Here is a 144179-nt window from a genome sequence, read left to right as displayed (position 1 = left end):
TATTATATCTCTCTCTCTCTCTCTCTCTCTGTATATATATATATATATATATATACACACATTAAAACGGATGAACACGTACATGAGACACAAAACATCACCCTTGAGTTTTTTTTTTACTAGTCAGCTGTCATTTCAAGAGATGATTTATGTCTTTTAGTTCTATTGCGTGTCCCTTTTTTCTTTAACGGTAAAGTTTTATACTACTCTAGTGTGCAGTTGCTTTTTGTTAATGTATTAAATCAGTCGTATTCTTCCTAATAAATACAATAACATTTCATCAAAGATACACAATTCACTTCCATTTGAATTATTAAAAAATCGACATAATTATTTCTTTAATCTTTTCTCTATTTTTTCTTTAAAATATTTTTTTTTCGGTTGCGGACCATTTCTTAATAACTGTAGAGGATTTATAAAAATACAAGATAAATTATAATTTTCAGTTATTATTAAATAATCAGATGTTTCACTATGTCTATTACATATACACATTTTTAAAAGTACATAGAATTTTATTTAAATTTTTATTTTTTATTGAATAATTATTTATTGTAAAATTCTTTTTACAACACGAGTTAATAATTATTAATAAATTAATATATTTACTTAAATTTTTAAAAAAAAACATGTTAAAAAATGGAAAAGGAGATGATGTCTGATTCGAACCGAACTGCCTTTTCCTTATAGATCCAGATATTTCATAAATTAAATTGTCCTTTAGGTACTTTAGAACCGACGGAAAAAAGTACCACTTGTGATATATCATTGAAAAGCTCTCGATGAAGGCCTATTACTGCAGTTAAGAAAATGTCCAAAATGAAATTTGTTTTGGATTTCGGGCTTTTTTGGACACTTTTCATTCAGTCGATTGCATTCAAACGGGAAGGTAAACAACTAGTTTTGATTTAACTTTTTAAAAAGCATTACCCAAATTATTATCGATTATTTATTTAAAGAAGTTTACGAATTTGAATATAGATAAGAGATATGCAACAATCTATTTAATACGCGCTATCGGTTAAAAAATATTTGAAATTACTTTTTTATAATTTGATATAATACAAAAATCTACTTATTCATCGGCAAAACCTCACAAGATGATGGGGTATGAAAATTTTATCGATGTAGATTTGGACGATTTTTTAAGTAATTTATTAAAAATTCTGTATTTTAATTTTCGTTTCCTTTTACCAAGAAAAAAAAGAAGATATTGCTTCGTTTAAGCTAAGGTTATTTTACGCTCGCTTACATAAGATCACTCGTACTTTCATGCAAAGTATTTGGAAAAAGTTCCGTTCCGTGTTACGGTATAGATAATAGTTTAAATGAATGTGAAAACCTGCAAAATCGGTGTTTTTTAATAATCGTAAAAACTGTACGTAACGTGTAGATCGCTTTACACGTATAGATTAATGTATCGATTACCACTACAGTCGTCTTTAGTAAGAAATTCACATCCGATTGATTTTATAAAATCGGTGGATTTCCGATTGTTAGTTTATTTATTTCATTGTTCACACACACTTGCGCGCGCGCGAATTCTGGACGATCTGTATATGCGATTATGACTTCTGTTTTTTTTTTGTTTCTTTCCTATCGGATTCTTTAACGTGCAATGCTTATTACATTCTTTGAGCTATTATGACCGTAGCGGCTTCATCCGGGATTTAATTTACGTTTTTGTTTACGCCTCTTTCCCTGATCGGTCGTTTGAATTCGTACAAGATAATGAAAAGAAAGGGGTTCGTACTTATTCACCGGTTTGCAACCGGCATCAGTAATCTGCATTTAAAAAATATAGCGCAACAATAATCGTTTAGGTTACAATATTAGGAGAGCGGTTACTTATTTAAAGGACAAAAAGAGCAAAAAACTATCTACAATTTTTAACTTTTCCTTTTTGTCATTAATTTGTCGTGTACAAGTGTTAAAAAGTGTTTTGATAATGCAGACATCTCTACAAATGTTCTTGACCGGGAATGAACTGATATACTTCAATTAATTTTTACATAAAACATATTTTCACAGCGATCTTAAAGCGCCCGGTAATTATTAATCGCTTTCTGTAAATAGCTAAATAGATATATAAGTTTTCTCTCTCTTCTTTCAACTCCCGTTTTTATTTTATCGACAGAAATGAAAATGTTTTATTTTGCAAAAGAGGTTTAAGTATTTTTTTTATATTTGTTTGTTACATTCAATTTCAAGTATACGGCGAGTCTAATCTGTTTCGATCGGTAACGCTGTCGATGTTAAACGACGATCTAAGGAAGGGAAAGGCGGTCGAAGGAAGAATGCGATGAAATCGAGGATCTGGAAAAAAAGAGCCGGTACGACACGATGTATAGAAAGGTGAAGACCGCTACGAGATCTAAATCGAAAGGGACCGGTAAAATAAGAGAAACGAGGAGGACGGTAAAAATCGACATAAGGAGAAAGAAGTAAGGAATACACGGAGGACCCGTATATCACAAGAAACCCGAGGAAATAAACGTAGAGGATAAACAACCGTCGATATTAAAATGTGAAGTGCAGAAAGAAAATTAAAGAAATGAATAAAGAATCGACTGGAGTAGACGAACTTCCCCTACAATTTTATAAGTGCTTAAATTAGGGGGGTATTAAATAAATTGTTTAACAATGTAACAGGATATTTATTTATTGATCGTTTTCAAGTTAAACAACTTAAACGGTATAGTTTTATGAACAAAATAAAAACAATTTCCATCACAAAGAAAAAAAAAAAAAATTAAGACAAAATAAATGTTTTTACATTTTAAAGCAAATCTTTATCTACGATTACATTACACTCAAAATATATATTTAAACTAATACTGGCAGAACGAGCCTGCGTTTAGAACAGTATCAAAATTTATTCCCTTTCTCTTTTACGTGAAAAATATATAAGTTATTTTATAAGCCGATATTTTTATAGTCGTGTAAAACCAAACGCTTGTATTTAAGTTTATATCGTGATCGTTTTTAACAAAGTATCTGACGTCGATGTTCGGCGATGAAATCAACGATCTACAGTTTGAAGTTACTTGTCTCGATTAAAAATGTAATGAAAAAAATTACTATACAAAATAATTATTACGTCATTACCGCGTATCTTTTTCGATAGATATACCGCAACTTTATCGAGATGAAGACTTGGAATGCTTTTCTTTATTTCTGAACGATTAAGAAGGTAGCTTAATCGCTATTTATTTTTTGTTTAGTCTCCGGAGCAACGTAAGGTATTACTTCAGAGGATGATGTGTATGAATGTAAATGAAGTGTAGTCTTGTACCGTCTCAGGCCGACCGTTCCTGAGATGTGTGGTTAATTGAAACTTGACCGCCAAAGAACACCGGTATCTACGATCTAGTATTCGAATCCCTCGTAAAAGTAACTGCCTTTATATTTATTGTGAATCTGTATCGGTTTATCTTAACTCGACTAATAGTTACCGATATTTGGAGGGAAAACTAAATTTGTACCTTTAGTTGTAAAATAAAAAAAATTCCACTTACAGAATTAAAAAAAAAAGTAAAAAAGTAGGATCTCGAATGCAGTCCTTGAACAATCCACCGTAGATTGATGCGATTTCCTTACCGACGTGATTAACGGGAGAAGGAAACAAAAAAAAATATTTCATTCAAAAAATTTTTTTCAGTCATGTAATAGTTAAATTTTACCGATTCCATTGCACTATAATACTTTTATATTAGTGAGATATTTCGGTGTGCAATTCATTTTTTAAAAATGTGTAATTTCGTGATATTAATATATAAAAATTAGCGTTTTACAAAGTGAAATAACTTTTGAACGAGGTAACCGATTTTTGTAGTTTTTTAAACGTTTAATAAGTCACAATTGTTATGTCGGTATTGTTATATCGAATTTAAACAGATAACATGAGAATTTTATAGAGTATATTTCTAACATAATGTGCCACGTACTGAAATATTGAAGCGAGTGTGTTTTTGTGATAGTTTTTTATAATTATTGCTTCCAATCGTTCCTCGTTTTAGCAGTAGATTAAGTAAAGGCTATAATGGAATCGAGGATAGACTGAAAAGAACGGTAAAAAAATTTATGTAGCAAATAAGAATAAATTTGTGCAATCGCCATTAATTAAAAAAAAAAGTAACTACCGTAAATATTCGTCTGATTATAATGATGTTTACGAACTCTTAGATATACGTAAAAGCGGTTAGCATTCGTGTAGATAAATCGACATGTAAAAACCGTAAAGTCAGCGGGTCGCAAATAAGATCTAACGTTTAACGTAACGACAAGTATAAATGTGCATGTCGGTGTAGCAAAGCGGCTTGAAATCTTTGTAATTTTTCAAAACATTTTATAACTCCTCGGAAATTATAAATTTAGATACAAGTGCTAAATTGTTTGACATTAATATTAGGTTAATCGACGGGCTAAGGTGCACAGGTAAAGAGCATCCTGACATAATGACCCCGAAGGGGAAGATACCAACCGCGTGTTGTTTCCGGTCGCTACGCCACCCCCTCAATACCTTCTTGTCCTGCTGGGCTTTACCGGAGGTCATCTTCAAAAATCTTGGCGGTATGCATATTCCAGTTTCGTCTCGGCCAGGATGCCGACGATGCGAATGCCGCAAGCGATATTCCCTTCGGTGTACGTCTAACAAAGGTGGACATGTAGAAACAAAACGCATCTCGGTTAGCCTTAAAAAAGAGTGAATACCGATCGCTTAGCGAGGAGGTAAAAGGGAGTCCGATACGCAACTTGAACTAAAACTAACAAAAGAGCTGACCGGCGAGTCGACCTACCATGCCGGATATACAGCCGGTTGGTGGGAAGGCTCGTTAAGAGTAACCAGACACTCCTCTGGGTGGAGTTACACCCAACAGTCCGGACCGACCTAGAGGAGTAGAGGGAAAAAGAAATAAAATAAAACAAATAAAAATCTCCGTAACTACTACTAATCTCACAGACGTAAATGCAGTGTCATTTTATAACTTACACGGTCATCTCGCCGATAAGACTAAGTTTGCGTCACTGGTGAGGGGATTGGTGGGGACGGGGCACAGCGCAGATCGGCCAGAAATGGCGCTCTCACTCATTTCGATTCAGTATAGCCGACGTAATAGCTCGGTGATTCGTGTGTTTGTGTTTAGAGTTTGTCAAGATAGATAGATTTAAGCGATAATAAGTTTCTTTTGGACAATATTTTCGTTAAAAAATTAAAGTAAACTTGTAAAAAAGTAGAAAAATTGAATACGTCAGCCTCAGCCCGCGCAAAAGCCAGCCGGAAATATAAATTACGCATATAACTAGAAAGGGAAGGTTATGGGCAACGCATACCTCAATGTCCGGTACCGAGCGAGCGGGACTGTTTCGGGAGCGTCGTGTCGCAAAGCCGGCACAGCGCGCTCAGTGAACGACGCCGACGGCGCGAACACCTCTACCGCTGCTTATTATACTTTATGCCTCTTACTTCTCATATCGCAGACCGATGTTGAACAAAATTGCCGTCGAATATTTGTCAAAATATATATCGTGTACCGTTAAAATTAAATTTAGTACGCACTCGTTTTATTTCAATCCGATGCACTAAAAGTGACTCGGTGACGTACCGACCGACCAATTTTTCTGTAGAGTCGGCCAAATTAAGGAACTAACATTTTCCGTCGGAGACTTTCAGTTTTGTTAAAAAAAAATACGACGGTGGCTCTCCCATCGGTCGGTGGTCTGTATCTCGGATAAACTTCATCCAACGTCTGTAACGTTTCACGATAAACCAACGGCCATACACCCCGACACACCCCCATCCGAGTTTTTGTTCATTTATTACTTACAAGTTATGCGCTCTTAATCGCATTTTTTTATATCTTTAAATAATTTTTTCTAACTAAAAATGTCGGAAACCCTCTTTATCTAATCCACGAACCGAAATGTATCGTAGGTTTAATTTAAGATTTTCGTCTGATCGTCAAAAAATATATCGGCATATTAATCTAAATTACCTACAGAAAATAATTTAAGTGCTGTTAATTATACTTTAGTCGCTTTAAATATTTGTGAACTTGTAAAAAGACTAACAGAGATATATTTAAAGGCAAAAATAAAGCGTGCAAAACGGGAAAATACACGCATTTTCCCGGTGAAGTATTGAAAAGATACCTATTAACAGTAAATATTTAACCGATAGTTTTGTTTCGTACCGTTGACTGGCGTAACAGTCACGGTCTTATAAACAACAGTAAAAAAAGTTTACGTATTAAAAAATAAATTCAAAGAAAGTAAAAAATATACAGCACAAATGAAGAAAATTAGACGATATTTATAAAATAATAACTTCAAAAATTGTCAAATTTTTTTGTAATAATTAATAAATAATTCAGAATCATCTTGATGTGTATCGTATGTAATCTTTTACAACAGCATTTACAATAATTATAAATAAAAAATTTAACTCTTTTGAACATGAGTATTTAGGATATATTCGTAATATAAATTGTAATTTTTATAAGTAAAAAAAAATTGTTTTTTTCTGAAATTTCAGATTCGAGAAATCACGAAAGACTTATTTAAAATGAATTTTAAATAATCGATGATCACGAACTGAATGATGAGGTAAATCTTTATGTATACCTTTTTATAAAAAAAAATCATTATTCTAAGTACTAGCAATATATTTTTTAACACTGATGCGTATAATTATATCGGTGCCTAGAATTATTATCGTTGTTTGGACTTTATTTCTAAATTTTGAAGCGGTTTTTTATGTTCATCTCTTTTTTTCTGTTATCTTCCGAAACCACCGCGAAATATTACTTCAGAGGATGAATGAGGATGATATGTATGAATGTAAATGAAGTTTAGTCTTGTACAGTCTCAGGTCGACCCTTCCTCACTAAACGTAGCGATAAAGGACGCTAGGGGATGAATGAGGATGATATGTATGAATGCGAATGAAGTTTAGTCTTGTACAGTCTCAGGTCGACCCTTCCTTACTAAACGTAGCGATAAAGGACGCTAGGGTAGGGCCTGGAACGAGCTGATTACTTACTGAACTGGATGCTGATCCATGAGGGATGCCTATGGACCGGTTCGGTCGGCCAGTCGCCCCCGTCTTTCTGGCGAGGTGGCTCTTCCTGCTGTCGAGGAACTCGTTCCGGTGTTGAGTCCGTACGGCATGAGATCCCGGTTGAACGGCATTTGAGGTTTACAATTGAAGAGCTAAAAGTAGCTGAGACCAGGCTGCACCCTACTAACAGTCTCCAGTACCGGATCTGGTCCCTGTCAGAAAATCGGTGACCAGACATCCGTGGCTTGTGCTTGACGCTTTTAACCGTGCTCTTGAGGGCCTTTGTTTCCCAGACTGCTGGAAGGAAGCGCGCTTAGTACTGATATCCAAGAAAAGCGATAACGAACCGGACGGGGTTTCGCATCGGCCTATCTGTTTATCGAATACCTTTGAGAAGTCGTTCAAAAGGTTAATTGCGGACAGACTGTCCGTGGATCTGAAGGTGAACGGTGGACTCTCCCAGAAACATTTTTTTTTTAACAAATACGTCGGTCGATTATAATTCTCAGTCGACGATGAAATTCTTGTGTTTAAATTTATTATATTACTTTACGAATCGTCTTTATTGACGAAATGACTCCCGCAAAGAATTTCATTCGCGTTAAGTGTGACGAGTTTTGACGGGAAGCAAAAACTCAATTTCTTTAAAATCCCACGCGGTAGGAGTTTTTATACTTCAATTTTTTTCAAGATATCTATGTACTAATTCCAATTTGATTACGAGCGATGATACTTGAACGGTTTAGGGCACAGGTAGGGATAATCTAAGCAATAATCCTACTGAAACTAGCGATCGAGCTTCTTCTTACAAATTTGATAATTTGTTTCGGAATATTTTCGATTATAATCGGTGGATAAGACTCGGGAAATAAACGCCAAAGTTCTGGCAGTCGTTAAATTCCATATTAAGGCACGAAAAGAAAGGAAAATTAAGAAAAGGTGTAGCGGGTGAAGATGAAAAAACCCTTCTTTCGCTGAAGTCCGAATGAAAGGCCTTAATTGCTATCAAGATTAACCCTATCGCTACTGATAAAATTATCATCGAATCCCCTTCAGTTATAGTGGAAATACGTACTAAATTAGTTTAAAACCGTTAGTTTATAACTCTTTTCAGGCTGAGGTTAATGAATTTAATTTTTATAGTATTTCTGCTTCTCTGGTGTGGACTTTCTTGAGTGTTGATCCCTCAGTTCTTTGAAGGAATCTAACCGGGCGTTTTGTTCTGATAGGAACGCTAGAAATCCGATGAGACAGGCACTCATATCTTCATTAACGGCTTATGAATCCCTACAACAACAAATCAGAAGATAAGGAGGCAACTCGCAGTCCGATAAATTATTTTACGTTAGCGGCGACTGTCACTCGGTCTATCTTGAACGATGGTTCTATTCTACCGATTATTTCGTGAGTAATTTCCTATAATTATTGTTAACAAGCCCGATCGACAAGTCGGCATTTCCAAAAAGAAATCTGATTTTGGTTCTCCGTTTGAGATAAGATTTTCAACCGCCGTACAATCGATCGAGAATAGAATTGAATGCGACAGCTGTGAACGATCTACGTTTGAACAATCTAGCCTCAAAACAGCATAATTACGGGACGGGAAAAATATTCTTGATATTCTGTTAACTAACATTGAAAGTAGATATAAATACTGCTTATAGCGTAGATTTTAGTCGGTTTGACGGTTTGTCTGATATCCTTGTGGTCGACAAGACGTTGTTAACTGCAACATGTAAGTCGCTATAAGGGTTTTTTGTGTTGTAAATTGTAAATGGAATTTAACCGCCATTAGCGGCGTAGCACGCAGTTTTACTAGAATTTAATCTTACCGCCTTTTCTTCCTCTACTCCCGCGGTTTTATTGTAAGATTAGACAAATAAATTACTCTTAAACCGCGAAGGTTTTCACCAAAGTCATTTCATTTCTGTTTCAAAGTCACCATTAGGATCGCTTCTTATTTTTCGAACCTCCGATAACTGTACCCTTTGACAGTTAACTGATACACAAAGGAGTCAGACATCAACGCTAACCGTATTTCGGTTGTTGGCGATCGCGTCGGTAACTTTGACGAATGCTTTTTCGAGCGCCGTATCTTTCTCGCCGTTTAACGCTACAAAATATTACCGCTACGTAGTTGTTTTGCCGTATTATATTCCTTTTACTTATTAAATCTATAGGTTCCAATGAAACATAGAAATTACTTCTTAAAAAGTGTAATTAAGAATTCACAAAAAATTGCGACTTACAATTTTGTTTCCGGTAGGCAGAACGACTACAGCCAAGTACAATAACCCGTAATGAGAGAGCTAAGCTTTATCGGTTAACTTGAATAACAAAAATATTAACGATACTACTGCAAATCTGGTATAGAAATTGTTGAAATGACGTTCTCGTCTGAACGGCTTTTTGACTTCAGAAAAATATTCGTTTAAGACGTAACGTAGAAATCTTATTTTTTCAGTAAAATTTTGACGGTATTTCGCGTTCCAAGGAACCTTGTTTAATATTTAGGATGAATGTATCTAATAAATGACGTAAAAGTTTCATCCTTTTTTGTAAACAAGATAAAAAATACAAGATTCAGTACGAAACTCGTGTGCATCGGCAAATACATTAAACAAGCAACTAATAATCTTAAAAAGCCCTCTCGATGTTCCAACACGTGTACTGCAAATAAAAATATAACAGAATTGGAACGACGATTATTAGCAAAACGATATTAAAATAGTTGTCGGGTTCGTTTTCCAAAAACCTTTTTACATTATAGGAAGGAAAGTACGAGGTAAATCTTTATCAAAATTTTCAATTTTTAAAAAATATTAATATTTTTAAACGACGGGAACAGCGTTGTTGTTGTAAAATGATATTCAAAGATAATAAATACACGACCGTATTTGTAAGTTTAGAATCAAGTTTATAAATGATAAATTTATTTACGCTCCGAAAGCAAAGCGGATAGTACAAGTAGAAAAAGGTTACGCCTAAAATTATATACGAATATCCAAGTTCATGACTTTTCCGGTCGTATATTAAGCGTCCAAATTCAGCTCTTGTTTCTTTTAACGGAAACAAACCGGTAGTTCTAAAAACATTTAATACTATTCGAACCGAATTGTAAAGAGATGAATGAATACGAATCGCTCGTTTCCTATTTTACTGGAGAAACAATTCAGAATTCGTCGTACGGACTGTATTTTGTAAATTTAATCGATAAGAACTGAACTAACACTTGCCAAATAATAATATTAAGTAAAAAATATGAAAATTTAACTGCATAGATGCACAATAAAAAATACATTACGATAAAAGAGCGATTTTATATTTCATCAGAATTCTAACGGCAACGATAACTTCATTAAATATATTAAATTGTGACGTAAAAGCTTTTGTTAAAAAGTAAATATGTACCGGTATGTAGCTGAATACATTTATACGTTTTTAACAGCAATTTTATGTAGTATCGAACATTTTATATAATAAAAAATTATTAAAAATATAAGAATAAAAAAATACCTTAGATTACCGCAGAAATGAAATCTAGAAAAATAAATTTAAAACGATTAAACAAATTGTTTTCAAAAACAATTTAAAAAGTAGAATGAAGATTATATGTTAATTGTATTAAAGCGTTGTAACACATTTACCTCAATTTGTGACCGATTATTTTACGAAACAAATTAAAAAATATATGTAAATACATGAAAAAATAAAATGAAATGGTTTAATAATAAATATCTATTTATGCGTTTGAAGCAAAAATATTCACTGAATAAAGCGTTTGGCCAAAGGACAAAGGCAGTGGGTTTATTTGTAGACGATTTCCAGGCCCAATATATAGTTCGTATTATGTTTAGCCTTTTTATCGTTTAACACTTAGATAAAAATTCATAATTATTTCAGGTTAAAATCGATCAAATATGTGAAAGTCTCCTCGTATAACTTTACTATTAATAAAAACTACGATGATTTTTCTTTTATCACCGATCGTGCGGTTCTGGTACGGATAATTCCATAAAATTCAGCGGAGAGTTTAATTCAGTCGTGTTAGTTTTTGCAAAACATAAACGTTAATTTTGTTTACACTTCGAGCAGCATTGCCGATATTTAAAGTAAAATCCTTTTTGTCTCTTAGATGTTTTAATCCTGTTCCACTGTACGATATAATTTAATAATTTCAGATATTCGTTTGTTACTTCTATCAAATCTTTTAATAGTCGTCCAGATTTCTTTCCTAGCTTTTGTATCGCATAATAATTTAGTTTCATACATGTGTATGTAGGTATTCAAATACGCCTTAATTTTAATCATCTCGCTTTCAATGTGTTCCTTTATAAATATCAATGTGCCACCGCGATAAATAACGTTTGATTTTATAATATTGTCGCGTGTTTGCGATTCGCCAAAGTTGTTGAGATACAGCAAACGTAAAAGTACGTATAACTACAATTTATTTACTCTAACTTTTTACTTATAAAATAATTAAATTATAAATCGCCAAACAATTTCGATTCTACTATGAATTCTACAGTAGCTTTTATAAAATTAAATATATATTATAGAACAGATTAATAATTACAAAATCAATAAGTAACGCAAGTTTTATTTATTTTTAATATTTACAAAAGAAAGTCGCTTACAATTTTATCGATAAATAATGTCACTTTGTCTCCTGTTCACACCTTCTCCACTGAAACGTCCTTTAGTACATATTTCCTAGAAGAACACTGTCTCAAAACGCAATATTCTTGGGACGCATTCTTTGCTCGTACTTTTTATTTTTTTCGGACACACCCTTCAAATAATACCCGCACATTGTTTCCAAGTTCGCCGATTCTAGGTAGTAACATATTTTTCAATGAAGACAAATTAACGCAAGACGTCTCATTTTACAGGAAATGTAATCATTTTTAAGTGTATTTGTAAATCGCTGAAGGAATCTATAAAACAAATTTTTAAAAAAAGTTTTTTTTTAGGTAAAATAAATTATCAATTCATCCTGCTCGATTTTTCTACCAAAACGTTGCAAAAAGGTTCGTGTATATTTGTTAATAACATACATTTTTATTATTTTTTTCTGCATTTTCCCCTCCCGCCGGAGCCGGGTCCGCAGCAGCCAAGCATAAACTCAGCTCCGGAGGGTGCCATCACCTCAAGCTACCTCAATGGGACCCTTCACCGGGATTCCGGTCTTTACGCTCTGCCTCTAATGAGGAATCCCCCACCGGGACTACGGTCTTCATAGCCTCCCCGAAGGTGCTGTGAAGAAGTCCCCGGCCAATCGTTGATGGTGGGACCCCGGAGCTTCAAACTCTTCCTGGACGGGGCTGTCCCCCGCAGATACCCGACAGCACTAAGCAGACGTCGCATATTATGGCGCAGTTGAAGTCGTACATCCCGGCCCACCGGTGCATGCTCATGCGAACTGCAGTAAAGAAATCGAGCCTCCCGCCGGTAGTCCTTCCGCAGGTGACCGGCCTCACCGCAGGTAAAACAATGGCCGCTACGGTCTGGGCCAGTACAAGAATCGATTCTACGGCCCTCCTTTCAGGAGCGGAAAGAAAGGTCGTCAACCGAGCGCCTCATGACTCTGCAAGCACCCACCCCAATACGGACACATCCCTCGGCCAATAATTTGTCTGCCAGGATAGGTGTCACGGTCACAGCGACCAGCTGCGTTTCACCATAAGCCAGTCGCACGGACAGAACGTCTATCGACACCGAATCCCCCGTAAACTTTCGAAGTTCCGTCACGAACTCATCCTGGGTATTAAAATATCCACGTCTTTCACAAGGACGTGAACCCTCCTGCCGTCCTTCCCTGTCAGGGCCGTAGTGGTGGCCTCGAACTTTGCGGAAATATCCTTACTAATTCGTTCAGCCGCACCGCTATCGGCCCGCAACCGCATATGAAGGTCCTCTCCCTGCCCCTTACGTGCGGAGAGGACCACAACTTCACCTGGCGACACGGCTCCTTTCACTGAGCGGAGGAGATCGGCGTAGGTTTTCCCCTCTACTTTAACCACCACTGTCGTCGTCGGCGGGCCTACCGGTCCTTCCCTGACGATATCATTTGGCATTGACCCCAAAAGGTGCACAAGATAACTCTCCCTATCCCGTCGACCGAAGTACTCGACTGAAGTACGTAAAGGTTGGTCGACTATTCCGAAAGTCCTGAGAAGCACACCGTCTTACTGTGACCATCCTTCATAACTCGGGGATCCGAACGACAGACAATGGAGGCCACTTCCTGGTCCAATTCCATGAAAATGCAGAGAGTTACATTTTTTTTGGAAAAAAAGCAGCTGTAGTTTTCCATTGCTTTCAGCCGCGATATGGTTGCACCTTTGGTCCAGCAACTCTGTATCACTGAGCACTCAAGCCCCCTCACCAATGGCACGGCCTCATGATTCATAGAGGATGAAAAATAATGGTACATTTTTTTATTTTTTATTATTTAAAACAAATAATTTTCTTTTAATTCTAACAATAAATATCATTAATAATAATTATTTATTTAAAATTAAATTCTATAATTGTTTACTGGCTAATTAGTTTCCACATACAGGCATTATTTTTATACAGTTTTAATCTTTTAATAGGCCTTCATTATAGTAATGTAAGCGACTTGGATAGATATGGATTAAACTGAAGTAAATCTCTCGACTGAAAAAAAACTTGTTTTACCCGGGATCACTCGCATGTTAGACAAAATCTAACATTTTGGATACTTTCTGTAGTAAAAACTTTATTACATTAAGTATGAACTTGAAACTTTGCCATCGCCTCGGCAGGATATTTTTATGCAAGTGTTGATGTTGGACATTGAGGTGTGGTACCTTTAGATGGGGTATCGAAGGTCAGGAGTGGGATGTGTACGGTCTGTTAGTTGGAATCTAATGCGCGAGAGATCGCGTCAGTCTAGTTGTTAGAAAATATCTTAACACGTGAGTGATTAAGTGTAAGTTTTCTGATGACTTTTATAATTTGTGCCATAGTTTTACTGAGTATTTATTATTTGTGTGTGTTTATACTTTTAAATAGTTTTAAAAAAGTTTTATCATATAACACTTCACATATCATTCAGTTTAATGGGTAAGATACTATGTAAATAAAAAATACATAAAAAAAAAATTAAATGTATTTTAGTAAAATTAAAAAGAAATTTGGAACATATTTACCATGTAAGAAAAAAGAGATTCAGTAATACGGTTAAAGAAAATAGTGTGTAGAGATTTGCTTTTATAATTAGTTTTACAAAGGCCAAAACACACATTTATATTTTTGCTAAATGACTTGGAAAAATTAAATTAAAATTTCTGTAAAATTAACATCAATAAAAAACATTTGTATTGCAGCGAAGATTTATTTGAATAGTGTTTAAATTTTTTAAATAATGTATTGGTTTTTTTAAGTTGTCTAGTCTGGATTTAAGCAGTGCAATTAGTTGGACATCTGGAAAATTGGTGTCCCACTGATATCTTTTAGTCATCAACTCCTATGGTCATTAGCCCCAAATTTTCATTATTATTATTATTTTCATCAACATTTTTTTGTTATATAAGTCCTTTATTACAAACACTGCACATTGGTCTTTCTTCGCCGGTTAACAAATATAAATTTCTTATTCGTGTTTGACCAATTGTAAGTCTGGTCACCACCTCTTGTTCTCAGCGAGTTTTAATTCACGTCACTCTTCCATTTATATGAAAAAGTTTTAACTGCATTTAGTTTTGTATTTAATCTTCCCCATTTATTACTCTACCTGTTTCTTATAGTATTAGACAATTTTTAACATCGGCCACTCGTACAGGAAATATATCCAAGTTATCACAGACTATTGGTGTACTGGCAGCTTCATCTGCGCTTTCATTTCTTGCAATGCCAACATTTCCTGAAGTTCATACAAATACACATCGCTGTCCTCATCGATTTAAAATATATAAAATGGACAGGATGTTTGCAATAAGAACATCCTTAATGTTCTTGTCCCTGTTTAGCCTCCAGTAATTACCATTCAGATAATACTTCAGAGGATGATATGTACGAGTGTAAATGAAGAGTAATCTTGTACAGTCTCAATTCGACCATTCCTGAGGTGTGTGGTTAATTGAAATCCAACCACCAAAGAACACTGGTATCCACGATCTAATATACAAGTCCGTGTAAAAATAACGACTTTACTAGGACTTGAACGCTGGAACCCTCTACTATCAAACCAGCTGATATAGGAAGATGTGTTCACCACTAGACCAACTTAGGTGGGATAATGTTCTTGTTCCGAATTGCAGTAAGTGCACTTAACGAAACGAAACATATAAGCACCATCTCTTCGCGGAAATGTTCAGAGTAGTGAACAGATTGCTATATGGCAATAACTTCTGCCGTTTAAACACTAACCATTTTTGGCAGTTTCCATTAATGGACTTTTCCATTTACATATATGGGGCATCCAACACCATGTTTGGTTTTAGAACAGACAGTTTAAATTACTATACATTATTTGTAACTACTGATGGTTGATAGAAATTCCTGTCAGTTGATTACTGCTTGCTTGTCTTTTTTTTGCCCAAGGTAAAACCTCCCTAAAAAAATTAAGAATCTTTAAAATAAAAAAAAATACTCTGTTGCCACCGGTATATTCTGATATATTCAATATATTTTAATAGATTTGTATATATGATTTTATTATTCTTTTTTTTTTATTTGACTGATGAATCAATTCGTCAAACGTTGGACGAATTGATAGGAAATAGATAACCGAATAGTTGTAAGAAATAGACAATTGTGTTTTTCACTTTTTCAATTGTGTTTTTAAGTATTGTTTGTGAAATATGTTTATAATTCATAAATTGTGATTTTTATGTGGTATAAATAAATAACATTTTGTCCTTAATGTAAACAATTTCAGAATTATGTACTATAACATCCACTTAAATATTTAAGCAGATTGATTATTGATTAATTTCCAAATGTACATTACAAATTATTTATTTTTTAATTTAATAAACAAAGTTACACAGAAAACAGGTTGTTTCTTTATTTTAATCGTATACCATTTCTTTTCATAAAAGCAAATCAATTGTATTATAGTGCGGACTGGATGCAAGTTTATTATTTATCTTGTAATAGTTATGATGATAAACACTAAATCAAATCTTCCCAACCTGCATACTGAAAGTGGTATTAATGTGTGTCAACAGGTTTGGGGGTTTGAATCTGAGGTTGGTTTTGAATGTTTTATTTATAAGTGCCTGCAAATATTTGTCAACCTGTCTGTTTAATATTTTGAAATTTTTTTATATCGACATCATTTAAATATGATGTGCAACCTTACTCTTTCTATTTAAAATTTTATTGTTCCAACCATGGGAGTTTGAGCAGTGGTGGATTTCTAAATATGCTAGCTAGGCTGTAGCCTATTGTGGCAAATTTTCAAAGGCAGTAATGGGCTGCCTGGAACCAAGTCAGGCCCCGGACACTTGTTGGCATATAAGGTGGTTACCGTAGATTTAAGCTCATCAAGCACTACTACTATCTCCCTCCATTCGGTCTCTACAACTGGAAATAATCGTATCATCTTCTCAATCGCCATTTCACCATGAAGAGGAGGGGGGACATGTCTACCAAATCAGTCCCATCACAGCCTTATAGGCTCTCCCCCAAGAGTCAGCATCAAGATCAGCAATGAACGTCTCCCATGCATTTATCTTAGCTTCTCTGATCGCATCAGTTAATGGCTATCTTGCTCGACTGTATTCTTTTCTCTTTCCCTCATTCATTCGACCAGTCTACGCGTGTCCCGCTGCATTTTTCTCCTCAGTATGAGTACTGATGCTCTTATTTCTGCAATTGCTGGGGACCACCAGTATACCCAGCATCTATGTGGTCCGTCCTGCATGTCTGCAGGCGTTTTGCAAGTATTCAGAAAGACGTACTGGGGTTATTTGTACATTTGCGAGACCTCATCTGCCTCGTTTCTGGCTTCGTAATCCGTTGGCTTCCAGCATGGGGTTCTGGTACATCCGGGCCGTGTGCAAGCCACAGAAAATGTGATTGTGTTGTGATCAGTAGCAAGTTCCTTCTGTCGCACATGCCAGTCAGTTGGAATTATGCTTTCTGTTGCCATCATTATGTCTACGATCGAGCCATGACCCTGTCCAATGTATGTGGGGACACAATCCTTGTTACATGCCATAAACCCTACTGCTGCAAACATGCTGGGCATGACATATCCGCGTCTTGTCGAGATCCTATCGTCCAGCTCACGACATTCAGAATTCAGATTGCCCATTAATACAATGGGTTTGCGATGTCCTCTTATATATTCTTCAAGTTCTTCTATAAATTCAGAAAACATTGCCATCCCCGAGTTCGGGGAGATATATGCAGATATTAGTATATGTTCAGTCAACTCCACAGCAACAAATCCATTATGTGTAGAAGACACCTATCTGTGCATACCGACCTGATACGTTCAGAATAGCTGCATCAGCCTCCCAAGTGTAGGCAGTCACCCTCCTCATATTAGGTTCTGAAACCGCTAGAAAGTCAATGTTTTCCTCAATGGCCATTCTCCAAATCACGTCGTGCGCAAAGGCGCTACGGTTTGCATTAACTTGCATCAGTTTCATCAGTCTGTCTTCTTGCAGGCCTCGCTGTCAATCTGATGCCAGCCTTATTACATTTTAGGCACCTTGAAGACTCCGTACAGTCTCTTTTCTTATGGCCTTGTCCGCTGCAGTTATAACAATGACCAGTGCGATCAGGCCTGTAACATTGAGAGGAGGAGTGACCCATTTCCCAGCACCTAAAGTAATGAGTATCGGATTCTTATCTGAACTCTATAAAGTACCCATTGTATACAAATTCTCGCCTGTATAAATTTCATTGCCGCTCTGTGTGTTGTGCTAAGGGACGCATTTTGCATACTACCGTAAGCGGGTCTTATCGATGATACTTTAAATTCATCCTTATCACCGATGACTTGAGCCACCACATTTCTTATTTCATTTTCAGTTGTGTCGCAGTCCAAGTCTCTGAGCTGGACCACAGTCCTGCGACTGCCTCTTGTTTTAAATCAATCTGTAGGTCTGCGGCTCTGTCTCTGAGTATGTTTTTTAAACCGTCTGCATTCGTATGACCCTTGACCCGAATGCATAATTGCTCATCAGCACCCATACATAATGCCAGGACATCTCCACGCTCTTCTCTTGTAACACATTGTTTTACAGTGCGAAGAAGGTCAGCGTATGATCTTCCCGCAGAGCTTACTATTAGCGTGCTACTGCCAGAAACTGCTGGCATCGTCAACCTGACGCTCTGAACACGTCCACTTTGAGCTTTTGCCGTTGTCTGTGACCACACTATTTTTATTTTACTAATTCTCCCTCTCAGCGTATATATTAACATGCATTTTATTGCCATACAGATTTTTCCGTCTGGTAAAACAAAACTCTGTGACGAGGAATCCTCCACCACCTTCCTGATCGTCCCTAAGATGCCGCATACTGTATTTTCTTCTCCTTCCTCCAGGTCATAGAAAATCTCATATTTTCCTTTAAAGGATTTATCAGCTTTCCTGCCCATGATGATAGCTTCTTCAATAATATCCCCTTGCCTAATGTCTGAGGGCTGTGCACCCACATTTACCAAGCCCCGCCGACGTTCAAGAGTTCTGAATGTGCAGACATCTCCCTCAGCAAAACCTGCATTGGCCAGCAGTTGCACGTGTCCAGATAGGTCTGTTGGCCAGCATTTTTTTTGCTAACCTGATTAGTTCAGCATCAGTCAGTTTTTCATGTTAGGATGTTACGCATATTGAACATGTGGGGTTCTTCAGTCTGTGTCCCCTGTGTAGTTCGTTTAGTGGGTGTAGTAAAGTCAAGCAATTCCTGGAGACCACTGAGAATAGCTTGCAGTTCTTTTTCTTGCGTGTTGATAAAATCATGAAATCCAGTACCGTGGTTCTGTCTGAAAATCTACAGGGCAAGCCCCAGTCTGTTGGTCAAGGTTTTCAGGTTTCCTCATGGTGGATCCTTTTAATCCGTTGATGATTTTTTAACTCTCTTCCGTCCTTTGTCAGATCTAGCTGGTTTGGATGCTGACGAGCCGGTCGAGACAGAAGAGGACTCGTCCTCTTCATCCATTATGTTTTTTGGTTATTGCTGACGGATTTCGGGGCTCGGAAAAAGGAGGGAACGAGTTTTTTTGAGGGGGTAGATAAAATTTATGAAGCCAGAAATTTGGGGGGGAGTCCGAAAATGTATCCCCCAAAAATAAAGTCAAAAAAAGAGGGATCAGGAAGGACCTGGGACGGATAGATCCCAGCGGGTTTGGGGGTAGGCAGTACAGGAAGAGATCTATTGAGAAAAAACCGTTCCGCTTTATATTCCTGTCTCTGGACTAAAAAAATTTACATGCTTACCACGAAGATTGAAGAAAATTTCCTAAGTCCTTGTTTACTGTATTTGGTTACTTGTCGAATCTTGAAAACGAAACAGCCACTCAAATGTAGTCCTTAATGCCTATGGCAATAAGGTCAACGTTAGAAAAAACGTTATAAAAAAGTAGTCTGTTATCCTTTAATCACAATTTTCTTTAAAACACATGAACTAATATAATATATTCACCAACAGTTCCAATAGTCCAAACTGAAAAACCAATAAAAATTCTAAAAAACATGAAGCAAAGTAACCTGACCGTCTCCTTTCTACCACTAACCATCCTCTACCGTCTTCCTGTTCAGGAGTCGACTTAACTATATCCATTTCAACAGACACACTTGCCTGTTGCTTGTCAGCTGCCTTAACACCATTTACCTCAGTCGATTTCCCTTTAACATCTACACCAGTGACCACCGACTCTGTATCTTTACTGCCAGAGGCAACATCCATTGGTTGGACTTATTCTTTTTTGTCATCAGACACCTTCCTAGACATCACTGAAGAACGCTTTCTGTCGTAGCAGCTAGAAATGAATTCTGTGGCTCCATAAACTTTAAATGTTTATAAATTTTTACAAAAAATTATTTTTAACAAACCGAGTTCAGAAACTGTCTACACAAAAAAATCTGACAATTTGAGTACCCACTTTCACTATTTGGGGGGTCTGATACTATTATAAATGATCTGATACTATTTTCTATATCATACAATTTTACTCATAAAATAGAATACATAAATATAACCTCAAAACTTAATACACAATTTTCAAAAAATAAATAAATAAATATACGCTGCAATATAAATAAAGTTTTATGAATATGAACAACAATATTCACTGTTTGAAATATCCGTCTTCAGAAATCCGTGTATATAATTTACACAATTAAATATATATATTTAAATGTGGGGGAGGCATGATTTGTAAGGTCCTCCGTGTAATCCCATGCAAACTAACAGCTCGCCTCCTTAATAACAATGATCATCGGCTCTGAACCTCGTCTTCTCGGCTGCTGAATATTGTGCGCCAGTGTGGCTTAACAGCCCATATGTTCGTAGAATTGATGGTCAACATAATAACACTATGAGAATGAATGCCCGGGTTATCAGGTCTACTCATGTGGAATGGCTCCCGGTATTGAGCCACATACCAACCTGAAATCTGAGCTGTGTGAACGCTCTTGTAAAAGAGTACAAGAAGATTATGGACAATCGAAACCTAATATATCATACACAGGTTCATCAAGAAATGTCTATAATTTTTTTTATAAATTAGACCCTGGATCTAAAATGCAGAAAAGTCTTTTTGAAAAAATGTTTTTCTTATTATAGGATTTAGTAAAAGGTGTTAGATTTAGAGAAAACTTTATACATTCTGTTAAGCTTAACCTATATATGAATAATTTTAGAAAAACTTTTCTTAAATTTTATTCCCAACTCTAAAAGATATATAATGGTTTTTTTTGGCTCTAACCTTTATATTTATCTATAGACCACACTAATCGCTGATCATCCAGTTAATATCGAGATCCAGAAAGGAATGTATTCTCTCAAGTTCCCCAACAGCTTGTGAACGTTCGACCTCGTATCGAGGACAGATGTAGAGGACGTGGTCCACTGTATCATCAGTCCCGCAATCCGGGCATTGACTCAGACACTATAGGAAATAATATACCATGGGAGTAGCGACCTGTGGGGGATTCATCCCACCTTACCTGCCAAGACGCTAGGCCCCGGTCTCAAACTCCTGCTTTCATTCTGACGTCAATAAGTTATTTACCTTGGAAATATAGCGTTCCCTACGCTCATTAGCCAAAATATCTATTAGTTTGACTCCGGCTATAAGACAGACTGTCTCCACGAGACTGTTCTATAACCGCTTATAACAGCCAGCAAGAGGAGTCGCTGGGCCCGCAGCAAAATGTCCGTGCAATACCTAAAAGCCATGCGGTGAGCCCAGACAGGCACAGCATACAGCATAATAGCTTCACTGACACATTCGTAAAGGATACACACGGTACAGGTAATTCAACCCCCGATCGAGATGAATCGAAAATTTTCATCAAGGATAACACCCGGGTATTTTTGAGCCGTAACGTTCCGAACCCGGATTCGTCGGAAAGCAGCCGATCGGCCCTTAAGCAACATCATTGTCGTTTTCTCTGGGCTGAAAATCATCTTTTGTTGGAGACTCCACAGTCAGAGTGTCTCACAAGCACGAGCAGCTCGGATCTCTACCTCGTTACGCAAATCCCCTTCAATCAGTAGCAGTGCGTCATCAGCATAAGCGACGATACGACAACCACATGGCAACCGTAAACGTAACATGGAATCGAATTCTGTGATCCAACGTAGGGGACCCAAAGTAGTGCCAGAATATCTCGACTGTATAAAAATTTTTTATCAATCTTTATATTCCTGAAAACTTGAAAATTGAGTTATCTGAGCAATCAGTTAATATACAGACTGCCTAAGCACGATAAACCCGTAATATTATTATGGGTTATATTAATAATGTGTAACTGAAATCACTCCCTCTATGAATCATGAGACCTTGCCGATGATGAGGGGGCTTGAATGCTCAGTGATTCAGAGTAGCTGGACCGAAGGTGCAATCAAATCGGAGAGGTGTAGGTTGACTTCCAGCCTAAGAATGATTCCTGAAAGAGGGCAGCAGCTGTATCAGTAATAGTTAAAGAGTGTATGACAGGACTTAAATAGCCATATCAACATCACTCAATCTTCTGATACTGTGCAGCTGAAAGCAATGGAAAACTACAGCTGTTTTTTCCCCAAGAAAATGTAGCTCTCTGCATTTTCTTGAAACAAAGATGGAGGTACCTTCCTTGGTAAAATATTCCGGAGGTAAAATAGTCCCCTGTTTGGATCACCGAGTGACGACTATTACGGAAGGAGTCACCAGAAAATTAAAAAATAACATTCTACGAGTCAGAGTGTGGAATGTTACAAGTCTAAAAAAAGGGTTGGTAGGTTAGAAAATTTAAAGAGGGAAATAGATAGGTTAAATGAAGATGTAGTAAGAATTAGCAAGGTTCGTTGGGAAGAGAAAAACAACTTTCGATCAGATGATTTTAGAATAATTAACTCAGCGTCAAATAAAGGGCAGACAAGAGTCGGTTTCGTAATGAACAAGATAGGGAAGAGAGTAAAGTATTTCAAAAAGCTTAGCGATACAATCATTGTAAGAAGGTTAAAATCAAAACCTAAGCTGACAACAATTGTTAACGTATATATGCCTACAAGTGACCATGATGATGATGATGTGGTAGAGTGTGTATACAAAGAAAGCAATTAAACACATAAAAGGGGATGAAAATTTAATAATAGTTGGAGATTGGAATACAAGCTTCAGAAAAGACAAGGAAGTTAATATTGTGGGTAATTATGGACTGGGCAAAAGGAATGAAAGAGGGAACTGATTAATTTCTTTCTCTTACAACAATAATGTCTAGATGAAATTAAGTTTTTTAAATATCAAATGTGTTAAATCATTATAATTAACAGTTGTAATTATATCAAGTAGTATTTTAACATAAAGATTAATTAACTTTCTTTTTATTCTCTTGGTAAAACGCTTATGAGTAAATAAATATGTGAAGTGTGGAGATTACTTTTTTGTTTTTCTTTTCTTTTTAAAATTTTTTCTGTAGATTGAGTTTAGATACAATAATTTGAACTGAATACCTAATTCTTTAAACAGCAAACCTGTCTGATTTTTCTACTTTGTTTTAATAGCTAATAATTGTTGTTTAATAGTTTATAATACAGTCATAAATAGAAATACTGGTACAGCTACCCATAGAATAGACTATCCATGATTAAATTATTACCTCTAACCATCATTGTACTGTTATTGGGCTTTATTGCTGTTATGTTTAATCATTAGCTGGAATTCCTTTATTTGTTAATGGCCACCCATATTTTAATATGTTTTGGCCAAGCATTTCAACACGTTCTGCTGATGTCAATGTGCTGGTGCATTTTAGTGAGTTAGCCTGGTCTGGGAGAGGCATTTTGATAAGTGGACACATCCCTTCAAATATAAACAGCTGATGTTTGTTAGGGCCAGTATAGTTTTAAACGAGTGGGGTAAAAAGAAGAAGTCCTTGTGGGATTTCAGCAACAGAAAAAGATGCAATTACTAGTTTTTTTTTTTTTTTTTTTTTTTTTTTTAATACATACCTTATTTAAATAAACATCTTTATAATATATTTAGAATAATGATGATGAATACAAGTAAATCTTAAACAGTGTAACATATATTAATTTATAATAAATACAGAACGGATTTATTTCATGATAATAAAACTTAGGTCTGGTTAAATAACTTAAAAAACTGACAACTAACATTTAACCATTTTTAGTTATAAAATAATGTCATAAAATAAGAAAGGTATATTTTTAAAACTAAATCTTTTTATGAAATGGATTGTCAAAAATGCTATACCAAGTTTTAGAAATAGCCAAAGCCTTCAATAAAATTTGCTTTATTTAAAACTGTCCTAAAGGAACTCTTGTACGCATAAAATAAAATCCATAAAAATTATGGAAACCAATTAAATATACTAATGGGTATTATTATATTCATATTGGATAGTAGCGTCTGTGAAAGAAGAATTCATGACTGCAGTACATATCTTTGTAGTATTGAATTCTTTATGCAGTGCTTCTTTTAAATTTTGTGCCAAGCTTTTATGCCTTATCTGGATTCTGTAGATCTGGCAGCAGATACAATGTACATATAAAATACATTTAAGAAACAATACTTATTCTTAACATGCAATATCACAAGATAATAATTACACTTTTTTTTTCTTACTAAAAGTTTTATAACAAGTAATACATACATTTTAACAAAGATTTTCAATAAACAGTAATTAAGCCAATAATTTTCTTTTAAGTACTTTAAGTACAATAAATAGAAAAACATATTAAGTAATATTTTCACTATTTTTAATTACAGTATTTAATTCTTCCATCATTTCAGAGGAATGCATTTAAAACAATAAGTAGATATAAAAATAATATATACAAGTTTTACGTATCATTTTTATTTTTTTCTATGAAGAAACTTCAGGATCATCTATATACGGTTTGTAGTTCTGAAAAAAAAAATTAACATAAGCAAAAAGAAAGATAAACTGTTACATATATGAGGTTTACGCATAAAGCAAAGAATGTTTTCATATAACACTTGTACAGGTGTCTTCTCACAAGTTAAGTTCTTAAATGAACTACCTCAGTGTGAAACGTGTTTCATGACTAAAATTGACTTATAGTGTTTTTCTGAGCGTTTCAAAAGTGTGTAAAAGTAAAAAATCCTATAGTGTGATATTAAAAAAATGATTCATAGTTTTTAAATGAATCATTTAGAATTTTATAACTAAATAAGAAACGTGAATGATGATAGATGAAGTATGGAAAAGTAATGTACCATTTTTCATAAACAAAGGTCAAATATCCATGATGAAAATTATTTTGGATAGCCTTCTTTTGTTACTGAAAAATTAAAGCAAACAATCAAAAATGAAATTAACAATGATATACAATTTACTGTTGATAAAACACTCACCCCTCACTTTTCAAGATTTTTCTTACCCATATTGTCAGTGAACACCGTGGGTAAAAGAAAATTTCTGTCGCATGGTTTCCTTGACCGTTCTCTGAAAAGGACGTGAAAAAGCAAATGGCCTACAGAGTAATATATGTAAGACAGCAAAAAAATATTTAATAGTATTTTGTTTGGGATGAAACATGGCTCTGTTATGTAACTAATGAAAACCTTAGTTTTCTTGACTTTTATTGATGTTGAAGAAGTTCCTGAATGATCCCACTGCGTTATCTGATGGAATTTACTTTGACTATTTCTAAATTGGATTGTGTTTTTTCACCAGTAACAATATAATTACAAAATGCATCACCCTTGCATCAGCAGTTTGACACGGATGAAAACTGGTTGTCTTCACAGGTGGCTGATTTCTATGACATCTGCATAAACAAATAAACAATTTAGTAAGATGCTATGATAAATGTTTAAACAAGGTAACTATGTAGAAAAGTAGCATAAAGCGTAAAGAGTGAAATAAAAAAAAAGTTAAGATGAAAGTTAATGTTAACATTTAAGCCACTCCTGTTTGCTTTGTTTTACCTTTTTTGTCTCAAGAAATTTCCTTTTATTAAACTTTCTTCTGAAAAACATTTAATTTCGATTTTTTCTGATAATTTTTTTTTTTGGTGCTCAGACATATATGAGGTCTATTTTTTAAGTAAGGTTCATTTTTAATACAAACAAAACTAGTAAAGATATTGTCAAAAACGTTTTTTTTATTTTACTCTTTATACTTTATGATGATGTTTTTCTACATTACCTTGTATAAACATTTATCACAGCGTTTTACTAAATTGTTTATATACATGTCATAGAAATAAGCTGCCTGTGAAGACAACCAGTCTTCAACTCTTTACACTTCTTCATTGGTGTCAAACCGCTGACTGCTGTGAGAAACTGCTTCAGCTAGCAGAATAGGTGATAATCACTCAGTCAAGGTCCAGGCTGTATGACGGGTGATCCATTTTCTCCCACCTAAAAGGTCCGATTAGAGTTTATGCAGCAGAATTGGGTCGTGCTTTGTCATGCAGCAACATAACTCCAGATGTCAGCAGACCACGTTGCTTATTCTGTATGGCACGCTGAAGCTTTGTCAAAGTCTTGCAGTACGCAGCTGAGTTTATTGTGATCTCTTTGGCCGTAAAATCGACTAACAGGACACCATGTTTATCCCAAAATACAGTTGCCATAATCTTGCATTTTGATATTGCTTGGCTTTCGCTTAAATGGAGATGATGAGTGTTGCAGTTACATTGACTGCTGTTTTGATGCTGGAGTGATGTGAGAAACTAGTTTTGTCCCTGTAGACCATAATATGGTCCAAAAGTTCATCTCCTTCCTCATTGTATCGGGTCAAAAATGTTAAAGCAATAGCCATTCTCCTTTTTTTTGTGCTCTTCAGAAAGCAGTCTTGGAACCCATTGCGAGCACATACGTACTATGAAGCAGAGCTATATTGAGTCCCAAAAGGTTGTTTAAATTAGCAAACAATGCTATTATGAGTAAACACAAAAGAAAAGGTGTTATTTCTTACAAATTCTGTATTATATTGATTCCAAACACCAACAGCTCGAAAAAGTTACAACCTGTTCATCACTACTTCCATAATCACATTCACTGCCCATACCCAAGTTATCACTTTTTTCTGAACTACTAATATTATGAATAAAATCATCAAGTTATAGTAGATCCTCAATTTATGACTACTCACTGTAACAACCAATTCATAATAACCCCTTAATTTCCTAAAAGTAAATAATTAATAGGTCATACATAAAAAGGGATATCTCTGTGTATTCATGTATTCTTGTAAAAGACTACAAAATATTATCTTTACTTCCCTCTAATCAAAACTTGCCTCTTCCTTCCAATGAATACTCTTACATTTCAAAATAGCTTTGAAATTTCACTTTTTGGGTACTCTATATCCTAATACAGTACTTTTTTACACGAGTCAGAATACACTATCGATTTATAGTATATAAAATATTGTGATGCACAGAAATGTTTTTAGTAATGTGAAGTATAAGGATAAGGAAGAGAGGATAAATTAAGAATGTAAAATAGAAATAAATTTAAAAAAACAAAAAGTCAGAAACAATAACAAAGAGAAACAAGTAAGAATTTCTAGAACAGTGTAGAAGTTTTGGACAATAGATGTTTTGAGACCATTACAATTGCATCTACAACGAGGATGGATCGGATGATGTTATGTCAGGAAAAGCCCTATGCCTGGATTATATAAATACTGTCAAGGGCCGATGAATGGGAAAACGTGCTTCACAAGTATATTTCTATTTGGAACAAAAATGTTGACAGTGTCTGTTCAGTGGTCTGTTATTTTAGTTCACTATGAAGAGAAGGGACAAGGTATTATTATTCAGTGATAAAACTATATGCTAGTTTCCCTTTTGTAAACAGGAAAAATAAATACTATTTATACAAAGTTTATAAATTATTGTAAATTTTGTAGTAGAATCAGAATTATTGCTTTTGATAAATAATTTACTTATTTTGTAAGATAATAAAATTAAATAAATAGCATTAAAAAAAAATTTAATGAGTGTAATTACTCAATATCCTTTGTTTAAACCAGCAATCACTTCAAAAAATTGAAGGAAGGTAATTACTATTACTGTGTTTGATGTATTGTAGTAATATAATATAATGGATGTAGGCCTCTCAAATAAATTTTCACACAACATTTATAAACACTGTCATTTAATACTAACATAATTATTGTAACGCCCTATTTCAGTAGAGCCAACTTTTATATATACAAAATGTTCATACTGAATAAATTTCTTAGTATAAAATGTAATGTGTGAATGTATAACGTAATGACATATGCATAACAATTATTTAAGAAGAAAATTTGAAATTTTAATATTAAAATGAAATAAAGTAAGTGAAAAAAAAAAGTAGTTAAAAACGCAACTTAAGTGCAATTGTAAATATAAATTATTATATTAAAAAATAAGATGTATAACAAAAATACGAATACTTATTTGAAAGAATAAGATGTGCTATAGATGCTGTTGAAGAAAATGATAACGTGCAAGTCTCAATAGAATAATAGAATTGGTTAACTACCAAATACAATCAGTTTTGTATTATTTAAATGACAACTGAATCGATAAAGGAATTATCAATATTTCATACATTAATAAAACGACTGATCACTGTGAAGATCAGATGCACTACACAACATAAACAAACAGGCCAAAGCTACAAGTGTAGATGTTTCAGCCACTAGAGAGCTACTAGAGCCACTAGAGAGCTTTTTTGTTTCTTAATGTACATAAGAAAACTTCAACTGTAATTATATCCTATCGTGCTTATATACACCTGGAGAAAAAGAAAGCATGCTTGGATTTAAAGACACAATAGACCATGTCACCGTGTTTTTATACAATGTAGAAAGATAGAATCCAACTACCATGTAATTAAATACAGAAGACTGTATTTAATTATTTGACTGTGAATGCAAGCTATATATTCACAATCTCTCTTCAGAAACAAATTAAATCATTTACTGTACTTTCATAATTACGTTTAAATTACTTGTATGCAACTACTTGCTTATTCTACGCTTATCTATGTAACAATAAGTGGTAATGCTATTTCAGAAGCTAACATAAACTGAAATAAACACATCTGTATTTATATGTACACAGCTTATCTAACTGCATTACTTCATAGCTGCATAAAACTAACCTGACAGCCAAAAAAAAAAGATTACTAACAATAACAACTATAATCAATCAATTTTACTTACAGCAGCTGCAACATTAAGTAAAGTTTCAGCTGTAGCTTTCCCTGTTTGTTCTACCATTCTGTAAAGGAACCCTTCTTTATTCTTCAAAAGGATGTATGGATGATCAAATTCCTAAAACAAAAAGAAGTTCATATATTTTTATAAATAAATTACTTATGACTTTCAAAATATTATCAGATGTTCATGATACCAGTAAGGAAAGGATGAATTATACTTCTGAAAAAATCTTTGGTAATTATATTTTCCATTATTCATAAAGAGATATTTTATTATTTCATTAAGCAATTATAATTTACTGATTTTGCAATGAATATTATAAATTATCTTAAAATAAAACCACATCTAATTTTGTCATACGTCTTATTAATAATGAACTTTGTTATTAGTTAGGCTTACCATATTTCTGGGATTAGCCTGGACAGTCCTAATTTTTTACTGCTGTCCGGGATTTGAAAATTTTTTTAAATTTTAGACCAACATGTTTGACATTGGATTTTTAAACATTCTCTTTCAGTTGTGCATCTCTCAGTCAACACTGGAGCAAGCACTGATGTCTATTTTGATAGAGGCATGGCTACCGGTCTCGCCACAACTTTTTACTTAGTCATTTGGTAACACAACAGGGGCATTGTGTTTATGTTGTTTTCATGTGTGAAATAACTCGTCAACACATTTTTGATTATTTTACCTCTATAAGTTCTTTGTCTCATCGTTTAGCAATGAACAAAAGAAAATGCGTGTTTAATGTTAACCTGCAACAGGAATACAAATTTTTGAAATTGTGTAATGACAGTAACAATGAATGTGTTTATTGCACACTATGTACTGGAGAATTTTCTGCTGCACGTAAAGGAAAGGGTGATATTGAAGACCACGTGAAAACAGCTAAATATAGTTGTACTATTAATGCTACTGCTTCAGCAAACAAGAAATTTTTTAAAGCCAAAGATGTGAATAACAATAACAGTGATCTGGAGTATGCTGCTAAAGAAGCTACATTTTAATACCACACTGCTAGACACAAGCTCCGTTTCAAAACATCAGACTGCACATCTAAATTGGTTAAAAAGTTATATGACCCAAAAACCGAGGTAATTATTGTTAATGTTACTTCGTCATTTATATTTGATGTGTTGCGTTCTTTGAAAACATTAATTACGTAACAGTATGGTGGATAGCTCAAACAGAAGTGAATTAAAACTTGTAAGATATTTCAATCTAGAGGAGGGAATTCAAGTTAAACTATTACATTTTAATGAAGTGTCAGGTGAAACTGCTCAAATTTTGACTCTGTATCTTTTGCAGTGTGTGAAAAAATAAAATCTTAAAGAAAAGTTGGTTTGTTATACTGCTGATAACTCCACAAGGGAGATAAATTTTTTCCCATACTGTCACTTGTGACAAAATATGGACTCTTTGTATGAAAATGCTAAGACGAAACTAAAATTGATGCAGTGGTGTCATTCCGGTTCACCTAAATTGAAAAAATTCAAACAAGCTCAGTTTCAAAGGAAAATCATGGCAACTATATTCCAGGACCAAAAAGGTGTGCTTTTGATTGATTTCATGAAACCTGGAACTCCCATCACATCACAAGTATATTGTGAAACATTTTTTAAACTGCATTGTACCATTCAAAACCGATGGCAATAAATACTAAGACCAGGAATTGCTCTTCATAATAACAGATATCCAGATACGATTTTGCATGCACAATAGAAAAAATTCAAAAATTCAGATGGGATATTTTTGATCATCCCCTTACACTACTGATCACACATCCAGTGACTACCATCTCCATCTACACCTCAAAAACTGGCTTGCATCTCAATGATTCAAGGAATGTGAATAGTTCAAGATCTCTAAGCAAAAGTGGCTATAATCCCAGTAGCAAAATTTTATGTGATGGGTTTGAAGACGCTTGTTTCATGATATCAAAAGCGTTTGGAATGAAATGATGATAACGTAAAAAAATAAATAAAGTACATATGCATGTATTTGAAACCAATAATAAATTTTTCATTTTTTCAACTGTTCTCATTTTGTTACTGATCAACCCTTACTTTTGAACTACACCTTATACAAAGAAATTAAACAAAAAAAGCACGACATAATGAATAAAAACTTCACTGAAGGTCTTGGCTACTAATAAAATGTTTGAAATTATGAATCTTACACAACCATTGTTATAAACTTAAACTGCTGACGTCATGAGAATCACCTCACACCAAAGCTGAGATCACACTGACAGAATTAAACTACATACTAACCAGTGACCTTAATCTGGGTCATGTACATTGACAAGATTAATCCGCCATGATCTGAAAATAAGTAATCTGCATGTAAGGTACTGTTTGTCATGAGCCTGATCGGGTCATTATCAGTGAATGTGTTTAACTTCACTCTAATGCCAAAAATGCACGTTTACAAAAATTTTTGTTTTGGTTTCACAAAAAATATGTTATAGATAATTTGAAATATCATTTCTTTTTTCTTTAAAAAATACAAATTTTTTTTATTCATGTATAAAAAACTATTTACTGTTGAAATAAAAGAAATTACAAATAAAAGCTAATACAATTTTTATCACTTTCACAATATTATTGAAAACATGTTTTCAATTATTAATTTTTTTACTCATTTTTTTAATTATTCCATCCATATATAAATCTTGTAAAAATATTAAATTGTAATCTCAAATAAAATAAATCTCAAATATATGTATATTTATTTTTTTTAAATCAATTCTTTTCAGAATCATACTCCTCTGTAATACATACAAATATATATATTTTATTTTATTAAATCAACCAAATTACAGAATAAATAAAGTAAGCTGACTTACCTTACTCCACTATATATGCAGGAGCGCTTTCATGATTTACTCACATCATCAGCTGCATTACATATTCATATATTCATCTCAAATTACATTACAAACTTCGTAAATGTAATAACTTATCGTGAATTTATTTATTTTATTTAAAATTTAAAACCTTTAATCTTTTTATTTTAAGAACTTAAACTAGATTAAAAATTCAAATTTAAAATTGTGAAAAATTAATTAAAATCAACACTAAAAATTAAATTGTAAAAATATGATGTCAAGACATGAAATCAGATTAAAATTAAAAATCAAAAATTTAAAATTCAAATTAAATTAATTTTAAAGCAATTATGCATGTTATCCATTTATCTGAACTTACTTTACTGTACTGATTGAAATATATTAAATTATACATCACTATCAAAATAGATGGTGGTGCCAACTACTGCAGCTTTCAAAATACTGTCATACTCATATTTGTCTGAAGGTTGATCATATTAACTTTATTTTTAAGTTTATTTATATATATTATCGCCGAATGGCTTCGAACGGCACGTGATTCATAACCTTGTGGTGGCCTTGAAAATGGCAGTTTTTTTTGTGTTAGGTCTGAGAAGAGCTGTTGGGTACAGAAGCTGGTCTTCGGCGAAGTCGTGGAGTTGCGTGCGGCTCGTCCATTGAAGTCCGACCAGGCTTTCCCTCAGTGGCAGTTGGGTCCCCACTACAGCATGGCAGTGGAGGCCCCCCGAACCCCGCATTGTCGTGTCGGCATCAGTCGTCCTTCGCCGACGCGGTTCTCCCCGAGTGATTCCATGCTGGGCTGGCTCCTGCTACTGAGTCCGCCATGGCAAGACCGATTGAAGGCCGGCGAGTTGGTGGGAAGATAGCGGTGGCTCCCTTGGCAGGCCGGTCAGGCCTGCTGCTCCGGCGGGGATGTTGTCATCTGCTGGGAGGTTCCAAGTTGAGCCGGCCCGGGAACTTCTTCTTCTTCCAGGTGGTGGTCGATGATGATTTGCTAATTCACTCTCGTGCACGCTCTTTTATTGGAGCCTGAGAGTGGTGGGGTTGCATTGCCACTATGGTGGGAGAACTGCGCGGTGGGAGTGATACTTATATCAGAGCGTTCGTATACTGTGAGCCAGTTTGCATCTGAGTCGCTATACTGTATTTTGCCGCCTATATTAAATTAGGCATATATGTGGTAACAATATATATATATATACATATAAAATATCTTTCTAAAATGTCTAATCCCTTACTATTTGTATTCATATTATATTTTTTTCAATTTCCAGTATTTTTATATTTGTCCTAATATCAGATATTGTGTGTTTATTCTTAATCAGAAGATCAGATACCAGTTTACCTTTTTTATAATTTCTAAACTGTTCTAAGAATCTAGTCTTAAAGGATCACTAGATCCTTTAAGCCTATATAAGTATGGTCACAATCATTACATTCAATTTTATAAATACCACTCAAACTATATAAGTCAAATGAATCATTATGTTTATTATTTATTATAGGTGAGGAAGCGATTGATAGATTATACAAACTGGCGTGTAATATTTATGAAAAAGGGGAATTTCCATCAAACTTCAAAAAAAGTGTTATAGTCATGATACCAAAGAAAGCAGGGGCAGATAAATGTGAAGAATACAGAATAATTAGTTTAACAAGTCATGCATAAAAAATCTTAACTAGAATTCTATTCAGAAGAATTGAGAGGAGAGTGGAAGAAGTGTTAGGAGAAGACCGATTTGGTTTCAGGAAAAGTATAGGGACAAGGGAAGCAATTTTAGGCCTCAGATTAATAGTAGAAGGAAGATTAAAGAAAAACAAACCGACATACTTGGCGTTTATAGACCTAGAAAAGGCATTCGATAACGTAGACTAGAATAAAATGTTCAGCATTTAAAAAAAAATTAGGGTTCAAATACAGAGATAGAAGAACAATTGCTAACATGTACAGGAACCAAACAGCAACAGTAACAATCGAAGAACATAAGAAAGAATCCGTAATAAGAAAGGGAGTCCGACAAGGATGTTCCCTATCTCCGTTACTTTTTAATCTTTACATGGAACGAGCAGTTAATGATGTTAAAGAACAATTTAGATTCGGAGTAACAGTACAAGGTGAAAAGATAAAGATGCTACAATTTGCTGATGATATAGTAATTCTAGCCGAGAGTAAAAAGGATTTAGAAGAAACAATGAACGGCATAGATGAAGTCCTACGCAAGAACTATCGCATGAAGATAAACAAGAACAAAACAAAAGTAATTAAATGTAGTAGAAATAACAAAGATGGACCACTGAATGTGAAAATAGGAGGAGAAAAGATTATGGAGGTAGAAAAATTTTGTTATTTGGGAAGTAGAATTACTAAAGATGGACGAAGCAGGAGCGATATAAAATGCCGAATAGCAAAAGCTAAACGAGCCTTCAGTAAGAAATATAATTTGTTTACATCAAAAATTAATTTAAATGTCAGGAAAAGATTTTTGAAAGTGTATGTTTGGAGTGTCGCTTTATATGGAAGTGTAACTTGGACGATCTGAGTATCTGAGAACAAAAGATTAGAAGCTTTTGAAATGCGGTGCTATAGGAGAATGTTAAAAATCAGACGGGTGGATAAAGTGACAAATGAAGAGGTATTGCGGCAAATAGATGAAGAAAGAAGCATTTGGAAAAATATAGTTAAAAGAAGAGACAGACTTATAGGCCACATACTAAGGCATCCTGGAATAGTCGCTTTAATATTGGAAGGACAGGTAGAAGGGAAAAATTGTGTAGGCAGGCCACGTTTGGAATATGTAAAACAAATTGTTAGGGATGTAGGATGTAGAGGGTATACTGAAATGAAACGACTAGCACTAGATAGGGAATCTTGGAGAGCTGCATCAAACCAGTCAAATGACTGAAGACAAAAAAAAAAAAAATTTATTGTAGCTTTATTATGTGGTTATTTGTCTGGTACGCAGGTTTAAATTTATTATTATCATAAACCTTTGTAATATGTTCAACTATTTTATCAGTGTATCATGCTTTATATATACATTTGTCAACTTTTTGTGCGCTGTTTAACGGTATTAAATGTGTATTATTATTTTTAGTTTTTAACATTTATTATCTACTAAAGAATTACCATACCCATTGTATATGGCTATTTGTTTTATAATACCTATTTATTTGTTTAATTAATTTTTATTTTCATTTTACTTTGTACAACTAATTACTTTATTTACCATTTTTGTGTAAGTATTAATTTTGTGTGACCACAGGTGATTTGACTATATGTAGATCTTTAATAGTGGAATAAGTTAAGTCATCTTACTTTATTTATTATGTGCTTTGGTTGATCTAATGAAATAGAATAAAAAAAAATACATATACATATAATATAATATTTTTTCAGCCACTTCACAAAGTACAGAATCAAAGAACATTCTTATGTTTACTTTTTTCTTATTATAACGCTTTCAGACATAAGCACATCTTCAGTAATGCTTTCTTTAAAATGTTTCTTCATTTTTTACATTTACTTATTAAAATGTAATATAATACATTAAATGTAAACCTAAAAAAATACTATATTATATGATTAGCTAAAATTTACGTACGGAGGATATAGATCTAATTTGGTTCAGCTGTTGAGCTGCTATGGTGTTACAAACAAACATATGGTGTTACACCTAAATACCTTACACTCCTTTTTGGGCAGTCGTGTAAAAATAGTTTTTGAAAATACAAATAAACAAGCTGAATACTAGCAAATTCATTTAATAAGAATAAAATCATGATAAGACAGTAAACACATCAGTAAAGTGCTACCATACTCATAATTCATTCTGTGTTATTTTACTGAGATTTAAGCATAAAAATAACACTTAGTATGAAAATTTAGGTAAATTCTATTATATTGTATTCAAATAACAATTCAACCAACAAATACAGTTACAAAAAACCTAAAAACGATTAATACAAATAGCTGACTTTCACGGGATCTCGTATCATCGATTGGTACGTACACAATTCTATAATTACATGAAACAAATAACAATAAAGAAATAAAAACTTAAAAATTTAGAAAATATGACACTAACAACCACAAAATTTGTAACAACACAACTACACTTACATAACTGAAATATTCCAGCGTAGGTGTTTTGTATTATAAATGCAAACATGCTACAAACACTGATAGGAGCAAAAGTGGTAAATTAGACTAATCCGGATTGATCGTAAAGCGCAGTTTATTCAGAAAATGTTGTTTTTCATAGTCAAATATTAGTATAAAAAAATTAAATCTACAACCTATACAGGCTTATCTCACTGAAATTTATTTAAAAAATAAAAATGCCATAGATTATATTTATAAAAATTCACTAACAGTAACAGAATATAAAATAATTTAATAATACTTACAACAAGACAACCGGCATCCATAACAAGCACTTTATCAGAATCCATCACAGTGTTCAATCTATGCGCTATTGTAAGCATTGTACATTCTGAGAATTTTCTCCTAATAGTAAGTTGAATAAGTGCATCCGTTCTGAAATTTTAAAACATACATTTTATTACTTGAAAATTTCTTGAAAAATAAAACAATTACTGTAGAACTGTAATACTCTTCAACAAATTGAAACTGTTAAATTTTTTAAGGTAGTGGCAACACAAGTTAAATGGAAACATTTTAAAAGTTTTTTACGATGATAAAGTTCATCTCTAATTTTTCCCTAACTACAAAACTAATACATATGCTCCAGTGTAAAATATTAATGATAATTATAACCGAAATAACTTTCACTTCTTACTAGATTTTCTTAAAATGTTTTTCTGTAACTTTCCTGTTTATTACCAAGGTTATGTAATGTGCAACAAAAATTATTTCCAACATACCATGGATACAATGACATGCAATATATAATTTAAAATTCTGAACTATGTAAAAAGATATCCCCAGTCTTTTACAAAAAACTATTGATAAGAATAAAATGGTAATTTTTTAAGCAGCTTTAAACATATATGATCAGAACTATTTATTTTCTATTCTAAAAACATTAAACAAAGAATATGATGAACTCAACATTTTGTGCTACTAAATTATATCCTGTTCTAGTTTCTCTGTATTTCAAACTTGTCATGAAGTATGTAAAGACTGCAAACACTTATTGAAAATTGTAAGTGGAAAATATAAACAATAATATATAATGCTGGAAAATATTTCCATTCACTGTTACAAATGCAAAAACTCTCACTTTTTTAAGTTGTAAAGAGATTCATTAATACTTATTAACTGATAATTTTTAGAATTGAATGAATAAATCACAAAATATTCCATACATCTCCAGCTTTATTTATTCACAACCGATAGGCAGCTGCATCTTATTTTCATAACTAGTATACCTGTAGTTTGATCCCAAGGTCAGAATGTTTTTTGTTTTTTCTTTAATACAATCCATAACAGTGTAGTGGTATATTAAGGAGCTGTGAGCAATAAAATATACCGGTTCAGGTCTCCAAGTTATCTTCATATACACCTGGTTATGTTAAGGAAAGTTAGGAAAAACAATAAAAAGAGATTTTCATACTGTTAACATTCTAGTTTTTCTTTTGACTGTAAATGAGTAACAGCACAATTATAGCTGTTCATTTTCACCCATGAAATATTCAAAACCAGCAAATGAAGCTGTTAGTTTTTGAAGTTTAGCCTGCAATTCCCTTATCGATTACCATCCTTAACAACCACTGAAAGGGTTCCTGGTGCCCCGTAATCGAGAATCACAACTTAAGACCTGAATCTCCATTGATAATTGTCAGTATAGTAATATCAACGTTATCGTTTCTATGAGGTGTAAAAGTTTACTCACAAAAAAAGTCTCAATTTTTAAGGAAACTTCTAGTGCACATTATACTCATACAAAAAAAGAAGCAAATCTTAAATATTCTCCTTTTCTACAAATATATTTATAATTCCCTGATTCTTTTCAAACAAAGCACAAGACTAGATTAAAAAAAAAAACAAAACATAATTAACCCTTATGCTTATAAAGTAAAATAAAATGATTAAAATATTAAAGTAATATTTATTACTTAATGCCATAATAAAAATTATGGCAGACAAATGGCAGAAAACATCCAAGTAGTCCAACAAGCTCTATTATGTCATGTGCTGGTTCTTCCTGATTGTAATACTGCAATTACTAGCGTACCTTCAAGTATGATCACCAGTGCTTTCCAATAGCACTGCATGTATGCAGTTTCAGCATTATCTTCATAGGCGCACAACTACCCACAACTTGAGGGTAACATAAGAGATTTGGCACTGAACAGTGCTAAATTTCAAACTAATTGAAGAGTACATGCTGGATTAAAGTAGGTATCTGTCTCAATCCAGCAGATAATCTACTGGATTATCTAGGTGAGATAATATTGTATGCTTCAGGTAAGGCTTGACATAGCAGCACATCTGTTAAAGGTGTAACTAGTTTGGAACTTGTCTTTATAGCATGACTAAACCCTTCCTGATGTAGTTACCCGACTGCAGTTAACATTCAGGCCTGGTTTGTTAAGGCATAAGATGAAGATCCACTTAGCCAAAGTCAAGCTGAAACACAAGACAATCTGGCAGCATAAATCCTATCCTTTCTCTAAGTCTAAGTATAACTTTCCTGCCTGGTCTAAGAAAAAAGGATCATCACCGCTCATTTTAGTTGACCGTAGAAAAGTAGGTCATTGGTAAAGCTGTCTGAAATAATTTTCTATATTTTTCAGACACAATTAAGAATTTTTAGTCGTAATATAAATAAAAATTATTATATTTTATTTTTAACTTACAGAGGATCAACATTTGCAGTGGCTTCATCTAATACAAGTATTTTATTTTTGCGAACAATTGCACGACCCAAACATACCAATTGTCTTTGACCTACACTAAAATTAGTACCACCTTCTGACATTTTAGCATTTAAACCATCAGGTAAATCACTAACTGCTTCCTTTAGTTCCACCTACAAAAAAAGAAGAAATTATAATACAAGAAACCAAAATAATAAAATTTATAAAACGAATTGGGTTCTTCCTAGACTATTGCCTTCCAATGTCAAATCAGCTCAGATTTGCAGTAAGTAGTAGGTAAGACATTTTTTAAATCAATCGCTACTTGACAACGGTATGCTTGATAATTTATAATTTGTATTTATTATTAAAACTATGTAATTAATATTCTATTTTTAGAAATTCAATTTAATTTCAAAAGGTATAACTGGAGTAATTTTTCTTCATCTCATAAATGACTGACATAATCTCACAATTAATAGCATTTAAGTATTCAATTTATCTAAAGGAGAAAAATCTGTTTAATCCACATAAATGTGTTACATTTCTTGACAAGGAATTTTTAAATAGGCTCAAAAAACAATAAATGAAAATAATCAATAGAGGCAGTGTTTGGTGAAGACCAATTTTATGATCAGTAAAAAAGAAATATTAGTTAATCTTATATTTGTAACAATACTGCAGAGAATAACCAAAAAGTGGTTCTGGGTAGATTAGTTAGTCCCACTTTTGTAAACCATTTTTACGGCTATCTGACTGGGGACCCTGATGTTTGCTTACCATTTAAAAATTAGGATACAATTCACAGTACCATTAGATTGGCTCATCAACATGAATCTTATACCGCATACTTATTTCTATATTCAGAAAATGTTTTTATCAAAAATTTCTAAATCTTACCCATACCTACAAATATGTATTTGGAATGTTAACCATTCATTTCATGAAAGGATATTTTTCTATGTGTCATAAATATAGCATCATATTACAGTTAATTTTTTATTTGCATACATGTACTCTTCAGCCAAAGTATATGTTCAAGTTTTAAAATTTGTTTGTAAGATTTAAAACAAAATTGGAATTACAATATTAATTTTTAAAAAATATATATAAACTGAACATCTGTTATCTGAAATATGGATGGACAGAATATTTTTAGAATATCAGTAAAAGGAAGTCAATAAATGAGCATTTATAAAAGAGAGAATACATCAAGTTCAAAAATTTATTTCTCAACTGTCTATATTATTTTAAACGTACGTACCGCCTGAAGAGCATTCCACAATACACTGTCGCTGTATTCATCAAACGGATCAAGATTTTTTCTTATGGTTCCAGAAAAGAGAACAGGTTCTTGAGGGATAATAGATATTTTGGAACGAATGTCATGAAGACCCAATGTTGTTGTATCAATATTATCAATTCGTATTTCACCATCTAAATAAGCTAATCTATAAAGGGCTGATATTAATGAGGATTTACCAGCACCAGTTCTACCAACAATACCAATCTAAAGGAAAAAAAAACATAAAAAATTGTTGTATATAAATCAAATAGTGTCAAAATAATGTCATAACATTTTATTATAATATTTATCAAATAAGATTTTGTTTCAACGGGTGTAAATTAAATTGTATATGTACAATGATTTAAGAAGGTATGAATAAGTAAAAATATCTTAGTACTAAAACAAAGTAAATACCTTTTCAATAAATTTATAATTTTACATTGATGAATGATTCATATTTATGAGAGGAAAAACTGAAGGTAAGGGGAAAAAGCCCCAAAAATGCATAATTATTATCAATTGTAACTTCTTTGATGAAGTAATACTTTACTTTCATCTAGAAGATTCTGGGTTTGAATCCAGTACAGTTTTGTACTTTTTTTAATGTAAAAAAAAGCCAAACTAGCCATTTTTTCATACATTAAAAAAAGAGATGACACCTTATTTTTTATTCAAAAAGCACTTTTATGGGATCCCGCATCATCAGTTGTATATATTTACATAAAATTACATATCAAACATAAGAAAAATTAAAATTACAATCACATATACAAAAACATATGAAGTCAATTAAATAAAATAACTACATATATAAAAATATGATGTCATAATAAATTTGAAGTTAAAATTAAATTTAAAAAAAAAAAAAAAATATAGAATAATTTTATACTATGTAACCTGGCCAACCAATGTTACATTACTGGGTGGATTTGAATTAAATTATTTATATACATTATGATTATTTCTATTTTATCCAAAAACATGCTGCCATCTGTTGCCGCTTTTATAAGAGTGTCATCTTCATAATCTATCTGAAAGTTGATCAAGTTGGAATTTCTTTTGTATTTATATATATAAAATTTCTCGAAAATGTCCAAACTTTTACTATTATTATTTAAATTAAATTTCATATTTTTTACACATTGAAGCAGTCTTTTAGTTATGATGGGATTTAAAAAGTTTGTTACATAGTTTCAATTTAATTTAGATGATTATATGATAATAAATTACAGACTGTTCTAATGAATCTTTTTCAAATATCTCTTTTTAGCTACTCTGATTACTCCACACTTCCACAATGATGAAATTTAAAGAAAAAAAGGTGGTGTTAGAAAAACTGTTTAATAATCTAAGAATTCATTAAGGTCTTTTCATCTGTTAGAGAAGTGTGAAAGAAAAAGAGGAAAATAATTCATAAAACAGTATATCAGTAAAATAATAACATACCTTTTCCCCTGGATTTATAGTAAATGAAAGATTCTTTAACACATGAGGCTCTCCAATACTATACTTAAGAAAAACTTTTGAAAATTCAATTTTTCCCTCATTTGGCCATGAAGCAGGTGGTTTTTTATCTAGAAAAAATCAAATAAATTCTTTTTAAAAACATATATGTTTGTTTTGAAATTGATTAGGCACATAACTTAAATTAAAAATAGCTATCAGCATTTAAGGAAATCACTTATTTTATCTTTATTTTTTTTTTTCATAAAGCACATCCTAGAAAGCAGAGGAATAGTAAAATAAAAGCTTAAGATTAAGACGGTTACAGACTGACTTGCAGAATAGTTCTGTACCGCACCGAAGGAATACTTCAAAATAGTTGTACAGTAATGTATCATCTCCTTTATTCTCATAATTTATTTATTATAATTTCTAGATACTATCTTCTAGTGGTTGCAGTCTTGTAATAACTGTACAATCTTATACAGTTATTATTTATACCAAATCTTGAAATTACAAATGCCTGTTATAACAAACCCTTCAGTTCCTATAATCAAGAAATTGATAAAAAAAGAGAAATGATATTTATATCCTTGGAATAGCACCACTGCATATTGCTTTTATTACCTCCTTTCACCCAGAACTCAATACCCTTCCCTTCCACAGAAAAAAATTCTTAATATTGCTTTAACTGTATTTTACAGTATTATTCTTAAAATATGAAGAAAACAGCTGAATCAGCCACTTATCGCATCAGCGTTGCCGATGTAGCAAATTATTTTTGGTAAATACAATAATGAACACCTTATTCTACCACCTTTTTAATCTTTAGGCATTGCAAATACAATTTCTTTTATAATTAATAAGATTATTACTATTTAAAATGGCAAGTTACATTACTTATTTAAGTTCTAAGTTCTTTGATTTACAATTAATTATATTTATATCACTGCAAATACAGCAGCTATGATCTGATTCTGATAGTAATTTTTTTTAAGTTCTTACGCAAGAGAAATAATTCCTTTTAGGTCTTCATTAATTTTTCCACAGTTTTTGAAATCTGATTCATCATTATCAATAACAATATCCATTACACACTTCTCTCAAAGTAAATATTCTTTTATTTTATTTTTTATTTGTCCTACATTGGTTCTCAATGTAAAGTCATGCTGCTGAACTTCTCTTTCAGAAATTTTTCTATGGCACCTAAGATGTTTTCTGTGTAGTGCTACGCAGAATGATTTTTCACTAATAATCAGACATTTTAATAGAATTCAGTTTGAGATAGAATAGTAATTTTAAAAATGAATCTTTAGAATGAAAAATTTTATTTTGTTGCTTTATGTTAGGGAGTAAATTTTAGTTTCAACAAGTATGTAGCATATAATAATTTGTGTTTTGTTAACCCGTTCTGCTATTTCTATTTTCATTGAATTGAAACTGATGCCGGGTTATGGAGTGAATTATGATGAACAGTACTGTTAAGCATGAGTATAGAATTAGGGGGAAACATAAAAATTTATGATATCTAATAATGTCTATTACGTGAATTCAGCGAGTAATTTTTGTTATAAATACTATAACTAAAACAAAATGATGCTGTAACAAAATAAAAAGATCTGAATTTAACTAAAGAACTTAATTTTTTGCATAAATTTTATTACATTTGTTTTCATATCAATTTACAAAAAAATTAAGTAAAAAAAGAACCTTGCAGCCTATTTAAAAATTATATTAGTTCTCATATCTTTAATAAATATTTTTTCAATGGAATCTTATTATTAAAAATGCCATTACTAGATGAAGTTGCAAGTAAAAATGTTTCTAATACTGGGAAGGCTATTTTAACGAATTAGTTAAAACCAAACAGGAAGGTAAATACTAAACGTACAATCAAAGAAGAAATAAGGATGCTTAGTTTTACAGCTATTAAAAATCTTTTAACCATACTTTAGCACAATATATATAATCTGATGGTTCAATTAATATATGGTAAATATCTTGTAATTTAATTAATAAAAGAATAAATTAGGACCTATCCAGGATGAATTGTAGTATTAAATGTTACTTTCAATTGTTATCTTTTTCTCTATTTTTGACTGATGAATTAATTCACCACAGAAGCTTGCGGGTAAGACTATTAAAATGGAAACTTGTAACGCAAGAAAAATCCCATGCCACTGGAATTTGAACCCAGGACCTCGAGATGAAGGGCTGAGACAATACTACTCTGCCACATAGATAAGCTGGCAATTTTTTTATCATAACTGAAAGCAACCTGATACTTTTGCTACTGAACAATACATATTCATGATTACATAGTATACTTATGGTTAATCTAGTATAATACTGAAATTGACTCAATTATTGATGACATATATGGGTTTATTTCAAGGGAAAGGGAAGAATTTTAAGTGGGAATTTAGTTGATGAAATAGGAAGTGTGGATGAAGACAAAACCTATCAGTATTTTTAGGGACAAAGAAGTTATTAACAGTATTTGAATGAATTACGACTTTGGTGTTCTACGCTAAGACTAAAATGAATTAGCTAAAAGGTAAGAAAAAATTGTTTAAAATAACAAGTTGTACTTTATGATAATAAATGACTTAAATTTTACTACAAACTGTCAATTTGATTATTAAATTTACATTTTTAAATCAATTATTACAACACTCAACACCTAATGAAAATAACAATAAAAATTAAATAAACAGAACTACCTGCAAAAAAGAAATAAAATGAAGGATTTTAAAATTTATTTACCAAAAGGTGATTCTAAAGGCGGTTCCTTTTCAACATTACTATATTCTAAAACTCTTTCAACCGATGTCATTTGGTTTTCAAGTTCTGCTGATTGTCGCATACCCCATTGAATCATACCAGTTAATCCAATCGACTGTGTTATAGCTAATCCGACATTACCTCCAAATGTTTCTGTCAAAAGAAAATTTATAAAAAGTGAAAAAGAAATTCAGTAATGTAACTTTACTGCGTACATATATAAATTTAGTATGCAAAACTATAAATAGTATGTGCAGCATATTTAATATGTATTCAAGCAGTCAAAATATTTATTTAAGTAATAGCTATTCTTCACCGTTTCAAAAATATTGATCATTCAGAAGTTTTAATTTTCACATTTACTGGATACTCTTTTCAGAATTATAAGGCCCAACCAGAAAGAGAGATTTGGACACAGTGTTCATGCAGGTAACTTTGTACAACAGTGTTAGGTTAGTTAATTCCCTGTTGCATTAGCTCAGTTTAACTCAAGTTTTGTGACTAGATTATTAATGTTTTAAATTAGGTGAAAAAAAAATCTCATACAGTAACAAAATTTGAAGTGTGAAATGTTTCCGACTGCAATAAAAGTTTTCCCTGAATAAATTAATAAGGAAAGTATGCGATAATAAATGACTCAAGTAAGAGGAAATACAACATCACATTCATTGATGATCAAGTGTTCCCAACAAGAATCATTTTTGATTATTATCCTAAATTCACAATGTTAAAATACACACTACTTCATTACATTCTTACCTCCTTTCAAAATCTCTCCTATATGACATTATCAGTGAAAATCTTGGTTCAAAAATCTGTATAAAACAAGTTCTTTCATTATTGTTGAAAGAGGACAAGAAAAAGCAAATGCGAGTGGCCTTAACATATTATTTAACTGGTACAAGTAAAAGGAAACAGATCTCTTAAACTTTTACTAGATCTTTTTAAACTATTACTAGTGATTATAAACATGGACCTGTCACACAATTATCAAGAGTAAATACATTCAATGAACTGATAACTCAAGACTTCTTTAAAATAAAAGAAAGTCAAGCAAACTGCCTTATTGTTAAAACATTTAACCAACCATCTTCAATATGTAATACAAACCAACACAGCCTCTTTTCAGCTGCTTCAAAAATTTGTCTGGTAAGTTTTCAAGCACCTACCTCACAGCCCTGATGTGGCAATCAGTGATTTTCATTTGTTTCCTAAACTAAATGAATTTTTAGATGGAAGTCATTTCAGAAGTGAAAAAGCAATTAAAAAATTATCATAAAGAAGCTGGCAAAACTAACAGTGGATTTCAATAATGATGAAATAGAAAAACTACTGACATGTTATGATAAACTGTTTAAATAATGAGCCGATAGAAAGATAAATTAAATTCTGTTGAAAACATCAAATAAATATAAACACATAAATCTATTACAGCCAAATGTTCTTTACTTTCTGGTTGGTTCTTGTATTTATGAATGTGATATATGACATAACATTACATTATATATAATGAGTATAATTATATTCATTCCTAAATATAATTATAAAAGAGGATCAAATATAAACAACAATTTTTATGCTCTGCCAGAATGTCTACTTTATGCTAGTATAAGATGACACATAGGCAAACACTTGCCTGTATAAACTTGTCATCAATATTATCAGCTAGTTTTTCTCTCCTTTTTGTCAATTATAATGAAACATGTTTGATCAGATTAAAAGAACAAATGTTTGATCACAACAATGTTACACAATAAATTATTATTATTACATTTTCATCAAATGAGAGCATTTCAACTCAGATTTACGTGAGACTTAAAAATCAGGTTGAGGAAAACTTCTTTTAATTCATTATATAAATGGTGTAAGTCATTCACAGAGGTTTGGGAGAGAGTTGAAGATGGACCACATCTTCACATACCAAGAAGTTAAACTAGTAAAGCATTTATTAATGAAAACTGTGAATTGCTATTAGGGAAATCTCTAAAGTTCATTCCCTTTTGTAGCCCAAACATAGATAATGAATATTGATTGCATACATATAACTTATGCGGCAAAATTAAAAGTATAACTAGTTTTTTTAAATCAATAAAATCTGTGATGAAACATGGATATACTATTGTACCCCAGAGAAATAATGAGCACATATAAGCCTGTGGCAACATTCAAGTTCATCTGCAGTATAAAAAGAAAAAAAATTTCATTTGGGAAACTAATGGCAACCTTTTTTGGAAATTAGAAATTTGACTTGAATCAGGAGGCTACGGTGGATCATCACATATCCTCTTCTGGAATCATGAAGCTTTCTGAGCACTAGGGCAAGAGCAATACATAAAGGAGATTTGATTTTGAGAATAAATAATAATTATGATACTGCTGTTTACATTTGAACCCCTTCTTACTTAGATTGATTAATTTGTTTTGGTTTTTACTCTGAAAAAGCATTCATCGAAATACAAAAATCGTAATATAACATTACTTACCGGTCCCAAGGTAAAGAAAAGATAATGTAACTAATGAGATATAAATAACACAGAACACATCTAACCAATAACCAAATGTACGACTTGATGCAAGAAATATAAACCAAGCAGACGAATGCAAATCCTGAAAACAAACTCAGAGTTTACCATAATTGAATATTAACAAAATAACATTAAATTAACTTACCAATGATGTTGTGGACATCACTAACAGTGTTTATCTTTAGTGATTTTATTTAAATTCTTTTAGCAGATTGTATATTACATTATAACAAATTACATACAATTTTTAAAAAAAGACAGTAAAAAACTGAAAAATATACAGTGTGAAATAATAAAACCAGTACATATTTTCTCCCTTCTCTGTTAATTTAAATAAAATATCCCCTTTTCTCAATAGCTGAGAATTTATTAATTTCTTTTATTTTAAAATTTGATAATTTTTTCTTATTATTAGTTTATTTCATTAATATTATTATTTGCTACAAGAGCTTCAAAATTTTCTTCTATATTATTTATATATCTTTGGATTTTACAAGATAGAGTTTATTAGATGGGATTGTATGCCTCAGTTTCTCAAAAAATCTTGTTTTAAATAACCTCCTGGTTTATCCTATGTAAATCACACTGATCAAGTTATTTTCTTCACAAATCAGTCTTCTAAGGAATAAAATCATTTCAATTTCTCTTTTCGTTTTTTCCATATTTCCTTCATCATTTTACAATGATTTTCTTTATCTTGTTAGACCATTGACTTTTCTGGAAAGACCAGAGAGAAAAACCTATTTTGTAACAGAAACCCAGTGGCGGCTCGCAGCTAAAATTAGTGTGGGTGCTGCTCCAGAAAATTATTTTCTGGGCCTTTTCAAAAGTTCTTTTCTGGGCCGTGGTTAAAGTTTTCTGTAAAATAAAAGAACCAAAAAAATGAATCAAATAGAATAGCTGGAAGCAGGATAATAATCTAATTCTACACTTTATCACATTCAAGAATACAGTACATGGTTTTTTAAGCACTTGTGCTTAAAAATCATGATTGGTGTAACCGAATAAATAATAAAACATCAATACAGATAATATTTTTCAGTATCATTAGATAATAACTTAATAAAATGTCCACTTAAAAAAACTACAGTCCAATGGTGCTTAATTTAATTTTGTATGTACACAGAAACAAATACAAACAGAATGTATGTAAACAGAAGCAAATAGTTTTCATTAATTAATTACCTTCTCTTCGCCCTTCCAGCATGTTTTTGGGCAGATTTGGCAATCAAAGAGGCCTTGCTTTCCGCCATCTTCTGATCGCTACTGAAAAAACAACTAAAACACTTTCATATTCCTTAAAAAAGGAAAGGGAATGAACAAGGAATTTTCCATGCACATGTGGAGTAAAAAAAAAAAACTACCTTCTACCAGCATGTCAGGGTTGGCACTGCGGGTGCCAACCCTGGTGCTCTCTCTCCTTTGCAGCCTCGTGTGTAGCTTCCTATGTGCACATGCACACAACAGCCAAACACCATGCTGCTGGAACTGTGAAGTAAACAGTTCCATACAAAGATTTTTGTATCTTTTTAATAAACTGGGGGATGGCTACTGACATTAAGCTTAAGGATTTTATACTTTATAGTTGTATAAACAAGTATAAAGAATGAATTAAAGAAAAAAGGACTCATATTAAATGTATCGACAATATCAAGTGGAAATAGGGAGTGCTGCAATTCCACAGTGCCTATATGTGAGCCGCCACTGCAGAAACCTTTGTGTTGTATACTATATCTTTAAATTTATTTTTTTATCAAGGAAGTCTTTTCTTCAAATCTCTTTCTTTAAGCCTTTGGAATCACCATTAGATATTGCTTCAGAAGATAGGTTGAAATGACAATTTTGTAGCATGTGACTGCCATGCCTGACCAGGATTTGAACTTGGGATCTCTGGATGAAAGGCTGAGATGCTAATACTTTCGCTACAAAGGCTGGGTATGTCTTCAGATCTACTTTCATTTGTTTAATATATCCAGCTGAACTTTTGAAATGATAAAATTTATCAAAAATGTTTTTGTTTAATCATTCTGGGTCCATTCACAGGTCATGTGATCCAGAAAACTTCATCTTTTCTTCAAAATGGCTGTTTCTAAATCTTCTTGAGTTTTATATATTACAATGTTTGATTAATTGAACAACCTTCTTCTGTTTTATTTGGTCCATGAAATTTTCTCAAAATCCTTCTTTCTATTTTTAGTATGTTCTCTATTTTAGTCATATTAGCTGTTTCAATTCCATATGATATTAATGGTCTTATCGCTGTGTTATAATGTCTCAGTTTTGCATCGATTGAATGATTTTTTTTGTTATAGATGTCCTTTGTCATGAGATATAGCTTTTCTAGATTAATCTTTTGTTTTCTATTTCTAATTTATCGACCATCCATGATCATTCGTGAAACCATTCTTCATGATCATTTCACCCAGAAATTAAAAATTTTTAACCAGATCTATTTTTCTGTATTTTGTGTATATATATTTTTTAGATTTTTTATATTTAAACAAATTAAATTGTCATAATTTCTGTTTTAGAGAAGGATATCGGAAAAACACAAAAAATGCTATTTCTGTAAAATATTTACATCTTCAGAGACTGCAAAAAGATCTGACAAAAAAGCTTATATTTATTTTATCTCCTTTAATTCCTCTTCATATATAACTATTATTCTTTTTGCAAAAGGTTTTCATAAATTTATCTAACACCGGATTAAAAATCAGTATGTTAAAAATTACATTTTATTCTTGTTAAAGGTTATTGTCTGGTTATTTATACTCACAATATCAATCCATCAGACACTCATAAAGATTATTACCATACACATTACATACACACATCCACTGATCGTCAATGTAGGGTGTTGGGACTGTATTCTTCAAATTAGAAAAAGAAACATAATGCATTTAATAGTAGACATGAGTAAAAATGACAGGCTCCTTGGTCAGTGATTCTTGTTTACTATCACTGAACAAAATGATGGCAAATGGGCTTGTAATAAGAATGTCGACATTATGCATTCATTAGTAGTTACGGCATATACTGGTGTTGTTATGGCAATTAGTTTATTCTCTACAGCTTAATGGAAATTAAATTTTTAATAGCCCTCATAAATACCCTACATGTATTCCTATATAAATATTAATGTAATTTCTAATGTAACTGGCAGAATACTAAAGAATAGTGGAGTGCATTCATCATAATATTGGATATTACAGAAATTTATATTTTTTAATAAGCTGCGAAATATAACTCAAAAACAACAATGTATTAGCAATTACTTATTAAAATCTTATAACATACCTGATGATTATCAAATTCTTTTTCCAAAATACTTTGTGCTTTAAATGCCCTAATTGTTGTTAAACCCTGAATTGAGGCATTAAGATGAGAAAAAACAGGACTACGAGCTGAAAAAATAAATTAAAAATCTTAATTTTTTAATAAATACAAATACATTAATGAAAATAAAAGCCTTTCCATTGATTTAAATTGATAAAAGTAAAGTTTATATGAGAAAAGATTAATTACATAAACCTTATATAATGTTGCTGCTTAAATTAACAGACGTAACATAGGTCAGATTTACTCATTTTATCAAGAAATTATTTTTTTAATTCTGATCCCCTCAACATTACTGTTGGCTATCTGCTCATTGGAGTTACTAATTATCCATGCTATTGGTCACTCGTAATTTCATTCTTAGTTACTCACATTTCACTCAAATATATTTACATTTATATGTTAAGTCAATTTGAAAATAATCGACTCAATTTTAAACTGGTCTATTTATTTTTAAAAATAACACTGTTCATTTGGTTTTAGACTCAACTATGTTAGAAATAGCAAAATTATGTTATAACTAAATCACAATAAATACGTGTAAATACTTTTACCAGACATAAATTTTACATATTGCTACAATAAACTTAACCACAACAGTAAATATTATTTTATTATGATTTAGTTTATATGATTTTATTTTATAATAAACCAAATAGACTTTCATTTTTACACAAAATGTCATATCTTACAATTTTATAAATAGTATTCTCAAATATTTAAAAATATAAAAAATTAACATGAATTATACCACTATAAAAATATATTAGTAAAAAATATATAATCTATTATATATTATAATAAATATATAATATATTAATGTAAAAAATCACTAAACATCTCATACATAATGTAAAACGCAAGAATTTAAATCTGAGCTTTCAAATACAGAAAATACATATCAAGTGTATAGAATTCATTAACATATTTATATATAACTAGCATACCCAGCAATGCTTTGCTGTTGCTAGAATTGAGTATGTGTATATACACATACTATATATATATATATATATATATATATACACAATTGTAAATTTGATAAAATATTAAAAACTGAACATATGTAACTGTACAAAATTTAACCTTTCACTTTATAAAAGTCAGAATGTAAATAAATCCAGTTGTCAAAACAGCACTACCTATCTGATTTAATTCAAATTACTCTCTAAACTTAACAGTCGGTTCAAAATACCCCTTTCTTTCTACTGGTCAGATCAAGGATAACATAAAACCTTCTCTGGACAACAAGACCATTTTGCAAAAACCTGTGCGTAAATCGGTCCAGTAGTTTTTTAGTCTATAGCGAACTTTATATATATAAACATTGCCTTTTATATATATATATATATATATATACAAGAAGAAAGTCTGTTTATATATTTGCTTGTTTTGTAAATATCTCGACATCGACGCCACCTAGTGGATATAGTTTTTGGAAAAATTTTTTTTTTCACATAACTAACATAGTCTGAATATGAGCCAAGTCAGTCGGTCCATAAATACAGTTTTTCTAAATATCTCAATTCAGTGCCACCTAGCAGGTCCAAACTAATTCAGAAGCATTTGCAGGTGTGTGCACAACAACTCACCAAAGTTTCATCGCAATCAGATGAATGGTATAGTAACGCATATGGGACAAACAAACAAACATTCATTTTTATATATGTAGGTAAAACAGCGGGTGCTTTTGGATTTGAAGTGGAACAGAGCCACTCTGAATTTTGTGGATTTGAGCTCCATACTATAAGTAACTAAGCTATTTAATATCCCAGTATTTGACAGCGATTAGTTTTCAAATTCATACATTTTGATCATGCAAAATAAAATTTAAAAAATTTTTTTGCAAGTTACAGAAACACCATCATAATGAAAATAAATTTTTCCACTGTAATGCGAGAAGTGAAAAATATATACAATAAACGTTTTCATTCAGTATGGTTGCTTTGAGAAGAATTGAGAGGAAGGGTCAACCATAATATTGGAAAACTGGGGCGCACAAATAACAAATAGATAAAGGATGTCAGATTAACACATTTAAAAGTGAATCACATTAAAATTTTGAAGGTCCTGATTTGAGTGCTCATCACAAATGATCGAAAAAAAGGGGGATCTGCTGTCATGAATAAAAATCAAGAGCTACCATGTGATATTAATTGCAAATTACTTTGTAGACTCATGTGGTATCAAATCAGAAACAACAACCCTTTCTGAAAAATACTACAGCTATAAAATTCATTTTGGTGCCAGAAGTGAATATCTCACAATCTTGTATTATTATTAAAATTTATTATTTTTGTGTATCACATTCTTCTTTATTTATAGAAATAGAAGGCAAATTTAAACTTCCTTCCGTTTATTCTTCACAAACTTTAACGTTAATTTTTTTTTTTTTTTAATGTTAGGTCTGTAGTTATAAATGTAAAATATGACAAAAGAAAAGTGTACATTACAAAACTGAATGTGGTACCACATTAATTTACAAAAAATTCATAATTATTCATTTTTGCAGAATTAAAAAGCAATAAATTTCAGTGTCAAATTTAGGGGAAGTTTTACATTACTTTGACTAATAATATTAATCTTGAAGTAAAATTTTGAGTGGCCACATTATGACAGGAGAGCACCGAACAATGAAAAAAGTATAATTAATGAAGCAAGAACAATTTGAAAGTATGATTGGACTACAGAAAATTTTATTTAGATTCAAAAATTAATAATTTATCTTAAGAATGTTTTCAAATATAGTATCAAAACAATGGTCTCATAACAGGGTAACAGATGAAAACAGCAGAAAACTAATTAAGTTTACTTCAGTAATAGACATACGTATCTGTAACTTAAATTATGTTTTTAATCCTTCTCTAATAAATATTACGATGAAGCAAAATCTTTGCAAAAACAATTAAATGATGATAATGAATAAAAAGGGGGATACAAACTGAAAAACTTATGTCTAAAAACTTTTAAATAAAAACTTATATCTAATTAAAATTTTAAAGGGAGAAGTGTGCTTACTAACTCCCTCTAGTCTCTTAATGCTGCGAGATGTTGCCAAGTAGAAAGCTCGTAAATAATAAAACAGAATAGCAATGAAGACTGTAGGCACTAGTAATAGATAATTGACAATTGAAATAACTGTAATTACACTAATTAATCTTAAGCCAATCTGTAAATAAATTTAAAAAAAATTAAAAATAAGTAAAAACACAATCATATTTTATAAAGAATTTAGAAATTTAATTATAGTACAGTTAATTTTTTTAAAATATAAAAACACATTTGCACTGTCATATGTGTTTTCTAGCACTACAAGATCAATATTATTCATATCTTTGTGAGTTGCTGATTAAGAAAAGTTTTAAATTTCTGATGTGTCGTATAAACAACAGTTAATAATAAATAAACTATTCTGTTTAGTGACTGGTTACAAATGTTAATTTCGACCTAATGGTGTAAAATATTTAGTTTTTATTATTGGCTTATTTGGTGAATAATCAAAAATGAAAAGAGAAGAATCATACTGTAAAAATAAAGATAACATGAAATATATCTCAAAAAACGACAAGAAGATGAATATGAAGGGGAAGAAAATGTTAAGAACAAGGGAAGAATAAAAAAAATTAAGAGAATATGATAAATATAAAGAGGAGGAAAATGTTAAAACCAAAGAAAGAATAAAAAGATTAAGAGAGGATGATGAATATAAAGAGAGAGAAATTTGAAGAACACAAGTTAAAATCATAATTATATCAAACCAACGAGCAATTAAATGATTGGAAAAAAAAAACAAATAAACGAAATGATGATCAACTCCAACTTAGGGAGAATATTGTCTGACAATATCATAGGAGTAATGAACTAAAAGAAAAGAACTTTTAGCAATTTATTAAAGAATGAGCATGTATACTTCAGTATATATATTGTTCTTGTGAGGGTATACCTTTCAGTCACTCTGTAGTTAACTTTAATGTAGATAAAATTAAACAGAAATTCCAAAATAATTAAATAAAATTAAACAGAAATTCCAAAATAATTAAATAAAATTAAACAGAAATTAACCTAGAAGATCCAAACATAATATGATCCGAAGTTATAATTTTCAATTAACATTAAATAATTAAATGTTTTACCAAATCTATTACGTATACACATGTAATAATGCCAGTTAATTTACATATACACATCTTTAAAAGTACATAAAATTCTATTTCACTGATAACATTGTAAAACTTTGTTTACAATCACGGATTAATAATTATTAAATCAATATATTTACATTAAAAAAAAAAAGTTAAAAAATAAAAACTGAGATGAAGTCTGATTTGAACCGATGTGCCTTCCCTTATAAGAACCAAATATTTCATTAATTAAAATTTTATTTGGCTATAATTTTGGAACCAATGAGTACTTCTTATGATATATTGTTGAAAAGCTCTCAATGAGGGCTTATTACTTCAATTAAGAAAAAATCAAAAATCAAATTTTTTTTTGGATTTTGGGCTTTTTTTGAATACTTATAGTTTAGTTGATTGCAATCAAAAGGGGAGGTGCAGAACTTGATGTTACAATAGTCCTAAATCCAAAATTTCAGCATACTACGGCTAATTGTTTTTGAGTAATGCAGGATAGATATATACGTACATACAGATGTCATGCCAAAAAACTACTCAAAATGGATTCAGGGATGGTCAAAATGGATATTCACGTTGAAATCTGAAAACTGAAATTTTTCACGATCACAATACTTCGTACAAGGAAGTAAAAAGGTTTTAACCAGAAAAATGTATTATTATGTTACATGAAAGGGATTGAGTCGACTGTGGCTAGTTTACGTTTTATATTAAAATAATACAACGTGTTTAATGCTGCAAACAATTTTCAATGTGCATTGATGCATCCATGGTAAGCAGATGGGTTACCTTGCTTACAAAAAATGCCATAATAACAAAGTATGACAAAATCGATACTGTTCATTCATCAATGAGTGAAGCTATTTAGATAAAGACATTTAAGTTTTCTTAATTTTAGTTAAGTGAAGTACGGCAAAGAAATATGACAAATATTTTAAATGCTAATACTCATATATAAGTCAACTGCTATTCTACTGCATCATTTTTCCATATGAAAAACTTAACTTGTGTTATGCAGCATTAATTACACCGTTCCTGGAAAAAATGTAATAAAACCGTAAAAGCATAATTTAAATTTAAACAATGAAACTGAAAGTTCTAGGGAATTTATTAAATCAGACAGTACAGTATAACCCCGCTTATACAAATTCAATAAAACCAAAATTCAGAAAAAAACCAATGCAATGCTTAAATAATAATAATAATAATAATAAGATAGGACAATATTTTACAGTTTGCAATGCTTTACTGCATGCGTATGATTCTTACGTCTAACCTTCCAAAGTATGTCCTTACATATCTTCCACTATCATCATGCAAGGGTCATTTGATAAGTCCACGAGCAGGGAAGGGAACAAGTTTGACTAGTCAAACACATAGAGGTCAACAATAATACAGGTTTGTGATATGCTCAATAATTATTGTAATCCATATTTGTGTATTTTCAGTACCATTGTAAGTAGGATGCCTATTACCAAATGACACCTTAGAAGAGTTATTTGTTTGTTTTTTATCTGAAGATGTCAAAACAGCCGATACTGTCACTGAATTAATGCTCAACACGGATCAGAACTACATGAAAAAGCAGCAATTTTATATACAGGTAGACAAATTTAAAAATGGTCAAAAGTGTTGATGAAGCACAATCTGTGATTGTGCTTCAGAGGTCTAGAAACATCAAGTTTCTAGACCTCTACAGAACTGAAAGTTCATTTTTATCTTGATGGTGAATCAGCCATTTTTACTTCCTTGTACGAAGTAAAGGAAATATTGTAATCACAAAAAATTTCAGATTTTAATGTAAATATCCATTTTGACTAGTTTTGGCATGACATCTGTATGTACGTACGTATTTATTTCGCATAACTCAAAAACGATCAGCTATAGAATGTTGAAATTTTGTATTTAGAACTGTTGTAACATCTAGTTGTGCACCACCCCTTTTGATTGCAATCAACTGGGCCAAAATGTGTATACATCAGACCTCTAAGTAACGTGGGGGGTTTAATTTTGAAAAAATTGGATTTTGGACTTTTTCTTAAATGTAGTAATAAGTCCTTGTTGAGAGCTTTTCAGCGATATATCATAAGTGGTACTTATTTTCATTGGTTCCAGAGTTATAGCCAAATGAAATTATAATTAATGAAATATTTGGATCTTAGAAGGGGAGGCACATCGGTTCGAATCCAGCTTCATATACATATATCTTTTTTAACTTTTTCTTTTTTAATTTAAATATGTTGATTTATTAGTAATTATTAACTTCTGATTGACAATTAATAATAATTCAATAATAACAATATGAAAAAAATAAGAAGTTATTAGTGAAATAAAATTTTATGCACTTTTATTTTAATTCAAAAATGTACAATCAGAGATTAATAATTATTAATAGGTCAATATATTTAAATTAAAAAAATATATGTATATCAGGTCGGATTTGAATCGATGTGCGCATGGTTACAGATCTGACAGATTCTCACTTACACCACATATGCATTTGAGTGACATGAAAGAAAATTAACATATAAAGTAATATAAAATGCCACGGAAATTTTTAGAGCCATTTTTCTGTGTAACTATCCACTTTATTAAACAATTGAGGATCACATTGCACTTTCAAATGAAATAAGTTTTAACGGAATGTAGCAAAAAATGTGTATGTGTAATTTAATACGCATACCAGGACCATCATGTGGTATCACATCAAAATTTTTATGCAAAGGGAAACAGTGATGAGAGATGAAAAATATTTTTAAATCTTTGGATTCAAAAACCATTATTTAAGTAATCTCAAGATCTCAATAAATTGAATTGCATGAAATTTACAAATATACTAAATTTGAAAACCAATAAATATATATACATATCTCAAAACGTGATACATTATATCACATAACACAAATTAATATATAATAAATATATTATATACACCATATCAAGATATTAAGTGAAACAAGCATGATAAAATAAATTGTTGTATTTGACTTGATATGAGTTATATAATGTATATCATTAAGATCAGAAAAAGCAGCTTTGACTGGTGCCTTTTATATCTCAGGTAATTTATATGTCATGACTGGGAAACTCTATAAAACAATAAAATTTGCAAGCAATAAAAAAAAAAACTAGGAAATTATAAAATAATAAAATCTGTAATAAATATAAATGTTACCTGAACACAAAAAATAAAACCAATCGGAAGCATTTCATCAATTGAGCCCATATCTTTTGAAAATCTATTCAAAATTCTTCCTGTAAATTAAAAATTTAAATAAATAAATATATAAGTTAAAATTAATTACTTGAAATTTAAAGAACTATATATAAAAGTAAATATGTAAGTATATAAGTAAGTTAATATGAAAGTAAAAAAGCTCATATTAGTAAAGATGTATCTTAAAAACCATCTAATAAAAATAATATAAATATTTGAAAAAATGCATAAATTAAACTAAACTATCCGTTAAAAATACTCAATTTTTCACCTGTTTTTAAGTTAAATACAAAAAAAAATTATATATATTAATTTCAATATTTAACAATTTTTTTTTTTGTTATTTTGTCTTCTGGAAAAAATAAAAAAAATATTTTTTAAAAAAGCTTTTATTTAGCTAATATTAATATTAACATTAATAAAAAAAGGAAAAAATTTAGAAAAACCCTCTAAAAAGTAAAAAAATAAATTATATAAATATCTAATAAATATATGTAAATTATTAAATTTTAAGATTAAAAGTAATGAAAATATTTAGTTAAATAAAAGTTTGACGCAGTTTTATAATTTATTTAAAACAACACAACATTAATTTTTACAACAATTAATTTTCATTTTCATTTTCAATAACAACGCAAGGAGGCGGAAAGGTCTGCTGGAACCTCTTCAGTTGAGACTGACTAGCTACAAGTAACAGTCTGGGAAAATGCATCCACTCACTTTCTTTGTATGTGTTCTCACATAGCTGAAGTTCATTTTCGAATTCTGCTTGTAATCTAAGCCAAATTGAACGCACTCTTTCTGCTAAAAGTTTCATTTTAATTAATTATGAATTTTTATTTAACGAATTCATAATTACGATTACATTTATAATAATGATAATAATTAATAATTTTTCAGATTACCGTCAAAATGTAATAACTTTGTGCAAGATTTCTAAATTTAATTTTAATCTTTAATCTTATTAACCCTTAAAGGTCATCTCGGTGCAACTTTGAACCATCAAAGAATTAAAACTTGAGTTATTTTATAAGTATATACATATACTAAACAACCTCATTAAATAAAAAATATATTTTAAAATATAAAAAATGTCTATAAATACTTATTCGAAAACATTGTTATAAAAACTGTGCCACGCTTTTATTTAACTAAATATTTTCATTACTTTTAATTTTAAAATTTAATAATTATTACATTTATTTATTGGTAATTTATTACATATTTATATAATTTATTTTTTACTTTTCAGTGCATTTTTAAATTTGTTAATATATTACATTTTTTTTGTTTAAAACTCTCAATTTGATTTAATTCTTATTTTTTACTATTTAGAGGGTTTTTCTAATTTGTTTCCTTTTTTTATTAATGTTAATATTAATATTAGTTATCTAAAAGCTTTTTTAAAAAATAATTTTTTATATGTAATCAATTATATTTTTGTAATTTTTTTGTTTTTTTGTATTTTTTTTTAAGACTAAAAAAAAGTAAAAATATTTATTTTTACACATCGAAGTTACATACGTGTACCAAATTTCAATCATTTTCATCATGAGAAATGAAAATTTTCAACTAAATGCATGAATTTGGCGGAGGGGTAGCGCGTGGGGGGCGGGTTATATCAAATTCTGACACCGTAGTGCTGTATTGTCATTGACATTACATTCGTGTACCAAATGTCATTGATTTTCATATGATAGATCAAAAGATATAGCAGTTGCAAGATTTGATTATTTCTAAAGCGAGTTAAATAAAAGCTTTTAATAATTTGCTTCTTTTACACCCATAAATAAACATACCTTAATAATTTCCATTAACCACAGGATGGAAAAACAACAAGAGGAATTTTTATTAAAATAAGTGGGAACCTACCATTATTTTGTTACAAAAGAGTTCAGTTGTCACATAAGCATGGAATATAGTGCAGGCATTGTATTTGTCTGTACAGTTGTTTTGCTGTGAAACAATGTGAGGTAACTGTACTGTTCTCTAAAAGAAAACCAATTTTAATGTAAATTCCTCTTTCTTTCAAGTCACTTTTTCAGTATTGTAGTTAATTCAAATTATGAAATAATTAACATACCACAATAATGTTAAAAAAAACTTCAGTGTTGAAAAAAAAATCCTACCTTTTTGAGAGCTGCAGAAAAAAGCCACTATTACTATATTGAAATTGAATGTCAAAATAATTTTTAAATTCTTTAAGAAAAGATAAGAACTTTTGTTCTAAAATATACTTTTCATTAATCCTTCTAAGTTTTCATAACTTACTCCTTTTTCCTCCACAGTTGAGTAAGAAATACCAGAAACACTATATTTGTAGGCGTAGCAAATAGGCAGAATTTCACTTCACTTGCAGATTTGTGAAGAGGTCTAAATTAATTTTTTATTAATATCTTTATATCAACAACTACGATTAACAACCGCTTTAATTAGAAATTGGGAGATTCAGAAATAAATATCCCTATTATTTTATTTTTGATGCATAATAGAAACAATCCATTATCTTGTGGATTATGTCATAAAAATACTGATATTACAAAGATTGTGACTAATTGCAGAATAAATAAAAGCTGTATCAAAAGTAGGACATCATCCACAACCAAAATTTAAGTAATGAATAATCCTGGAATAATATTTCTTTCTTTGAACAAACTAATAATATGTATTAAATTGTATGAGTTGAATTAGTTGCTGTCCATTAGTTTTTCCAGTTAATCAATTTCAGTTTATTTTCACAGACTAATCAAATGTAAAAATATTTTTTACATCAACTACATAATGAGACAACAAACGCGTTTTTGTAAAAATTCTCCTATTGTTTTTTGGCTGTGTTTGTGATGAGTTCACTACAAACTCAGCGTAAGCCAATTTTAAAATCGATGAAAATTGCTTATGGGCTTTATTTTGGTTGTCTGCTTGAAAATCAAGATAAATACTGACCACCACATAAATGTGTATTAGGTGTTATTATGTTAAGCTCATGCAATAGTTGCAAGAGAAAAAGAAGCATTTGCCTTTTGCTATACTTATGGTCTGGTGCAAACCAATCATGACGGCTGCTACTTCTGTTTAACAATTATGACTGGTTTTTTTTTCAAAAAATAAAAGTAATATCGTGTACCCAAATTCTTCATCTATGAGACCAATTGCTCATGAAGACGATTTACCTATTCGAACAGTTCCAGCTTCCTGGAAAGGTTCACTTTTTCATAGACAAAAGAAAGAAGTAATTTATTAGTTCACTGATTCCAGTTATAAAAAATGTTAGGTATCTTTTATGTTATAGTTATGTTCTACAATTTTTTTTTTTTACTTAAGAAGCAAAGTAAAAAAGAGTATCGAAATTATATGTAACACATTAGAAAATTTATTATATCCTACCTAAAAACCTTCATCTTTAAATTTTCATATAGTTTAGCTTTTTTTGAATGGTGTATAACAAAGATGGTACGAATGACGGAGAAAAACCTGATTTAATTTTCAGACCCAGCAAACAAAAAAAATAAAATTCACTTACTGGTCTGTTTCTGTTCGGAAAAAATTTTCTTGGACATTTTTTAACTAATAATAAAAAAAATTATTATTCATTCAATGACAATGAAACTAATGCTACTTTTCAACATAACCCTCGGCTACACTTAGGCACTTGTCCCATCTTTCTGTAAGCTGTTTTATTTCAGTAGAGAAGAATTGTTCACCTCAGTGTCTCAACCATTCTAATACTGTATTCCACTCATTGTTGCTGAACTTGGTGAGATGTAAAAACACTTGGTGAGATGTAAAAACTCTTGGAGAGGGCAAAATAAAAATAAAAAAAATTGATGAAGATGCAAGATTGTGACTGCTGCAAGGTGGTGTGGTATCATCTTCCAAACTGACTTTTTTTTTTAGCAGTATGAAGGTAGGCATTATCATGCAGAAGAATTATGCTTTTTGAGAAAGAACTGGTACGTTTCCTCCTTACTGTAGGTGTCACCTTATTTTCTAACATGTTGCAATAGTGTATAATGTTGCTTGTACATTTTTCTTTCAAATGATCACAATAAGTAGAACCAAAACACCAATAGCATTACATTATAGGATAATGTATAAGTTTTGAATTTTTTTTTGGTGAGCAAACTCAGATCTTTCCATTCCACAGTCTGATGTATGAATTCCAAAATGATGAATCCAAATTTCATCACAAGTTATTATGTTATTTAAAAAACCCATTACCTTCTGCTAAAAACCCTATAAATGTGAATTCAGATGTCTGTGATTTTCAGCCTACTGTCTTGGAAACCATCTTGAACACATTTTGCTGTAATTTAACCTTTCAAAGATAATGAAACAGACAATACTGATGCTCTACAAATTTCAGTCATTTCCGAAATTTTTTATGCGTCTGTCTTTGCAAATAAATCATTGATGCGATTTTGCAAAGCGTCAGTTGAAACTTCCATTGGTCTTCCAGTACAATAGTAATCAGTGACACTTATCCCGCCTGATTTGAACAGTTCAATCCGCATTATTTACAACTGTTTTAACATCAATGAGTGAATTTCAGGTAGTTTATATCTACATAAAATTAAAATCTTATTCTACCTTGTTGTTCTTTCACAGTAATTGTTTCAAGCAGAGTCAAAATTCTGAAATAAAATAATGAGGTTATAATAATGAAAATATTTTCTGAACAGCAGATATTTTCTATTAGGGGTCCACCTTGAACATCAGACGATTTCAATCTATTCTATTAAACTGTTTTTCTCCACTGCTGGCATTTGTTTCTTTAATTATTGATGACACTTGTATTAATAATTAACTTAAATAAAAGTAATTTTTATGAAAAATAAAAAATAATCATTTTTATACCTGCTGGATTAGTATTGAAAAATCTCATAGTAGCTCTTGTAATTGAATTAAACATATTATCATGTAATCTCATTGAAGCTTTCATACACATATTAAAAAATAAAAATGTTCTTACTATAGTAATTATAACTGTTAATACCTGTAAAAATAACAAACAAGTGATTAAAAATAATTTAAAAAAGACTACAAATTGTTAAAAAAATGAAGAAACAACTGTTCTCAACTAAAGAATAAATGGCTCAATTGAAATAATTAAGACAAACAAATATGAGAGCTCTCACAGTTGCAAGGCTCAATTTAATAGTCTATTTTTTCTTAGTATTCGTGTTTACTGCAATGCTTGTTTGTATAAGATACTATTCATTATAATTTTCCTTTTAGAATATTCATACAATAGTTTCTTTGAAAACAAGTCCCTTTCATATGTCTTTGAAAATGACTTAACAAATTGACAGGATTTTGCTGATATGTTTATTTTCTCAATTACATTTTTGTGGTTTATGTATATTCTTTCAGTTTAATTTTAATATATATATTTTTCTTATTTGGGGTTTTTTCTAGTTTTTTTTTTTTTTTTTTTTTTTGGCATTATCATCGCCCAAACATGATGTATGTGTTATAAAAAACTAAATTTCAAAAATTCACAATTAAAAATTAAATAAAAATGCCCGGAAAACAAAACATGAAATATAAATACAAAAACAATAGAATAAAAAAATTAAAACAAAATGAAAACTTAAAGTAGAAATTTAAAAACAAAATCAAAACAAACTAAAATATTAAAAATAAAGACAACAAAAAACTTAAATTAAATGTTAAAACAAAAAACTACTACAGTATTAAAAAGTATACAGAATATTAGCACTCCAGAGAAATAAAAACACCTGTTCTAAAATTTTAATTAATTTTAATATGTTTGAGGTATAGTTTTAGATGTTTTGTGTACAACTTAAAAGGCTTTTTTTGTCAATAGTGGCAATATTGTAGAAATGAAAGAAAATTATTCAGTTAGCGATAATCAAACAAATAAAACTAAAGTTGTGCGTACACTATATATCTTTACATTTTTCTAGTGCAAGATAACCTTCTTTATCTAAATAAAATAAGGAACAGTTTTTTATATTATCAGATAAGCATTAGTGTTTTTTACACTGTATAAAATCTGTTTTGTGAGAAGGTGGAAATATTAAAGGTATCCAAAAAATTTATCTAATAAAATTTTTTATGGATTAAAATAATGACTTTGCATGATCCTAAAAAAAAAGTATTTTTTAGTCATAGTAATCGATGCTATTATTAGCATTAACATTAACCTTCAGTTTATGTCTAAGGCACTAAATTTGGAAACAAGTTCTAAAATTTGACATTTATATCGGTAAAAAAAAACATTTACAATAAAAAACATTTTTCATTTTTATGAGTTACGAATGTTAATGATTATTTTATTGTTGGAGAGGAAACAAGAATGCGATGCCAGGCATACTGTGACACATTAACATTGCCTACCTATATAAAACAATAACTTCCTTACTACAGGTAATTTTTCAAAATGAGCTGTTCAAGAACTTCTTGAAGCTACCTTGCAATATATCACATTACTAAGTGTTAAAACAAAGTAAGCATTTTATTTGTGCAATGAAATTTATTGATATTAATAAATTTACTTATTATTATTGTATTATATTTTGTCCTTACTTCATTTAATCATCATCAATGTCATTATCACAATTCCAATTTCCCTCTGATCAGACCATCCACTCATCCTTCCTACCGTTTTTCTGTTCTGATACTAATCCACTGCTCTGTTTAGGTCACATCTTCTCATCCCATTTTCACTAGTTTCTTTCCATCTTATTCTCATTCTTACCTTCGGTTCTTCCGGATCCGGTTCTTCCGGATCTTCCTTCAACTTCCAATTGCTTTTTTTCAATTCCTTCCAACAGTTTCTTTACAACACTTATAAGGATAAAATCAAAACCTAAACCGACAACGATTGTTAACGTCTATATGCCTACAACCGCCCATGATGATGATGAGGTAGAGTGTGTATACGAAGAGATTGATGAAGCAATTAAACACGTAAAAGGAGATGAAAATTTAATAATAGTTGGAGATTGGAATGCAAGCATTGGAAAAGGCAAGGAAGGAAATATAGTGGGTGAATACGGGCTGGGCAAAAGGAATGAAAGAGGGGACCGACTTATAGAGTTTTGCACGAAGTATAATTTAGTAACTGCCAACACCAAATTTAAAAATCATAATAGAATATACACTTGGAAAAAGCCAGGCGATACTGCAAGGTATCAGATAGATTATATCATGGTTAAGCAAAGATTTAGAAATCAACTCGTTGACTGCAAAACTTACCCTGGAGCAGACATTGATAGTGACCATAATTTGGTGATAATGAAATGCAGATTGGGGTTTAAAAACCTGAAGAAAAGGTGATAAAGTGACAAATGAAGAGGTATTGCGGCAAATAAATGAAGAAAGAAGCATTTGGAAAAATATAGTTAAAAGAAGAGACAGACTTATAGGCCACATACTAAGGCATCCTGGAATAGTCGCTTTAATATTGGAAGGACAGGTAGAAGGAAAAAATTGTGTAGGCAGGCCACGTTTGGAATATGTAAAACAAATTGTTAGGGATGTAGGATGTAGAGGGTATACTGAAATGAAACGACTAGCACTAGATAGGGAATCTTAGAGAGCTGCATCAAACCAGTCAAATGACTGAAGACAAAAAAAAAAACAATACTTAATTTCTAATAATCTTCTTTCTTGTTAAATGTGTTTAACACTCCTTCTATATTTCATTACTGACCTGAATTTTGAACCCATTCAACCCCCCTGCATCCAGTCACTGGAATACGTGTCAAAATAGATAACATAGAAAAATCCCATTCTTCTGAAATTTATTTGAATTTCTGGAATATCCAGATCAACTTTTCAGTGGCATTTAAATACATTTTTTCAACTTTTATAATAAGTGGAAATTATTTAAGTATAAAATTTGGTTATTTTTACAATTAACAAGTATGAACTGATTTTAATAATAATATTAAACTCATTATTTACTAGCCATTATTATGCTTAACTGATTTAAAAATGTATTAACAGTTTATCAAATTGCACAGTACTGTAATTGTTTTAACACTATATTTTATTTACAAGTCTATGCACAAGATTAAACAAAGTTGTTTCATATAGTAAAAACTTAATTTTAATTGTTATAAATTAGTCATCATACCCTGTGAAATTAAAGTCTAATTTTATATTATTTTCTATACATCAATTTTGCTGTACCTTTTACAATGTATATTTCATTTGCAACCTGTGAACGAAGGATTAATAAAAAACAATTAAACACAGGTATAAAAACTAATCACAAAGAAAAATCATTGAGAACTTAAAAAGAAAATATCCGTTAATATAAACATGCATTTATTGAAATAAAAAGTAAGGCGATAAAATATAAAAATAGAAAAAGTAACCTTTAAAACATAATTAAAAACTAACCATAATAGCACAAAAAATATATAAACAAGTTTTTCGTGTAAATGCAAACAAAGGACCAGAAACTAAATTTCTTGATAGTTTATCATCACTTATTATATTTGAATTATTTATAAAATCAATTTCTCTAGTATATTGATCAGCTAATGATGTATTACTACTACTGTTTATTGTTTGATTCACTAATAAATAATCTTCATTTCCTTTTATACGAAAGCTTCGATCCTCCAAATTAACCCTAAAATTGGATAAAAAAAATTAGTTAGCATTAAGAATCAGTAGTTTTGTGAACAGTAGGCTCACAAATATTATACTAAGTTTAGTAACTGAGCTCTACAATAAATAAATAGAGTTAATAAGGTAAAAATAAAAGTACAAAACACAACTATCAATCGTAACTGATAAAGCTGATATTTCCACTGTTCCCAATCTTGTTTAAGTACCTTCAATTTTTTCAAAATTGTTAATTGCAGTATATACAGCAGATGTACAGAATATGTAATTTATGAAATGTTGACCAAGCAAAAACAAGATTTTGTTTTAATTCAACCTTTTGCATTTCATCTGTTTGTGTATTTGTGATATACTTATGGTCAAAATGCATTATCTGATCTTTTCAACTAAAATTACTTCTTGCTACTATAGGTAGAACGATATACATCTAATGATTTTCCATAATGTAGCCACTGTTTTGAAAAACACACACTAATAAGTCTCACTCATTTGATTTACTGCATGGCAGGTACTCTTTGTATATACTACTTTATAAGTTTAAATAAGTATTTAATGTTTACAAATTGTTTATTTTCTTGTATATTTACTGTACATACTTTATTTGAAAAAATCTGATAAAAAAAATTTATGTATTTGTAATGTAAAAAAATCACATCCTAGCTTAAGACATATTTTTTTTATAAAAACTAATTTTTTCATTTGCATCTTTATTTTTCCTTTATATTTAATATTTTTATGCAGTCCTGTACTTCAACAGAACATTTTTATAAAAATTAGATTAAAAACATTTAAACGATTAAAAAAAAGAATTACTTTTACTATCTGTCATTGTTATGAAAATGAACTATTCTGCTGCTATTACAATCTGTTACTTATAATGGAACTACTATTTTTTGGCACTGTACTTTGAATAATTTAAATTAAATGTATTACAGTCAGCCCTTGGTAATCTGACATCTTTTAGTCCGATATTTTTTGTCTAGCTGCTGAAGCAATTCTTTTAATGCCACTATTTTTTTTTCTGTTACGTACTTAGTCACAACTGATAAAACAGAGAGAGGCCATGGTTGAGTGGTGAATATGATGTTTTAAGTGAATAGGCCTTGGTTACACAGAATAAGCTAATAATTACAGTATAGTATTTTCTTAATCTTTAAGCGCCCAGTTTTTCGTATCTTAAACAGTATCCAAACTTTGTTGTCTATAAAGAAATGATGAAGAAAGAAGATTTCTGGACAAGTGTGACGGGAAGTTTGAGAAATTTAAGCATTATGGAATCTGTTTACTAACCACTACACGTGAGAAACTTTCTTGTGATTTTACTGCTGCGAAGCCATATAAAGAAATATTTATAAAGACACTCCAAGAGTGAAATCTTGGCCCTGACCAAGTTTATATTGCAAATGAGAGTGGGTTATTTTAGAGGATGTTACTGAAAAAACATTCGTTCATTGTGCTGAAAACAGTGCTCCAGATCACACAGTATCGTAAAACAGTTATGTTTATTCCTTGTTCAAATGTAAGTGGTACTCATAAATTTGAATCACGAGTCCAAAACTCCTAGTGCTTATAAAAAGTAATAGTTTCCGTAAAATACAAAAATCAAAGCTGAGTATGGATGACAAGGGAAGTATTTTTTCAATTGGTTAGTGAGCAGTTTGTGTCAGCAGTAAAAAAATTCCTTAAACAAAGACAGTTACCAGTAAAAGCATTGTTACTTTTAGACAATTAAATGGGCACCCGGATGAGGAAGACTTAGAAAGTAAGGATGGGTTTATCTGTGTCTTATTTCTTCTGCCAAATGTTATGGCAATCATTCAGCTGACAGATCAAAATGTAATTCAGACGGTTAAAACAAATTACAAAGTCTATTGTGTAGTGTAACGAGTAAATCGGAAAATGTGCCTATTTTAAAACGTTTAAAAGAAATAAATCTTAAAGATGTATTTGATCTCACACATGCATGAAAAAATATTTCTGCCAAAACAATAGTGGCTCTTGGAAAAATTTGTGGCCAATTCATCCTCTAATTACATTTATACAAAAAAAATGCAAAAATCCAATAGAAAATTAACAAATACCGACGACAACCAAAAGTAGAGATTTCAATTTTGAGGGAGTCGCTAGCTCGACTGTGCAGTCAAGACGACTCAGAAGGACTGACACAAAACAACGTAATCGATTGGCTGACTGGAATTGACGATGAAAATTATCAGTTGATTGATGACCGACTGGGAGATAATTGAAGATGTGCTGGGTCAGGATGAAGACGATGATGACAGTGAAAAAGGTGACATCTTTGTCATCAGTTAATACCATAAAGTAATTTGAATGCGTTTAACATGTGTTTCAAGTGGGCTACAGAAACTGAAGTGGCAGCTGTCAATATTTCAACATTAAAACATTTGTGAGAAAATAATAATAATTCTAAAGATGGAAAAAGCAGGAGCGATATAAAATGCCGAATAGTACAGGCCTTAAGTCAGAAATATAATTTGTTTACATCAAAAATTAATTTAAATGTCAGAAAAAGATTTTTGAAAGTACATGACAAATGAAGAGGTGTTGCGACAAATCGATGAAGAAAGAAGCATTTGGAAAAATATAGTTAAAATAAGAGACAGACTTATAGGCCACATAATAAGGCACCCTGGAATAGTCGCTTTAATATTGGAGAGACAGGTAGAAGGAAAAAATTGTGTAGGCAGGCGACGTTTGGAATACGTAAAACAAATTGTTAGGGATGTAGGATGTAGGAGGTATACCGAAATGAAACGACTGGCACTAGATAGGGAATCTTGGAGAGCTGCATCAAACCAGTCAAATGACTGAAGACAAAAAAGAAATAGAAAATAGTTTTAAACTGACCATTAAAGCAAAAGAACAAAAGACTATTGATCAGTATTTTCTTAAGAAAGTACTTAGATGTATTATTGTTATTTTCTTAATCAAACTACATCAGTTATTTAAATTAATAAATGCATATAAAAATATGTGACATTTTCTGTTGGTTATTTCATAGAAATTAGGGTAATTCCAGTAATCTGACATTAGGGTTGCCTGATAGGTGTTGGATTATCAAGAGTATACTGTATTTCCTTAATCCAGTCACCATGTTTGTATTTTATTTGTTATTCTTATCAATTGTATTAATTACACTTTTGGTGCTGTTTTTATGTGTATTTTGTCAAGGATAGGAAATTTAAATTTGTTATTTATTTTTAATATTTGTATGCTTTTTGACGTCAAAAATGCATGCTTATTATCCAAATGAGGTCAGTTTAATGAGATTTCTTTTTGATAATATTATATGTTTGTAAATGTTATTGAAAGGTTTTTTTTCTTTAATTTCTGCTCTCCACACTTTATTTTATTAATTCCTGTTTTGTTTTTAATATTGTAATTAGAATAATATATTATTATTAATTACACTTTTTATATTTTATCTAATTTTTTTATTTATTTGTTTCTAATCTTCTTTTGCTATGAGGACAAAATCAGGCAACACTATGCTGAATTAAACTCAAATATTATTAATTTAATAAGGATTGTATGACATATTTTTGTTTAATAATAAATCATACTCTTAGAATAATCGCACAAAAAATGGATCAGTTTTATCAACTACATAATGCTGCTTCTAAGAAACAAAAATATTTGTTTTCTAAAAGTAACTTTTTTTATTTTACTTATGACCAATTAAAAAATGAAATAGCTTATTCATTTCATAATAATAATAATTTAATTTTTTTATTTGCAATAAACTCTTAGATGATGTTCAAATATAACATTTACTATTAGTAGATAACTACTTCCTATTGCTCAATTGAAAAGAACTCTTAGAGATGACATTTTGCCATCATTGAAGAAATAAATACAGAATCGCCTGCGAAATACTATCTAAATACCATATTGGAAATTGCATTCCAGAGGTGCTTTGAAGATTGGAAGACTGGTACAAATGTATTATATATAAAAAAGAGTAACTAGAAGTTGACAAAATCAATACTGATGAATGAATAAAGATTTTTTGTGAAAAACTAAAATTCCAATATTTTTTGATCAAATCTCTTATGAGTTGGCCTGCATTTTGATTATAAATATTCAAAAATGACTCAAAAAATCTCTGTTTGGAAAAATGATGCGTTAAATTTTGGATAAAATTAAAAAAGGGGAGGATAATTTTGCCATTTTGATGTTTTGTAAGTGGTTGTAGAAAATTGAACTTTAATATTTATTCCATTATAGAATAATTATATCGATGATGATACTTATAAAGTTACTTAAAATTCCAAAGTTTGAAATCAATTGGATTAAAGGAAGGAGGGATATTCAAAATTATTTCTTAACATTTTTTTACCCCACACCCCAAAGACCTGCAGAACAAAAGTGGAAATCTGGCACAAATATTTGGCTATATGCATACAAGTTTACCTAAATTTTGATCCTATAGGACAAGTATCATCAAAGTGCCTATATTTGTTCTCTCGCCCTACAGCAAAAGCTAAACAGGGTGTCATGGAAGGTGTTGGCAAAACTTAAGGGATGATTCAGAACATTAAATTAAAGGAAAACGTTCATAAGGACAACCCTATCTACTCCTTTTTCCACCTGTGAACCGTTTTGTGTTTTTCAATAGAATTTATATTTTAAAAATGGTTTGAGATATTTTAATGAAATTTGAATATATGTACACAATACATTAACATTACATTTTCAATAAGTTTGAAAATTTTACCTTTGAAGATTAAAAATGGAGGTCATTAAGATTTTTTTATCATTAAAAGTTCTATAAATATTAGTTTCTTGAATAATGTTTTATTAGGTAAACTATTAATACTTCTATTGTGGACAAAATGACATGCATCTTATTTGTTAAAACCGGTTGACAAATGATTGAGAATAGCTGAAATTGTTTAAGTGAATCAGAAATATTGTGCAAGAAAACAGGAAAAAAATTTTTACACTCCAGATCTCCTGTTTATACCCCTATTGACAAACAGGTAAAGCGGTATAACTGATTTCACATTCCGTTTTTTTTTTCTTCTTATCATTAAACACAGCTGCAATAAAATGTAGAATTTACTTATAGGGAATCATACAACTGTTTATTCATTTTTTAACTTTTTTTCAGAAACTTTATCTGTTTTCAAACTGTGGCTGTTATTAAAAATATCATATTAGCTAGTCATCAAGCAAAAGGTCAACCGGGACCCAAATCTTTTCTAGTGAAAATAAACAATAATTAGGTATAACCCAACTACCAGTTCTAAATATTTCACCGCTAACATATTAAAATGTCCAAAGATGTTAATATAACATCTTATCAAAATAAAACGTTGACGCTTTCTCAGACAGCATATATTAAAATAAATTCACCTCATTTTATCATTAAAAAAAAAAAATTTAAATCATTTTCACCAACAATTGTGGATTCAAACAACCCAAATTATTAATTATTTTTAATAATTAATTGCACAATTAGAAAACCATAATTCTAGAAAATATAGACTTACTAACCAATACGTTACCCAATAATCTCCGCCTGAAGCTAGAATTTGTGTTAATATACAACATAATAAGCACACAACAATAGAACAAGTATGCCCACTAGCTCTAATAAAAGCTCCATAAACACCAAAACCAACAGTACCAACTGAACGCATTTCAGCGACTTCTTGTGGTTCTTGTTGACTACGATTTTCATCCACCAATGATGCAACACTCTGGAAAAAAGTTATATATTAATCAATTATATTTAATATATACCAAATAGGTTTCTGAAATATTGATACTCATCCTCTAAATGCTTTCTGTTGTTAAATTAACATAAATATCACATACAACTGTTAATAAGTTATCATAACACCTTTCAGCCATCAAGCTATTATGAAAATATTGTTTGATTTGGCGACAGTTGACCATTTCATATCCATACTGAAAACAGTAACATTTAGTATTATTGAACATCATGATAAGAAATGCATAAGTGTATGGTTTTAATTATTTTTGGCTATCTTTCCAGACTTTGTCCTTTAATCCATCCATTAACAGCATATCTGATTTATACAAAGCTTTGTTAAAAGAGTAATTTAAAACTATAGATTTGATTTAAAACCTGCCAAATCTCATCAGAAAAATTTGATAGTGATGGATTCCCTATTTAGGGAAGCCTGGGCAAAGCCAGGTAGATTAAACCTAGTACAATATAGGTATAACATATTTTAATTCATTGTCTGCATGACAAAATTTATTATAAATGCATCTTCTACTTATTAAACTTTCAAAATGATTAAATACATCACTTTAAAAGGCCAGAATATTTTCTTCAGTAGGACATTTCTGAGCTAATTAGCAGTACCATCTTTGTGGAAGAAGATATATTTTATTAAAATAGTAATGATATTTCTTTAAGTATATAACTATTTTCTTTACACCTTCTCCCCTGGGCTGGATCCTGCAGTTAAGTAAACACAGGGATAATATAAAATGAACAAACACGACATAAACTATTATTACAATATTTTGATATAATACAACGTTCTGATACACTCCCAAGCAATCTCCTAATCTTTATACATCAGGTATCATTAACAGCAGTAACTCTGGTGATGAAAAATCTGCTATTTATCTCTGAGAGGTATTATGAAAGAAAAGACTCCAATATTTTTAAAGGGGTAATTAAAAGATTTTAAATATATTTTTATAAATAATTAATTAGTTTTTATTACTAATAATAAATGAGTAGTAATAGTAGTAGCAGTAACAATAATTAATTATTACCTGAACAGATGAGTGATGTTTGTGTAATGGTTTATCAGAAACATCAGCTTCTTCGGTATCTGATCTAGATAATAACAATTTTGTAAAATCTTTACCAGATTCTTGAAGCTTTTTATAACTACCTTCAGCTATTACACTTCCCTGAAAAAAATTATATACTTAAAAAAACAACAAATAGTTCATATCCTGATAAATTACAATTTTATAAGGCAGACTTCTACTTAACCAGGTTAATAAATAATATACCGGTTACAATATAATGAAATGAGATGACAAAATATTTCACACGGTTTACTTGCTTAATTTCTATTATGTTAGTTACATAATCATAGCAACAAGGCAGGTGCTGTGATTAATCTACTTGGCAGGCGATCGATCTCACAGGAGTCACAATTCCCAAAAAGTGATAGTCTTTTTACATTTTCAGAAATAACAATACTTTCATGGTAGAAGCCAATACTTTCACGACCCGTTTTAAGAAACGTGCAGTGAAATTGTTTTATGTAGCTTTTTATCACTCAATGAAATGTACAAGCCCATTAAATTTATGTGTACTCAACTTTCAAGCGACACTTTCAATTTATTTGCTACAGAAACTGACTGTATAGTGAATATCATAATATTCAAAGAAAACCACTCTGACCGAATGCCTCTGGGCTACAGACACATTTCACATATCACAATCACAAGAAAGACTGGGATATACAGTGTAAAACAACAAATTAAGATAGTCCTTTCTGTTATAAAACAACACACTGCTTTAAATTTGAAGGGGAAATTAATTTATTTATAAATATACTATATACTTTTCACAATAAATAACTATTTTTCTTGTCCTTTATGTACTTTCACTATGTCACTGATCCCAATAATGTATTCACTGCTTCATATTATACTATGACTAGACAGGCTACATGATCTATTAGCTAATTATAATCGTGTAGTTTTATCCTTAGACTGCACTTTATTTCCTTTCAAAAGCATTATCCCTGAAAATATTTCATACCATTATCCATTTAGTACCTTCAGCATAGTGTAGCATCAGTCTTATATGATATTTTATTGTTGTTTAGTTGGATATTTATATAACTGTGCACTGCATTCACTTTTTCACGCCTCTGTATTGAGTAAATAGTGTAATCATTATGAATGAGAAATATAATATAATATAATATATGTTTTGTGATTATGTAAGAAGTTAAATGTATTAGAAAGAGTAGATAAAGGGAAATTGATGAAGAAAGTTTAATTTAATTTGATACGGAATTAATAAAATAACAGTAAAAATCTGGAAAAAAACAGACAGAGCCTTCTAGACAATATCATTCTAATGCATTCCAAGGCTTATGTACATTTAAATTCTCATCTTATAGTAAAAACACTTTTTTTAGATGATACCCTTTAGCTATAGTTTATTCAAAAAAGAAATTTATACATTACTTTGATTATACAATCATTGTTTATCCCAATATACCAATGTGCATGTTAGTAGGCTTATACCTAACATAAACAAATAATGTTACTCTTAAAATCACGGTTACTGTATTTCTTTTCAATACAGCAAAAAAAATACTTTATAACCTTTAAAATTTTACATACAAATTGAACAAAAAACGTAAAAAAGTTATATTTTACATCGTACTAGGAATAAATACAAGCTATAAAATTTTTGTACAATTTTAAATGACTTTGAAAGTAGTAGTGTGTCAATGACATAAATAATATTTTTCTAATCTGCAAGTAAAGACAAAGTGTATAATCCATTATTTCTTGATAGAAGAGATAAATTAATTTGTTTCTTTATATCTATTCTAGTCTTCTTACATAATCATATATAAAACATCCAAGGTACAAGACTACCACCTATTAGAATTACTTTTTCTCAGAATAATGAGTTAATTAGACTGAACCAATCTGGCTCAACGAAGAAGACAATGAGAAACCATTTCACTTCTCACTTTCCTTAGTAACTCTTATATGCGATTCTTGTTACCTTCACAATAGTTATAACAATTTGAGAATTTTATGCCTGTTTTTCAAAAAAAGAAATAAAGCAATGTACGGCATGTTGATTGTATTAAAGCGTGAATGTAGGTACTAGAGTTATTGATGATTTGAATGAACATGCCAGCATGATGTAATGACAGGGGGAATCGTTAGTTGAGCAATGGCTACAGTGCAGGAGAAAGTAATGTGCGTACTATGATTTCATGAAAACAGATCTCTTATTACTGCTCATAGATGTTTTCAGTTAGAGTATGACCGTGATCTTCCTAATAAAGACTCTATTAATCATTGGTATCAGCAGTTTAAAGATATAGGAAGTGCATTACACAAAAAGAAGGTGCTACCATACTTCCCGTCTTCTAGGAAGTTTAATCAAGTAAGAGAAACTTTTCAGAGAAGCCCAGATGAATTTACTAGACATGCGAGTTTAGAACTGGAAATACCACAATCGACAACTGTGAAGATTCTACACGAGTCTGAAACTTCATGCATACAAAATTCAGTTGGTGCATGTAACTGAAGATGATTATAGACCACACTGTTAAAATTTTTCCGTGAATATTCTTGATAAAGTGAAGGAAGTTAATAAATGTGATTTTAGAAAAATTAATCTTCTCTGACAAACCTACCTTCCATGTTTCTGGTCATGGTAATCGTCATAATTGTAAAATTTGGGGTGGTGAGAACCCTCATGCAATCTGACAAACATAATGTGATAGCCCAGAAATTAACATTTGGTGTGTGTTGACTGCTTATGAAAAGACTGGACCATTCTTCTTTGCTGAACCAATGGTTACTAGCGGTAGTTACCTCAACGTGTTACAGGAGTATGCAGTACCACAAATTGAACATTGGCAACCCAAAGTTTACTTCTTGCACACAATTATACTGAGGTTTACATGTTCGGGACTACCTACATGAAAAATTTCCTCAACACTGGATTGGCCAAGATGAACCAATTCCCTGGTCACCTCGATCACCTGATGTTATACCACTTGATTTCTTTCTTTGGGGGTTTGTTAAAGACGGTGTGTATGCAACAGTCAACATCAATGAACTAAGAAGAAGAATTGAAGGTGTAATTAATGAAATAACTTCAGATATTTTTCATAATATATGGCAAGAAACACATGTAAAATATTTCTTAGATATTTTATCTAAGAGTTATCTAAGAGATATTATAAAATATCTCTTAGATAACACGTAAATATCTCTTAGATATTTTACGTGCCACAAATTGAACTGACTTGAAGTTAATAAGTGTTATGAATAAAACTATTTGAAATCCCCTATTCAACAATAGAACATGAATGTAATTAGATTGCTTTATTACTTTTTTTTGTTAACATCATAATTTATGATCACCGTATGTAAAACAATTTTGTTGTAAAACAAAAACTGTAGAAAAAGATTCAGTCCAGATGAGTTTAACAGGTTAAAGTATACTGTAAGTAAATTAAAAAATACATTTATTTAGATTTATTAAATACATTTAAATAAAATACATTTTTATTTAGACTCAATAAAGACTCAAAGAAATTTATTAAACAAATACTAATTGAAATTACTGTATTTGCCTGAATGTAGGTCAAAGTTTTTCCTATGTTTTCTCCCACAAAATGAAAGGTTGACCAACAATCAGGATCAACCTACATGTGAGGGTGACTTGTGTTTGAATTTAACCAGGCTATTAAGTTGTTTCATAATTTATTTTTGTTCCTATATTTGTGACAGGGTACTTTGTACAATTTTTATTTATAGTAGTAACTATCTTCAGTTATTATTATTACCTAATGCTATTAATAAAAGTAGCTAATTAATGAAGAAGATTGGATAAATGAGTCTTTCGTTAAAGATTCTTAACAACAATTCTTGTTAAGATAATATTTATTATTATCATTTCTATTAAGATCGCTAGAGTTTCTATGTTTAATACTGCTTACCTTTCTTAGCTTCATTCTTTTATCTCGAGTTGATGCATTTCGGAAAGGAATATAGTACACTGTCAAAATGTACTATACTGATGTTTCAAATTTCCTTTAATCTTTATATGCCACTTAGTCAACTGCCCTCCCCATATCTGATGTCATGCCATATCTAGCCTTCTTCTTGTTTACTTGTTATTAATGGTTGTAATAACTTTTAATTTTATTTATCTATTTCCTACTTTTAATAAATTGAGGTTCTTGAAAAGGACTTCCGCTTGATTATTAACCTGTTCATTTACAATCATTTTATTGCTACTTTTTAATTTAAAGATTTCTAGGTTTTCTAAAATGTTCATCCTTCTTCCTTTAACACATTTGTGAATTAATTTTGTTAATTCTTCTATTTTCATTGGGGTATGTCCTTTTATTAAGTGCGTTGCATAACTAGAATAATTTTTTTTATTTTTGCAAGATCTCATGTGTTCATTACATCTTAATTTATTTTTATTCCTGTTTGTCCAATTTTATTTTGTATATACTACTACTGTTGCATATATATCTTTTTCTTCTGTTGCTATTAAAAAACTTCTATAGTGTGTTACTTGTATTTACAGCCATTTTTATATTATATGTATTAAAAAATTGTTTAATTGGGTAAATTTCTTTCCCAGTAAATGTTAATTTACTCCATTTAAAGATTTATTTATAGTTTGTTGTTTTAATTTCTTTTACTTTACTTTACTTTTACTTTTATTCATTTTTCTGATCATTTCTTTTTTATATGTTATTTTCTGCTATTTGAAAGACAGTGTTTAATTCTTTTTTATATGCTGGTTTTTTATTAGTAATTTATGTATCTAAACGTCACTAATTTATGCTCCATTGGGTGATTCTAATCGTAAGCTATAATGTTATCTGTAAAGGTTTCTTTTCTATATATTTCCAAAAAATGTTGAACAAAACATTATAGATATAAAGAATGCAATAGAAATAATACCAGTAGAAGAACAGACGCATGCAAAACATTTAGCAGCAGAATTAATTAAAAAATCAGTTAAAAAAGTAACTAACAAAAATGAAACCACCTAGACCGGAATATTGAGATAGGTTATTACCTTAATTTATTTCAGTATTTTTAATAATTAACATTTTTAATATACAGTTTAATTAAATGAAACCAATCATGACTGAGGATGCAGGATCTCACAAAAGTACTTTCATGATAAAATTAAGGTAATATATATCTTATCTCAATATTTTGTACTAGGTGGTTTATATTAATAGAATTTAAAGTACAATTTAAGAATAAAATGTTACAAAGATTACGTGTAATAAAATCCATATATATTTATAGAGCAACAAAAGTTTGCAGAAATTCTTGAAATCTAACTAATAAATACAATATCAGCTTTTGTGCATTTATCTTCTATACAAGATAAAATCATGGCTGTTTTAACAAAGACATTGTTTTTAGTAGAATAATTTATTTTTATACAGAATGACAGAGGCAGTTTTTTTTAAAAATGAAATAAAAGGGTTAATCCTTTCATTTTATTAAAATGTATGAAAAAAGAGTACTGAATAGGCCTTTAGACAAATGAGATTAATTAATTAAGAAATTATTTGCAGATAATAGTAAAGATAAAAAAATAACAGAAGAACTAACAAAAATGAATTATCATCTATGATTCAGCAAAAATTAGATTAGTAAGAATATATTACGCAATAAAAAAATTAAAATATATTTAACTTACACTTTCCAACACAACAATATGTTCAATATTATTCAAATATTGCAGCTGATTTGTTATCAGTATTCTAGTCATACTTTTTAAATAATCTGTAAAAACAAAAATTAATAATTAATTTAATTAAAAAAACTCTATTGAAAATAATATAAAAGCGATTCTAATATTTTAATGATTAATACAACTTTCCCTCATATTTTACTATCATTTGAAGAAATTAACATACTTCAGGAATGCGTTCTAATTTCTACTAAAAATCTAAACTTATACTTTATTTGAAGACTCCCTCTATGAATCATGAGATCTTGTCGATGGTGAGGGGGCTTGAGTGCTCAGTGATACAGAGTAGCTGGACCAAAGGTGCAATCATATCGGAGAAGTATCAGTTGAGAGCCAGACTACGGAATGATTCCTGAAAGAGGGCAGCAGCTCTAAAAATAATAAAAAAAAATATATCTAAATATATAAAATAATATCAAAAGCTGTTCTGTCATAAAAATCTTTCACTAAATTTATGACATCACTTATGAAAAAATCTTTATAATATGCATATGAAAAAACTACTACCAGAACTAAAGAACACATCAAGTCATACCAAGAGCTGAACTCATACTGAAGAAGATTTCATCACGTTGAATTACTCATTACTTGACTCACTGACATATCTGTACACGTCTGGCTTGACATGAAATGACATTGATCGACTGTTAAGTATCAAACATAGGTCTACAGCATGTATCACACTATAAATTAGATGTTAATAAGAAAACATACAGACGTACTAACTTGTTTGTATTGTTTGTTCCACAAATGATGGAACAAATAAATTTAAGGGGTTGTAACTAAGAACTAAGTGACTAAGTAACTAAGAATTTAGGTGGCATGTTTTGGAATACATATTCAGATTCAGCATATAAAAAACTATATAGAACACCTACTCCCTTTTCAGTTTCAAATTTTATTTTGATCAGAGTTACTTTTTAAACATTTTTATTCAACTTAATCACATAAACAATTTTATAACATAATTCATGAAATCTGTGTAATAGTTAAAACTGTTGGTGAAATCTTTTTTAATTGAAAAGTAAATAAACATTAGGTTAACAATGTAAACTGCATAAATGTTTTTATACACAGGTACTGAACTGGCTTGTGCACCTCATCAGCAATGTGGTTTAAGCTAACTTAATTTAAAAATATAAAATAAAGAAACTGAAAAACTTTAATTTTAAATGTCAAGAATTTTTAGATTGATCACTCAGTATTTATCTTATTCTTAAAATATGATACAAAGAACTTGAATTGTTTTGATGCTTACCTACAATACATTCTTCAAATAGATGTTTACCAACATGTGAATCAACTGCAGATAGTGGATCATCCAAAAGATAAATATCAGCTTTCTTATAAATGGCTCTTAAAAAAAAAACCGTTAACAAAAAATTAAATTATTGAAAACAAATATTTTAAAATATAAACGTACAAAATAGGGTGTATACCTCACAAAATAGCAACTGGCATCTACTTAGCAAGAAAAGTTTTTAATTATTTTTTTTTAACCATTAAATGATTATGTTGTGTTTTAGAAAATAAATGTGAAGATTTCCTTATCTATTTAAGAAAATGTAATACTTATTTTCATGTTTATCATTTAGCTGGTCACTTTATTATTGACAAACTTTTCAAAAAAAAAATTCATGTAATCAAAGTATAATTCTTTATATTAAAACAATAAGTTGAAATAAATATAAAGATGAATAATACTTTCTTTATAATTTTTTATTTTCTTGATTTGAAAAATTGATAAGTTTCACTTCATAAGGCTGAAATGTATATGAAAATATACTTTACAAATATATTTTTGGAGAGATGTGTAGATGAAGACCGATTTAGTTTCAGATAGAACAAGGGTTCAGGAAAGGCCATTCTGACTCTCATATTAGTTTTAGTGGAAGGTAGGGTAAAACAAATAAAGAACCTTAAATGACCTGGAGAAAGCAGATAATGTAGAATAGGAAATTTTTTTTAAATTTTAAGAAAATTCAGACATAAATACAAGAAAAGGAGATTTATTTATAATGTTTAAAAGAATTTGATAACAGTTTTAAGAATAGAAGGTGAAGAAAGACAAGCTCTAATTCAGAAAGATGTGAGACAAGGAATCTAGACCCATTACATTTTTATTTATATGTAAAAGTACAGAATTGAAGGAAAAATCTGGAAGCAAATTAACAATCCAATGGGGGAAAAAAATAAAGATGTTGTGATTCACCGACAACACTGTTCTTTGGCTGAAATCAAACATGGGTTAGAAGAAATACTGAACAGCATGTATTTCTTACTAGGGGAGAAATTTACTTTCAAAGTTAATAAGACTAAAACAAAGGCAGAAACAAAGACTAAAACAGATGTGACAGAAAGGAGGTTAATGAGGGATTAAATATTAAGCTATTCCCCATTACAATACACCAAATGTGGGGGGAATTTTGTTATTTAGTTTTCATGCCAAAAAATAAAATAATAGTTAAACATGGACAACAGGAAAAAAAGAAAGAAATAAAAAAGTAAAAGACTTTTCAAATGTTCTGTTACCAGAGAATGTTGAAAGTTAGGGGGATTAATAAAATTTGAAACAAACTGGTTTTAAACAAAAGTTTATGTTACAATTTTGTAGAGATGAATTAAGTTGGTGGGTCATGTATTAAGACATCATGGTTTAGTTAACTTATGATGGAGGGATGAAGAACGTAACAATTAGAGAAAGACAAAGTTTGGAATATATGAAACAGATAACTAGGATGTTAGATGTACTAAATACATTGAAGTAAAAAGACTAACAAGAATAGAGAGTAATACGGAATAGCATCGAACCAGTTAACTGACAAAAATAGAAGGAAAAAAAATGTCTAACTACTTCGATTTCATTATTTTATAATTAATCATGTATTTTCTTATGGTGCTCTGATTAAGACTTCATTGCAGTTCCCCCCCGATCCATCTAGCCAAATGCTCAAACAATTCCTTTTTTTCATCCATGGAGTACCACACCTAACCACATATATGATATGTAAATATGTATATGTGCTGATTAGAATAAAATAATTATTTAATATTCTTTTCAAGTAATCAATTGCAATTATTTAAAAATAAATTGGTCAAAGATACCTGGCTAAATTAATACGAGCGCGTTGTCCTCCGCTTAATGTTACACCTCTATCGCCAACAACTGTTTTATCACCATAAGGAAATTGCTCAAAATCTGTTCTTAATGCACATACACGTGTAACTTCTCTATATCGATCTTTTTCATAAGGTTCTCCAAATAATATATTCTGTCTAATACTACCGGCAAATAACCATGGTTCTTGTGATGTGTACGATATTCTTCCATTAACAGATATACTTCCACTACTTACAGGCAATTCTTTTAATATAGCGTGTAATAATGATGACTGTAAAATAGAGAAAATGTTAACAAACTCATCTTATATCACATATGTTTTGTATTTTTACTTTTAAAGTTATAACCTCTAAAAGATTATATTTTAAGATTTTATCTTAAAATGCACGCAAAGATAAAATAAATACCAGGTCCTTAGCAGTTTTCACAGTCAAAGAGCAATCTTGGTTTTTCATGAGCAATTTGGCAGTTTTTCACTGCCAGGTGAAGAACTACCTGATATTAAGTTCAATTACCAGTAATTATTAAACTTGAAAAGTCATTCTTGAACTTGAAGTCATTCCTGAAAAACTATTTGAACAAGTCATGAGGTGAAACTCTGTTTCAAGTTATATGCAATAAAAAATTATGTAACTTTTAACCTTCAGGACAGGGTTTAAAACAATGGGAATAAATACGAACAACATAAAATAAAGGCTTATATGTAACAGTAATCTGATTATTTAGATTAGTGGTAGTCAACCTGGTCCCTACTGCCTACTAGTGGGTGTTCCTATTTTCATGGTGGGTGGCACGGGTATTGTTTGATACTGTAGCACTTTCCTTTTTTTAAATTTAATTGATTTTTAAAAAATTTTCATAGCATTATTTAAAAATATTTTCATTAGGTTTTCATAAAATTACCTGTGACAATTAAAGTTTCAGAAAATATACTATTTGTATTGCTCACACATAAGTTTAGTTATAATACATACTGGAGAGAAATCTGTTGAGCCAGACTAAGGAATGATTCTTGAAAGAGGGCAGCAGCTCTTTCAGTAGTTGTTAAGGGCACAGATCCGGAGGACTTAAATGGCCATATCAACATCATTCAATCTTCTGAATATTATGCAGCTGAAAGCAATGGAAAATTACAGCTGTTTTTTTTTTCAATGAAAATGAAGCTCCAACTTTGTTAAACATTCATGTAACAAAGTTAGAGGCGCCTTCCTTGGTAAAATATTCCAGAGGTAAACTAGTCCCTATTCAGATCTCCGGGTGGGGACTAATAAGGAAGGGGTCACCAGAAAATTAAAAAATAACATTCTACAAGTCAGAGTATGGAATGTTAAGAGTTTAAAAAGGTTGGAAAATTTAAAGAGGGAAATGGACAGGTTAAATGTAGATGTAGCAGAAATTGGCGAGGTTCAATGGGAAGAGGAAAATGACTTTTCGATAGAATCATTGTAATAAGGATAAAATCAAAACCTAAGTCGACAATGATTGTTAATTTCTATATGCTTACAAGTACTTGTGATGATGATGAGGTACAGTGTGTTTAAAAAGAAATTGACGAAGCAATTAAACACATAAAAGGGGATGAAAATTTAATAATAGTTGGAGATTGGAATGCAAGCAGTGAAAAAGGCAAGGACGGAAATATTGTGGGTGAATACAGACTGGGAAAAGAGAATGAAAGAAGGAACTAACTTATTCAGTTTTGCACAAAGTATACTTTAGTAACTGCCAACACCCTGTTTAAAAATCATAATAGAAGAATATACACATGGAAAAAGCCAGGCGGTAGTGCAAGATATCAGATAGATTATTTCATGATTAAACAATGATTAAGAAATCAACTCGTTGACTGTAAAGCTTATCTTGGAGCAGAGACTGATGGGGACCATAATTTTAGTGATAATGAAATGTAGATTGGGGTTTAAAAATCTGAAGAAAAGGTGTCAGATGAATCGGTGGAATTTAGAGAAGCTTGAGGAAGAGGAGGTAAAGAAGATTTTTGAGGAGGGCATCGCAAGAGGTCTGAGTAAAAAAGATAAGGTAGAAAATGTAGAAGAAGAATGGGAGAATGTTAAAAAAGGAAATTCTTAAATCAGCAGAAGTGAACTTAGGCGGAACAAAGAGAACTGTAGAAAACCTTGAATATATCAGAGGATATATTGCAGCTGATGGATGAATGTAGAAAATATAAGAACGCTAGTGATGAAGAAAGTAAAAAGAACTATCGACAATTAAGAATTACTATAAACAGGAAGTGCAAACTAGCCAAAGAAAAGTAAATTTAAAGAAAAGTGTTCATAAGTGGGAAGAGAAATGATCACTGGTAAAATAGACGGAACATACAGGAAAGTTAAGGAAACTTTTGTGATGCATAAATTAAAATCTAATAATGTGTCAAACAAAGATGGTACATAGATGTATAATATGAGAGGGAAGGTCGATTGGTGGGTAGAATATATTGCAGAATTATATGGAGGAAATGAATAAGAAACCTTTTTTTGTTTGGGGGCGAAAAACGCCTGTGCGTTATCATCGCCTGGAATTTTCTTTAATAAAAAGGTAAAATAACACTAAAATAATAAAACTAAATAAGGTTTACAACTAATATAAATTATATAATAAAAAATTTAAAACTAAGTAAAAACAAAAGTTAATAAATTGAAATAAAACTCAAAACTAATATCGCAGACGGATTCTTTAAAATATAAAAGCTAAAATAATAGAAAAAGAAACTATATAAAACTTCCGATAGGGAAGTTTTATATATAATTCCGATACGGAGTGCAAAAGGGTTCCTACTCGTATAATAAAATTAAAGACATAGAACCAAAAAAATCAAAATTGAAAGTAAGGGAAAAAAATTATCCAAAATTCTTCTAGCATAAAAAATAAATATGATATTAAATTTTTTGCAGTAACCTAGTACTACACAAAAACAGAAACATCCAGTTCAAAATTTCATTATCACTGTACAAGATACCATGGATGTTTCTGGGTAGATTAAATTTACGACGCAACGCCGCATAACATATGCAGTCTATGAGAATGTGGTGCACAGTCATGCGGCAGTTGCATTGTGTGCATAGGGGTGTCTGTTCTCCTGACATTAGGTACTTGTGTGTGATCTTCGTATGTCCTATCCGCAATCGGCAGAGGACTATTTCTTCACGTTGAGTTTTTCTGCAAGAGGAGTTCCCATGGCAACACAGAATCCTTAATCCGTCGGAGTTTATTGTTGACGGTAGTCATCCAGTCACTTTGCCACCTTGCTCTCAGTGATTGTTTTACACGATTAATAAAATCAGAGGTAGTAACTCGGGTGGTGAAAGGAGGTTGAATACACGCTTCTTTGGCAGCATAATCTGCTTGTTCATTACCCGGAATCCTTACGTAGCTAGGGATCCAGCAAAAACGTTACTTCTGTGATGCGATTATTCAACTCAGCAATTGCACTGTAAATTTCAATGACGACAAAATGTTAGGAATAAAAGTCTTCTAACGCCTAGACAGCACTACACGAGTCACTGCAAATAAGAATGTTTCTATATTTAGGGTTAATGATATTTAGAGCCTTATTTATAGCGATTAGTTCAGTGGTGAACAGACTCGTAATACCGGGCAGGCCAAACATATAAGTTCTTTCATTGACAGCAAAAGCACAACCAACATTATCGTCTTGTTTTGGTCCATCAGTGTATATCACCGCGTCTGGGTTCATCTTGGTGAGAACACACTGAAACATTTGCCGGAAAACAGTAGGTAGTGTTGATTGTTTGCCGTATGTCGTAAGGTCAAAAGTAAAATTTACAAGGTTTATTCTCCACGGAGGATATGAGCACGGATATGATGTAAAGAACGACAGAGTGTCAACATTTATATGCAGCAGATGTCGGGTACGGACACCTACAGGTGCAGTACAGCGTGGACAGTCCTCATACTTTCTTAAATTAGGATTTCTAAGAACTGAGTCAAAAGCCGGGTGATTTGGCTATCCTTTGAGACGGGCAAAATAAGATAACAAAAGCTGGTCTCGTCTATCCCAAAGTGATGATGGCTCACCACAGTCTACAAGTAAGCTTGCGACAGGGCTTGATTTAAACCCACCTGTGGCAAGCCGAAGAAAAGAATGATGTGCACCGTCCAGCATTTTAAGCACGGTTTGACGAGCTGAAGAGTAGGCGACACAACCATAACCTAAACAGGAACGAACAAGGGAATAGTAAAAACGTAACATACATGACTGATCTGCTCCCCAATTGGTGTTATTAAGGACACGCATCATATCTAAAAGTTTGGAACATTTTGTTTTTAATTCCTTTACATGTTTGACCCAAGTAAGACGGCTATCAAAAATCAAACCTAGAAACTTGACGTAAGGAGAGATAGCATAGGAGAGATAAGCTCTCTGTTCAGAAAAACTAGCGGAATAGAAGAGTTTCGTAGCCGAGAAAAGACTACACATTTCGTTTTGTTGGATGAAAATGTGAAACCAGTATTCCTGGACCAAGCCTCAAGGCGAAATATAGTATTCTGTAGTAGTCGCTCTGCTGTGAGTGTTGAATGGCTCGCAATGTAAATAACAAAATCGTCAACAAATAGAGAACATGAGACAGGAGCCTGTACACAATTGGTAATAATGTTTATGGCCACAGAAAATAAGGTGGCACTTAATTCACTACTACCTTGGGGTACTCCATTATCCAAGATGACACTATCTGAGAGTGAATCGTCTACACGAACACAAAATGTTCAGTGATTTAAGAATCCCCAGATTAAAGTAAGCATATTGCCCTTGATTTTCCATCCCTTTAGAGTGTTAAGAATACCACGTCGCCAGACCGTGTCGTACGCCTTTTTTATATCGAAGAAGATAGCAACGAGGTGCTGGCGGTTTAGGAAGGCGTTTTGTATAGCTGTTTCCATTGACACTAAATGGTCAATGGAAGATCATCCTTGTCGGAAACCACACTGTTCCGAAGACAGAAAGCCATGTTTCTCCAAGTACCATGTAAGCCTGCGGTTTACCATTCTTTCCATTATTTTACACAACACGCTTGTTAAAGAAATAGGGTCGGTTTTGTCTTTACCAGGTTGTAGTACTGGTATAATAAATGCTTCTGACCACCCGGGCGGAAAGACTTGTTCGGAGAATAAACCATTGTAAATATTCAAAAGATGTTGTAGTGCTGAGTTAGGAAGGTGTGAAAGCATACCAAGGCGAACGTTGTCTGGTCCAGGGGAAGTGTCACATGAGTTCTTAACTGTGTGTAACAATTCCTTACATATGAATGGAGTGTTCAATTCACCAACCAAATCACCAATGTTTAACGATAATATTTCTATCTGTACTTTGTAACTTTGAAAATCGTTATTACATGATGAAGTGAGAGACACAGAGCGGAAAAATTTTGCTACAGTATTTGCTACAGCCGAAGATGATGAAAGGAGTCTGCTTCATCAATGAGACCGACAATAGATTGTCTCAGTGATCCGAAAATTGGACACATTTTTTTCCACACAGTAGACATGGGAGTAGTACGTGAGATGGTGTTCACATATTTCGTCAATGAATTCCTCTTAGCGTTCAAGAAGACTCGACGGCATAATGCTCTAGCCCTGCGGTACAAATTTAGATGTTCAGTTGTAGGTCTATTATTAAATTTGCGTAGTGCTCGCCGTCGATTCTTAATAGCACATTTTCAATCATCATTCCACCACGGAACGGAAGGACTTTAGGATTACACAAGGTTTGTGGGATATATCTGCTGGCAGTTTCAAGTATCATAGGCGTAAAAGAGGAACATTGCTCAAGGATGTTCGCACCATTGTCATACTGTGAGTGGAAGGCTTTATATCCATTACAATTTGCCCTTTCAACAATCCACCTCCATGGCCTTTTCTTAACCTCGTGGTCCACACCGAAATCATTAATAATTGGTTTGTGGTCACTGCCGTGAAAGTCATCACAAACAGACCAATTGAGATGAGGGAGTAAATTCGGTGAGCATACGGAGAGATCAATGTTAGAAATAGTACCAGATGATAAAGACATGAATGTGTGAGATCCATTATTCAGCAACCAAAGGTCTAAGTCTTTTCTCACAGTGTGTACTATATTTCCTCGAGTGGAGCAGAAGGTCGAGCCCCAGGAAACATGGTGGGCATTGAAGTCTCCAACTATTAACGATGGAGATGGTATTTGTGTGAGGTGATTTAAGATATCCAGAGCACTGAACTCAGTGTTCAGTGAGAGATACAGATTGCAGATATGCAACTTGAAGGGGATAGAGATCTTTACTGCAACAGCAGGAACGAGAGTGGTCAGTTGAATCCTTGTAGCCGACACCTCATCCTTCATGAAAATAGTCACTCCACCACTCTCTCTACTGTGTACTATACAGTCGTATCTCTCACAGAATTATCCTATGAGTGCTATTGGGTCATGTTGTAGAAGATGAGTTTCCTGGAAACACATGATTATCGGATCATGTACGTGTGCCAGTACAACAATATCTTCAATGCGGGACCGAAAACCTCTAACATTCCACTGAATAATGTTCATATGGGTAAAAAAATATAAAAAAATAAAATATATATACTTCGGAAACCATATAAAATTTAGTTATATGTGATTCGGTTTTTCTTTTTCGTATTCTTTATTTTACATAACTCTGACGCCCTTGGGTCGGGAGGTTCTTCAACCATATCCTCCTGTATATGAGATGATCGTGGAGGAAACTTATTAGAATGGGATGCTGCTATTGACATCCCAGAGGGGGTGGTTATGTGGGTTCCCTTTACGTGGAGCTTATTAGTTGGCTTACCGCAAGCTGCGATTGTCTCTGCCCGTACCGGTAGGACTTTGGGAACAGGAACTTTCGTATGGATCACACTGTTGGATTCATTTACTGCGACGTAAGACTTTTTATTCATCTTTGTCAGCTCTGAAATAATGACTGTAAGCGAAGCAACTTGATCAGAAAGCATCTGAATGAGTTTTTTAAGTTCATTGCAGGATCCGCACTGCTGATTATTAACATTTGTAGGAGTTTGTTTTGACGTAGAGGTGGCGAAAGATACATCTGGTTTGACCAGGTTCCGTGAGTTAATTATCTTTCTATATTTCCTGCGTGCAGCCGGGAAGATAGCTTCTGCTCAGTACAGATTTTGAGAATTGTCTTTTCTTCTTTAAAGGTTGGGCAATCTCGGGAGCGGGCTGTATATGAATCACCGCAGTTCGCACATTTTTCACTTTCCTCGCAGTTACTGTCATTGTGACCTTCGTTGGCACATCGAGCACAGATCTCCGTTCTCGAGCAAGATGTTGTAGTGTGACCATACCCTTGGCATATGAAACATCGCCGTGAGTTGGGTATGAATGGTCGTACCCGAACCGAGAGGTAACCCACTTTAATCTTCTCTGGTGGAACAGGAAGACTTGAATGTCAGTATAAGAGACGGCGTCGGTTCTTCTGTTCCGTCCTCATTATAGATTCTGTTCCGCCGTTTCATTATATGTTTCACTTCTATAATACCTTGAGCACGAAGTTCATCAGCAATTTAACTTAAATTCATTTCCAGAAGGTCACGACAAAAAATTACCCCTCGGCTGATATTTAGGGTCTTGTGGCATGTCGTACTTATGTTAATGCCGCCCATATTGGTAAGACGTAATAGGGTGCGACTCTGGTCATCAGTAAATGTTTCCACCAGAATTGTTCTATCACATAATTTCCTAATGTTCCTCGGAGAACCAGTACAACCGGTGACACATTTGTTAATCAGGAAAGGTGAGACCTTTTGAAGGGAGCCATCTTCCTGATTATTTCGAAGAACAACAAAGCGAACATTCTTGCACCTGACACCACGTTCGTCTGCTGTAGCAAAATTATCCTCGTCAGACAAAGCTGACCAAGGCCTTTTCACTAGACTGAAATTGGTGGTTTTTTCAGATGGACCACCAACCATCATAGAATTTACTGAAGGAACTGAAATTTTGGTTCCACGAGAACCGGCGATATAATAGACCACTCCAGCAGAGCGCACGTGTATTGGAGCTAGAGCTAAATACAACTGGGTTTGTTCTGGTGCCAAGAGAACATTGTTTGAGACTAACTACGTAGAGCCATTAACCCATCGGCACGATAGTTGCCACCTTAGGTTACGGTTGCGAATTAGAAACTGGTGTTATAGGGGAAGAAGGAGAAGTCAAAGAGGTTGAAAGGGGATTAACAATACTGAGATTTGAATTTAAGAGAGCATTAAAAGATTTGAATGGCAGAAAGACTCCTGGAATAGATGGAATACCTGCAGAATTGCTGCACAGTGCTGGCGAGGAAGCGACTTACTTTCATGTCTGCAGTTTTTGAATGTTTATCATTATTACCTTTATAGCAATATTGTAATCAATGTTTGTTACAGCACATATCTAAGCCTGTCAGTAAATATGCCGTTCTTACCCTGAGGATAAAGATACCCATTAAAGGCTGAAAAATGGATCCCTATTGCTTGGAAAAGACCTTCAAGCACTTCTTTATGTGGAATTGTTTATTCCAGTATAGGTAGATTATTCAAACCTCATAATACATCCCCTTTTCTCTTCATTCTATGTATTCAAAAAGGTTTTTCTAAATTAGAATGCAACAGATAAATTTTACTACTGGTACACAGAAGATTAAATAAGTTTTCTATTGAACAGAAATATTTAGTAGAAATAAAAATACAGTTTACAGAAGTAATTAATATGTTACCTTTCCAGAACCAACAGGTCCAATAATTGAAGATAATTTCCCAGCTGGAAATTTAATATTAATATCATTGAGTGTATTTTCATTAAGGTCTGGTGTCCATCTTGCGGTAACATTTGTCATATTTATTGAATATTCATTCTGTTGAATCAATGATGCTGTTTTATTATAGGAATTTCCAATTTTAACACCGTTTACCTTTTCTGATCCAACCTTAGCAGGTTTAGAATTTAAATTTACTGTTTCATCATATAACATGAATTTCTAAATTAACATGAAAGAAAAATCCAGTATTTTATTAAAATTGCAATAATAAAAATGATTAGCTAGATAAATTAAATATAATATTTCAATATCATAAAAATTTATATTATCAAGTCAATTAACAGATACTTAATAGTAAATCTTGTATTTGTATTACACAGTTATTTTGTATTGGATAAATCTGAAATAATTTAATAATTTAGTATAACAATTAATAGTTATTATATAAATCTTTCAATAAAAAATTACCATTAAAAAAACATTATTTATTTAGTCATATAGTAATAGATGATATCCAATTGTAATTACTTAATTTCTTTGTATGTGGATGATAATGAATTTTGAAGAGTGAAAATTGGCATGCTTGACCATTGGAACCCAGAAAGGGGTTTATCCACTTCTGGATGAAAGGCAGACACTACTACTCCTATCCCAAGGAGATTGAGGACCTATTACATCTTATATTAAAATTGTTGATAGAGGATTTAAAAGAATATAATCATAATAAAAAAAATTTTAAATGTTCACGTAAAGGCTTTGTTATCTAATAGCGACAAATATAATGGGAAATACTGACCATGTCAGAACAGGATTAGTGCAGAATTCAGACTAGAGAAATGAAATTTCTGTATAGTACAATGAGGTAAACAATCAATGTAAACAATTAGAAATGGAAACGTAGAAATCAATTAGAAATGAATAGTTTGTCTGGGAATTGGAAAACATCTTAAAAGTGGTGGTTCAGCTCATATCAAGAGGATCCAGGAAGAGAAACTTTCAAGGTGGATGGAAGGAATAGCAATGAAATGGAAGTGGCCAAACAAAATGGCAATAGGAATGATGATCATGTGATCTTAAGAGGTGAGATGCAGAACTTCATCTGTAAGAAAGTAGGAAGGTTGAGAACGAGAATAGCTTTCAAAGGAAAAAGGAAGATGGAAGTGCAGGTATGGATCAATCGGGAACTCTGTGTGTGTGTGTGTGTGTATATATATATATATATATATATATTTACACAGTTCCCTATATAAATGTTGAGTACTTAACACAAACATATAAATAGATATTTCATGAAATCTTAGACAACACTCTGTCACCTTATTAGTGAAACATGTTTTATGATTTCTGGCTCAAAACACTGTTCTGAGCAGCATAACAAAAATATTTTGAAGTAGTTATATTTTTTAAAGTTTTTGTATTTTCTAACATTTCAAATACTCAGGAAAAAGTTAATAATGAATTTTCAGTCATGAAACATGTCTCAACAGAACTAAGTTAACGAACGAATCCTTAGAATCACTGAATGAAGATCAGTTGGAAAGGTGTTATGCATAAACAACCTTATAGAAGTGAAAATTTAAAAGTGTAAAAGAGATATGGTTTAATTTCTTTACTAAATTATATAAAAAATGTACTATTAAAACTGTCTTTTTGTATGAATTGAAGCCTTATGTAATAATAATAAAATCTGTCCACGAAGTAGTCTGTATATAAAAACTGAAAGCATTGTGGCTTATAAAATAATGGCTCTTAGAAACAAAGTTTTATATTTAAAAACTCTTTATTTAAGCATTACTTTCACTTTTTAAAAACCTTAAGTTCTTTAACAGGATTATGATCAGCTTCTGTATAATATTCATTTTAATATCAAGATCTCAAGTAACAAGAAGTCAAATATGGAATGTCAGAGACAGGCTAATGACATTCTAATTTTTATTGTGAAAAAATTTCCACAAGAGTTGGAAAATAGACAGTTTCTATGTTTATAAAACTACCGATCATCACTTTCCAACAATTGTAGCGATTTCACTGCTGATTCCCTTAATCAGCAAGGGACTTCAGTAAACTACTTTTTAATTATATTCAGTAGTAGCGAGCTTATTTATAGTAGACAAAACCTTCACATCATTAAGGAAAAAAGATCATTATTTTTCCCTGAGTTCATCAAGCATTGTTTAGATGTGGAAATCCTGATGATGAATTCTACTGGGATTGAGTTAGACTTGGTTATGCTTATAAACTGTTTGAGAGTATCTGAGTAATTATTAATGGTTCCAAAAAAGTTCTGTATAACATAGCACAGAATTTCTTCTGATCTTGTGACAAAAAACAAAACAAAATTTACCATCTCTGTATTTCAAAACAATTTTCTGAATCAAAGTTTCTGATAAAGTTTCTAATTTATAAATTACTAAAATGTGTAATCACTGTCTATCACCAATTTTTATTGATTAAAGTTAGTTACATGTCCATGTACATCTCTACTTGATGAAGATCTTCAAGAATATGCATCGGTTTCAACAGATCTGATCATCTTTGTAATGTCAATACCAAAACTGAATTTCCCATGAGTTCCTTTCACCATTACAATAATTTCTACAAATGAATTTTCATGTTTAAGGAAAAAATAGATTCACTGATGTATCCACTCAGTACACTTATATTTGTAGTATGTACAAGGGATGATCAGAAAGTAAGTTATACCCCTTCTATGAAACAAACACACATTTATGACAATTTTTTTTTTATTGAACAAAAAACTACATATTTTTATTTATTTTTCAACATAATCACCAAGTTTTTCTAAACACTTTTCATACCTTGTAACAAGTTTTTCAATTCCACTCTCATAAAATTTAATCCGCTTTCCTTTAACCATTTAAGGACTACTTCCTTCAGTTCATCATCATTAGTGAAACGTTCTGTTCTCAGATTTTGATTGAGAGGATCAAACAGGTGATAGTCGCAGGGTGCTAGGTCAGAGCTTTAAGGGGAATGTGTGAAACAGCGGCCACAGCCTGGAAGACGCGTAAAGAATGTTTACTGGTGGAACAGGGACATTGCAAGACTGCGTGGTGAAACCAAAACAGCAAGGCGGAGGATGCAGCGTGCACGACGGAGGGACTCTGAGCGCCTACAGGAGGAAACGGAGGTGTTCCACGCGGCACGAAGAAGCCTTTGTAGAGCCATTAAGGCTGCCAAACAAGAGGCGTGGCAACACCTCGTGGAAGACCTGGAGCAAGATCCGTGGGGCAGGGCCTACCAGATCGTCACCAAGAAGTTTGGTAGGCGCCTGACCCAATTGACAAGGGAACAGTCTCTCACAGCGATAACAGAGCTCTTCCACGTCGAAGAGGAGGAATGGGAACCGATAGCTGGTGATCAACAAAGGCGCTTCACTGTAGAAGAACTACAGTGGGCATCCAAGAAGATGAGCCTGCGGAAGAGCCCGGGCCCAGATAACATCCCTGGGTCCATCGTGAAGGTGTTGGTGGATAGGCACCCGTGGACGGTGTTAGACATGTTCAGTGGGGCATTGTCCACGGGGAGTTTTCCCGGCTGTTGGAAGGAGGCCAGGTTGATCCTCCTCCCGAAACCGGGAGCCGAAGAAACCAGGAAATACCGGCCGATCTGCCTCATCAACACGATGGGAAAGCTGTATGAGAGACTGATCGCAGAAAGACTGCGGTCGGAGATTGAGGCGGGCGGAGGTCTTTCCCCAGACCAGTACGGCTTCGTTCGGGGAAGATCGACCGTCGACGCCGTCCGACGGGTGCTAGAGTGGGCCAGAGTTCAGTCGGCAGGCACGTGGCGACGAAGGAAAATCCCATTGATCATTCTCCTAGACATCAGGAATGCATTTAACAGCGTGCCATGGGGAGTGATCATGGGAATACTCCGGGAGAGAGGGATCAGCGGCTACTTGCTCGCCGTAATAAATGACTATCTGCATGAGAGATCTCTGCGGGTACGCACAGAGGAAGGAGAAGATGACTTCAACATGTTTGGAGGCGTTCCGCAGGGGTCGGTGCTTGGGCCTCTTCTTTGGAACATCGCGTACGACGGCCTTCTGCGGGAAGAACTCCCGGAAGGATGCCAGTCGGTCGCGTACGCAGATGACCTCGCGCTGATGGTGCCGGGACGGACGGAGGAGGAGATAGAAGATAAGGCAAACTTGGCGGTGGCAGTCGTCAGCAGATGGCTGGGGGAGAGAGGACTACGACTGGCACCGCACAAGACGGCAGCTGTCCCGATCACCGGCAGAAGAAGACTGAGAGGAATGTCCTTCATGGTAGACGACGTACGGGTCCACACGTCCGGTTGCGCTAAGTACCTGGGCGTGTGGATTGACAAGAATGGGCTGTCTAACACCCACCTCAGAGAGGTCACTAAGAGGGCCGAGAAGATACAAGACGCTCTACAAAAACTAATGGGCAACAAGAGCGGACCACGGGCGAGCAAGCGACGGCTGATCCTTTCAGTGGTTTCCTCCGTCTTGCTGTACGCGGTCCCGGCCTGGAAGGACGCACTTTCGAGAAAGAGGAACGTACGGATGCTAGCCTCCCTTACCAGAAGAGCGGCGATACGCATAACATCGGCGTACCGCACCGTATCTGGATGCGCAGTGGTAGTCATCGCAGGGGTGCCTCCCATCGAGCTGCGGGCCACGCAGCTGGTCTCCACATTCGAAGGAACGCCGAAGGCGGAAGCCGGGAGGCAGCTGATGGTCAACTGGCAGGAGATGTGGAGAACGGCTACGGCTGGGGCATGGACCAGGAGACTGATCCCGGACTTGGGACCGTGGGTCAGGCGGAGGCAGTGGGGAGGTAGATTACTTCCTCACGCAGTTCCTGTCTGGACACGGGGAGTTCGGGGTCTACCTACATCGGTTCAAGAGAAGACGGACCGAGGTGCTTCTACTGCGGTCAGGATGACACGCCGGAGCACACCTTTTACGAGTGCGAAAGGTGGGCTGTGGTCCGGCGTAGGCATGGCACAGATGGCCTCACTCCAGAAACAACTGTAGCTCACATGCTGAAAGGGAAGAGAGAATGGGATGCGGTACAGAACATGGTGGCTAGCATCCTGAAGACGAAGGAGGTACATGGAAGAGAGTGGGGAGAAGACTTCTAGGCGCGGGTAAGCAGCAATGTCCCTAGCAAGTATACTGTGTGTTTCTTCTACTATATATATTATTTTTGTATTGTATTGTGAATTCATTGTCTCCATTGTCACTGTGGTTGGTACTCTACGGCCGGCTCGAGATGACAAGCACGATCGCTTCGACCGTGTGCAGGAGGGCCACGGCTAGAGGTGACATCGCCGAAGAGACAACATGAAGTGGGTTTCATTTATTATGTATTTTCCTTGTATTGTATGATTGCGGTATTATTTTATTTTATTGATTGTGTTCCTTCTAACGGTTACGAGGGCACTCACAGCGAACATGCCCGCGGATTGCGGAAGGAGGAATAAGTTCAGACGCCAACGTGATGGGCTGCAACTGAAGGGAGGAAAAATAAATAAAATACAGGGGGCGAATCGTGGTCGCCGTGCAGGGCCAGGGAGACAGCCTGGATGCAGAGGACGCTTTGGCTCCTTCATATGCAAGAATGAAGGTCAGTTGGGGTGCTCCGATGATGCATTTGGGACCCTCAGGTGTGAGAGGGGGACGCGGCGGTTTGCCGGCTTCGCGCAATGCGTAGCCGGCAACCTAGTGTAGGGACGGGAAGGGTAGCCTCTAAGTGGAGGGATGTAGTGGTCGTCCAGAAGGGAGGGCTGCTGCATCTTGATGAAACTGAGAGGACCCTGATGGGACGCCAAAGAAAAGGCAAGACAGGGGGGCAGTCGACTGCCACGACACTCCGACATTCCTGCGCATAGCCTAACGGCAGAGGCCGGGGATGTTGGGGGTGTTTAAGAAAGAAAAAAAAAAAAAGGTCAGAGCTTTAAGGTGAATGAGACTACAACACTTCCCACTTGAATTTTTGCAGTAACTACTTTGTCACATGAACTGAGTGAGGAGTAGCGCTGTCATGAAGGAAAACGATCCCATCACTCAACCTTCTGTAATTTTAAAAAAATTACATAATGCCATTAAAGATCAAAGTCTCATAGTAAGATTCAGCATTGATTGTTGTTCCTTGGGGCATAAATTCGCTGTAAAAAACTCCCTCAGAATCGCAAAAGACTGTCAGCATAACCTTTTGAACATGTGGAGATGTTTGCGCTTTTTTTGGCAGCGGTGAATTTTTGTGTCTCCACGCATGTGATGCTCATTTAGTCTCAGGAGTGTAACAAAGTATCCAGCTCTCATCCCCTGTGATGATGATTTGTTTCAAAAACAGTGGGCCAGTCCTGGAATAATGTTGAAGAAAAGAAAGAGCACATGCAAAACATTGATGTTTGTGGTTGCTGGTTACAACACCCTAATCGGCACCCATCGTGTACACATCTTATGGTAACCAAGCTGATCATGAGTTATTGGAAACACACTACCATAACTGATGTTAAGTTCACTTGTAATCTCTCTAATTTTAATTCACCGGTTAATCAAGATCATTTCATTCACACGTTCTGTGTTACCTGTCGTGTTTACAGTTGAAGGACGCCCAGCATGTCGTTCATCAGTTGCATTTGTTCTTCCGTTTCTGAACATTTAGCACCATTTTGTAATCATGGGGTGTGACATTGCATTCTCACCGTATACCTCAACAATTTGGTGATGAATTTCAAAATTCTAATTTTTTGCACACAAAATTCAGACTACCGAGTGCATTTTTGTACTGGACAAAACCTCTAAAGGACATGTCATATTGACAACGACACTACATACATGCTGAATGTCGTACAGAATTGTTGCCGGGGGAGCTTGAAGACAACAACATAACCAGTGCTGCCACCACAAGACATTAATATATCCCTTCAAGTTCAAGAACACGGTAAGGGTGTAACTTATTTTTTTATCCACCTCTCATACGACTATAAATATGAGTAACTTAATATCAACAGGTAAGCATAAGTACATAAACCTATCACTATAAACTGAATTGCTTTAAAGGAGAATGATTGTTCGTACACGGTCTCCAGACTCATCCGAATTTACACCAATACCATACACTCAGTTCTTAAAATAATGTTTACTGCCTAGATAATTTCTTTTTAAAAATATTAAATAATAAAAATAATTTATTATAACAACCTGAAGTCGTTTCGTTGAAACTAAAGCTTCAGCAACTTGACTAATACCTTGAGGAAAATATACGGTCATTGTTAGACGTAGAATATTATAATAAGATATAACAACAAAGACCTGAAAAAGAAGTGAAAATAATAAAACCCTGAGAGATTTTAATAAATATATTAATTCACAGAGGCAATGAAATACCATAGATATCGCAATTATATAAGTGAATAATAAAAAATGACAGATCTTGTAAATAAATAATCTTTATTCCGATTACGGAACATAAAAATATGTAGATTACGTCAATATAAAATAAATTACAAATATAAATAGTAAAAGTGATTTAAGCACGTATAATTATTTAAATACAAAAACATGAAATAATGTTAAGGTAAATACATTAAATAGAAAAAAAAATTAATATAAGATAATTCACAATTCATCTACTGTTGAAAACTATTTGAAGCATTTACTTATGCTCTACAGAGGCTTAAATAAATGTAGCACCCACATTCACAGTTGTAAAGATATAACGTCAACTGATTGTAAGCAGTACCTCTTGCAGTATTTACATTATACTACTTTCCCTTTTTGGTTGAATTGAATGCTATTTAGCACTCCTTTGTAATCCCACATTCACAAAAGTGAAAATCTTAGATTCAGTATAATTATTAAATTATTCGTTTACCTTTTCAGCATTAATAGGGTATCCTTGAACCGCATAAGAGAATACACTCAAAAATATAGCAAGTCTTGCATGAAATACTGTAAAGGCAAGTAATAATCCACGTATATGCATTTTTTTTCTAATTACATTAATTTCTTTCCTAAAAACAGTAAAACAAGTATGTTATTACTTCTAAAATTGAAACGTAAAAATTAAATTAAAAAAACCATTTAACCCATTTATAGTAGGAATTAGTGAGGTTCGGTGGGAAGAGGAAGATGACTTTTGGTCAGGTGACTTTAGAGTAATTAACTCAGCATCAAATAATGGGCTGGCAGGAGTAGGTTTCGTGATGAACAAGAAGATAGGGAGGAGAGTGGAGTATTTCAAGATGCATAGCGATAGAGTCATTGTAAAAAGGATAAAATCAAAACCTAAACCGACAACGATTGTTAATGTCTATATGCCTACAAACGCCCATGATGATGATGAGGTAGAGTGTGTATACGAAGAGATTGATGAAGCAATTAAACACGTAAAAGGAGATGAAAATTTAATAATAGTTGGAGATTGGAATGCAAGCATTGGAAAAGGCAAGGAAGGAAATATAGTGGGTGAATACGGGCTGGGCAAAAGGAATGAAACAGGGGACCAACTTATAGTTTTGCACGAAGTATAATTTAGTAATTGCCAACACCCAATTTAAAAATCATAATAGAAGAATATACACGTGGAAAAAGCCAGGCGATACTGCAAGGTATCAGATAGATTATAACATGGTTAAGCAAAGATTTAGAAATCAACTCGTTGACTGTAAAACTTACCCTGGAGCAGACATTGATAGCGACCGTAATTTGGTGATAATGAAATGTAGATTGGGGTTTAAAAACCTGAAGAAAAGGTGTCAGATGAATCGGTGGAATTTAGAGAAGCTTGAGGAAGAGGAGGTAAAGAAGATTTTTGAGGAGGACATCGCAAGAGGTCTGAGTAAAAAAGATAAGGTAGAAAATGTAGAAGAAGAATGGGACAATGTTAAAAAGGAAATTCTTAAATCAGCAGAAGCAAACTTAGGCGGAATAAATAGAACCGGTACAAAACCTTGAGTTTCGGACGATATACTGCAGCTGATGGATGAACGTAGAAAATATAAGAATGCCAGTGATGAAGAAAGTAAAAGGAACTATCGGCAATTAAGAAATGCTATAAACAGGAAGTGCAAACTGGCGAAAGAAGAGTGGATTAAAGAAAAGTGTTCAGAAGTGGAAAGAGAAATGAACATTGGTAAAATAGACGGAGCATACAGGAAAGTTAAGGAAAATCTTGGGGTACATAAATTAAAATCTAATAATGTGTTAAACAAAGATGGTACACCAATATATAATACGAAAGGTAAAGTCGATAGATGGGTGGAATATATTGAAGAGTTATATGGAGGAAATGAATTAGAAAATGGTGTTATAGAGGAAGAAGAGGAAGTTGAGGAGGATGAAATGGGAGAAACAATACTGAGTTCTGAATTTAAGAGAGCATTTAAAGATTTAAATGGCAGAAAGGCTCCTGGAATAGACGGAATACCTGTAGAATTACTGCGCAGTGCAGGTGAGGAAGCGATTGATAGATTATACAAACCGGTGTGTAATATTTATGAAAAAGGGGAATTTCCGTCAGACTTCAAAAAAAGTGTTATAGTAATGATACCAAAGAAAGCAGGGGCAGATAAATGTGAAGAATACAGAAGAATTGAGAGGAGAGTGGAGGAAGTGTTAGGAGAAGACCAATTTGGTTTCAGGAAATGTATAGGGACAAGGGAAGCAATTTTATGCCTCAGATAAATAGTAGAAGGAAGATTAAAGAAAAACAAACCAACATACTTGGCGTTTATAGACCTAGAAAAGGCATTCGATAACATGTTTAGCATTTAAAAAAAGTTAGGGTTCAAATACAGAGATAGAAGAACAATTGCTAACATGTACAGGAACCAAACAGCAACAGTAATAATTGAAGAACATAAGAACGAAGCCGTAATAAGAAAGGGAGTCTGACAAGGATGTTCCCTATCTCCGTTACTTTTTAATCTTTACATGGATCTAGCAGTTAATGATGTTAAAGAACAATTTAGATTCGGAGTAACAGTACAAGGTGAAAAGATAAAGATGCTACGATTTACTGATGATATAGTAATTCTAACCGAGAATAAAAAGGATTTAGAAGAAACAATGAACGGCATAGATGAACTCCTACGCAAGAACTATCGCATGAAAATAAACAAGAAGAAAACAAAAGTAATGAAATGTAGTAGAAATAACAAAGATGGACCCCTGAATGTGAAAATAGGAGGAGAAAAGATTATGGAGCTAGAAGAATTTTGTTATTTGGGAAGTAGAATTACTAAAGATGGACGAAGCAGGAGCGATATAAAATGCCGAATAGCACAAGTGAAACGAGCCTTCAGTAAGAAATATAATTTGTTTACATCAAAAATTAATTTAAACGTCAGGAAAAGATTTTTGAAAGTGTGTGTTTGGAGTGTCGCTTTATATGGAAGTGAAACTTGGACGATCGGAGTATCTGAGAAGAAAAGATTAGAAGCTTTTGAAATGCGGTGCTATAGGAGAATGTTAAAAATCAGATGGGTGGATAAAGTGACAAATGAAGAGGTATTGCGGCAAATAGATGAAGAAAGAAGCATTTGGAAAAATATAGTTAAAAGAAGAGACAGACTTATAGGCCACATACTAAGGCATCCTGGAATAGTCGCTTTAATATTGGAAGGACAGGTAGAAGGGAAAAATTGTGTAGGCAGGCCACGTTTGGAATATGTAAAACAAATTGTTAGGGATGTAGTATGTAGAGGGTATACTGAAATGAAACGACTAGCACTAGATAGGGAATCTTGGAGAGCTGCATCAAACCAGTCAAATGACTGAAGACAAAGAAAAACCCATTTATAACAATTTGTTTACATGCAAATGCCCTCCTGAAAACTAGTTTTTTATTGCTGTATATTAAATTGACACTGACTGTTGCATGCTTCCTTACTACAACTTTGATTAAAAAAAAAATAATAATAAAAACTATGAATAAAAATTGTTTCATGTCATACGAAAAAATATTTGAAAATTATTTTTACAAAAAAAGAATACATAAGAACTACAATCAATTTTTTTTGTACTTTTTGCATGTTTTTATAATAATTTTTTTTCCTGATGAAATGTTAACACTGTAATTATTTTAAAATAAAGACTTTACTGTTACAATACATTTTATCTATTTACTTTAGTTTTTGTTATAAAAAACATTTAAATGAATGAAAAAACCAAGAATAATTCATGTTCCAATAATTTATTTAATTTTTTCATAAAAATTATAATAGAACAATGAAACAAAACTTTTCAACATTACTCTATACAAAAGATTGACAGTATATAAAGTAAAAGTCAAACCGATTTGCTTTCAATTTCAGTGAAATTGGTTGATTTTATTAAAAGAAAATATTAGTAATCAACAAAGTTTAGAAAGCATAAAAAAACATAGATGCGCAGTAGATCTACATGGGATGTCTGATATAATGTTGGTACAGCTACTAGTAGACCAAAGGGGGTACTACTACTGTACTGTAACAGGACACTGTAGCTAGTAAAAAGCCAGTCTTCAATCTAGCAGTTCACACTCATTCGTATGGCAATTGAGTTTTCTATACCTTGATGAGTAATACTTTTATACATCATTGGCTGTAAGTATAGTTATGTTTTAATGAGAAATGTCAACAAAGGGTACTGTAACAATAAATTGCTTACTAACGAAAAAGAAAAATCAAGCAATGTAAATTTCACACTATATACTATTAATTTAATTGTAATTATTATTGATAATTACAACTAAATGATACATTTTGCCAACTAGGTTATTTCAAGTGACATTATACATATTAGTAGAACCTACACTCACTCATACAAAAATTCTATACTTTCCTGAAAAATATAAATAAATATTCATCATACTTGGTTAACAATCTAGATTAGTAAGTAGTTTAAGACTGTCATATTTGTGTAGAACTGTATAATACTGGGTGGCCCAAAAGTCACTGGACCACCTCAAAATATAATAATTTTTTTATCTATAACAAATTAACATTTATTCTTGAACAAATAATAAATGTGGTTCTTGGAAACTATTTTTATTTAATTTTATAAATTACATTCTTCAAATAGCCAGCATTTGCTCTTGATATTGACGAGCTCTTTCTAAAACGTGTTCCATCACCTTTCTAAACGTTTTTTTGGCTTACTCAATTAATTTCTTCATGGATATTGGCCTTCGATCGCTGAATAGTCCAAGGTTTGTTGCAGTGTTCTCTGACATTTAGATATCCCCATAGGAAAAGGTCTGAGCTAATATATCCAGTGAGTGCAGAGGTCAATTTAATTCTGAATTCTGAAAATTTCACCCTAAGAACTTCATCATTGTATGAGCTGCAGCACCATATTACTGCCACCATACCTCTCTCTGGTATGTTCTCAACAGCAGGCAACACAAAACGTTCCAGATATCTTAATACTTTTACCCGGTGATGGTTAAGGTGTTTTGTGCCTCATCTACAAAGAAGTATAGACCAACAATTTTTTCCATACTTACACCACACCTGACAGTTACTTTTTCTGTCTCCCAAAATTGCATATTTTGTTTATTGACAAACCCATTTAAATAGAAATGGGCCTTATGAGACGTAATAAGACTGTGAATGAAATAATTTTCTCATGTTGCAAATTCTTGAATCTGTGCAGCATACATTAACATGCTTGATAAGCTTCAGTTGCTGCATTACCTGCACCTTACAGGGAAATAACCTCAGTATATTTTGAGCTTCAGGATATACCCAGTAGCTGGGAGCTCCTTCAGGTTGATGTTGAAGAGTCTTCATCAATGCTCTGTCTTAAACGCTAAATGCTGTCCTGAGAATTGCCGGAAAGTGGTCTTCCAGCAAACGGTAAATCACTCACAGTCTATGAGTAAAGTAATCCCTTTGCATTAGCACAATCGATTGCTGATTTTGTAGATAAAATTCTATTATTTTTACTTGTTGCTCTTTGTGAATTTTTCCATAACTACTTTCCAAGCATCACATATAACTATTCTAGAACAATAAAACAAAATAAACCCCTGACAAAAAATTGTTATATTTTAAAGTGATCCAGTGACTTTTGGGCCACACTCAGTATATATACCTTTTGCATGAAAGCAGCCAAAGTAGAAGGGCCATGCATAACTCTCCTATTATGAACAGGTTTAGTGATTATTATTTATTTGCATCATTAAATTTAAGAGAAAATCAGAGAATAAAATGATATTATCCAACTATGATATCAACTACTAATTGTGAAGAAATATTAAATGATATTATTTAATAAATTTCCCCTTGAGCTAAGATCTGGAAATGTTAATTTTATTTTTATTTTTACATCAATTATTTGTGACAATAGCTATATAATCAAGTTTTTCAGGAAATCTAGAGATGATTCTTCTTATACTTAAAGAGTGAAAAATATAGAAAAACAATTTTTTTATACACATTTACTACCACAGAAGATTATCCTATAACTTCTGAGACTATTAAAACTTCAAGATACAACCTACAAGGAAAAGGAAAAATTGATTAGATAATGAGTCAGCTGAAACATTATGAAAATTAAAACAAAAATTGAAATAAAATTTATTTAGTGATAAGATGTCAAATATGAAACGCAAAAAAAATTCTATAAGATACCATATACTATAAATTTCACCTTCTTGCATATGACACTAATTTAGCAAATGGTTTTTCCCATGTATACATTTTAATTACTTGTATTCCAGATATTATTTCATTCATTAGACGAACTCTTTCATCAGTTTTAATGGCTGTTCTCAGTCGTAAAGATGAAGTCTTTTTTCCCAGCCAAGCTATAAATAAAAATAAATACATTTCATCTTTAAATATCAATACCAGAACAATTGCGGTAACAATTATCAATTACTATGTAATCATAACAGAACAAAATTACTTCACAGGTAACATGCAAGTATTATACTCAGCTAGATCTATGTATACGTTTGCCATTTCTAGACTACTGGGACAAATATTTTTATACTCTGAAAATATTTATTCACTAGTAAAATTCACCACTAAGAGACACACAGGCAAGATGTTACATTAGTATAGTTAAGTAAATCACATGATAGTCTTGTACAAAGGAGACATAAAATGATGACATACATTTTCACATCTATCAATAATTCAAATAATATTTCATTGCAGAATAGGAACAGAACATATCACATAAATTTATGGATCTCACCATAACCAAAAGAGAAACAAAATAATTTTAAAATACATGTAGAAAACTTACTTAACTGGCACATTTATCTGTAACAATTCATTCTTCACAGCAAAACATGCAATCTTTTTTACATCATTTAATAAACACAATTTTATCACCTGATTTTTCGTTATTTAGGTACTCAATAACGAAAAATCTTAAGATTAATCACAATTAATCTTAATTTATCTTGATTACTTAATTAATCTTAATGGTTACTCAGTGAAAATGAAACTTTCACCCAGTATGCTACATAAAATACAAAATAAAATTAAAAATACATCAAGTGATAGAAATAACAATAATATACATCAATGGGGTCATACAACATTTCAAGAAAAAATGTTACTGCACTGTTCAAAATTACAACTAAACAGACAAGTTCATGCATCAGATCACATATTAACAAATACAGCAACCCAATAATATATTAATTAAACCATACATTTTTTAGTATATATTGGATCAGACAAAACTGATGCATATTAACTTAGTTTTGTAACATTTGTATCCATATTGAAACTAAAATAAACTTTATAAAAAATACATTTTTTAGAATTTTAGATTTTCTCACAAACAAATGATTTATATTACCTTCCATCAACCACGATGTTGGATCTTGTCGAACAGATATACATTTTTTACCTGGTTTTCACTTCTCTCAGTTTTGGTTTTTTATACTCACTCTATTTTTAGACTTTTACTGACAAAACATGAAAGAGGTAACATTTTTTTTTTGTTTTAGTTTTTGAAATTAAACATAAATCCATCACATATAGTAAAACTTTTAACCAAAACAATAGAAAACTCAAACAAGAAACTTTACTTGCCTATTGAAAAAATAAATCATATTTTGTCACTGGAACTTCCATCTATAGTTTTCAAAAAGATAAGACTTTCATTTGCAACTAAAATAAATAAATCAGTAATACTTGTATCTTCTATACACGATGAAATTGAAACAAATACAGAACCAAAAAAACCAGCCATTATCATAGACTAACGCTATAAAAGATCAAATGGATACTGTTTAAAATGTGTGTTACATATTTCTGTTTTATGATTAACCAGAAGCCATTAGTTTTACTTTATTCCATACTTAACATCACCAAAATAAATGCACAACGATTTTCTCTGTGTTAAAATTCTATGACTCTCCCCATCGAGACAAAAATTTCTTTGCAACCTAGCAGTGGACGTGAAGAAAGTGCATCTAGTAAAGAGGGAAGCTATGCCGTCATTGCCAATAGACATAACAAATATTTTTATAAAAAAATGTGGTCTTGCAAAAAAAAAGTGGAACAAGAATCTGAATAGCCGACTCAGGAAATAAAATAATTTAAAAAATAAAAATAAAAACCGACTTTGAAAGATATTAGTATTAAAAAGTTACAAATAATTATGTTTTTATTTATTAATTAAAATAAAAGTATTTACAACAGATAACTATTTTAAAAGTTGGTGCCACCCAACACATGTTAATAATAAGTTACAAAAAGTTAGTACCTCAACCGACTGCTAGGTGGTTAAATGGGATTCCCATATATAAAATGTGACAAGAGTGTACAAGAGAGTCTCACAATTTCACTTACACTTCAGACTAGACTTCATTTACATTCATACATAACATCCTCTGAAGTAATACTTTACGGTGGTTCCGGAGGCTAAACAGAGAAAGAAAAAAGGTTATGTTGATATAGGTACGATTAGAACACGAAATCACATATAACCAATACCTCACTGTGAACCATTCTGAAAATTTTGTCGATCCTGAGATAGGGGTATATACACAAAGTATTGAAAATTTGTGGATGTGTGCCAAACAACGAAATAAAAAGGAAAAGGGAACATCCAGAGAATTAGGAATTGAGATTTCTATTTTTGTGACTTTTTATGATAGATACAGAAATGAAGATTTGAAGTAATGCTTCAAAATATTAGAGAATTTTTTTCTGTCTAATATCTGAAAATAAAGTTGTATTTGTATTGTCTAAATATTTGTTTTTTCAACAAAAATATTTCTGGGGATTTATCATTTCGCCTCTATTTTTCCAACGTATTTTTAATTAAGCATTCAAAAACAACTTTTTTACAAGTATTAAGTAAAAAAAAATGTAAAAAATCGACAGTTGGATTCCAAAAGAGTACCAGTTTTTTTATTTGTTTTCGTTTATATAATGTTGTTCAAACATTGATGAAAATTATTCTGTTAAAATCACTATCACTTTTCCGATCCAGTTTTTGTGTATTGTTTTTAATAAAAGTTGAACTTCTCAAATTTTAATAGATGTTATTTACATAAATTTTTTCAGAATTAAATCTGTTACAAAGTTAACTAGAAATTTTTATTTGTTTATTGGTAAACTAACAAAGTTATTTTACTCTAAACCTAAAAATGTGTATTTTCCGACAAAACCTTTTTGTGTTTTACACAGTTTTTCTTAAAACTTAAGCGAGATAGAGATCTGGGGCCACTTTTATTCAGTTTCTTAGATTAAAAACCATATGGAAGCATATAAGAATTTTGTACAGTTTAATTTTACAGAGAGAACAGAAAACAGGGCTAAATGTTTTGCGAGCCAAAACTCATTAAAAATTACCATGGAATTTGGAATCACCAGGATAACTGTTCAACTCAACCTTCATAACCTAAATATCTACGAGAGAATTTTTATGTGAAATTTCATATTATAATCAAAATAAAAAATGATAACCGACTAATATGTTCTGTAAACTTTTAAAAATTGATGAGATTTATCCATTACTGAATGGATAAATTATAGGCCATCTGACACAATAAACATTCAAGTCGCTCGTGCAACATAGCATACTGTTTTCAAGACTAACAAGCAAACACTTTTAATAATTAAGGTTATTAAAATGAATTACTTAAAAAGATTAATTATCATTAAACTCTTCTGCAATCTAAGAAAAATCTATGTTGAAATAATGTTAAAATAAAATAATTAAAAAAAAAAACTAAAGACAGCATTAAATATTTTAAATAATAATAAATACCTTGTAATGGAATAACAATCAGTAGTGCTGCTACACCAACAATAGATGCAACACCAATTTCTTGCCATAAAAAGTATGTAACAACTACAGTTTCTAGTGGTCCAACCCACAGGTAGTGCATATATATAACTGATGAATCATAACGATTGACATCGTTAGATAATAAATTAACAATTTGACCGACTGTTGTTTGACCTAAAGCTGTTTTAGATAAACGAAGAGCCTGTAAAATAAATAGTATTTCAAATACATTGATAAATAATATAATAATTATAGCGTAAGCAAATGTACGAGGATCATTAAATAATTATATAAATGGCAACAGCAGGAAAAACTATTCAATAGAATAAATTAAAAATGTCTGACATTGGCACTCCTAACATTGAAAATATCAACTGTTTGAAAAGAATTTCCATTATTATAATTTGTTTATTTAAAAATAAATAAATATTTATTATTTATATGTTTCAGGCTTCGCTTGAAACATATACTATGGAGGAACAGCATACTAGAATAAGATTTTTAATTTCTGAAAGTGTAAACCAGCCAAAATTCATGCTTCAATGTTAAATCAGTATGACAAAAAATGTATTAACCATAAAAATTTTTATAAGTGGATCAAACAGTTTACATTTTGCAGAATGAGTGTCACTGACTTTCATCATGGTGGAAGACGTGGATATTTCAGCCCACTTTACTATAATTATAAAAAAACACATACAATCTACAGCGAGCACTACTATGAAGTGATAGAAAATAAAGTGAAACCCACCATCATCCAGATCAGAGAGAATCATCCAGATTCTCTCTCGTGCATAATTCCTAATCATGCAGAAGAAGTAATGCTTCTAATGCTAATAACTAATGCTTGATAACATTCTCCCCAATACAGCTTAAAAGAAAGGTAATAAATTCAAAAGTTAGATCAGGAGGTGTTGCCACGTCCATTTTACAGTCCCAATCTCGCACCAGATTTTTTTTGTTTTGATTCTCTCAAAGAGTTTTTAATGGCATCTAATTCAGCATGAGTAAGAAGGTCAAGAGTATGATATAGAATGGCTCAGACACTGAGGTGAACAATTCTTTACTATTAAGCTTACAGAACGATGGAAAAAGTGACTAAATGTAGCCATGGATTACAAGGTATGTTCAGAAAGTAAGGTTACAACATTTCACAAAAATCAAAAAACGCATATTTATTAATGAAAGTTATATGATATATTCACAAGTATACAACTATTTTTCTACAAATCCCCCATTCTGTTCCGAATACTGATCACCTGGGGTATCAATTTTCATATTTCTGTGTCGTACGTCCCTGCTGTCATCTTTACTTTGACCATTCACACACGGCATCCTTCACTTTTTTGTCAGCTGAAAAGCATTTTCCGCCCATGTGGTCTTTCAAAACGGTGAAAAGAAAAAAGTCACTCGGTACCAGGTCGGGACAGCAAGCAAAATGGCTCAGAATATCCCAAGAAAACTGTCGAGTAGATTAACTGTTTTGCATATGGTGGTGGGGTGGGGGGGGGAAACTTCTCTATTCATCATGAATGTTTGTTCTATCATCTTTAAACTTTTTACCACTATGCTACTTTATCACGTAACATCAAATGGACATGTCCTCCCTCACTGGTGTTCTTTCTCCAGAATACTTTTTTTAATAAAAAAAAATAATGTTCTCTACATTGAGAATTTGATTATACCTTTCTTGGTTTCTGTTTTTATTTTTTTTCTTAGTATTGAACAGTTGTAGTAAAACGATATGTAGCTGTATATTATTCTGTAATTCCACTTTCTTAAGAAAAAAACCTAACAAATTAGAAACCTAGGTAAAACTAACATCCATCTAACGAAAAAAGAATAATCCAAATTTCCATTTCAAAGAGATTCATGCTCGGTAGTGAACTATTTCTCAGCACGTTTTTGTTATTTTGATCAAGAAACAAGTTTTTTACCTTGGCATTTCTTTCAAAAGATATTTTTTAATACAGGCAAGGTATTTTTGTACACCTATCTATATTTTAAACAAAAACAAAATATCTTAAAAAAATAAACACACAAAACCAAATAAAACACAGATTCAAAAAAAGAGTATTTTTTTTTTCTTTACACATTGACTTTTTTGAAGTCGGTATCCAATTAAAAATTGGTAAATAATCAGTTGTTATAGAGACACTGAATTCAAAATGTACAAAATTAAAGATGAGTTAAAAAACTATTAATTTTTTCAAGAGTGGTTACTGAAAAACTTATCTACTGACTCTTTCGGCTAGACATTATGAAGTTTCATAGTTACAACATTAAATTAAATTCTACAACAGATTCCAAGTCAAAGATCGATAACATATTGAACAAAACGAAATTTTTTATATGGCTGAGAAAGATTATGACAATGTAAACAGAGATAAAAAACATAAATAAATAGAAAACTGTTACATATAACAGAATAAACACAATTACTATATAATATTTATGTATAATATTATTATGAATAAATATTAAATTAAAAAATTAAATACTATATTAAACTTCTGTTAACATGAATTCATAAAAATATAGAACTTAAATTTAAAAAAAGGACATTCCAAAAGATAGAAAAAAATTGTAGCGATAAAAATTACAAAAATGGTATCAAATAGTGGCATTAAGTTGTAAAAAAATATGAAAAATGATAAATTTTATTTGTCTATTGCTGAAATGCAGTATTACCAGTCTACATGCATCTAATGCTGTTGTACAACTAACATTCCATTAACACTAACTCATTGTTGTCCTCTTCATCTAGCTTCCCACATATTTCCTTTATTAAAATTTTATATAAGTATATATAAAAAGTTACATGGAATTTATTGGATTGCTTTCAGTTTAATATATTACATTATATTATTGTCTGCATTGTAATTAAATTCTGCGGTATGGTTATTTACCAATAAAAGAATATTTATAAATTCTGTGACCCTTATGGTTGTTTATCCCATAACTATTATTTTTTTTTTAAATCAAATAATTACAAGGCACTGTAAATTAAGAATATTTTATTTTCCCTAAAAGTGCAATCAAAACCTCCAGCAAAGAAGGTGCTAATAATTCGATTTAAAAGGTCTTTTGAAATAACGATTTCCATTAATTTGAAAATGAATCATTTAACGGAGGAATGGTAGCGTCTCAGCCTTTAATCCGGTGGTCCCAGGTTCAAATCTTGGTCAGACATGGCATTTTTCATACGCTACAAAATACCCCACTTCCATATTCCCACATACAAGCTTCATAGCATCTCTGTAATTTTATTAACCAAAAATAATTAATTTTTATTTCTTTAGAAATTTTTTGTCATAAACATATTAAATTTTTCCTGTTTTATTTGAAAAATAATTCTGTCTATTCTTTAATTAAATATGTTTATATTTTTGTCAGTAATTATTTTAATAATTCATTTTTTAGTATTTATAAATACTAAAATAATACAGTAGTAATTATTTTAATAATTCCTTTTTTCTGTATTTATAAATACAGAAAATAATAATTAAATAACATTTTTAAATAACAGTAAAAATGTTATCAACATGTTACATAATACTCGTAACAATAACAATCCTCATTACGCTTCCTTGTTTTAAAGATAAATTAAAAAGATTATTGTACACATATTTATTTTCCTATTTATATTTTGTACTATATATTTTTTATAATACATATTTCAAATTGAATTATGTTTATTCGTTTTAAAGATACTTTTTCATCCACTGAATTCTATCTTATGCAAAAAAGATCATCTCTAAGGCCTCTTAATTAAACAACTTAAATAAAAGCAATTAACTCCTATATTACATTAAAATACTGTTTCAGTTTCTTTAATTGTACAAGTCGTTTTTTTTTAATTTTTTAAGTGTTAATTAAGCACATTTTAATTAAGCCGTTTTGAAGCACAGTGATTAGCTCACTCAAATAATAGTTAAAAAAAATTCAAGACCATTGTAATTCAGTGCAGTTGTAATCTTAAGATGTGAACATACACACAAGCATGTGTGTGTGTGTGTGTGTGTGTGTGTGTGTGTGTGTGTGTGTGTGTGTGTGTGTACACAAGCGTTCATACACACAATTTTAATTTTAGTTAAATAGCCCCATAATTGATTTAACTATAAAAAATGTATAATTATACCTTTCTGTAAATAAGAGAACAGCATCCAACTCTTATTTTCATACCAATATGATATACACTCATCATATAAGAATGGAAGATTAATACATATATTACGGAACATAATATCACACCACTGGCATACCAATATGCCTGTTTTAGTGTAATTAAATCACCTGCACTAACAAATTTCTCTTCATCACTCTTTATTTGTTGCTGAGTAAAATATCTTATTAATCTACCTAAAAATAAAGGCTGAGATGTTCTGAAAATAATCCAAAAGATAAATTAAAAATTTTAAAAAATATACTAAAGTATTTCTCATTTACACAATTTTGAAAATCTCTAATAGTGTAAAACAAAAATCAATAGACAAAATTAAAAAAAGTAATTATCTAACATTAAAATAAAAAAATTTATGAAGCATTTAAGTATAAAATGAAAATGATCTGGAGTAACATACAACACAATAGATGCTGAGCAAAGTGTACACACAAAAAACCAAGAATGTATGCAAGTGATTTTGAGATAGGATGCTGGATGCCAACTTACCCATTTGATTGTAAGTGATGATACGGGTCATAAGTCACTACCCAAAAATAACATGGCCATTTTAAAAAATAACAAGCTTTCAAGCAAAAATGAGTAATGAAGTGGTTCTAGCTTTCTTTATTGTCTTTATATGTATGCTAAGCCCCTGGAAATATACTTTATATTTGGTTCTTAAAATTATTCACTCTTTTCATCACAGGGAACGGCTGTATACTAAACATCATTACTCTAAGAGAAAGCAGCTGACTAGTGCCACCTGTTCCTCAGAATCTTTACATAAAAAATATCACAGCTACACAACAAAGACTGAGACGACTATTTTAATGTGACAAATTAATTAAGGGAATATTTTAATTTAAATTATTTAATTTTTGCAATCTGATAGGTTCAAAAAACTGTAAGAAATTTTCAGAGGTTAAAATTATGTGGAGACTTTGCAAGCAGTAACTAAAATTCATTGAAGCTACTACAAAAAAAAGAAGACGAATAACAATGGGGAATCCTTGGATAAAATGTAATCATGCTTAAAGTTACTATACAGTATATTTATGTACATCTAAACTATTAGAACAGAGATATGTATTATCATCTTTTCATTTGTTTATTTTTAATTATAATTTTACATTATTGACAACTCTCATTTGAAGAAGAAGTGATCGCTGCAAAAAAGAAGCTTTCAAAAAATACAATAAGAAGCAGTAAAAGGTGTGCATATATTTAAAAATAATGTATATATTAATGGAAAGCTCTTGTTGATTCACACACTACTAATTCTATCATTTCCTAAGTAGCTGGAAACATAAAATTTATATATATTTATTCCTACTTGGTCCAGTGGTCCTCGTGGTCGAGGCTACCACTGTATTGGGAAAGGATCTTCTAATCGATTTAGTGCTGAAATTTTCGGTGGGCTTGTGGAGATTGCGAAGAGGCAGGGAGGCCGAGGTATTTGGGATAAATTTCGAGCCGGGCCTATACCGGAGCGGAACAGTGATCACAATGCATAGATTCTAAATTTCGTTCAGTTGCCCATCTCTCGCTTGAGGAGGAGGCTTTACAGCCTCGCGATGGAAGCGTGGCAGCAAGAATGGCACGCCATGACTAAGGGAAGGTCCTTGTATAGATTTATGCAGGATCTGGGGGATGGCATCCTTTCCTCCGTTTTTAAGGGCAACGGAAGCCCAAGTGCTCTCCAACCATGTAAATTTAAACCAATATCTGATTCACTTCCACTTGGCAGCTGATGAGCTGTGCGTCTGCGGGGAGGTCCAGTTGAACGAACACATGATGTTCGACTGCCTAGCTCTTGAGGGGGGGGGCAGAACTCAGGCCATCCTGGAACTTAGAGATCAAGGGGAAAATTGGCCACTAACAAGCGGCGAGTCATTGTGGCGAGAGATGCAACTCCTACCATGCTAACTCACAATCACTTCGGCTACTGAAAGCTAAGAATAAGCCTAAGACATTGAGGTTTACACCTCTACATGGATCGCTTTACACCTCAAAAGTAGTGGTAGTTTACAGAGACTTACTGAACTGTAAGAAGGAGGAAATTATCTGGAACTATATAATCAAGGAGTTGTAACATGTTGGCGACTGCACACTAGACGCAATGAAGTTACACCCACTGTCTTCCATGTATTAATGTATTAACTTTCGGCAAACTGAAGTGGCCAGAGAAAGTAAAGGCTGAATTTCATACATTGGACATACGTTCATTTATCCCTACTCCATTGCTGTGCTTTGGCTGTCAAGAAATTCGATCACACTGTGTCACGATGAATGAAAAAACAAATCTGCATGTGTGGGGAACCGTTACATCCCAATGACCGGTGTAAGGATTCACGGTATGCATCAATTACTGTGGGAATGCAGCGAGATCTTGTAATTGATATACCCTATAAACAAGAAGTAGCTGTTCAAGAGGTTAAAGAAATACAATGTCAGCTATTATGAAGCAAGGAAAATCGTGGAAAGCAGAACGCCAAGGAAAATCGTCTTATGCCTGTGCGTAAGACATGCGTCTTACACACAGGTAGCTGCAGCTCCATTTAAACCAGACGATGTAGTTCATCAATTGGTAGCAACTCTGAGTAGTACGGTCAAACGCATAATTAATGACAAATTGTAGAGTCGACTATCACGAGAAAGTAGTCGAAAACCAAACAAAAAGTTACCAGATATCTCCATATCAAAGATTATTAAAGAATTTAGAAAAGAACCTTTGACCACTCTTAAGGTGAAGGAATGGTGAAGCCAAACTGCCGAAGAAGTTTGATTGGGATATACCGACAGCAATAGTTGAAATACAGAAGATTCATCTCAAGTAACTGTAAAGCTTGACATAAAGCTACTAGAAGAAAAGGATTTTGAAAGATCAACGACGGAGCCTCCAAAAGCACGAAGGCCATTAAATGAGAGGGCGAGCACTTCAGTCGCCCCACATGCATTAGCGGGAAGTGTAATGAGTCTTGACTCAGATGCGCTACTGACCGCACCATCTGAGCCGGTATCAGATAATGGCAGCAAGATGTTTCCGTAATTTACTGCGGAGGATCAAAAAATTCCATCTCAGAGGCCTCAGATACCCTCAAATTCAACATCAAGTCCTTCAGGAAGATGGAAAAAAGAATAAAGAAAGGTTTGCCTAGGGTAACCTAGGTGACAAAATTCTGTACTTACAAGACTAGTCTTCTGACTATGTCGCTAGTGTTTCATCAGGGAGGGAACGTAATTTTTATTTTTTTTGATGTGGAAAGGGTTTAATGACCTCTTTATTAACTACATAGTAGTCGATACCCCTAAAACCTCAAAAGAAAATTGAATATGACACAAAATATTAATTCAAATGACAAGATCTGTTTAAAGACAGTTAAATTATAAAAACTAGAATACAATTCAATTTAATAAAAACGTTATAATTACCGCTAGAATCTGATATTACATTAACAACAAGATAACACTATAAACGTCTAAAATTCATACAATTCAATTTCTGCAAATACTACTGCTTTTACTGTCTACAATAGAACACTCTACACTTTATGAATGATTATAATACTGTCACTTTCACTACTGTTTACCAATAACTCACCGAACAACTTCCTGCACTCACTCACTCACTGTCCTCAATAGAATGTTCGTGACGTACTCTTCACTTATTATTACCATACACTCAGTGATATCGCCATCAACATAACCACGTCAAACACAGCCTCGTGGAACTACTGACTCTCTGCTGGTCCCTGACAGTATTTATATCCCCTGGCCTGCTGAATCAGTACCCACCTCATCCCTTTAGTTGTTGCAGCTTAATACTTTTCATTGTCTGTGCCCTTCAATTTTCCCATAAATTTTTACTCCAATCTGGTAACCCTTCTGGTCGAACAACATCTTTTGGAAGTGCCATTGTCTGTATTACAAAGAACAGATTATTAAATGGTCCTGTTAGTCTGAGAAAAGAATCCCTTTCAAACCCCTTCTGTATTCTTCATTGCACTATTATTTTCTCATATTTTCTTCTTAATTGGAAGAAATCCATTACCCTTGTCCTGTTACAGTATAATACAGATAAGAGAACAATCATAGAAGCAAATAAAACCCTGAAAGCATACATATAAAACATAGAAAATAAACAAAAATTGACAAAGAAAATTAATTTAAATAGATAAAATATTATAACATTACCTTACAAATAATTCTAAACAGACTAATACAAGGCCATGGAACATAATATCGCATCCAAAAATTCTACTTATAACACATAAAAGGCTCGGATCATGGTTTTTAATTAAAGCTTTAGCTTTTTCTTCATTCCACATACTGTAAAAAAAAATTATTCTCAAATTAAATAAAACATCTAAAATGATAATTTATAAGCTTATGTTACTATTTATAAAATGTTACAAATTCACTACAAACTGTAAGCTCATGTGGAAATGGAATGGAAACTTTATGGTGTACGAAAAATGAGATGCCTGACTGGAATTCGAACCTGGGACTTTCCTGATGAAAGGCTGAGATGCTAATCATACCACCATAGAGGGATTTACATTCATATATAAATATTTATACACAGAAATTTTTACATTACAAACAATATGAAAACTTTTTATCTGACGATATCTCAACATAAAAAAAAGCTATAAGTAGTATTTTCAAAATAAATTTTGAAATTTTTATGTAACGTCAAAGAAAAAGTCCATGAGAATTATCTTTTTGATAAAAATCACGCGGAATAATAGTAGCATAGAATTGAGTACTGTTGTACAGTTTTGCTGCATACAGTAATCAAATTCATCCACTTCTAGGATACAGTTATAAATAGAAAATAACAAAAAAATCATTTATAAACAAAAATCTTGGAAACAAAATAGCTTGGAGTAGTGACGATTACTACCCAACGTAAGTTGCATCATGTTTATGCTACTAAGAGATGATTGCCAATGTTTTAGAGAACAATATGGCAGTGATTGCAAGTGGATCATCCAAGTTCGCTGTTACTGTTGATTTCAGTTGAAAACCAGTCAATTTCAGAAGGGAAAATATATATAAAAGATTAATAAATAAACAATACGCACAATACATTGTAAAAATATTATTTCTACTAATAGCTTAAAACATAAAAATAATAATTATTGACTAAAAAATGACACATTATCCTGAAAGGCAGTTGAAATTAAAGAGCAGAAATTCAGATTAAAAACTCTATACTTCATACAACCTTAATCTACTTGTCCAGTTTAAAACGAAAAATTTCTGCTTAGTTTGTTGATTTCTGTTAACATATAAATTTTTTTATAAACAAGTATTTTGTTACAGTTTTTACATTATTTGTTGTAATATTAAGATAATTTAGATGTTCATTATATAAATGATGGAAAATTAAACATTAAAATAAAATAAAATTTAGTTATACACAAAAAATAAGATGACAAAAATGATGTAGTCTGTTAGTATACGTTCCCTTTTGACTTTGTCACTCATCAGTAGATTAAACAAACATTTTTTGATCTGCTTAATCTCCTGTAAAATCAGTGGCCGTGTATACACGGTCCCTGATTTTCTAACATTGGTGTTGCTATTTTAAATCTTAATATCTATTGAAATAGAATATTTCTATTCATACACAAATCATATATATCACAAAATTTTCAAAATTTCTTACATACTATTTAAATATTTTCTTACTCAGAGTACTACTTTTATCATTATATATATGGTGATTTGTTGCTTTCGCTGATTGGTTGGGTTGCCTTCGATTGATTGGCCTTTCACTGATTGATTGTGTTGGCAATATGGAGTTGCCATCGTAGTCTGCAGTTGCCTTCCGACGATTGATCGTGACTTCGATGAACGAGTTGTTGATCAGGATTACATTCACTAATTCTGCCGACTGGAACAGCTTGTAGAAATGTCCTCTCTTCTATGTCTCTGAAGTTTGAAGATTGAATCAATCACCTCTTAAACGATTCAATGATTGAAGAAATTATGTACATCAATTTCCTGAGATGTCTATTTATTTAGTTCATTTCATTAACAATTGAAACTGAACAAAAATTATATTCATTAATTTTCTTGAAGTGTCCTATACCGACTGCGCCAGTTATGGTTTTACATAACGAAAGAGTATTTTTAAAAATAATCTTTATTTTTAATAAAAATTTAATATTATACAACTTTCTTTGATCTACACACAAATACTAATTATATAAGTTATTTGTATATATACGAAATGTATAGTATACATATTATATTAATTATATAAGTTATGTGTAAGTTATTACTAACTTTACAATAATAAGACGATGATGTGCATCGAATGACAGTCATACATGGACTTTACATCATGAAATTTTAAGTGGAACTAATTAATTATTATTACAATTAACATAAAGAGACAAATGCTGCAGCTGCATTGCATTCTATCACACTATTAGTTTTCATAGAATCTAGTGTAGGCAACACATGTGGATTATGGAATGCAAGGCTTCATCTATTCTCAGTTATATAACTTATACAAATAGGATATACATTTAAAGGTACTTTCAAATGAAAGAAAATGTGAAAATAATATGATTCTAGATGTCGTTTGGCATTGCAATTTATGAATTCAATAAAAAAAAGCATGCATGCAGTAAGAAGGAAGCTTGGATACTGGACCTAGAATTTTTTTTTTGTAAAACTTCTGGTGTCAAATACAAATTATTAATATTTTTTAACCCGAATCCTATTAGAGTACATAAGGACTAGAGGTTCTTGTTTTACTATATTTTCTTACACTTCTGTCTGAAAAACTAATTATCGTATAAATCAGTGATGAAACAAACCTTTTTAGGAGGGGGCCATAGAAATAAGAAAAAACTATAGGCGGACCAATATAATTTACTAAATCAATGGTATGTTTTACAAGATTCTTCTAAGCCCTATTAATGATTGAAAGATTATGGAGGAGAATATGATGTCTGAAACTGACTGCATTTCTAAAATTTCTCAAAACCTGGTTCGAACTGGGATGCAGTGATTCTCAGAAGTTAAATGCTCATCTGTCGGTCTCTTTCTAATATAACTATTTCAAAATTTTATTGTAGAAAACATCTAGTCACATTTAGAAAGAATCAAACATATCAGTAACTATATAACCATGAGATATCAGATTTGGGAAACTGGATTTCAACAAGGATTTTAAAACTCATATTTTGGAACATTGAAAAACAACTTTTTGTAATAAATAATGAAATAAGCTTTCACAAAACACAATTTAAAATATGAAAATTACTAAATAAATAAAACAACAATAACCTCACATTACATAGATAACTTAAGGAATGGGTATGGTCAAACGGTGTAGCCACAACATAAAAATAAGCAAAATTGTCCTGTGTTTGAGTTAATTTGCATGCTATTGTATAACACAAAACATCAAAATACTAAATCTTAAATTATTTTAAGCTTAAAAAATGACATCATCAACAGAAAGATTAAGTTCTGTAACTCTCCAGGGATTATGGGCGACTAAAAAAAAAAAGTGATCCACACTATGTTAGTTGTCACTTACCTATAGGTGGGAGAACTGACAAATCCCTGTATTCATGTATTTTCCTTTCCAAGTCCTAAAATAGTTTTTGTTGATCCAGTGATGCCATAAGAGTCCAAAATACTTTTTATCAAATCATTCCTACAGACTCTTTTATCAAGCAATGAAAAAGAACCACAAGATTCAATCCATTTATCTTTCAGAGAGTTCATGGATGAAAACTTGCTGAGGTAAGGCAAATAGGCATTTTTGATTTCAGCTACAATGCTATATATTTTTCAAGAGAATAATTTCATCAAGCCATTTTATTTTCTATCATTTTGATGTCTATTTCTTTCTTTCTTAGATGTGGAGTTGAAATATAGCTAAGCGCTGGAAGCCAGTGGACAGCAGTTGGAAATAAAGGCAGAGGTATTCCACGCATCGCATTACTGTGTTCAGTATCAACTAAAACATGTTAAATCAATCAAACATATCACTAACGATGTTGGACAACTGTTCCTCTGAACAGATATTCCATATTTTGTAGCATTATATTTACTGTAATGTTATACTGCTGCAACCCATAATATATCAAGACTGCAAATCCTCCAAGCCTTTCCAGTAGATTCAGCATTTGATATATAGTTTTCCGATTTGACACTTCATTTGATCCCATAGATTATTTTCCAAAGGAATTTTTAATATCATTATTTTCTGTCAATCATGAAAAACTTTTTCATTAACACTGAACCTACGTCCTACTTCTGTAATGTTTATATTTCTTATTAAGTTTAAATAGAAAGAAATATGATATTTAAAAGAACAAATAAAATTTAAATCTATTAATATTAACAGTTTCCAAAAACTAGATACTGATAATAGGAATGTGGGTTGTATAGAATGGAAATCCTGTACATAGAGGGTTGAGCCTCATTGTTATTGTTGCTAAAGCCCTAAGTAGGCATTAACTGATAATTACAATTATAAAAATAATAATAATATTAAATTATTTAAATTTGATTTATAATAGACCTCTCCTTAGTTCAACAAATTCGTTTTCAAAATAAAGTTAGACTTCTATACCAGAATTTGCTGTAATTAATGCATTATAAAAACAGAGATAATGAATAACTGAAAATATATGAATGAACCTAAAAATTAGACACTTAATCTAAACCATATTGAAACCATTTTAGCTACAGTTTAATGGTTAATACATAGCTTTAAATATTTTAGAAACCGAACCATGTAATAAATATTATTCACAAATTCAGTTCCATTGCTAATTTAATAAATATATTGCTGTTTGATTTAACAACCAAATCCAAAATAGCAAACTATTTGTTGATTAATATGATAAAACAAAATAACATTTTTTAAATTGCTGCTCTTAGTTTAATCACTATTTTACAAAATACATGTAAACTGTTTTTTAGAAGATTTTTTTAGCTAATTATACAAACAACGTACTTTAAAAAAAAAGAAGTTTTTCTATGCCAAAAAAAAAAAAACGTTATAAAAATGTAATTATTTCCATAGAAAAATTATAGCAAACTAAATTGTAATACAATATACACTTATTTCCAGCAAACAGTTCTCCAGGGACTGACACAAGTACTGCAAACCTTTGGGAAGTAATATTAGATAAGTTTGTATAAGTAAACCAACTCGATTTTTATCTTTTTTTTTTTTTACAAGTTTACTGCATGAAATTCCTTCCTTCTAAATCATCCTATTGTTCATATATACTGATATGAATAATTAATTTCTTTCATTAACCACCACAACACAAGTCATGATAAGATTGTGCTACTTCTTATGTAATTAATTCTCCTGTTACTTTTTTAAAATATGAGTATAAATTTACAACCTAATAATTAATTTTTATCTATATTAAACACAATTCTTTTCTCCTGTATTACAGTATTACACCATTTAAATATATTTGTTTATAATTAAACTTTTTAGAAAAAAAAAAGAAAAAAGTCAAGCACCGATTAAATTTTTACGTAAGTTTTATGCTCGACTTGAAGACATCTCAATGACGTGATTAAGTTTTTTAAAATTTAATCTGGCACACATGTATATTTTATCATATTAATGAATAGTTTTTATAATGATAAGAAAAAATATATGAATAAATGACATACCTTTCAAATTTGTCCCCTAAAACATCTGATCTATGTTCATATAAGGGACTATACAAATCTGTCACCTCCAGTTCACGTTTGTAACCAACAATAAACAACCTAAGTAACCAACTGGAATAAAAAAAAAATAATGAAACAATTAATAAATAGATTCAAAGCTGGTAAATTAATTTACCATTACATTTCTTACAGTATCATTTTATTATAATTTTATAAATGGCAATAAAATGCAAATTTTATGACATCTGCAACAGTTGTTTAGCTTTGCTGGTACAGACCAGCGAGCCTTGATCAGTAATTCAAGTTCAGCCACTTAGGTGTACCGTATTTTGTAAAATCCCAATTTATAAAACAGGACCACAAGAAACATTTCCACCTCACTTGGTTCTGTCAAAAAGTGACAGCTCTGGTGGTTACTACAAGATGCCAGCACAGTACCACAGATGAAACCAGTCATGGATGAAGAGCACACAGAAAACAAAAGGGTATAAAAGGTATTAACCCTTGGAGGAATTACTTCTTATCAGAACAACAGGTTAGTTTCTCCAACTTGCCTAGAATAAATAATTATTTAAAAAAAAAATGGAACCGACATAAAAATGCGTTAAAAAATAAGAAATAATTTCGTCCAAATAAAATTACTTAAGACACTTTTTTGAATCTGCGCCTGTTTCTACAAAATTAATTTCTACATATAGATATAAATCTGTTCTACAGAGCGGCACAAGGAAACAGAAAATTTTGAAGTAACTCTAACAAAAGGAAAACAAATGAATTTACAAGTTTTATTGTTGAATACAATAAGTAAATTACACTCCATTAAGTGTCCCAACACAAAAAACTTCAATTTCTAAAAACTATGTTCATATTGCTTACTGCAAGATACGTACATACAGATTTCACGCCGAACTAGTCGAAGTTGATTCAGGGATGGTCAAAATGGATTTTCCGTTGAAATCTGAAAACCGAAATTTACCGCGTACTTTACTTCGTGCAAGGAAGTAAAAATGTAAATTAAAAGCTTTTTAATTTTTCAAATATCAAATTTATTTTACTAAAAACAGTTGTTTTTAATTTTTAGAGTTTCATAACATTTTCTGTTACATTTTGCTCCTCCTTTTGTTTTTAATAATAATAGCCGATTTCTTTTTTGTTTTTTATATACTTTATTAGATCAATTTTTTTCAAAATTAAATTCTCTACAAGTTTTGATAATAAAATTTAAAGCATTTATAAATCATTTAACAGAATTGTACTTAAAAAAAAAAAAAAAAAATGGGTGTTGTTTGTCACCGAATTTTTTCTATTTTACGTTGGATATCTTGAAAAGAACAGGAGATACAGTTTTGGGTCTTGTTTTATTAGGTTAATTTGGTCAAAAACATGAAACAATTAAGTTTATCGCTTATATAACGCCTTAAAAATTTCAGTAAGGTTCCTTTCACCGTGGTATCTGAAATCCGGGCGAATTTTTTGCTACTGTAACTCGATACAAAGCGTTTTCGGACATACGTTTGTTTAAACTTTTTCTTTTTACTTCAAGCTCTAGAATCGGTTCCCAAATTATATTTTTTCCCTGCTGAATCGTTCTGTATATTTCTCTGTAAAATAGAGAAGGGACTCCCTCGAAAAAAATTAGAATGAGTTTTTAAAACATAAAAGTTGGCTATCAGATTGTTATCTAATCCCCGTAAATGTGAATCGTATAGGTTGATATTTAGGAAACGATGTATTAACTTCACCTTGCGTCCATACCTAAGTCTATGCATCAGTCACTGAAGTGGCAGCATCAGCAAATAAATATGTTTCAATACATGTTTTGAAAAGATATTTATTTCTTAAATTTAGCTCGGTTTATTATTTAAAAAGAAACAATTTTAAATAACTTTTATTACCATCACAAGCAAAATGCAACTCATTAAATAAGTGATAATAAAAACAACTCAATCCGGATAACCCAGAATTTTGATGATTCAGCCCAAACCTATTAAGTCCAATTTATCAAATTTTTATTGTAATGTTTCACTTAAAACTAAGACAAAATTCTACATCAGTGAACTGAGACAAACCAATGAAAAGTATTGTCAAATTATATCTTACATGTAAGAACCTAGAGATATTACCTTAAGATTCCTTACAATAATAGGAGTATTCTTAGACAGTATCTCAAGGAAATCGTTAAAAATCTTCTCTGAAGATGAATAAAATTATGAAAAATTAAAAAACTTTTAGCAATAAAATACCAACTAATAACAATGTAAATATCAAAAATGTCCTGAAAGAAAGGAACTTATTGTGCTTCCAATTCTAATAATAAACTACTTGAAAAACCTAAAAGATTTTCTGACTAATTAATTTAAAATTAAAAAAAAAGATTTCCTTTTATAGAAATAATATTAGTTTGTTGGTAAGCTTTTAAAAATGCTAACCAGACTATCATGAATTTTCAACTACTAATTCAATGTTTACCTAAATACTGAACTTACTAAAGTATTTATGGATTAACATTTTTAATTATTTATTTACTTTTTTTTTAATTTCTCTCTGTACCAATTTTATCCATTAACATTATCCATTGTCATCATCATCATTTCTCTTTTATAAATTAACGTGGACTATAATCTTTATGTATTAATAATTAAGTATCTCTTACTCTGTTTTTTTTAATTACTTATTCTATTTTATTCTCTTATTTTATTTATTGACTTTGTTAATTTATTGACTCTGTTTAAGGTTTGTTACTTTAGTTATTGTTTTGATCAACGTTTTTACTTCATCCTTTCAGGCAATTACTGGAGCACTCTCATTTTTATTATCCGTAGTAATATAACCGCATTACTATGTATAATTGTGGATATGGTGTAATAAAGTAATGGTAAATCTACCTTTCCTAACATAAACTAGACCTATACAATTCATTCTTTTTCTGTTTAGCCTCCAGAACCAGCGAAATTACATATGAATGTATGATTTTTTTTTTTTTTTTTTAATAAATATATTATCTAAATCAGTCCAGATTTTAAATGTCCAGCCATATATATTAATACAAGTGTTCTTAACTGTAATCAACAAAGTATTGTAGTATCATGAACTGGAGCTCTAGAAAAGAAGTAAACTAAATCGTATTCTGATGGGATACAGTCCCTCTGTGAGTCTGACTGACATTTTCATTTATCTAATCTACCGATACCATTTCATTAATCCTTGAAAATGACCAATTGTGCTATTCCAACTCTTATGGGCCAGCACCTGTTTGTATTTATTTTTTTTTTTTGTCTTCAGTCATTTGACTGGTTTGATGCAGCTCTTCAATATTCCATATTTAGTGCTAGTCGTTTCATTTTGGTATACCCCCTAAATCCTACATCCCTAACAATTTGTTTTACATATTCCAAATGTAGCCTGCCTATACAATTTTTCCTTCTACCTGTCCCTCAAATATTAAAGCGACTATTCTAGGATGCCTTAATATGTGGCCTATAAGTCAGTCTTTTCATTCAGCTATATTTTTCCAAATGCTTCTTTCTTCATCTATTTGCCGCAATACCTCTTCATTTGTAACTTTATCCACCCATCTGATTTTTAACATTCTTCTATAGCACCGTATTTCAAAAGCTTCTAATCTTTTCATCTCAGATACTCAGATCATCTAAGTTTCACTTCCATATAAAGCGACACTCCAAACATATACTTTCAAAAATCTTTTCCTGACATTTAAATTCATTTTTGATGTAAACAAATTATATTTCTGACTGAAGGCTCGTTTCGCCTGTACTATTCAGCATTTTATATCGCTCGTGCTTTGTCCATCTTTAGTAATTCTACTTCCCAAATAACAAAATTCTTCTACCTCCATAATCTATTCTCCTCCTATTTTCACATTCAGCGGTCCATCTTTGTTATTTCTACTACATTTCATTACTTTCGTTTTGTTCTTGTTTATTTTCATGCAATAGTTCTTGCGTAGGACTTCATCCATGCCGTTCATTGTTTCTTCTAAATCCTTTTTACTCTCAGCTAGAATTACTATATCATCGCAAATCGTAGCATCTTTATCTTTTCACCTTGTACTGTTACTCCGAATCTAAATTGTTCTTTAACATCATTAACTGCTAGTTCCATGTAAAGATTAAAAAGTAAGATAAAAAAAAGTAAGTAAGTAAGATCCCTGTTTGTATATAGTAAGATAATTTCTTTATTAGAAGTTGGTATGGGGTGACTGTCTTCTGGAACTGTTCAGGGACTCTTTTTTTATATACAACTTTCTGCAGAAAGTTGAAACTAGTACTAGACATACCTTGCATGCAATACCTTGCTTAAAATCTAAATCACAGAGAACATACAGATACCATATTTAAAACGTTTCAGTATATAAAATTTAGTGACATAAATATTACAACTATAATTTATGTTTATATACAGTTAACATCAATCTAAGAAAGAAAAAGTGAAAATATTGCATTATATAATTTTATATAACCGTACATAAATGATGTGAAATGTAATTTAATATCATTATTTATCCAATAACATTTTCAAACTTACTGATTTCAACAAAAATTAATAAAAACATATATAATATTTTTATTCAGGGAATAAAATATAATACTATTTCATCCAGAAACAACTGTTATAATCAGTACTAACTAATCAAGATTCTAATGCTTCTCTACTGAAAGTTTTTCTACGGTCAATCTTAATCCTTCTCAGGAAATGCTCCACCGCTTCCTTTTTTGTTATTCGCAAGACCAAATCTATCATTCTTGAAATGATGTATACATGTTCAAGTAAAGCTTTTATTTATTAAAGCTAGTAAATCTGAATAGGCAGTAATATTTATTCAAGTTATCTTAGATTTAATAAAGAAACAGATAAAGCCAAAATACTGTCAAAAGAGTCATAAAGCTTATCGATAGTTATAATTATTAAATTACAAAACATCAATAAAAACTATCAGGGTAGTTAAATATGAATTCTCTAATAAAAATAAACATTCTAGTAAAATAATTATATTATAAAGCATATCAGACAGATATTATCAATTGAAAGACTTGTATGTATGAATAGTATGTATACAGTTAATTAACTGAAACATAACAGAATAATAAATAATAATAATGATGTTACTAATGTCGCAAAACAGTGTAAGCATATGTAATATGATGCTACAAATTTCATTATAAAGTTATTTGAGAGCACTCAACTGTTAATTATAACTAAACAATTCTTTCATTAATTTTGAATTGTATAGAAAATAAGTTTTGCTGTATTTTTAATCACACACAAACATTTAAACAACTCTATAAAATAAACATTATACAATCAAGTAATTTTCATTTTGACATTGCATCCAATTAGTTAATTTGATAAAATGCTTATACAATACATCCTTCTTTATTAAATTAACTCGATGTAGTAAGTTATGTTATAAACTTATCTAAATTAAAATAGATTTAATTTATTGACCTAGGTTTTTTCACTCTTTAAAAAAAGTCAAAGGTAAGTTTAAAAAAATCTATTCTTTTTAAGAAAGAAGCTGGTGTTGATGTTGTTTCACTTCCCTTGCTTAATTTAAAATTTTTTCTTTCCATAATATTTTTTGATTTCATTTTTTCAGCTTCTTAAAGTTCATGGTTTGAGAGTTAATCGCATACAGTATACAATTAACACAATTTGTTGATTGAAGACAGTACCAGATAACAATCATCTTTTCACAACTCTACAATCAGTGACTGTAAATATCTGCTCAAAGAATCCAGCACCTGTATAACACTATTTCTAATGGTTAGTCGTATGACCTTCAAAAAATGCCAATGTTATGTGTAACCACATACTCCAACGTAAGATTTTCTACTCTTTTCATTAGTGGGGTTAAAAATCGATCTATTCCATTTGAAAAAGTAGTCTAACCTAGAAATAAGATCAAGTTCAAGGTCAAAACCACGTCACCATGAGATGTCCCCCCTCCAATCTGATTAACTTTTGTTTAGGTCATTTTTTCGTATTGTGCGAAAATTCTCGTATTTTACGAGAAAATTGTATGAGGCGATTGAAGTGAGACATTCTGTATAGTTAGGAAATTTTCAATAATGAAAAGATACATAAAAAAAACTAAAAAATAAAAATTAATAAATAACAATAGCAACATTAATAAATAAGTAACCAATATTCTTCAAACATTAAAGAGTACTTTTACATAACTTAATGAAATTAAAATAAGTTAACTAACTGTTGAATAAAAAGATAACATGGAAGACAGCCAATTTGAGAGTGGAAATTATACTGGAAAAACAATTAAAATCACAATATCATGCGCAATTGGACAGGTTGTTGCACTCTTACTCAAATAAGGCCGATTTAGAGTTAATTTTCAATCAACAAATTTCTTTAATTTCTGAAGTAAAGTCTAGCGGAGAACTCTTACCGAGCCGAAGTACGATTTCTTAGTTCGGCGTGTTTTGTGTGGTTTTTTAGAGAATTTTTGGAAACGGACGACGGTATCAAATCGAGTTTATTTTTCTGGTTGTGTTGTATTGATTTCATGATTTTTGGGTTACGTACTTACTTTTTATTCTGATTTTTAAAGAATCGACTTTATTGCCTCTAGGAATAAAGGCGTTTTTCATTCTTCTTAGTGCTTTGCAAGATCAAGCAAGTCGACAGTTGTTTACCGGCTTCGGCAGATATATTGACTTTATCGTTTTCATCATTAGGAGTTAAAGTATTTTCGGTAACTCGGTTCAGCTCGGTGTGTTTATTCCCAGTGCTAGAGACTGAATATAAGGGGAAATTTCACCCACTTTTATCTCCTTTACCCTTCTTTAACCAATCGTCTCCTTCAGTCTCTGCACCGATCCCGAACCCCTCTACATTTTTATCCTCCCAAAATTTTTGACCCCAGATACGGACATATACATTTTACCTCCCCCTCAAAAAATAGCCCCCTGCCTACAAAAATAGCCATGAGAGGTATCAAATAACAGGTTTTTGAGTTCCAAGCACAGATTTATCACTACCTCTTCGTTTAGTCTACCCGTATTGCCACAGGATGGATGGAAATCCATTCCAGGCAATTAAGAAGCTGGAGAGGTCGCTGGTGAGGAAGAGGCATCTGCCCATCGCTCTACATTTTTCCTAACTATGGAGACAGAAGAGATTGACTTGTTCACGGCTGTTCCGAAGCAGTTTTATTGGCCGTAGCACGAAGAGGAAGATAAAACTGCTTGATAAAGATCTCACTTTACTTGCGCACGATTTCAGGGAATTATGTGAACATTCCTCACCTGTCGGAAAATTAGCGGTGGCTAGTCAGGCAGAGCCGTGCCGGAAGACGGAACTACAGGTCAATCTTGAGCATGATGTTACAGATGAAGAATTAAAGCTCCTGGCTCTTCGACGTTGGCCCACTGCACTATTGTCCACAACGGAAGCTATTAAGGAGCCACCGGTTAGCACCGACGAACTTGTGCACTTGGCCGACCTAGCGGACCGAACTGGTAATGTCACATTTGACAGACACCACGCGACATCCTGTTTCGCCTCCTCCCTATTTCGGGAGAGTAAAGCCAAATGGGAACAGGACAGGTAATAAGTGATAAAGTCGATGGATCTCCTCGGAGAGGAAGTTCGTGGTAGGAGGATCATTCTACACTGTTTTTTTTATAGTTCCGGTGAGGGCGACCGTGTCGTTACGTCTGACTTTTGCGGGCATACCGCTTGGTCCTCTGTGAACCTGGTAACTTGGTTTTTAATCTTCCCGCGAACTCTCCGCTGGGAGGTTCCTTGCCTACCTCGGCAAGACCTGCGACAAACCCATCCGGGTTAACCTGTTGAAGCGTACGAGACCGGCTACAGGTGACAAGGATACCGCCTCTGTCAAGACAGGGAACAAAGATACCAAAACTTTGGTAGTGAGGTCGGCAGAGAGGACGTACACCGATCTTTTGCGCACTATGAAAGATAAGGTGACCGTCGATGAGGTAGCTCTATCTATAATGTTCTATCGCTCCACTAGGGCAATAGCGAGGAACTCCGAATAAGAGTGAAAAACGCCAAAGCCGCTGAATCTTTCAAAACGGTGATGTAATCCAGGACTGGTGTCAGTCTCAGGTCAAAGGTAGATAGGCGTACGGTGGCCCATATTAGCGATATTGACGTCACCACTGACGAACAGTCTGTCAAAGAAGTTGCGGCCATACCGGGCGAAAGCGAAGAATTCAGGCTGACCTCGATTGGTCCTGCATTTTGGTTCACACAGAAGGCCACAGTTATAATGTCACACCGGGCTGCCAAGATCCTGACCGAAAAGAGAATAAGCATCGGGTGGGTTCTGTGTCGCACCGTCATTCGCGATCTCAAAACGAGCTGCTATCGTTGCTAGGAGGTCAACACGTTACGTCGTGCTACACCGGCACCGACCGCACAGACTTATGTTATAATTACGGCAGATCGGAACACCGGAGGCAACATTGTACTGAGAAAGTTTCCTGCGTACTCTGTGAAGCGGAGAGCCTCAGAACTTTGAGTGGTGCTTGTGCTAGGAGGAAATGAAGATCCTTCAACTCAATGGCAACCGGTGTTCCCAGGCGATGTATAATTGCTGGCAGGAGGCAACCGGTTTGGTGTTGATCTGACAACCATCTCAGAACCCAATAGGGGGTCTGTCACGAGCGATAGGTGGCTTTCTGAACGCGCGGTGAACGCGAGTATTGACTTTCTTGTGGTGGGTGTTCCGCTTGTAAACTTGGGGCTTGGCTCGGGTTATATCGATCGATTTGTGGGAGGTGGTGGTGTTTTCATAGTACCACTCCTTCAATATCGATGTGGAGGTCTACACAAATCTTTTAGACCAACTTTTCGACTGTGTCGCTGGTTTTCAGAGAGGCAGGGCTGTCTTGACAGGCAATTTCAACGTCAAGTCTCCGGAATTGGCAGGGGTTCAGGGGAACGTACGAGGCGATTTCTTAAGTGACATGGTCAATGCATCGGATTTAGTATGTGTGAACAATGACGAGCCCACCTTCCACAGGGGTGGCTCTTGTTCATGCATTGATTTAACTTTGGTTAGCTTGCCTCAATATGGATCTGTTAACTGTTGGGTCTTGAGAATCGACAGTCTGAGCGACCAACGTAGTTTGTGTGCCCGTCCGGCAGAGAAGGCTCATAGGGATGTTTCCAAGGTTGGCTGTCTCAAGCTGGGTGAGTCTGTTACGGCCAGCCTTATTGGTATACCATCTCCCCGCGCCATCATAGTTGTGGTTACTGAAGAATGCGAGAGCGCTGTCGTCATCAGAATATCTGGGTGCACTAGACGGGGCGCATGGGCGTTGGTCCTCTCCCCTGAGTTTACTGAGAGGTAGGTGTCAATTCTCGCGTCGGGCGTATCAAAGGACCATCAGGCTCAATATTCAGAGTGCCGATCCTGCTCAAGACGAGTATATAGGCCAGACGCCTATTTAAGCCGTCGTTACAAGGCGACGATTAAGAGAGCCAAACGCGACGCATGTAAGTCTCTCTGTAAGAAGATAGACCAAGACGTTTGGGGTGACGGCTTCAAAATCGTCACAGGTCGATTTGGACGTCGTCACCCCACACTCTTTGATGCTCAGATCATAGAGTTAATCGAGAACCTGTTTCCGAGAGCTACTGACCCCTCTCGGATCGAAATTGTAGCTGACGATATACCACGTTTCGAGCTGCACGAGCTCCTTGCTGCGGCTAATTCTCACAAGATCCGGGACCCGACGGGATCCCGGCTGAAGTAGTGAGTGAGGGTCGTAACGGAGACAGCGCCAATTCCGGTCATGAATTACATGATATCCCGAGACTATACTCCAGGGGATTGGAAACTCTCAAGGCTGGTTTTTTTTTCGAGAAGCCTGGCGGATTTGAAGGCAGCGTCGCTTATCGACCGCTATGTATCACAAATAGCTTTTGTAAGCTTTAATGCCATTTTATTAGCATTACTTTGCCCAAATGTATGGTGTAGCTGTCCCCTTTTTTCAGTTTTACCTTCCTGAATCACTCGGAAACATCTTTCCTAGTAATCCTTTGTGTGCCTATGTAGTCTGTATTATTTTCTTTTAAAAAATAGGCAAGTTTGGGACTATTATAGTACTTGTCCATCCAAACTTCAAAACCTTTTCCTAATAAAGGTTCAGTCAAAGATAATACACAAGCAGTTGCTTTTGGTTCTAATGACAAATCATTAGCTATTATGCAAGCCTATGTTATAACAGATAACATCTATTTTTAGTTTCAGAACACTATTCTTCAAATTTATATAATTTACTTGAATTTTTTTACACGCCATGCAATTCTGAACTTGTGGGAAAGTTTTCCCTAAGGAAGACTGATTTCCCTTCAAGTGTTTATTTAGTAAATAAGGAAAAACAATTTGTGGCATTATTTTTTAAGCTGCTTAATACAATATTTATGGTAAGAAATGTGCTATTCCCAGTCTGAGTATGGTACTCAGATCTTGGCTCGAGATTTTGGATAGGACGGATAGATGCCCGCTACTTGAACACAAGGGTTTGCAAAATTCCTTCAGATATGTTACATTTTGTTCTTCTTAAGATAATTCGTTCCTTTATCACTATCTATTATTTTTTACTTTATTCTCAGTTCCCCCTCCCTCTAGTGTATTTTAGTGAATTTTTGCTAAGTACACAACAGATGTACGTTAAGGATGTGGGACATCAGTTACTATGTCTTTTTGGCATTTGTCATCCGTGTAGTTTGATGATTCTGCTTAAAAATCTTTTAGAGATTTGGCTTCTTTGTAGCAGCTGTACACAAAGCTCAATATGAGGCTTATCAGGTGAAACAAAGATTTACAATGCTTTCAAATAAAATTCAGAACAAATTTATCAAATATTCAAACTGTAACTAAACTGTAGAAGAATTATCTAAAACGGTAGTTACCGGAGGCTAAACAGGAAAAGAAAGAAAAGACTGTAGTCTAAACTGTAATTTAAATATTATCTCAATTATTATTAAACAAAAATCATTATAAACCTACCTGAAGGTAAGGACAGATAATGGGTTAGCTGTTTCCCTTGGATTTTCTGGTTTCTCTGTCTTTTCATCACCATCCACTTCTCCTTTCAGAACACTAGAAAAATTAAAGAAAAACACCACCAATTATCTTTTCCATCTCATAAATGCAAATCACCAGTTGATAACATATTTTTTGGACTTGAGTTTATATTTTCCTTGTTATTTAGCCCACCTGGTGCTAAATTCGTCATTGCAAATCACTTAAGTTGATTTTCAAAATTGAACGTTCTGAGGTTCAAATCGTAGTAAAAGTTTGTAGACGGATTTGAATACTAGACAGTGTCTACCGGTGTACTTTGTTGGTCGGGGTTCAATTAACCATATATCTCAGGAATTGTAGTCCTGAGTCTGCACAAGACTATTTACATGTCATACATATCATCCTCATTTCATCGAGCCTTGAGGAGGGGTTGCTTATTGAAAAGATTACAATATGTATATATATATATATATATATATATATATATATTAAGAAATGAAGCCAACGATAAAATAAAATTCTTCCATTGCACTTATCTTTTTTTTCCTGTTTAGCCTCTGGTAATTACCTTTCAGATAATACTTCAGAGGATGATATGTATGAGTGTAAATGAAGTGCAGTCTTGTACATTCTCAGTTCGACCGTTCCTGAGATATGCCACCAACGAACATCGGTATTCACGAACTAGCATTCAAATCCGTGTAAAAATTACTGACTTTACTAGGAGTTGAACGCTGGAACTCTCGACTTCCAAATCAGCTGATTTGGGAAGACGCGTTCACCACTAGACCGACCCGGTGGGTTTACCCGGCATTGCCTGATAAGCAAAGATCTTATTCTGTAAATCCGTGTAATCTATACCGTCGATGTGATCTTAGAATAATTTTTTTTCAACAAACGTTATTTTAAAACAAATTTTCTTGTAAATACTACATCATCAACTTTGTAGTAATGATTATTTTTAATTACTGTTAACATTTTTTATTCGGCTTATCAAAAGGAACATACCAGTATTTTTACAATAAAGCATTCCTGACTGAAAAAGCTATCGGATAAAGATTTATAATTGGAAAAGCTTTTGTTCTATATCTTCCAAATGCGGCGAGGAAAGTGAGAAAGGGTTAAGTAGTTATAAGACTTATCTTAATAGTATTTCTTTTTCATTCCACCTGGACACAAAGTCATGTTGAGATAAAAAGTGGTTTAAAAAAACAGAATTTCTTCAGTTAAAAAAAAAATTATTAATCCTTACCAATCCATTCTTTTGACATTCTAATTCTCTGAACCTTTCTCTGTTTACAATCTTCAGTATGTATTTCGAGTTTTTTCACTTCCGTTTCACACGCTCCCAGATTTAAAACAATACAAGCAATAGGAACAATATTCCGATTTTCTACCGCTTGTATTTATGTTACCCAACAGTCTTGATAAACCGTTGCATCCGTATTTCATATTTAATCGAATAAAATGAGATCGATTTAGAATAACATCGGTTAATAATAACAACTACACCACTGGTTTTCGATTATTATTCGCACGTTTTAAATATACATTTTTAGAATTAAACGATTCATCATCATGATCGATATCATAGAACAACACATTTACACCGATTATGGTGGTTTGAACTTCAGATTTATCAAAATCTAATGAAAACAGAGTATTCGATGCCTTTCATGTTAAAACGATTTTAAAATTTTCTATAGAATGAAACTCGATAATTCTTTCCGCTGCCTAATAGATGGGCTAAAATGCACCATAAGAAACGTTTTTGATAATCGTTCTTTACATTGATTACAGCTTTTTTCTTTCTTAAACTATTCGGTAACAGTAAAGCGGATCGAATTCGGTCACCGAAAGATCCAATCTCAATATTTGATTCATCATCCAACCGCTAACCATTTAAATAAACCTTTCGAAATATTCGTTAATTTTATCATTGCTTCTAAATATTGTTCGTCAATCAGTTTGATTTTCACAAACATTAAGCGCGTAACTGGTACTGCTATGTAAATACGCAACAAAGAATTTGGATTTATTTTTTTTTAACTTGTTTTTTTAATTCAAAATACTGTTCTGTTATATTTTCAAAAGCGCTATTAATGTACGATTTATTTTGAACAAAAAATTTTATTTTTTTTCGCTTTGACATTTGTAAAAGGTTTTTTTATCGGTAGACACAAAGATAAGTTTATCATATTCACAGTTTAATTTCATAATAAATTCAGTAGAAGTTTATTGTATATAAATTTGCAGTATCATCTTGTATGTTATCTACGAATGTAATTAAATCGAATTTATAACGAGATACATTTTTATAACATAATACTGAACTACGGGGGTCAGATAGGTTAAAATCGTTTGATAATTTTACTCGTTCAAAATTGAGCATTTTTTGCTTTCCGATTAAGAACGATATTTTTTTCACACATAACACTGCATTTATGTTATCACTAATAAGTTCTATGCATGCGCAAAATATTACTTCGATTCACCTGAAAAAATGAACTGTTTCATCGATAAATTTACTGTATTTTGTTGCTTTATATGAAATAATTTAGGGATGAAGATCGTCAGCACCTAATTAGATACATCTAACTAAAATGTCGTTGTTGGGAAATCCCCGACTACTTTGATTGACGTCATCAACAGGTGTATAGTATGTTATAAATAAAATACAATAAATAACAAACTACGACTACTGATAAAGAACCCGAGGATATATTTTTCACGATGAATATGCGTTTTAGAGAAGCTTACAGAGAAAAAAAATGAACTACTGAAAAAATAGATGGTGAATGAGCATGTAATACATGGTTGCTCTGAATGCTAACGCCAAGTCTCACGTCTGGGGTTCACCACACTGACCTCAGAGGCGCTGGTATCGAACAGTTTGTGGAAGCCAGGAACCTCTACTTGATTATATGCAGAATAACCGCCAATTTTCTCTTCCGAACTGGGAGAAAGTTACATCAACGTCATTTTGGCGACTTGCTGCGAAGTACAAGTAGTTGGACTGTCTGGCCCGAAGCTAGTGTAAGCGGTCATAGGCTTATAATCTATGAGATCGTTGAAGGCGAGGAGGCGGTCTAGAGAGCTCCAGATTCGGATCGCTATAACCTACGGGGCTTGGATCAGCACAGGGTACGGCACGAGTGCGCAGCTGCCTTGCAGGGGTTGGAATGGCGCATGGAGCACAGAGAGGAGGTGGGATTGATGGCCGAACAATTTGGCCGGACCATCAACAACGGCTGCGATAGGGTCCTACGGCGGCTTCGGCCAATGAACGGACCCTTAGGTAGTGGCCAGTCCGCTGATCGGAGAGTGCCTGCAGCCGTCATGACCACTGCTTCCGGGGAGCCGTCTGTTAGCAGGCGGAAACCTGGGAAAAAGTGGTGTTACTCTAGTCTGTGACTTGATGTCAGATGTCAGCGTCGCCCCCTAACGAGGATTATCGTTGATGACGTGCGCGCTGAGCGTCTGCGGGTCTACCAGCGCGCCCGTAATGAGTATGTTCGTGCCAATCAAGGAAGCCAGACTCAAGATATGGCAAGACTCCATGCGCGGGTTGCAGTGCAGTCCCTGGCAGCTCGCAAAATCATGTTACGGACCAAAGTCACTGCACATGCTGTCCAGTGTTGGATGCGGCGTTAGGCGGGGACTACGCCCTTCCCTGGCGTACGGGCTGTGGATCCCGTAGATATAGAACGAGTGGTTTCTCGAATGTCACTGAAAAAGGCACCGTGCATTGACCAAATTCACCCGAATATATTCTACCTTTGCTGCCTGTCAAAAGAGAGCCGCTTGGCAGGCTGTTTACGGGATGCCTTAGCTGAGGCTGCTTCCCGACTTGTTGGAGAGTGGCTTTGGTGAGGGTGCTCTAAAAACCAGGAAATGATTCTGGTGAGGCCGGCAGTTATCGATCCATCAGCCTATTGCAGACAATCGGCAAGTTGCCGATTGCTGGTTGTGAAACGGCTCTGGGAAAGCATTGACGTGAATTGTTTTCTAAATCGACACATGGCTTCACCAAATGGGTTGGCATCGAGGATTGCATTTTAAATACTCTTGCCGAGAAGGAAAGCGCCGACTGTAAATATGTTTTGGCAGTTTTTATTGATATAGAGGCAGCATTTCCTTCCTTGTGTTGGAGTTCAGTCCTCTATGAGTTGGAATGCCACAATTTTCCCGTATCCATGCAGGCCGTCGAACGTGACTATTTGTCTAATCGTACGGCTCTGTTTAAAGATGCGCACTTAGCTTTGGAAACATCCGTCACCAGGGAAAGCCTGCAGAGTTTCATTCTCAGTTCCGTGCTATGGAACCTAGTATTTGACGGGTTTCTGGGATTGACATTCCCAGAAGGGGTCACGGCCCAGACTTTCGCCGATGACTGTCTCCTTTTAGTTCGTGGTAATTCATGACCGCAGCTGGATGATCGAGCGCAAGCGGCCTTGTCAACCGCGGAGGGCTGGATGGACATTCAAAATTTAAAACTTTCTGTGCCCAAGACGAAGTTTATGCTTCTCAAGGGTGCAGACAAATTATCGTACAGTCGTAACTCCCATATAAAGGCTGTGTAATTAGCCGAGTTAGAGTTCATAAGTACCTAGGTGTTTTGTTTGATGCAATGTTGCCGTTTAGCAACCACATTAGGCAAGTAGCGGCGGACGCCGTCACAGTGATGCTCAAACTTAGGATAATTGCTCGTAAGGACTATGGGTTGTCTGGCCGTCAAATGTACATGTTGTACCGAGTTGTCTTCCTATAGCGCGGCGCCCGTTTAGGCGCATAGATTGGACATGAATAGAGCATTTCTTCAAAATTTAAGGAGTGCCCAGCGCAGAGCCTTAATTGTATGCACATGTGTTTTTAAAACAACCTCCTACGAGGCTACCACCGTATTGGGAAAGGCTCTCCCAATCGATTTAGTGGTGAAAGTTCGTGCAGCCATGTGTAAATTGATAACAGGCCGAGCAATTTTGGATGCGGTTTCGGGCTGGGCCAATGCCGGAACAGAACGGTGATCACAATGCACCGGATCTAAATTTCGTTTATTGCCTATCTCTCGCCTGCGGAAGAAACTGCAGAGCGATGGAAGCATGGCAGCTGGAATGAAACAACAAACACGACTAAGGGCACCTTGTATAAGTTTATATAGGATTTGGGGGGATGGTATGCCTCGAGCTCGTTTTTAAGGGCAACGGGTGCCCGAGTTATTACCAACCATGTTAATTTAAACCAATATCTGTTTCGATTTCGCCTGGAAGCTGATGAGTTGTGCGTCTGCGGGGATGTCCAGTCAAATGAACACCTGATGTTTGACTGCCCTGCTCTTGGACAGCCCAGAGACCGGGCCACTCTGAAATTTAGAGGTCAAGGAAAAAATTGGGTACTCACAAGCGGCGAGTCAATGTAGCGAGAGCCACATTGTCGGACCGTGTGGGATTTCCTAGATGGGGTTGCTTTGTTCAACCGTGATCAGTAGTTTACATAAGGGAAAGACTCCTACCGCACTGCTAGAGATTTATGGCTGACCACCAGCTATTTAAGGCTACAAGCGCTTTAATATGGTGGACAGGTACTTGTTGGCATTTAGCGACCTAGGCGTGGCAGCGTATTTCTGTTAATTTACTTTGTCTTTGACGAAGTAAATTTCAATTTATGGATGTCATATATCTTTAGTACTTGACGGGGTGCGCCTATCCGTTACAGTAAATATATGATAAGTGAGCGGTTGGGACACGTAAGCCGGTGGTGTATGGCACCACGATTAGTCCGCTCACGCTGTTTGATAAGCTCTAGGAGCTATTTAGGATACTGGCCGCTAAACTGTTTCGAGGATTGTAGCCGTTTGTGGCACAGACATTCGGTCTTATGCTTTAGGGCGACCGAATTGGGTGGTGATGGGAGAAATGCCAAGCAAACCGATGGTGAAAGAACGGTCGAGGTGGATGCAAAAAAAACATGCATTAAATAACAAATTACGGCAACCGATGCAGAACCCCGGAGCATATTTTCCATAATGAATATGCGTTTGTTGTTAAATTTACACAGTAAAAGAATGGATTTTGCTGAAAAATATATGGTGAAAGAGTAAAGGTTAAAATAGGGTCTCCCTTGGACCTACAACTTTCTTTGAAAGTAAGGATGATTTTTTTGATGCAGAACCCGAGATTTGTAAACTACTTTTACTTTCTAATACGTATTTCTTAATATCGCTATTAAATTTAATGCACGCCAAAATTGTATAAACCGTAAATTATTTAACCGTTTCAAAACTTTCTTACATGCAGTTAAAAGTTATCAATTCATTCAAGTGACATACACCTTTTAGTCTATCGGTTAACTCGTCGCAAATCAGTTGCTTAACAGCTAATTTTCGAAGTTGAAGGTTCTCAGGTTCAAATCCTAGTAAAAATGAGTTGCTTTTATACGGATTTGAGTACTACGCAGTAGATACCAGTGTACTTTGGTGGTCGGGTTACAATTAACCACGCGTCTTAGGAAAGGACGACCTGAGTCTATACAAAAATCTAATATATGACGACAATAAACAAAATTAAAAACCAGACGTTTTTCACCATCCAGATCATTGGTCTGTCTTTAATCGGTGGCTCACGTACTCAAAAGAAATATTTGCGTATAGAATTAAAATATAAAATACTGGATAATTATTATTATTATTCAATTATTGCATTTTATTTAATATTTACGTAGAACTAGGAGTTAATGATGTTAAAGAACAATTCGGATACGGAGTAACAGTACAAGGTGAAAAGATAAAGATGCTACGATTTACTGATGATATAGTAATTCTAGCCGAGAGTAAAAAGGATTTAGAAGAAACAATAAACGGCATAGATGAAATCCTACGCATAACTATCGCGTGAAAATAAACAAGAACAAAACGAAAGTAATGAAGTGTAGTAGAAATAACGAAGATGGATCACTGAATGTAAAAATAGGAAGAGAAAAGATTATAGAGGTAGAAGAATTTTGTTATTTGGGAAGTAGAATTACTAAAGATGGACGAAGCAGGAGCGATATAAATTGCCGAATAGCACAGGCGAAACGAGCCTTCAGTCAGAAATATAATTTGTTTTCATCAAAAATTAATTTAAACGTCAGGTAAAGATTTTTGAAAGTTTATGTTTGAAGCGTAGCTATATATAGAAGTGAAACTTCTTACCTGAGAAGAAAAGATTAGAAGCTTTTGAAATGCGGTGCTATAGGAGAATGTTAAAAATCAGACGGGTGGATAAAGTGACAAATGAAGAGGTGTTGCGGCAAATCGATGAAGAAAGAAGCATTTGAAAAAATATAGTTAAAAGAAGAGACAGACTTATAGGCCACATATTAAGGCATCCTGGAATAGTCGCTTTAATGTTGGAGGTACAGCTACAAGGAAAAAATTGTACAGGCAGGCAACGTTTGGAATATGTAAAATAAATTGTTAGGGATGTAGGATGTAGAAGGTATACTGATATGAAACGACTAGCAATAAATAGGGAATATTGCTGAGCCGCATCAAACCAGTCAAATGACTGAAGATAAACAAAAAATTATTATTTTTTTACTTAGTTTCATCGGTTATTTGTCAGTTTATAATAAGTATCTGTAATAGTGAATTTAGTGATGTAGAACTGAAATTTGTAAATACAGCAGTTATAAATACAACTCTTTAATAAATTATTACATAAAAAAGGATTAAAATAAGATCACATCATTTAGAAAAATTTTTATAACTCAAAAGTATCATATATTGAGATATGCCCTTTGCCTTATGACGGCAGGCTATAGATCTGTAAAAATAAAATTTCTGTTTATACAATTAAAATATTGTTTTTGCTGGATTATAGCCAGCCCTTCAGCCAGTACACATTATAAATATCGACCCGAGGGTGAAAATAAGGTCCAAGACCCCTTAACTAGACCTTATAATTTTTTTATTAAGAAAAAGTGAAATAATAAAACGCAATAAAAATAACAAGAGAGAAAATCTCTCCTTACATTTTAATGTCAACAGAAGTCATTACGTATTGTATAAAAAATCAACTGTGAAAATGTATTATATGATGATATATATATTATCATTATAAGGAACAACAGCTATAAATGAAAAATTAGTATCTATTGAAAGTAAATAAAATAGTAAAACTGAATTTTAAAACGTGACCTTCATGTTAATATAACTTACAGCCTTACTAAACGGTATATATATAATTGTTTAGTGAATTTGACTAACAAATTAACGTTTTCTCTACTTTATTTACTCTATAAGAAATTAGTTAAGATTAGATCACTTTTAAAATAGTATATAGAATTTTTTTAAATAAAATCAACAATCGATCACAATAATATAAATGAATACATTTAATGATACGTACACAAATAAATATAGACACTAAAAAATGAACGGAAGGAAATACCATTTATTTACATTTTTAATAAATAATAATAAAAATTGAAATATATTTAATATTTTTAATATTAGCTTTTTTAATAAGTCTTAAATTAAACGATCTTATCTTAAAATAGAACAAAGAAATGAATAAAATAGTATTATCTTATCGCTGATAATTCCACTTTAGAAAAAAACGGAAGCGCATTGAAGTTGTACGTTACAATTTAATTCCTAGAGTATTCCACCGTTAAAATTAACAGATCAATGTAATTTCTTTTTTTAGTTATTAATTAAACAATAAACAAAGTAAAATATTTAACGTTGTCGTTAGCTTATAATTAAAGCCACTAATATCTGTGCATATACAAATACATCCTGCTTAGTCCTCAATATTTCTCTTTTCTCCATAAATCTGGAATTATTCAGATTTTCTTAAATAGAACATATTAAAAGGTCGAAATGATTTTTTAATATATAAATAACTAAATTAAAATTTCATTCAATTAATCTTGTTTAAAAATTAATTAAAAAATTGAAATGTATTATTTATTATTAGAATTTTTTATTTTATTCTCTAGAGATCAATAAAATTACCTAACAAAAAGGATTAGTTTGTTTCATTAGTAAGACAAATGTGCGATGCGTTTTGGCAAATCAAATAAAAAGATCTTTTTTTTTAATACTATAACTAAATATAACACTTCATTATTAGAAAAAATATATAATATAAGCAAAAAAATTAGGGAAAAATATCTAGAAAAAAAACCTGGCACCAAAAAATAAAAACAACTTTTAATAATAACACGTATTTCACTTACCTAGAATATCGTACAAAATTCATACTGTACTGTATCAGTATAAAAATAAAACACTAAGATTCAAATATAAGATAAAAATTAATTTAACACATCGCTAAAGCAGTCTTAAAACATCGCATAACAAACAATAACAAGAGACCAAGCCGCGCTGCCGATCGCTATATCTCTAGTACGCCAAATACAACTGCAACATTCGTTAAAGCAATGATACCACAACTAACATAAAAAATATCGCAGAAAAAAAATACATACCGGCATAATCGCTAGGCTAATTGTCGATCTACAAAACTAAACCGATAAGCTTTTTCGACCGTTCCTGAGAAGTACGGTTAATTGAAACCTAACCGTCATCAAAGAACACCGATATTCAGGGTCTAGCATTCTAGTCCATTTAAAAGAAACTGTCTTTTCAAGGACTCGAACCTTACAATTCTAGTCTCAAAGATTTACCGATTCGGCGATGACGAATTTAATCGCTATATTAATTCGGCGGGTTTGGAATATAAATTTTGTAATTATTACTGTATTATAAGACTGAGTACATTAAAAATTGATGACGTATATTTTTTCGGTATTAAAAATAAAATAAATAGAAAAAAGGTGATTTACATAAACGTTTAATCTTGTTTTTTAATACTAAAAAACAAGAATAACATGCCGTAATAACATGCTGTTATTACGGCATTCAGTTATGTAAAAGCTATTTAATATTAATTACGGCTACCTAAAAAAAAAAAATCACCTAACCTTGTAAACTAGATAATTTTAACAAACTATTTGTTTTTTAAATTGTACGATTTTTTGTCACAATAATTAATTAGTTTTCTAATTATTAAAATGTCCATTATTAGTTGTAATTATTTATTGCGGTTTTTTGTACGGAATATAGGAAAGATAATCATGCTAAAATTCATTAATATTAAAAAAATAAACAATTACTTATGTGTAGAGTTTGTTTATCTGATTAACAAAAAATTTATGTGAATTACATTACCAGCTGTTCTCTAGAATTTCATATCCCTTTATGATAATACTGCTGTATTATCATAAAGGGATATCAACCCTTTACCGTTATCTATATATATAAAAATGAATTTTTGTCTGTCTGTATGTCTCTTATGCCTTCCTAAACCGTTCATCCGATTGCGATTAAACTTTGGTAAGTTGTGCGCACGCTCGCGAAGGTTTCTGAATTAGTTTGACCCGATAGGTGGGGCCGGTGTCGAGATATTTACGAAACAAACAAACAAACAAAAACAGACTTTTTTATTCTATAAATATAGAAATGAAGAAGTTGAAAAGGGAAAAGGGGAAGGAGAATAAATGAAAGGTAAATTTTTTTCCGAAACAAATTAAACAGTTTATCGTAGGGTTGACCTGTGTTCTGGAATTTTATTCCTTAGGTCCAAGAAATGTATCATCACCGGGTTCGTTTAAGTTTTCCTGTCTTCCTCAGACTCGCTTCGCTGAAACGAGGAAATTAATATTGTGATGTTTGAACCGTTCTTTTTTAAAGCAGTAAACCTTACGGGGCAAGTAAAAACTTTACGGTTTCAAAGAAATTTAGGTCCTACAGTAATTAAAAGTACTTTCGGGGGTTTATATAAGAATCATAATGTTAGAAAACGGGTCCACTTGTACCCCCAAGCACCCTAGAAACACCGATTACCCTTCTCATAATCTTACTGTTGTAAGCAGTTAGACGTAATTCACATGTAATTCCTAAAATAACCTGCACCTTTTGTTATGATACTACGGAAACGCGAGGGGTGAAATAATTTCGTATTGTTTTCTTCATCGAGCCAAATGTACTGTTGTAAATCGGCACGCTAAGCCTATCGAGATGTAGACAACATTCAAGTGCTTCACCACTAGTTGTATAATGGACATCATTATTCTCAGAACACAAATGTGACTGATGCTACTTACATTGCGGGTAAAGGTCACAGGTGTGAACAGAGTAAAACGACAAATTGTTACATCGATTTCTGTTTTGAATAGTATTTCCTGCCCGACTAAGGCTATGTACTGTGAATATGGCTACATAGGTTGTTTAAGAAGATTTAAAAAGAAATATTTATAACAGTAATAGTATATACAGGTCGGCAGACAAAATGATTCGACATTTGGTTTTCTTAAAAAATATTTATTCAAATCGCAATATAGAAAAATGAAATACGACGTGTTTACTTTTTTCATTCGGCAATACCTTTTTGAAGAACTATAAATAAATAAATTGTTGAATTTAAATTTTTGATTTTTGATGTTTTCCATTGACGGCAAACTCTCGCCGAAACCTTAAAAATTTTATTGTTTTGGGAGTTTGGGTAATAAAGAACAGGAAGAAAGACTATCAGGTAATGATTTCAGCGGGGTAAAAGGCGTGACTTACCTCTATGTAAAGCCTTACAAAGGAGAAGAAGCGCCAGTACAGACAGTTTTAAAAACGGAATACATCTGAAACGCGTCAACATATGAC

At 32.3% G+C, this 144179-nt stretch overlaps 1 protein-coding gene across 6 annotated transcripts; it reads right to left on the bottom strand.

Moving 5' to 3' along the window:
- Positions 1-23821: 23821 nt before the first annotated feature.
- LOC142333482 (putative multidrug resistance-associated protein lethal(2)03659) lies at positions 23822-141879 on the bottom strand. 6 transcript variants are annotated; one of them, XM_075380716.1, is made up of 28 exons: positions 141701-141879; positions 132458-132550; positions 121435-121545; positions 115954-116088; positions 111736-111979; positions 107574-107796; positions 103983-104139; positions 98221-98359; positions 97548-97658; positions 90305-90565; positions 81542-81828; positions 79695-79792; positions 78383-78468; positions 72694-72834; positions 71431-71636; positions 65680-65914; positions 62161-62299; positions 57265-57344; positions 52975-53125; positions 49918-50024; positions 46579-46702; positions 44078-44248; positions 41315-41442; positions 39845-40090; positions 38581-38753; positions 36166-36295; positions 28911-29021; positions 23822-24626 (listed from the first exon to the last, which is right to left on the bottom strand). In XM_075380716.1, exons 1-28 carry the CDS (start codon positions 141721-141723, stop codon positions 24585-24587), a joined length of 4152 nt encoding a protein of 1383 aa, XP_075236831.1. In that variant the 5' UTR covers positions 141724-141879; the 3' UTR covers positions 23822-24584. The 6 variants fall into 6 exon arrangements, with proteins under 6 accessions (XP_075236831.1, XP_075236830.1, XP_075236833.1 ...); XM_075380715.1 differs by lacking the exon at positions 23822-24626 and adding an exon at positions 25080-25187; XM_075380718.1 differs by lacking the exons at positions 23822-24626; positions 97548-97658 and adding an exon at positions 25080-25187.
- Between the last annotated feature and the right edge of the window lie 2300 nt (positions 141880-144179).

Source organism: Lycorma delicatula, chromosome 12 (assembly GCF_047948215.1).
Source record: "Lycorma delicatula isolate Av1 chromosome 12, ASM4794821v1, whole genome shotgun sequence".
NCBI lineage: Eukaryota > Metazoa > Arthropoda > Insecta > Hemiptera > Fulgoridae > Lycorma > Lycorma delicatula.
The sequence above is the reverse complement of the archived record's forward strand: the minus strand, read 5'-3'. Positions and strand labels throughout refer to the sequence as shown.

Bases quoted from the DNA above. Each gene is read 5' to 3' on its own strand.
- LOC142333482 (XM_075380715.1), bottom strand. From the start codon at position 141,723: ATGAATTTTGTACGATATTCTAG. The intron at 132,551-141,700 runs GTAAGTGAAATA...TAATTTTTCTAG, and splicing joins AATTTTGTACGATATTCTAG to TGTTCTGAAAGGAGAAGTGG. The intron at 46,703-49,917 runs GTATGTTATAAG...GTTTGTTTTCAG, and splicing joins AAGAATTTGATAATCATCAG to GATTTGCATTCGTCTGCTTG.